Source organism: Wolffia australiana, chromosome 8, assembly GCF_029677425.1.
Source record: "Wolffia australiana isolate 7733 chromosome 8, ASM2967742v1".
NCBI lineage: Eukaryota > Viridiplantae > Streptophyta > Magnoliopsida > Alismatales > Araceae > Wolffia > Wolffia australiana.
In genome coordinates this window covers 18,268,687-18,405,580 of record NC_135842.1, presented here as the reverse complement: position 1 = coordinate 18,405,580, position 136,894 = coordinate 18,268,687, and the positions used below count along the sequence as shown (strand labels likewise).

General features: G+C 43.1%; 17 protein-coding genes and 1 non-coding gene across 26 annotated transcripts; 6 read left to right on the top strand and 12 right to left on the bottom strand.

Moving 5' to 3' along the window:
• Positions 1 to 10,192: 10,192 nt before the first annotated feature.
• Positions 10,193 to 14,777, bottom strand: LOC144706424 (Di-glucose binding protein with Kinesin motor domain-containing protein). Its single transcript, XM_078579363.1, has 14 exons — positions 14,595 to 14,777; positions 13,876 to 14,177; positions 13,622 to 13,793; positions 13,463 to 13,542; positions 13,201 to 13,369; positions 13,020 to 13,129; positions 12,844 to 12,943; positions 11,810 to 12,754; positions 11,580 to 11,743; positions 11,373 to 11,498; positions 11,169 to 11,297; positions 10,982 to 11,098; positions 10,859 to 10,906; positions 10,193 to 10,786 (listed from the first exon to the last, which is right to left on the bottom strand). Exons 1-14 carry the CDS (start codon positions 14,695 to 14,697, stop codon positions 10,421 to 10,423), a joined length of 2,931 nt encoding a protein of 976 aa, XP_078435489.1. The 5' UTR covers positions 14,698 to 14,777; the 3' UTR covers positions 10,193 to 10,420.
• Positions 14,778 to 14,993: 216 nt separating this feature from the next.
• ALDH6B2 (aldehyde dehydrogenase 6B2) lies at positions 14,994 to 19,115 on the top strand. The gene is made up of 19 exons (XM_078579364.1): positions 14,994 to 15,132; positions 15,246 to 15,328; positions 15,432 to 15,506; positions 15,611 to 15,772; positions 15,856 to 15,934; positions 16,064 to 16,218; positions 16,378 to 16,441; positions 16,526 to 16,605; positions 16,703 to 16,768; positions 16,891 to 16,941; positions 17,108 to 17,259; positions 17,379 to 17,469; positions 17,850 to 17,930; positions 18,025 to 18,102; positions 18,190 to 18,225; positions 18,326 to 18,369; positions 18,449 to 18,527; positions 18,623 to 18,713; positions 18,899 to 19,115. The coding sequence occupies exons 1-19, from the start codon at positions 15,111 to 15,113 to the stop codon at positions 19,009 to 19,011; spliced, it is 1,602 nt and encodes a 533-aa protein (XP_078435490.1). The 5' UTR covers positions 14,994 to 15,110; the 3' UTR covers positions 19,012 to 19,115.
• Positions 19,116 to 43,976: 24,861 nt separating this feature from the next.
• LOC144706777 (uncharacterized) lies at positions 43,977 to 47,027 on the bottom strand. The gene is made up of 6 exons (XM_078579809.1): positions 46,915 to 47,027; positions 46,097 to 46,153; positions 45,287 to 45,471; positions 45,091 to 45,189; positions 44,845 to 44,996; positions 43,977 to 44,412 (listed from the first exon to the last, which is right to left on the bottom strand). The coding sequence occupies exons 3-6, from the start codon at positions 45,467 to 45,469 to the stop codon at positions 44,028 to 44,030; spliced, it is 819 nt and encodes a 272-aa protein (XP_078435935.1). The 5' UTR covers positions 45,470 to 45,471; positions 46,097 to 46,153; positions 46,915 to 47,027; the 3' UTR covers positions 43,977 to 44,027.
• Positions 47,028 to 47,171: 144 nt separating this feature from the next.
• On the top strand, positions 47,172 to 52,166 carry LOC144706775 (GATA transcription factor 18-like). Of its 3 annotated transcripts, none has more exons than XR_013582318.1 (9): positions 47,172 to 47,681; positions 48,293 to 48,379; positions 48,465 to 48,601; positions 48,855 to 48,971; positions 49,045 to 49,150; positions 49,259 to 49,333; positions 49,399 to 49,499; positions 49,571 to 49,705; positions 49,806 to 52,166. XR_013582318.1 is itself a non-coding variant. In XM_078579807.1 (9 exons), the coding sequence occupies exons 1-8, from the start codon at positions 47,436 to 47,438 to the stop codon at positions 49,653 to 49,655; spliced, it is 954 nt and encodes a 317-aa protein (XP_078435933.1). In that variant the 5' UTR covers positions 47,172 to 47,435; the 3' UTR covers positions 49,656 to 49,696; positions 49,806 to 52,166. The 3 variants fall into 3 exon arrangements, 2 of the variants coding, with proteins under 2 accessions (XP_078435933.1, XP_078435934.1); XM_078579807.1 differs by having other exon boundaries at positions 49,571 to 49,696; XM_078579808.1 differs by having other exon boundaries at positions 49,571 to 49,696; positions 49,765 to 52,166.
• LOC144706770 (pentatricopeptide repeat-containing protein At5g65570-like) lies at positions 49,699 to 51,425 on the bottom strand. The gene has a single exon (XM_078579800.1). It carries the CDS (start codon positions 51,423 to 51,425, stop codon positions 49,722 to 49,724), a length of 1,704 nt encoding a protein of 567 aa, XP_078435926.1. The 3' UTR covers positions 49,699 to 49,721.
• Positions 51,406 to 55,120, bottom strand: LOC144706766 (uncharacterized). Of its 4 annotated transcripts, XM_078579795.1 has the most exons (15): positions 55,042 to 55,114; positions 54,826 to 54,947; positions 54,699 to 54,749; positions 54,467 to 54,589; positions 54,284 to 54,403; positions 54,082 to 54,223; positions 53,304 to 53,474; positions 53,088 to 53,243; positions 52,814 to 52,920; positions 52,646 to 52,736; positions 52,417 to 52,558; positions 52,193 to 52,349; positions 51,993 to 52,109; positions 51,786 to 51,918; positions 51,406 to 51,711 (listed from the first exon to the last, which is right to left on the bottom strand). In XM_078579795.1, exons 1-15 carry the CDS (start codon positions 55,093 to 55,095, stop codon positions 51,454 to 51,456), a joined length of 1,944 nt encoding a protein of 647 aa, XP_078435921.1. In that variant the 5' UTR covers positions 55,096 to 55,114; the 3' UTR covers positions 51,406 to 51,453. The 4 variants fall into 4 exon arrangements, with proteins under 4 accessions (XP_078435921.1, XP_078435920.1, XP_078435922.1 ...); XM_078579794.1 differs by having other exon boundaries at positions 54,082 to 54,403; XM_078579796.1 differs by having other exon boundaries at positions 53,088 to 53,474; positions 54,082 to 54,403; positions 54,852 to 54,947; positions 55,042 to 55,120.
• Positions 55,121 to 71,274: 16,154 nt separating this feature from the next.
• On the top strand, positions 71,275 to 72,747 carry ABA4 (abscisic acid (aba)-deficient 4). Its single transcript, XM_078579810.1, has 6 exons — positions 71,275 to 71,427; positions 71,681 to 71,903; positions 71,969 to 72,060; positions 72,133 to 72,261; positions 72,338 to 72,426; positions 72,519 to 72,747. The coding sequence occupies exons 1-6, from the start codon at positions 71,404 to 71,406 to the stop codon at positions 72,664 to 72,666; spliced, it is 705 nt and encodes a 234-aa protein (XP_078435936.1). The 5' UTR covers positions 71,275 to 71,403; the 3' UTR covers positions 72,667 to 72,747.
• An 87-nt stretch (positions 72,748 to 72,834) lies between these two features.
• LOC144706769 (VIN3-like protein 3) lies at positions 72,835 to 75,527 on the bottom strand. Its single transcript, XM_078579798.1, has 4 exons — positions 74,992 to 75,527; positions 73,927 to 74,629; positions 73,509 to 73,840; positions 72,835 to 73,422 (listed from the first exon to the last, which is right to left on the bottom strand). The coding sequence occupies exons 1-4, from the start codon at positions 75,209 to 75,211 to the stop codon at positions 72,836 to 72,838; spliced, it is 1,842 nt and encodes a 613-aa protein (XP_078435924.1). The 5' UTR covers positions 75,212 to 75,527; the 3' UTR covers position 72,835.
• Positions 75,528 to 75,705: 178 nt separating this feature from the next.
• Positions 75,706 to 75,778, bottom strand: TRNAA-CGC (transfer RNA alanine (anticodon CGC)). Its single transcript has one exon. It is a non-coding gene; the product is annotated as a tRNA-Ala (tRNA).
• LOC144706765 (Xanthine/uracil permease family protein) lies at positions 75,779 to 78,653 on the bottom strand. The gene is made up of 8 exons (XM_078579792.1): positions 77,905 to 78,653; positions 77,732 to 77,829; positions 77,483 to 77,653; positions 77,306 to 77,406; positions 77,094 to 77,229; positions 76,969 to 77,019; positions 76,086 to 76,889; positions 75,779 to 76,021 (listed from the first exon to the last, which is right to left on the bottom strand). The coding sequence occupies exons 1-8, from the start codon at positions 78,470 to 78,472 to the stop codon at positions 75,827 to 75,829; spliced, it is 2,124 nt and encodes a 707-aa protein (XP_078435918.1). The 5' UTR covers positions 78,473 to 78,653; the 3' UTR covers positions 75,779 to 75,826.
• A 298-nt stretch (positions 78,654 to 78,951) lies between these two features.
• On the bottom strand, positions 78,952 to 79,864 carry LOC144706779 (Thioredoxin superfamily protein). Its single transcript, XM_078579811.1, has 2 exons — positions 79,353 to 79,864; positions 78,952 to 79,249 (listed from the first exon to the last, which is right to left on the bottom strand). The coding sequence occupies exons 1-2, from the start codon at positions 79,827 to 79,829 to the stop codon at positions 79,079 to 79,081; spliced, it is 648 nt and encodes a 215-aa protein (XP_078435937.1). The 5' UTR covers positions 79,830 to 79,864; the 3' UTR covers positions 78,952 to 79,078.
• A 16,707-nt stretch (positions 79,865 to 96,571) lies between these two features.
• Positions 96,572 to 105,572, bottom strand: LOC144706768 (mechanosensitive ion channel protein 2, chloroplastic-like). The gene is made up of 14 exons (XM_078579797.1): positions 105,421 to 105,572; positions 104,785 to 104,927; positions 104,623 to 104,682; positions 103,654 to 103,808; positions 100,095 to 100,218; positions 99,923 to 100,020; positions 99,528 to 99,641; positions 99,179 to 99,239; positions 98,503 to 98,652; positions 98,294 to 98,404; positions 98,006 to 98,173; positions 97,792 to 97,905; positions 97,655 to 97,711; positions 96,572 to 97,575 (listed from the first exon to the last, which is right to left on the bottom strand). Exons 2-14 carry the CDS (start codon positions 104,860 to 104,862, stop codon positions 96,850 to 96,852), a joined length of 2,016 nt encoding a protein of 671 aa, XP_078435923.1. The 5' UTR covers positions 104,863 to 104,927; positions 105,421 to 105,572; the 3' UTR covers positions 96,572 to 96,849.
• A 75-nt stretch (positions 105,573 to 105,647) lies between these two features.
• Positions 105,648 to 110,319, bottom strand: LOC144706764 (mitogen-activated protein kinase kinase kinase 5-like). Of its 2 annotated transcripts, none has more exons than XM_078579790.1 (10): positions 109,671 to 110,319; positions 108,764 to 109,351; positions 108,582 to 108,669; positions 108,344 to 108,406; positions 108,115 to 108,278; positions 107,959 to 108,034; positions 107,753 to 107,812; positions 107,544 to 107,653; positions 106,542 to 106,768; positions 105,648 to 106,123 (listed from the first exon to the last, which is right to left on the bottom strand). In XM_078579790.1, the coding sequence occupies exons 1-10, from the start codon at positions 110,156 to 110,158 to the stop codon at positions 105,648 to 105,650; spliced, it is 2,340 nt and encodes a 779-aa protein (XP_078435916.1). In that variant the 5' UTR covers positions 110,159 to 110,319. The 2 variants fall into 2 exon arrangements, with proteins under 2 accessions (XP_078435916.1, XP_078435917.1); XM_078579791.1 differs by having other exon boundaries at positions 105,857 to 106,123; positions 107,534 to 107,653; positions 109,671 to 110,313.
• A 15-nt stretch (positions 110,320 to 110,334) lies between these two features.
• Positions 110,335 to 115,183, top strand: LOC144706774 (serine/threonine-protein kinase SAPK10-like). 2 transcript variants are annotated; one of them, XM_078579806.1, is made up of 10 exons: positions 110,335 to 110,643; positions 110,721 to 111,216; positions 111,786 to 111,860; positions 111,938 to 112,039; positions 112,156 to 112,209; positions 112,294 to 112,386; positions 112,538 to 112,630; positions 113,221 to 113,325; positions 113,452 to 113,550; positions 113,611 to 115,183. In XM_078579806.1, the coding sequence occupies exons 2-10, from the start codon at positions 111,040 to 111,042 to the stop codon at positions 113,893 to 113,895; spliced, it is 1,083 nt and encodes a 360-aa protein (XP_078435932.1). In that variant the 5' UTR covers positions 110,335 to 110,643; positions 110,721 to 111,039; the 3' UTR covers positions 113,896 to 115,183. The 2 variants fall into 2 exon arrangements, with proteins under 2 accessions (XP_078435932.1, XP_078435931.1); XM_078579805.1 differs by having other exon boundaries at positions 113,452 to 115,183.
• Positions 113,953 to 117,457, bottom strand: PDE135 (Xanthine/uracil permease family protein). Of its 2 annotated transcripts, XM_078579802.1 has the most exons (13): positions 117,176 to 117,455; positions 116,737 to 116,834; positions 116,473 to 116,649; positions 116,283 to 116,383; positions 116,112 to 116,187; positions 115,963 to 116,019; positions 115,695 to 115,879; positions 115,521 to 115,617; positions 114,928 to 115,014; positions 114,792 to 114,850; positions 114,556 to 114,725; positions 114,332 to 114,492; positions 113,953 to 114,242 (listed from the first exon to the last, which is right to left on the bottom strand). In XM_078579802.1, the coding sequence occupies exons 1-13, from the start codon at positions 117,312 to 117,314 to the stop codon at positions 114,030 to 114,032; spliced, it is 1,620 nt and encodes a 539-aa protein (XP_078435928.1). In that variant the 5' UTR covers positions 117,315 to 117,455; the 3' UTR covers positions 113,953 to 114,029. The 2 variants fall into 2 exon arrangements, with proteins under 2 accessions (XP_078435928.1, XP_078435927.1); XM_078579801.1 differs by having other exon boundaries at positions 114,332 to 114,725; positions 117,176 to 117,457.
• A 249-nt stretch (positions 117,458 to 117,706) lies between these two features.
• Positions 117,707 to 119,501, bottom strand: LOC144706773 (pentatricopeptide repeat-containing protein At2g20540-like). The gene has a single exon (XM_078579804.1). It carries the CDS (start codon positions 119,446 to 119,448, stop codon positions 117,838 to 117,840), a length of 1,611 nt encoding a protein of 536 aa, XP_078435930.1. The 5' UTR covers positions 119,449 to 119,501; the 3' UTR covers positions 117,707 to 117,837.
• Positions 119,502 to 129,415: 9,914 nt separating this feature from the next.
• On the top strand, positions 129,416 to 130,180 carry LOC144706780 (uncharacterized). Its single transcript, XM_078579812.1, has 2 exons — positions 129,416 to 129,658; positions 129,939 to 130,180. The coding sequence occupies exons 1-2, from the start codon at positions 129,497 to 129,499 to the stop codon at positions 130,068 to 130,070; spliced, it is 294 nt and encodes a 97-aa protein (XP_078435938.1). The 5' UTR covers positions 129,416 to 129,496; the 3' UTR covers positions 130,071 to 130,180.
• Positions 130,181 to 130,334: 154 nt separating this feature from the next.
• LOC144706772 (Tetratricopeptide repeat (TPR)-like superfamily protein) lies at positions 130,335 to 132,810 on the top strand. Its single transcript, XM_078579803.1, has one exon. It carries the CDS (start codon positions 130,592 to 130,594, stop codon positions 132,212 to 132,214), a length of 1,623 nt encoding a protein of 540 aa, XP_078435929.1. The 5' UTR covers positions 130,335 to 130,591; the 3' UTR covers positions 132,215 to 132,810.
• The last annotated feature ends 4,084 nt before the right edge of the window (positions 132,811 to 136,894 follow it).

Sequence of the window (136,894 nt, the reverse complement as noted above, 5' to 3'; positions counted from 1 at the left end):
CGACTTGATTTGAAATTTGTTGTGTAAAAAATAATAAATCAAAGATTATATAAAAAAAATCAAACCACATATAACCACATTAACATTGCATTAATTGAGTTAATAATTTCTCTGTTCCTTGGATGGGTATCTTTGAGTTTTTTAGATGTATGCCCCTAGGTATCCATACAATCTTCAGAGCACTGAATCTCCTCATAATTCCATGAAACCATGCTTCCAAAAATCTGATTTCCTCATCATTTAATCTCATAGGAGGCGACACTTTGGAAGACCAATAGAAGAGAAGGAAGGGAGTTTGGTTCTTAAGCTGTGATTGCCAATCTAGAGATAATTTTCATAGTATCAGATACAATATAATTGTAAATTTTAAAAAATAAAATTTGATCATTTAATCACTTCTACACAGATTGAATATATAATTTCTTGATTTCTATAGCAAGTCTTGTTGAATTGTTTAAGTGCCTGATCTTTAGGTGTATCCACATGATCCTCTATCATCAAGAATTTAGGAAGGAGAAGAAAGATAGGGTCCTGAAGAACTCATGCATGGGTGTATTTCATTCAATGCTTTCTCCTATTTATACTTGAAATGATTTTTTTCATTAATCTAAAACTCTAAGTATATCTTTAATATCGTCTATTTGTCTGTGACCCTCCATGCCCACTTATCAGTCTATTTAATAAATCTAACAGCCTAATAATTTATTTTGGTCAATATTATTAAAATTTAGTTATATATTTTTAATTAATAAATGATCTACTTAACCCAATTGATTGATTTAGTTTCCAGTCTGTGGGCTACCAAATTACACCTTATGCTCTAAAAGATACAAGGGAGTGTATCAAATCTCTCATGGAGCCTTTATGTCAGTACTTTATGTATACATATTACCCCTCTCTTAATGCTTCTAGGGTGATTTAGGGTATAGTCTGATATTGATGAAATCAAACTTAAGGAATTTTAATGAAGAAATAAGGTTATGAATGGTAAAATAATTTCATTACCTAGTAATCTGGAAAGGTCATCCCCATATAGAATGTACATTGGAGGACTAATTACTTTTAAGATATATTTTGTACATGATAACTTATGGTGAGATGGGAAGGATGATAATGATCTAATAATTAGAGAATATGAATGACTATAAAATGGAATCAGGGCAAAGTGTTTTTTAAATTATATACAAATGTATGACATTTATGGATCATATGGACTAGATATATATATGTGAAGGGGTAAATATGAATTGATTGATGAAGATTGATGGTTGTAGATGGATAGATGTGGAGAAGAAGATGATGATGTAAGCTCAAGGAGACACTTTATATCAACATACTCTGCTAGGATTAAGGTGACGTTCAACATTGGGAGAACCCCTGAACTTATCTTATGCAAAATCACTTTATTTCACTTTTATAACAAATGTAGATGTAATTACAAGAAAAATATACATAGGTAATATATTAAATTATATAAAGAGGAGATAGAATTGAAAACGTAATCAATATTTCAGCCCAAAAAAACTTTTGGATTAATATATATCACATTCTGAGGTTGGATCATTTAATGATGTTGGGTCTACTTGTTAGATGTCTAGTTTGTCGGTGGATTCCTTATAATCACTAAATATTATGCCTTTTCTGCGTACAAGTGATGTGGCAAAAACAGCCAAATCAACATGTTTTATTTTTTTAGCTAATGATAACATACCCAATACCCACATACTTGGTCTTTTTTTTTTAAATTGCTAATTTTTGTTGTGCCGCCATGTCTTTTTTAGATCACATTTAAGGTGACTTAAATCACACATTTTTCATTGTGCCAGGTTTCTGTGTGCATTACAAAATATGAAACTTTAACTCATAATTTACTGTTACGTCATCATGATTGATGATGCGATAAAGGTACCTCTTTCTAATGTCAAGATAAAACTCTAAAATCCTGGAAACCCCTCAAATAATTCTTAATGAATATATTATGATTCATAGATTTCCACTATATATATAATTTCTTAAAAAATAATATCTCTTCAAATGTAATGTCATAAAATTATAAAACAATTTTTCAAATAAACAATTTCATGTGCGGTCAAAAAGCCAATCACACATTCTATATCTCGTTCCATATTCATTAATAGAAATATTTATTATCATGCATGTGTGATGCTTACAATGAAGTCCATCAGTACATGATTGGACTTAGTGAATTATAATGAGATCATAATACAGAGATCACTAGTCTTTCAGCATGTGTTCTATATATTCTAATTAGAAGAATACCCGAAAAGACATCGGAGTATCCAAATATAATACCACTATCTAGCCTTAGTCATTTGATGAGTATGGCGGTTCCCGTAGCTCTTTAGTGGAAAGAGTTTACTAAATTGATTTGTACGAGTCCCTGAATGGTATTATACTAAACTGTCAATCAGGTTGATTCACATCACGGTGTAAGTTTACCTTAGACCCTGAGGCACCCAAGACTTATTGTGGAGGGACATTTTTACTTTGACTATCACATATGAGTTTCTATTCTTGGGATTTTAAATAGTCCTAGTTCGAGTGCATCAAGAATTTCACGAAGATGATTAAGTATCCAAGATGGGATCATCCTTCTTTGATATAAGAGGTGATTTCTCAAGGAAGATGATGAGTTTCTATTCATGGAATTTTAAATAGTCCTAATTCGGGTGCATCAAGAAGTTTACAAAGATGATTAAGTGGCCAAGATGAGACCATCCACCTTTGATATAAGAGGTGATTGCTCAATGAAGACAATGTGATGAAGTCCTTGTACAAGGCAGTAAAATATTAGGAGAAGAGTTCTTCCATAATTTCCAAATGCATCAAGACTAACTCGGATGACCAATTAGGGTTTGACAGTTGACCATACCCTAAGTCGTCCTAGGAGCATCAAGTGTATGAGGAATTATACATACACGTTAACCAATGATGAACATGTTGCATGAGTGAGTCGATACACACTCCTTTGTATTTCTAGAGAACGAGGTGTAGCTTGGCACCCCACATGTTGAAGACTCAACCTATCAATTGGGTTAAATCGATCGTACGTTAATTAATCTATATAGTGATATAATTAATGAATTTAGAAGGCCAATAAAAGTTATTGGGCCTCTCAATTCGTTAACATGGGCCTAGAGGGTCACACACAAATGGTATTTTGGATGTCAGAAGATATACTTAATTTTTGGGGGTTTTATGAAAAATACCCACTTAGTATAAATAGGGGAAGGCCTTGAATGATATGCACCAAGGCCAGAATTTTTCAGGGGCCTTTCTCTTCTTCTCCCTTCTCCCCATGACTCCTCTCCACTCTTGATGTGATCGGGACGCGTAACGACGACAACAGAGGTTGAACGAGACTCGTCAATGAGAAGGAGGAGATCCGATGTGCCGAGGACTGCATGGATTTGTCTAGAGGCTGCACACTTAAGCAGCTTGAATGGTCTTACTCCGGGATCCAAGAAATCACAGATGCGATCCATGCACATGTTCTTCATTCGATGGTTTTTAATGATGTCGTGTGATTTTTATGAAAGTCTTCTTCATCCATGTCAAGGCCTTTAGAACTTAACACTTCTATCTTAGGTATATAAATAGACCCCCTAATCCATTAAAAAAGGACCCTTGGATTTTGTTCCTAAGTATGATTAGTGGAGTGATTTATTCATTCAAAATGTCCTTTGTGACCATTCTTGAATTTCAAGAGTGAAGGATTGAGGGACGTTGATATCAAAACTGGTGATGCAAGAATACCACTCGTCCTGTTTCGTATGTGAAGTTAGTGTGATCCTCATCCTTTTCTAACTTATGTCTTTGTCCATTTTCCGAGCTTATTGTGATCCTCTTCTATCACAGATAGCTGAAGTCTTCATCATCATGCATTCCAGCTTGAACTAAGTCACTCATAGGTACGTACCCCCCTCCATCTCTATCATCATTGGTAATGGTAAAATCATCATTATTCAAGCCTTCTTCATTGCAATCATCATAGGTTATCATCGCAATTGCGACTTATGTATTTAATTATAATTTCTCACAAAGGAAAAAAATTAAAATTCCCAATTATAAATGCCGAATAAAATTTCACTAGTTTTATTTTGTTAAATTAGATTTATTTTCTTAAATAAATATAAATACAAAGAATATAAAATAAATATAAATTCACTTATTCAATAATTGGTCTCTTATGATTCAACTTTTACTGGCGTGTCTCGATTTGAAAATTATAAATATTTTTGTATAAACAAAAATCTTTAATTGAGATAATTAACCCTAATTTATATATCATTAGATGCCCCTCTTATGGTTGTACACGCTTGAGAGAGAGTGATTTCAAAGGAATGGCCACTCATTTTGTTTTATTTTTTATTTAAAATTCAACATAACAATCATATTCATTACACAAAAAGATGTTGACCACTTTATTCTTCTTTGATATTGTATTTCCTCAGAATATCTCAGGTATTGTAACTCACTCTATTCTGGGTTCTTGAAAAAAGAACTCATCTATCGATCCATTCAAATCAACCTTTAATGATTATTAACCTTGGAGAATTTTGAGATCAAAATTATATCAAAGTAAACATGAAATTAAGTTTATGATTTCTATCTGATATTAAATGTAGAAAAAATTAGAACTTGACAACAGAAAATTTAAAAATAATAAAATTAACGAACCAATGCATGATATACTGTTTTAAACTAAAATGAGAGTACTATGAAACATAGAGTTGCCAATTTTTCCTTTAAATGGATATGATTAAATGCATTAGATGTGACTATTCAAGCTTGAATGTAGTGGTTTAAATATGTAAAGGGAGTGATGATAGTGATGTAAGGAAGGGGGAAGAGTAAGTAATGAAGAGGGTAACTAAGGGATGAATGTGCTGATGGTGGTGGGGTGGTGAAGAAGTGAGAGGGGGGAGGGGATGTAATGGAGATCATATTGGTCTCTCTTTAGACTTCGATGTTTTGATTTTAACTTATGTTTTATCCTTTTTAACTTAACAATAGTAAGATTACCTACTACAATTTCGCAGCCTATCCTTTGTTCCTCCACTGTATTTTATTCCTTTTTTATTTTCCTCATTTTTTTCCTTCTTCATTATTTTACACCCACATCTAATCGAGTATGGCATTTGATCAGCAGTGGTTAATCGGCCTGGAGGGGGCGTGAAGATATGGCAGGGTGTGAGGAGAGGGGAAACAGAGTTAGAATGGGAGAGGAATAAAACACTCAATCTTTTTCCTCCTTTTATCCTCGTGCCTTGTAAAATCCTCTCCTTGCACAAGTATTTTTATTTTTCCACCATTTTATGTAAGTATGACATCTACCACTAGATATAAGGTTTTGCATTGTTTCCTGCTCAGATAGGCAGTACACATGGCACCATTTGGCGGATGACATAGCAAGAGCCCTTGCGCCCAAAACCTAGAGATCTAAGATGCCATATCTGAAGTGGAACGATGGATCGGGATTGAATGACCGTTCCAAGGTCTATTAGGCGAGAGAGATGTCGCTGTATGCAAAAGGCAAATGCAACGATATAATTCAATGAGAAGCACCAACAAGGTGTTGAGGGACACCGATGACCATTAAGTCACATCACGAGAGGCCTGGGAATGCCACTAGGCTTCCAATGACCCAAACGAGGGGTTGAAGGTCGATGGTGCAAACTTGGCTATTGCCACTAGTGCAACCTAGGGCGTACTGATAAAAGTCCTACCCCCAGTGGTGGATGTGGGTTTGGGAGGTTCTGAAGAAATAAAAGAGTGTTTAAAAGGGGGCTGTGAGTGTACCTAGGGGGGTTAATCCCCACCGACCGTGATGGTGGTGACAAGAGGTTCGCGTGCAATCGATCAACATCGACAAAGTCGTAGGTCAGGGTGCGATGGCAGTGTTAAGAATATCAAGGATCTGCAGGCTGGGGCTAGGGAAGCAACGCAAACAACAACTCATCCAGTAGCTCATACAGCGATGCGGGTGGCAAATCTAGCAGCACGCTAGCAGAGGCGATGGTGGCGTGTGGGCAGATGCGAGGAGGGCATGTGGAAGGTAGCATGGGCGGCGCGGGCCTCGATGGCAAGGCGGCACATGGTGGCGATGAGGCCATGGGCGCAGCACTGACGGCATCGACGAGGCCATGCTCGGAGGCATGGTCAGTGGAGCGAACTCCATTAGTGCGAGCAGGTGCATCTAATGAAATTCAGGCGTCAGGATGACAGTGGCATTGGGCGTCCGACTGTGAGAAGTCTTTCTTGACGAGAGGATAGCGGCATTGACGTTGGGGTCCACATAATGACAAAATATATGAAATAATAAACTTAAAAAAAATCGAATGAAGGAAAACCTAAGTTCTTTTTTTTCAACTTCAAATATTTATCATCGCGAGGGGTCCTTCCTTCCCCCTCCCCCTTCAGAGCAGGTAATATGGGCCCCTAGGAAATGAGGAAAAGAGGCTCACCCCCTTAAGGGTCCCATGGGCTTCAAGAAGAGAGAGAGGCCCATACGTAGGGCCACAGATAGGCCCAAACATGCAACAAACATGAACGCACACAAACATTGTGGCGGGTGTACGAGGCGTTCAAACGAGTAAAGAAATCAGCCAAAGACGAAAGAAGGTAACGTCAACCTGCGGGCCTGTTGATTAGGTCGATTGCTTGAAGGACGGATCTTTCACTTAAGTCCTTTCTCCTCGAGCAAGTTGAGACCGGGGCTTCGTTGTTAGATGGTCCCCATCAATATCAATTATGATTAGATTGATTTGCATGCTAGTTCTTGGAGTACCATGTTAGCAAGTAGAGACTCATATAATGGCTAGATACTTTGGCGAAGTGCCATACAATGTAATGAAGCACATGTGATAACATTTAAATTCCCAATTGAATATCACAGGTATTACAAGAAAATTCACATTAAAATGTCTGTATTTCTGATTATCGTGAATTAAACTAACTAGCACAGCCTTTTTCCAGATTTTTGGTATTTTTTCAATTTTTGTATAATTAAATTCTAAAAAAACATTTTTTGGCGTGAAAAATATTTTCTCTTTAAGGCAATAATTATATTTTCCAAAATTTGTGCATTTTCAGATTTTTTTCACGTCTGAATGCATGTTTTTGCTCTATTAAAGGCATTTAATGAATTTTTTGTGTTAAATGTCAGCTCGCCACTTGGAACCTTTTTGTGGGCCAGAGTATGCCCTTGGGGTGCCGACATCAGTGTAGAAGGGTGCTAAAGGATTTTTTCATCATTGTTTTGATTTTTTTGTTTATTACTCTCTCTCTCAACAGTTAGGACACATGGCGGCCTACAACTGGATGACAAAAAACAAGGAAATCATTATGAATGAATCAATTTGCATATTCTGATCTACGTGGAGCTCATATGGATGAAAAAGAATGAGGATCCAATGCTGAAGATCAAACAAAATTAAAATAAATATATCTTAAGATGCGACTATCCGATTGAGCTGATATTTTGAGAGGAGCTTCCTCTTTTGTCCCTCTATCCAGTGATGGTTGGATTATAAAATTGATAATGTAGATCTTGAATTTCTTTCTTGATTGTTACAAAAATGCCAATGTATGGGTGGCATATTCATGCCCTAGGAGGATTTTAATAGTTACGAGCACATATTTACTTGCAGAACCAAGATCCAAGCATAGAGAACTGATCATATATGTTTTTTATCCCCATTACAATTATATCTACATATATATAATGCTAAAATTAATTTCCCCCAATTTATCTTCACTTTCACATTAACTTCTCTCTCTCCCTAGATTTGGATTTTATTTTGTTAAATTTCAAATCCCTATCTAGTCTATCTATCGATAAATTTTCCAAAATAATTCATTCACCTCCATCCTCAATCTGAATTTCCATTTTTGGTCTTTAAATTATTCGACAGCTAAAAATATTAAGAGTTAAATCTAACATCATTGATATTTGCAAATTGTTTTCAGTTTCTCCTGAAACATTTGATCCCAAATTGCATTTCTGAAACTTTATAACTGAATATAAATATCTATAGAAATCCTAAAAATAATCTTAAAATCATAAAACAAGAATGTATAAGTAATAGAAAATTCTATAATGTTGAATCATTTTAATCAGGTTATAGAATCATAATTTTTTACATGGTAGTCTCCCCCTCTCATGAAGAATTTCTCATCCTATATTTTCTATACTTTGAAAATATATACATTTTTCTTGAATAAGCTTAATAACCAATGGCATGGTTAATCCACGCTAAATCTCAACATTAAACATTGGCTTATCATCATGATAAGATGGTTGTGTTCAAGCATGGGTGATATGATATGATATCTTAAGTATGTTATATGGTATCCAAGAGTTGTAGTTTTTGATTTAATTGTGTTCGTGCATATATATGTGTAATTATATCAAAAGATAACACAAACTCCACAACATCAATTTACATAAATGTATCAAAAGGATTACATACACGCATATGTGAAGTTACCCATTTTTATTGTATGACAGTGTTGGGTTAATAACGCACATTTTTTATTAATACAATATTCAAGTTAGTTTCTATTTATTTACAAAATTTCTGGACTTATCAGATGTGTAGAGAGGATAAGCAGTTCATAGGAGTGACTTTATGGTTTGGCAAGAGTAAACTATAGGGTTTCAGGAGTTGGCTTAATGGGCTGCGATATTAGGCTAGAGAACCATTCTATCATGATTAGGATTAACCAGAATTCAAACACACATATACCTTGCAGTCTGATTCTGATTGGGCGGCTGGATTAGTTCATATACCCATGAACTACACCCACATTACACCTTCCTTAAAGATATATTTTTGAAACATCCAAATATCTACACAATACTAGTGCGTGGTTTTCAATTGTTTGGAAAGCTAAGTTTCAAATGCTTCTTTAAAGCCCAATATGGCATGAACTGATTGAGTCGATAGAGTCATCCACTTGGAGTTCATCTCAAGAACTTTCATATCAAACCCATAAATTTTTGATATGATCTTGGTATGGGATCATGATTGATCCAAACTGTACTTTGATGTCCAAAACAGAAATGATATTTGTGTTATCTCAAACTGTTCAGAAAGGGATGAGAGAGAGATTTACAGGGTAGGGAGAGGAGAGACGGGAATGTTCAGAGAATGGTAAAGGATCACCGATGAACCATCGTTGCATGGCAGGGGGACGGCGTTGGGCTGCCTAGCATAGAGATGGAAAGTTACAACTGGAACGGGTTAAGGAGAGGGTACGAGTAGGACTCACAATTATAGTGCATGGACACATACAGGATGGTTATTTTGTCCGTGGATAAAAAATTGTCCCTGCGGGGAGTTCAAGCGAATGATGGGACGTAGAATTGTCTGTCCTCGGACGGGATGATTTTTGTATCCATGGATGAAATAACCATCCCGTCCAGGGCCTTGGACAATGGATGGGATGGTTTCTGCATCCCACGGGAGTTACGTAGGAGCCTCAAAGCTCCGGCTGGCTGATGCAAGTGCTGAGCCATGTGTCAAATTCTGAGTGGCCTATTTCGTCGTTGATGTTGGACCGGACGAGAATATCTTGGACAGGATGTGGACGAAAACATTTGGGATGGGACAAAGTCTGGACCGGATGGTTCAGACAAACTCTTCAAACTGAGATTTAGGACGGGGCTATGGTCGTCCTGTTCCATCCTCTGCCCCTGTCTTGGACAATCGAGCACTATACTCAAAATGCATCATTCTTCCTACCCTATCTTCAAGGAAGAAGGGCTTAAGTAGGATCGGAAGCAGGCTGGGCCTGCACTCCCAAAATGGCCTGCTGTCGGTTCTTCCGGGTATAGACATGCTTGGGGATCATATCAATTTCTAACTCTCTTGGCATCAATTTAGTATACTCAGCCTGGAAATAGGTTATGTTATCAGATCAAATACTGTCTCTCAAAGCTAAGCCATTTTGAGTTATTCAAAATTCAGGCAATTGAGAGACTTTCAATTGCCTCTCTTGATCTGATTTTTCAATTTGCTTTTATCTCAATAACTGTCATAAATCTTTCCACCATGAAAAACATACTAAAATGGGTTAAAACCAAAACTACATGTGGATGGACAGCATTTCACCTTTAGAGAAAACTTATCTTCTAAGAGTTAAAAATAATATTGGATGGTGGAACTAAACAATCAATGTGCATAATTTGAATTGATCCACAATTATACCATTACTCTCATAGTGCGTTGACCCAAGAAAAATCCATTGGCATGCATACATTCATGCATGAAAGGTTTTACTCCTGGTCAATGCTGTGATATCAACCTGGAATCCAACAAACATTTGCTATGAACTATAGAGTCAGAAACCGCTGACTGGAAAAAAATAAAATTGGTTGCTGATTTGGCTCCCACTATCGAGACCAGATCTTTGTTGCCCTCTCCTTGTCTTGGCCCCGCGCCGGCAACTTCAGAGGTGCGGCAGCAGCCCCCCTCGTCGGCAAAGTTGCCGTTGTAGCAGCCCTTGTCACACGGCCGAAGGATGGGCGGGGCGCAAGAGACTTTCTCCTCCTCTCCTTGATCTCGTTGCCGTTGAAGCCTTCGTTCCCTGTCTCTCTTTCGCGCCTTCTCTTGACATGCTGCAGAGGTTCAACCCCTTTCAGCAGCTCCGATTCCGTCTGGGCAGCCCCGCCCTGATTCTCTATCGTCGATGCTCTCAGTATACGGCCGTAGGCGCCCTCCTCTACTTCTACTTCTACTTCTCCTCTTTGCGTTGTGATCTGCTCATCAAAGACAAAAATGTAGTGAAGTCACTGTTTAATTTGTTTCATCACCTGGGTTTTGGTGCTCACCATTGGGCGTCTGCTGACTTCCTCGAGTTTCCACTGAAGAGCCTTGATCTGAAAGAGGTTACATAAAAAACTGGTAAGCCATGACAACCGTGTGTGTCGAAGGATCGGGCTAGAATATCATGCCTTTTGCTCGAGAAGATACTCTCTGCTTTCCCTCTCGTTGAGCCTGCACTCGAGGTCCTTCACCGTGTACATAGCCGATTGCTGTTGCTCCTTCAACCTATTTTCTATTTCTTTGACCTGGGTTCATCATGGTCAGCTATCAGAAATTGGAGGATTTTCGAGAAGTTGGTTGAGAAGCGATACCGACGTTCTGTTGCAAGGTCGAGCAGGCCTCTTCCTTGGCCTTCAATGCCTCTGAGACTTGCAACAATTGTTGCCTGTCTGACGAGCTTCGCAGGTCTGCCTTGGCTTGGAGCTGCCCCTCCAGATCCTTAAGCTTCATTGTGCCGGCAAATTCAGTAAAAGCTTTTTTAGAAAGGTCTAATTTCTGTACAAAATCTAGCGTCAATACCTTTTCTTGCAGGCTTCTGCATAGTTGGTCCTTATTCCTGAGCTTGCCCTCCAAGCTTTGATAGCTTTCCTCCATCCTCCTGAGGGTTTCTTCTTTCAATCGGCACTCTTGCTTGACCTTGTCGAGCTTTTATTAAAAAGACATTGAGCGAGTTTGAGTTTTTATTTTCAGCTGAAGTATATACTAGAATTAGGATGACTATCTCACCAGTTGCTTGGTCTTTTGAAGCTCCCCGTTGTCGACTTGTCTCTTTGCAGGGCCAAGCTCTACTCCCCTCACCCGAGTTGCAAAATTCAGAGAGCTCAACGTCTCGCTGTAATCATTCTCCGAGGGGCTAACTTGCACGAACATCAGCACCTTGGAATCCCCACCTGCAATCCCAACATTAACAAACAAAAAAGAGGCAAGGAACTGAAACAAACTGAACTCAACATTACCCAGCGAGTCTTGAAGCAAGTGGGTCAGCTTCGAATTCCTGTAAGGGATGTGGCTACTCTTGTTGGCAAGCGCAGAGATAACGTCGCCGAGGGCGGACAAAGACTTGTTGATGCTCTGCGCTTCCTTGAGCCGCTCCCCCTGCGCGTCGGTCTTGGCTAGCCTCTCGCTTCCGGCCAAGTCCACGAGCCAGAGCTTGCTGTTCGTGCACTCCCTATTCACCAAGTTCTTCGCCTTCACCCGCACGCCGAGCATGCAATGAGACCGGCTGCTGTGCTCGTTGACGTTGTTCGAGCCGACGACGCGCGCGCTGCTCCCAGCTCGAAGCACGTCCCACGCTTCCTCGACGCTCTCCACCTTCGCTTCGACTATTCCGGGCACTTCAGAAGCTTGCCTCACCTTCAACTTCTTGGACGACGTGGAGGACGACGCCAGCAAGTCCCTGATTTGCTCGTTGTAGACTTCCAGGACGCTGACGGTGACGTCGTAGGAGAAGGCTTCTCTCTTGTCCCTCGCGATCTTGAAGAGCTCCTCGAGAGTTCTGTAGTTGACGCCTCTGCTCTGTTCCGGGCCTTCCATGGTGAAGGTCTTCCCCGTGCCCGTCTGCCCGTACGCGAATATGCACACGTTGAAGCCGTCGAGGACGGAGACCACCAGCGGCGATGCATCGGCGTACACAGCGGATTGATCGTCCTTGGGCGTGAAAACTCGGTCGAACTTGAACATCTTCCTCGAACTCGACGAGCTCGACAGTCCAAGATCGCCATCTTTCGCGCCTTCAAAGTCTAACGCCGTCGAATATCCTGCGGAGATCTCTTCCTTGGTGAGCGGACGGCAGCGGCAGAACACTCTGATGTTTCCTTTCGCTTCTTGGACTTGATTGTAGAGCTTTCTTCTTTTGCATAGCTCTTCCGAGTACTTGATCTTGAGATCTTCGCATTGGGTCACTGCGCAGAACGAATGCAATTAAATGGGCATTTCTGTGAGACTTGAATAAAGAACGAATCGTTCATATTCCAACAAGATCCTTAGTTACCGAGCGCCTGCACTCCTGCGATCATTTTGCTAAGTTCTGGAACCCCGCTGGCACATTCGTGTGCTTCGCGGCTAAGCTGTGCCTGCTCTGTTTTCATCAGCTGTTTCGGCGAGAAGAAGAAATCACGTCAATGATGATCCTATCGAGTTAACGTGATTTCAGGATTTACAATCTACCTCGACTTTTTCTTGCAGCCCACGCAAAGCGGCAGCCCACCGCCTCTTGTCTCCTTCATACCTCGCGGAAACAGATTCTAGCTTTTCGGCCTGGATTCTGATGTCTTGATCTGCGACGAAAAGAGTTCGTTCTTAGCCAGAAGAGAAGATAAAAGAGAGGAATTTCTTGATAATTTCTTACCCAACGAATCGGAATGGAAGAGCTTTGTATCAAGTTCCATCCTCAGTCTTTCAAGCTGCGCGTTGGCATCAGTCAGCGACATCCAAGCCTCGTAACACTCGTCTGTCTTATGTTTGCAAAGACTTTCTAGATCCTGAATCTTCCTCTCGTACCTGAGAACGACCCTATCCTGCAGCGTCCAACACGAAAAATTATACTCAGTTAGTGACGTATTCATGCATAAAAACGATATTTCGAAACTCCAAAACCGGAAGCTTTCGACCTGCAAGGGAGATCGCTCCGTTTCCGAAGCACATTTACCGCATAAATGACTCCCTGATTTTAAAAATGTTCTGGTCGGAGCTGCTTACAAATCGTGTTAATCAAAACCAAGAGTCAAACAGCCGAAATGAACGTAGTCTGGAGACCTAAATTGATTTACCTATCGTTTTCTTTGCTTCTCTGATGCAAATCCCTGAGATTGACGGGCTCCCGCGAACGCCTTCGAATTTTACGAGGATTTGGCCACACTCTTCGACGTTGACTCCGACGTCTAGGATGACGAGGGGCTTGTTGGCTCCCACGAGGGCATAAATATCAACTTCGGACAGGACCTGAAATGAAGATGACGGACAGACAATGAGGTCAATTCCACGAGAAGATCAATGGAGAAATAAATCGTGCTTACTCTCTCACCTTCTGTCTTTGGATGAAAACATCGAACACGCGCATTCCTTTTGGCCCATTTGTATAGACGATCTCGGCGAAATGTAGATCGACAAAGTAGTTTCCAGGAGGAAGATCACAAAAGGCGTAGCTAATAACTGTTCCGTATCTTGCCGATTGATATAATGCGGACGGAAGATTTCCCGTGTCAAGTATGTCAGCATTTGTTTTAATCGCATCTCCTCCTTCAAAATGGGTATCCCCTTCAATCTTTGTGGAAGAGTCTTGATCTTCAATTTTTCCACCACCGGCGTTCACAAAAATTACGACATCTGAAAGTAAAAAACCTACATTTCAGTTACCCCTCGATGAAGAAACTGCGTAATACTAAAATTTAGAGAAAAACAACAAATGACTTCGACAAAATCATGAAGCTGAAGAAGATAGGCGGCTACGATTCGAATAAAAACCGAACAATTTTGGTGAAATCTGGTTGCCTCAAAGTTGCTCCGATCACCTGAATGGTTTCTCTAGCCCTAATCTCTCAATGCCAACGATTTTAATTGACAACGATTGGAAGTTGCAGCAGAAGTTTGAGTAATCTTCATGTCTGCTTGAGCACCCGCGGATGAAATGGAAACAAGATTTCAGGAGAAAAACCAAACGTCCATAACCCAGTCCCTATTTTCCGATTGTGAGAGCGTCCTCGTTTTTCCGATGGAAAAGGAAGGAGAAGAAGGTGAAAGTACCCTCGAAAGTGACGCCGTTGATCCCCGTAGTGAAGAGCTTCGACTCCGGGACGCAGAGCATCGACTCGAACATCTCATCATCGTTGGGCCGAACCTCTTCCATGGCAAGAACCAGAAATTCCTCCCCTTCCCGAGATTGATCGTCTTCGTTCTTGGCCCCGTTCGTTCTTTTCTCCTATCGCGTCGTTCAAATTTCAAATATTAAGAGCTTCCATGGATTCGACCGTTGAGTATCCGAACGTAGACACAGGCCCACGCCCGCTATGAATCCGAAGTGAAAAGAAATTATCTCAGCCGTCCGTCTTATAACGGACGATGGCGATAGAGTCTTACCGATTGTCGGATTCTCTCTCTCTTTCCTGACGCGGAGCCATAGTTGGCGAGAAACATTTATGTCCTTATTTGTTACAATATTGTACTTGTACTCTCTGATAGAGGTCTTCTTCTCGCCTTTCACTCCTCTTCCTCGACTCTGTAGACTGTCGAGAGAGAGAGGGAAGTAGGAGAGAGAAGGAGATGCTGATCGCCGCTCGGAGAGGTTCTCATCCCTGGAAGTTGATTTTCGTTTGGATTCTGTGAATTTTATCTGAATTCAATCTGTTCATGCTCCAATATCCTAAGTTGATCTCGCATGATCTTCTTCTATTGCAGCGTCGGGATTGCCACGGTGGATTTCCTTCTCTCGGATGTTGACAGCTTCCGCTGAATCGCACCGAGTGAGCAGAGCCCTGCCGGTGAGTGTTGAATGGGCATCCTGTGTAGATCCGCTTCTCGAATTTCTTCTAGGAATCTTTCTTCAGTTCTGTACCTCTTGCTGAATCTTTCCTTGTTTCATAGCCGACTGTGAAGAACCTCATCAATGGGGAGTTCGTGGAGTCGCGCTCGGAGTCGTCCATCGATGTTATCAATCCTGTGCGCCAATTTGGACTTTCACTCTTGAATTGGGACGACGTTTTACGCCGATTCTTGCCCGTTTTGTCCGATGATCTGAGGGCCCATATCGTGCTTTTGTTCAGGCTACTCAAGAGGTGGTCTCCCGAGTACCTCTTACCACAGAGGAGGAGTTCAAAGCCGCTGTACAGGCGGCCAAAAGAGCATTCCCTTCATGGAGAAACTCTCCGGTGACGGCTCGGCAACGGGTCATGTTCAAGCTCCAGGAGCTCATCCGGAGGGATATGGTTCGTCTTGATCGCTTGTCTGTTTGGCGAAATAGGATCTCTGTCAATCTTATTATCATTATTTTATTTATTTATTTTGCCAGGACAAGCTTGCGCATAGCATAACGTTAGAACAAGGAAAGACTCTCCGCGACGCTCAGGGAGACGTTTTCCGCGGATTAGGTTTGCTTCTACCGCCGTTGTTCGTTTCTCGGATTTTCTTAAAATGTAAATTTCAGTGTTGGAAGAATCAATTACCTGCCGGGAAGTGTTTTTGTAACATTAAAGTGGAATGAATTTTCCTTTTTGCAGAGGTTGTGGAGCATTCTTGTGGAATGGCAACGCTTCAGATGGGGGAATTCGTTTCCAACGTCTCCCAGGGAATAGACACCTTCAGCATTAGAGAACCGCTCGGCGTTTGTGCAGGGATTTGCCCCTTCAATTTTCCTGCTATGATCCCACTCTGGGTATTAATCTTAAAAATATTATTTCTTGTTCCTCTTTGACCATTTTTTTATGCATTATCAAACCTCTGGTAGAATTGAAGGGACAGTAATTGACAGTAGCCAACTTTGTCAAGTCGCCTAAATGACTGTAGCTTGCTTTGATGATGCTACTACACACAGATGTTTCCTGTGGCCGTCACATGTGGCAACACATTTGTTCTTAAGCCATCCGAGAAAGACCCAGGTGAGTTTCCGGACCTGTACCTAAGAATTAGCCAAATTTAGTTGTAGCATAATCCAAATTTTAGTAACAATTCCTCCTCTCCAGGAGCGGCGATGATTCTTGCGGAGCTGGCAATGGAGGCTGGTCTTCCTGATGGCGTCTTAAACATTGTCCATGGAACCACCGTGAGAATTTGTCTGCAAAATGTGTTTTTGTTTCAAAAAAATTGTTTATATGAAACTCAGTGCAAAGACCCACCTAAGAACCATCTCCTTTTACCAGGACACCGTGAATAATATTTGTGACGATGAAGACATCAAAGCCATATCATTTGTTGGTTCTAACACTGTGAGTTGATTGATGTAACTCATCTCTAAATCCAAAAGCACATCGACTGTATTTTTTATTAGGGTTTGAATGTTGAGAACCGCCGAGCCCTTATTAGGTCCTTCATTGTCCACTCTTACTAGGCTGGAATGCACATATATGGCCGAGCAGCAGCCAAGGGCAAACGTGTCCAGGTGATTTTTCTGTAAACTTCACCATTAATCATCATTGGCAAAGAACTTTCTTCTCTGTTTTTCTCTACACTTGCATGGACGTGAGGCCCATTCTGCAACAATTTCAGAATTTTTTTCTTTGAAAAACGGAGTAATCTAAAGCCCTGGTTATAATCTCATTTTCCAGTCAAACATGGGTGCGAAGAATCATGCAATAATCATGCCTGATGCGAGTGTAGATGCTACTCTAAATGCGCTGGTAGCAGCTGGTTTTGGTGCAGCAGGCCAGAGGTGTATGGCTCTCAGCACAGCAGTTTTTGTTGGAGGCTCAGAAAAATGGTACGCCTTGAACGAATTTTCTGATTCTTCACTCTTTGTAGAGATTTCAAACCTCAAAGTGTGAAAATCTGTTCTTTTATTCATACATAAAAAATACAAAAAAAATGTGTTATCCCCAGGGAGGATGAATTATCTAAGCGTGCCAGATCACTGCAAGTGGGCCCTGGAATCGAACCTGGTACTGACCTCGGACCTGTGATCAGCAGACAAGTAAGGATGTAATCTTTTAAGAATGTCATGAATGGGAAAGCGCCTTCTTTTTCCCTATTTTTATTGAGAAAGAACCCTTCCCTACGGTGGGTTAGAACAATCAAAGGTGTATATTGTGAGAGACCTTCTGTCATTTAAAGCTAGATGTATTAATATGAAATCATCACAAAAGAAAGCCTTTTAGATTCGAAATCTCAAACCGTTGACCTCCTGCCTGATTATAGAGAACTGCTTGTTGTAGTTCCATCTCTGAAATTCTTTCCTAGCCGTCTCATATTTGTCATTGTGCGGAGTATGTCTTTTAATTAGTTAATTACCCCACTTGACTGGGAATGATCAATTAATTAATTATATCTGCTGGTTCATGTTTGTATCTGAAGGCAAAGGAGCGCATTTGCAACCTCATTCAAAGTGGGGTCGACAGTGGTGCTCGCCTAGTGCTAGATGGGAGAGGTGTTTCGGTAATCCATTAACTTGGAATGCAGTTCTATCGATCCTCATCCAAAGTTCAGTATCGTTTCGTCTGAGGTAAAGTCATTACAATATCAAATGCAGGTCCCAGGCTATGAAGATGGGAACTTTGTTGGGCCGACTATTCTGGCCGACGTGGCTGCTGACATGCAATGCTATGAGGTGAAAACAAGCACTGAGTTTCATATCCCCTCCAAAGTATATGATGCTTAATGTGGTGATCTTATGCTGTATTATGAAAATCTTCAGGAAGAAATCTTTGGCCCTGTACTCCTCTGCATGCAGGTAATTTTTAGAAATGTGTCCAGGAAGTTAAGATGAAAAAATTCTTTTTTCTTCGTTTTTTGAAAATTTAAAATTCTCAGTTCTTTTCAAAATACGTCAGGCTTCGAGTCTTGAGGAGGCCATCAAAGTTGTGAACGAGAACAAGTGAGCAAAGTCTCTTGGATTATCAGCTGGCTTAGTTTCATTGCCAACGTTGCTAGCCCAGCATGACATTTCGATGCAGGTTTGGAAATGGAGCTTCCATATTCACCACGTCAGGGGTCCATGCAAGGAGATTCCAGAATGAGATCGAGGCTGGCCAGGTGATTGTGGAGATGAAAACACTCAACAGCTGTGATTTGTTCCAGCTGGGTGATCAACTAATGCAGTTTTTGCTTTAATTTATGATCAATTTCAGGTTGGTATTAACGTTCCGATCCCAGTGCCCCTTCCCTTCTTCTCCTTCACTGGCTCCAAAGCCTCCTTTGCCGGTGACCTCAACTTCTACGGTAGGGTCATGTGAATGATGTAATTGTGTTTTAGTTTTTCTTTAATGAAATGTTCTTTCATTCTTCGTTTCATCCCTGCTCGCTCACTCGCGTCTTCATCTGATTAATTACTGAATTCTGTTTTTTAGAAAGAAGAATCACTGAATTCTGTTTGTTTCATGATTAATTACTCTATGGGTCCACAGGAAAGGCAGGGGTGCAGTTTTACACGCAAATCAAGACAGTCACCCAGCAGTGGAAGGACCTGTCTATTGGGCAGGCTGTCTCGCTTGCCATGCCCACATCCCAGAAGCCATGAAGTAGAGGGTTTCTTTATTAAAAAATGTAGAGGGTTTCTAAAATAAATACCCCAGGGAACTTTGGTTACTATTTTTCTGAAAAAATTGTAGGTTTGTTGATGCATCATTCCTCAAAGATCAGTGTTGGGATTCTGGGATGAGGATGCGCTCTGATTCATCAGGGCAACTGATCACCTTTCTCAAGGATTTCAAGTGTTATCAGAAAAACAAGACTAAAGCAGGAGCCATTGTCATGTGCTAACCTCATCGGCTGGCAGGAAGCTCAGTTTGCAAAGTATCTCCACCTGTATTTCCACCAACAAATTAATTGTAAAGACGTCATCCACAGGCCAAAATATTCAAGAAAAATCAGCTGGTGTATTCAATATTAGTGGGACCATTAATCAGCTGATGTAGATCATGAGATCCATTTTTGAATGTTCGTCATACAGCTAATAATCTTATCAGTTCTTACACTATTTCCCGATTTCATTGAATACAAAAACCATCTAATAAAAAGTCATTTGGCCCATAACAATAATATATAACACTTATCAAAATGGACTGTGATTGCTTGGTACCTAGTATGTCTTTCCAATGATTACTGATAAATGCTTGAATAGTAAACATGGCATATTTGATATGATGCATTTGAATGCTCGAATAACAAACTCTAATGGTATGCCCATGATCTACAAAAATATTAGGAACATACTTGGTATCCCTTTTGGTTCGTCTTATTGAATGGGCTTCCTCTCCTGCGTTTTGAAGTTTTGTTCAAAATTTCTCTGAACTATACCTGGATACGAACTTTTGTATGTCTCTGTTTTTCATTTTTAAAGCCATACTCCAAACATAAATTAGATGACAGATCCGAGAAATGTGTCTTTATGGAATACAGTGCTCATGATTTTGGATATCTGTGTCTCTCACTACACACAAGTAAATTCTTTATATCTCGTCATGCTATATTTTATGAAGATATATTTCTTTTCTCAAATACAGCAGTCAATACAGCCACGCCAGGTATTCTTGGTACTCAAACATCTAAACATTTTATCATATTCTTGGACATTTTCCAATTACATCTCAATCCGCAGAGAATACTCAATCTTCTGATTGTCTAGATCTGTCACCACTGGTTTCGTCACCAAATTTAAATCATTCCATAACTTCATGTTCTCCTATTTACATAAATTTTAAATTTTCCAATCTTTCTATTTTTGAAAATTCAGTTGAATACAAGTAGCTATCTGTTGATCAAGATTTGTCTTCTACTTTGGATAATACACCAGAACCAGGTGTCAATCTAAAGGTCAAATATTTATCAGATATTTATCTCAAAACAAAGGCAAATTCTTCACCATCATCATCATTTTTGGTTTAGTTTTCTCACTCAACTCAATTTCCTACAAAAAATATTACTATCAAACATCCTCGTCCCAGTTGTTTTCAACCTACCATGACGACTCCTAGAGAGCTTACTTCCTTTTCTGTAGCAATCTACGAACAAAAACTGGATGCAAGCTATGGAAAAATAATACAACTCACTTCTTGATAACGACACTTGGTCTTTACTTCCTATGAATCCTAATTTTAATATTATAGGTTGTAAATGGGTTTATACACTCAAATACAATTTTTATGGTGAAAAATATTGTTATAAATCTCATCCAGTAGCTAAAGGCCACAATCAGCAAGAAGATTTTGAATATTTTCAAACTTTTAGTCCTGTCATTAAACATACTACTATTCAACTACTTTTATCTGTTGCTATTAGTAAACAATGGAAAATACATCAATTAGATGTATCGAATGCTTTCTTACATGGTGATCTATCAGAAACTATATATATGGAACAACCTGCAGATTTTCAAAATTCTGAATTTCCAACTCATATTTATAAACATAAGAAATCAATTTATGGTTTAAAACAATCTCCAAGAGCTTGGTTTACTAAACTACCATTTTTTCTTACTACACTTGGTTTTTCAGGTTAAAAAACAGAGACTTCTTTATTTTATAAATCTGATCCAATGTCGACAATGTTTATTATTATATATCTTGATGCCTTCTTAATTATTTGTCCTGATCATTTTATTCTTGGAATAGAGCTTCTTGATCTTCAATCGTGTTTTTCAATAAAAGGTCTTGGTCCTGCACATTTCTTTCTTGGAATAGAGCTTATACCACTTCATAATGGCTTTCTCCTTTCACAATATAAATATATTTATACTCCTTTACAACTAGCTAATCTTGAAAATAGCAAACCACTGCCTTATCCTTGTCCTTCAAGTCAGTCGTCTATTTTGTCGACTTCTTCTGACTCACCAGATGATTTTACTTATAGAAGCTTGGTTGGCAGTCTGTAATATCTCACCTTAAGCCATCCTGATATCGCTTTTTGCAGTTAAAAAATCATGTCAGAAAATGCATAAACCATCTAGAGATGATTATAAAGCTTTTAAAAATTTACTTTGTAGTATTACCTATGCATCTATATCTATAATTGCATATAGTGATGCAGACTGGGCAGGTAATCAAAGTAATAGAAGATCTACAAGTGGCTACTTTAGTTTTTTCTGGGGAAAATTTTGATGTCTTGGAGCGCGAAGAAACAATCAATCGTAAATTCTCTTAGTATGGAAGCAGACTATAAATCCTTGGCTGATGAGGCATCCAAAGTCATGTGGATAAATTATCTTTTCACATAGCTTTGAATCACTCCTTCATCTATTTATACACTCTGGTGATGACATCAAAGGCACTTATTTGGCCAAAAATCCTGTTTTTCATGCAGGAATGAAGCATATTGAAATTGATTTTCATGTTGTTTGAGAACAAGTTGCAGCAAAACTTCTCGACATCAAATTCATCACAAGCTCTGTACAACTAGCCGATCTCTTGACCAAGCCGCTGTCAAACCCATGATTTTAGGAGTTGTGTTCCAAGCTCAACGTCTTCCCCGTCCCTGATGAGCTTGCAGGGGGGCTGAAGAGAATTTATAAATGCCTAATAATTTATACTTACCGTGATGATCTATATCCTATAAATACCAACCCATGTGTCTTTCATATGATTAAGCATTACTGAAGGAGAAAATTACAATCCGCATCCTACTGTCATTCTTCTCATCCTCTCTCCCTTTCATCTTTCCCCATTCTCATTCTATCTCAACTTCTAATTCTATCACTCCGAGGAGTGTTTTTTCACAACCATGACCATTGCGAACACAGAAGAAACAAAAACATTCACAAAGTAAAAGCACGATGGCTGCACGTCCTTGTCGTGTGTTCTTTGTGCCTTTGATGGTCGTTGTTGCACTGATATCTTTGGCCTCTGCGAGTGAGGCTTTGTCGCCTCCACACGGTATTCCTGGGGGATTCAGGCTGATCACCGATCCAAAGGAGCCCCACATCCAGGACCTGGCTTGGTACGCCATTAGGGAGCACCAAAGGGAGACAGGAGAAGCACTGACACTCACCGTGTTCTTGGCGGGCAGCAACATGTTGTGGCAGTAATGAACTATCAACTCATTAGCTGGGCCACCCACAAACACAACAGTGTTGTGGAGAGCCTCTACCTGGCCAACGTGTACAGACGCCTGAGTAACTTCGACCTTATTCTGTAATGCCCTTCGCTCCACCCTGCTCGGTCCCACTATGAGATGTAAAACACATAAAGATAAACGAGGGAAACCATGTACTGATCACTACAATAAAATACTAGCTTCTTTTACCCATTCTAGTCATATGATTTAGATTCCGCTTAATACTCTATCGACGCCTTTCCCCAATTACTCTATTTTGGTTACGAGGAACGGGCTAGCAAGATAACCTGACCAATCTACTTAGTTTTTCCTTTTTTTTGGTATTCTCGGAATTTTTTCATTCTATCTCCTTTTCTATTTTAAAAAATGGAGACACCACTGAGAGGCCTTAAAGTACCTTCTGTGACGCCCACATGAAGACAAGAAGTTTTTGAGAAGCATAATCAGGTACAAAGTGAGTATCGTCGCCTGAAGCTGCTACAGTACAGAGTTATCGCGGGGCAACACTGTCTCCATCTGTACATAGTAACCTCTTGCTAGGTCATCATTTTCAATACCTCATGGTCCTCTTTGACATCGCCTTTGTCGCCATGGCCATTACCCTTGTCATCATCACGCCTCATCTATTGATGTGCGCACTCCCATCCGTCATGCATGATTCGGCTTTTCCCTTGCATAATTCTGATTGAAATTAGTCTGCATAATAAGCTGAATTAGATTTCATCCTACTTGGAGTATCAACTCGTAGTAGGCGCTCTGCCACATTAAAGAGTTCATATGGTGTCTTGAAAAAGAGCCAATGTGATAACTTGCAAATTACAATGTTAAATTGATGAATATTACATTACATATACCTGTTTTATTAGCCATATTTGCATGTTATCATACATAAATGGACATAAATGACTTGTACTATGATTTTATGATTGTTTTTACTTTTTATTATTATTTTTTACATGACATTTTTTTTTTGCAAAAACACGGTGCCGGGTACGGCCAACCCTAGGGTTGTGCCCGTAGACCGATCCATCCGTGCCCTGGACGCCACCCATGAGGTTTTTATTTATTAAGTGAAGCGAGTATATATATCCCAATTACACTCGGAATCCACTCGTCCACGCCCATAGTTTAGGAAAAGAAAAGATACATAACTGATACCTTGCAGGCGCTCGGGGAAGTGTGGTCCTCATCGTCCCTCCAGAGCCGCCCGACGGTATTGGTGTAGGTCGGGAGATATCCTTGCCTTCATGTCATCAAGCGGGGGCTGAAGTGCGTGGGGGGCGCTAGTAGGGGCGGGTGCAATCCGCTCCTCAATGCATTGAAGAATTATTTTTTGCAGGCATAAAACACTTGGCTATAGGTTGTTATTGGTTTAGTAAATTTTCTGCAATTGTTCCATATTTTTAATAATTTTTTATCATTATATAGCCAATAAATAATTTTTAGAATTAAAAGAATATTTTTATGATTTATTTAGTATTTTAAAATGATTTTTTGTGAATTTTGTGGCATCCACATCATTCGCCCAAAAATTTGGGCGAATGATTGGATGCATTAAATGAGTGCTTTATTGGCTCATAATGGCATTGCAATGTGTGATGCCATAATGAGAAAATCATTATTTTGAAATGATTAACTGGTGCAGCCAGCGAGGAAAATGTAAGTTTTTTTTCTTTATTTTTTTTGTGTAATAAATGCACGTAGAGAATCAATCTCCGCGTGCATTTATAAAGCAACAAATTCCTCGTAGCAGATCCAATCAGCTGTATGCATTGATTGCACGCGGAAATCAACTCCACGTGCATTTAATGAACAGTGAGCTTATGTTTCTTTTTTTATAAAAACGAGAACAGGACGAGGCGACGTGGCGTGTTCTCATCCGCTGAAAATACATCATTATTCCACAATGATTGCAGCATGTGGAAGCGCGCAAAGACATGGCAGAACGCAATCCGAGGGCGCAGAAATCGAGTCGATGCTGAAAAAAGGGGCATTTCATATTTGTGTGAAGGAGAGATAAAATATCCCATGGCCAAGATTAATCGCCAGTAAAATGGCAATATCTTGAGATCTAGCCGTCCGATTGCTCTCAAATTTTGAGGGTAGGTTTGTAATTTTACCCTCTACAATCCAGAAGGTTAGATTTTTAAATAGAGGTTGGGAAGAAGGGGAAATTCACTTTGGAAGCTCTCCCCTTAGAAATTGGCCCGGAAGGACACATGTGCTGCTTTTGAAGTCAACAGATCTTGTTTCATTATTCAAAGTTTTTAGTTTCTTCTTCACTGTTTGAACTTCTTCTTGAATGATTTTAATGCCAAGGCATGGGCAAAATGTACATGCCCTTGGAGATGATTTTTATGGTGATTAGCATTGCAATTTGATTTTGATTCAAGATCTGACTCTTAATTCTTAGTTCTACATTGATTTTCATCTCATATTGCATCTTAGATCTCTAGATTAGGGTCAAATTTCATCTTTTATTTTCCCACAAATTCTTCTATTTCCTCTCTCTCTAGGTTAATTTGCCCACTTTCTCTCACTAGATCTAGAAATTGATTATTTGAAATTTCAATTAACTATATAAAAAACCTAAATCCAGAATCTCATTGAAAACTTCTTCCATCTTAAAGCCCAATTTCAAAACCCCTTTCTTGCTCATAAATTCCTAATTTTAATTCATAAAAAATTGTGTTGATAAATCAGATTGGTTTAAACCTTGATAATCCAAATTAAGCTGATTTAAATATCAAAATTATCCTATCTAGAGTGTCTTGACCGAAAATATTAAAATCATTATTAAGCTTTTGCTTAATTTTGATTAATTACAGAACAACATTAAACACAATTAAGGCCTAGTAAATGCAAAAATTAATTTATCATTGAATTAATATATTGAATTAGGATAAAAATTCTTACAGAGAGCCTCCCTGTGGTTTGACCCCTTGCTTGCTCTATACATAGTATTTAGTGATTAAGGGCTATTATAAATTTTATTGCATAAGTCTAAATCAAAATGACATTTTTAAACACCAATTTTAGGCTTATCAGAGTGACACCTTTTTATTAAGTAGAGAAATTTTCTGTCTCAGCACAGATCGAGAAGAGGAAGGCCACAATAAAGATGGATTGGGGCAGCTTATTATCTATCCAAGCACTAGGTCTTAACTCAAATACTAATCGGAAATATATATAACATGTTTAATAGTTTCTAGTTTAACATAGTTTGAATATGCCTGGTGGCTCTCATTCCAATCAACCCATTGGTTTGTTTTATTGAACTGCACCTTCGTATTCCACTTTCATTTTAGTACTACTCGCTTGTGCCAACTCTTTTTTGTATGTGGAAGTTGGCAAGCTTAATGATAATAAAATATTTTCCCCATGTGAAGAAGATGCTTATTGGAAAATCATATCTCAACCGACAATACTCAATTGACCATATGCTGTCCAAAATTGTAAGTTTCATTTATGTATTTAATTATTTACAGATATGTGTAGCATCCTTATATTTCATAAGGTTCTGTACAAAAAACAAAGTTTTACATACAGCTTATGAAATCTTGGGTCGTCAACCCTTGCCAGGTACATTTTGTATGTGATAGCTCATTAACATGGGCCTACTTTGGACTCTCTCTCCTCCCCAGAATAAGTACCATGTAATGAACCCAAAAACAATTTTATGAGTGTTCATCCTCTTTTTTCTCTGGTTTTTTTACCCTCAAGAGAAATATTCAACGCTTGATCTTATATCCAATTTTATCATCTGAAAAAAAAATTCTAATAAATTTTGGAAATAAAAATAAAGTTACATTGAATTCAATGTAATTTTATATAACATAATTTTTTTTCAAATTCATTATAAAGAAAAATTGACTCACTTGTGTATGATATATATGGTCAATGACATGATATCAACATAACTTAACAACTTAAAACTACATAAAATCATCAACATTATCAATCTGATTATATTTCAGAAATTATAGTCTGATAAGTGTATTCTAGTCTAATGTGCAGAACGTGCTACATGTTTGCGATCATTTTAGAAAATGAGAAATCGAGAACAGAGTCAAATCAATGTGCACTGGATGCAATGGTGGGATTATCTCTCCTCTCCATTCAAGAAGCCACATCTCCCTCTTCTGAAATATAAGAAATGATAACATGATCCCATCAGCCCCTGATGACAATTTATTCACACGGTCTGCTCCTGCCTTTCATTGGTTTGGATTCACATCCTTTGGGTGCACATGTGACTTGGCACCTTCTTTTCTTCCTGGTACGATAGGTTCTCAAAAGAAATATTATCATTAGTTCCCAGTCTGAAGACGTATTGGTCTCTAATGCGGAATGCAAGGAAACTAATGTTTGGTAGCTTCAATGGCTTCCCAAGTTGCTTCATAGTTCGGTAAGTATTTCCATTTACCAAGGATATTTAATTCATGCCTATTAAAAATGTAGGATACTATGCATTCTAGATAAACCTGCCATTCCAACTTGTAATTAAGGTTAGTAGGAATATAAAATAATTGTATTATCACCGATAGCCCTTTAAAGTTTGGAAACATGATGGATTTTAGTCGATGCCTGTAGGTATATTTTGTATGCTAAAGTACCTATTTTCTTCAGAATTCTTTAAGGGCCAAATAATCTTGGAGATAACTTTAGATTGGTCATTTTGGCTAATGACCTCATATTGTAAGTTTTTCTCTTAAGATATAATTTCACCCTATCATTAATTTGTATGTCGCGGTAGTGTCTATCAGCTTAGGCTTTCAGATAAGCTTTTCCCTTTGCAAGGTGGGATTTAGGTTGACTCGGGGGTTTATGGGGATCAATATCTCAGTATTTTACGTGGTTTTGTTCAATAAACTTATCAGAAAAGAAACATTTTAATGGTGGAATGAAAAGAGCTCTGGGGACTAAATTCAGCCCATGAAATCCATCATATCAATTTATGGATGGTAGGAAAAACTGAGCCTAAGTGATCACGGTTGTGCAGATATTTCCAGAATTAGCTGATCATGGTTCTTGAATTCCATCCGATATCACTATTTCATTGAAAATAAGTCAACAATGTCTTGAATAAAAAATGGTTTTCTATGTTAATAAAATGAGCTTGTTTACGTATTCTGTGAATCACCACCAATATAAAAATGATATTGGTAGCCATTTGGTAAATTCAAGTGGAATAGCCTCCAATATTTGGTCAGGAATAACTAGTGATAATAACAACCCATCATGATTCGATAAAGATGCTTTGCGAATATTACAAGCAGACACAGAAGTTTTAATGGACTATTTGATTAAATGCCAGTATAGTTTTTGTGATATCCTTTGAAAATTTAAAGGAATCCACCATGAATCCAAAATTTTGAATCATGTTGTTCATTCAATATCATTTGGATAAGAGGCCAATTGACAAGTATCACTGATACTATTTTAGTTGATAGAAACTTTTGATTAATTGAATGTTTTAGGTATTTCTACAGGTGAATATAATATTTTTGTATTTTCATGAATTTTAATCAAAACAAAAGAAAAATACTTCAAAATAATTTCAAAAAATAAGGCAGATTATATTTTTTGAATAAATTCCAATTGAATAATCAAATTTTAACATAAGTTTGGGGATTTTTTCAGAAATAATTGAATTAGAAAAAAAACTTATTTAACTTCAACCGTGCATTCCAGGCGGTCGTTATGATGCATGTGCACAAAGTGGAAAATTTCTGGTACATTAGTGGAAATCGCTAAATTTTCTCAACCTACAACCCAGCCATACAGAATGCAACTATATATTAAAATCCAGAACTTATGCATGTTTTCTTTTATCATATTATACAAAATCCCCTTCAAAATTTAAATTCATCCATTTAGTTCCACTAATCATGCCTCCCTCTAACATGGTCTCTGAAGAGGGCTAAGTTGGGCCTTTTCTCCTCCGCAAATATTGGACCTCCCACTTTAATCAAAGCATGTGTCAGGCCTCTTCTTGTCTCCCATTTCTATCCATAATTTCATATTTTATTGAACTAATTCATGTATTCTATTTAACTAAAACTCAAAAATTAAGAATAATCAATAGAATAAAGTGGGGTTAGCCTCAAAATCCAATATATTCAGTAAATTAAGACTCAAAAGGTATATGATCTATGTAAAATAAATATTTAAATAAGGAATAGTCATACTTAATTATGACTATTGACTTGTTGTCATATAATAGTCTTACTGCTTTAATTTTTCTTACATCTATTGATACTCAAGGGCCAAAATCTCAATGTGCTAGGAACTATATATGATGTTGCTAAAAACTAAATTTCGTGAAACTGATCTTGAGGTTTTTTCCATCATTTTTAGGTTTGTGCGTGCATTATTCACCATTTAAATTTAAAATGATAAAATTCTAATTTAGTCAACATTTCTTGAAATTATGACTTTTGAAACTAACCCCACTTGACTCCTTATAGTCATTTTATTTTTGCCTCAGATTTCCTTAGAGTTCTATTTTAGATATATGCCTGAGGTGAATAAATTGGAAAATTTTGGCTGAAATGAGAGAAAAGAATCCTGTGCCATGTCGTGGAACAGAACAAGAAACCCCAGGCATGAACCAAATCTTAAAAGAGGCCTTATACACAATAAGTCCATTTTAGATCCCATTTACATCCTTCTAAGACTTGGGTAAAAAAAAGGCTAGGATTGTGGAACTAACCCACAAGTACAATTTTAGAAAGTGTTTTTTTTTTAAACAATTTGATCCCTGAAGGATATGGACTAAGGCTGGAGAGAAAGATATTCTCGGCCTTAAGACCCTAGGATTAAATATGTGGAGGGAGAATCAAGGCCTTCTATTCAAAATATTTTAATCTCTTTGTGTCCCATCTTGATTTTTTGCTCCCAACTTAGTGCATCAGATATATTTGATCTATAATTTTTATTTAGGAGTGGGAGATAGAGTGTTTAAGTTTGATCAAGATTCTAGGGGAAAAGTACTATGTGGCTGTTGAAGGAAGTATGTTTGATTTCAATTCTCAGACACTTTTCTCTGGTTAAAATTATAGTTTATGTCCTCCATGAAAAGATATCTAAAACATCAAATCAAAATTATTTAAAAATTCCTCTTGTTGAAAAATTTTCATCAATTTTCTCTGCTATATACAATACCACCCAATTCTAATGCCCAAAATTGAACCCTGGTCAATGTTATCACCCACAAATTTTGACGCAAGGGTGACACTAGATCACCATACAAAGGTATAAGATTTTAATTGAATCAATTCTTCCTCTAAAAATTCCTCAAAATAGTACAACTTGTGTTTATATTATGATGATTAAAAATAAATATATATATCACTTATGTAAAAATACTTTTGCTCCGTTTTATTTCATTATAGTGAATTTTATTCTAAAAAATGGAAAGAATCCTAAAGAAATGTTATGATAGTCTAAAAAACTCTTTGATATATAATATATGAAAGTTACATTCTTATTACTCGCTCCCAGTGGTTTTCAAACCGTACCATGTACTAAGTAAATTTTTGTAAATCAGAACCTTATATTGATGTGTTTTAATCCAATTTCTGGTTTATCAGATATTATCGAAGAAATATTAACAAACATCATAAATGGTTTTTCAAGAGGGAATTCATCAACCTTTGGAATGTGGTTTATGTTGTAAATAGGCAAACAGGATGACCATAAATTCATAGTAACCTTGACGGGTTTTAATAATTTTTTTGTTATATCATCATCATACATTTTGATATGTTAATATTTTGAGTTTAACTTGAAGAAAAATTTGTTTAACATGTAACTTGGAGAAAGTTTCTTCCCATAGTTCAACCAGAAAATAGTCCACCAAAGGTATCGTGAGTCCATTAGGAATACTAGTTTTGTTTGATGTTCGTTAGGCAATGCACATTTTTCAACCTGAATTTTTATTTTTAATCAATAAGCAGGATCACAAAATATTTTATTGAGTTGCTCATGACCTTAGAATGCCGCATTTCTTGAACAAGTGGTTGGACTTTTTTCCCTCCAATTATTAATAACTGTATGTCATAAACTCACAGGCCTTGTACCAGGGAGGGAATCTATGTGATGGTTCGTCTCTTTTGTGAGGCAATGTCAAATTGTGTTTAAATTTTATAGGATAAATAATTCTAAGATGTTATATTATTTATGATAGTTCATGAGTCTCTACCGTAGTATTGGCTGGGTCAGAGATGGGGTGTACGCATTTGAAATCATACCTGCGATGGAATATTTCATGAACTTGCTGTTAAATGTCAAAAGCAGAAGGAATGAATTGTTGATATTTTGGATAACATAGAATCAGTCCTTCCATAACATCTTTCAAGTCAGAATGTTATAAAATAATCCACTGATTTAAGCCATTGTACTCTAATTATAACAAAGAATCTTCATGCAGCTACAGGTAATAAATCTTGGAATACATTTAAACTTTGTATATGAAGAGACCACGTTCAGACCTATTCCATTAAAATATTTAAATAAGCAATATCCCAAAAGTATGTCAAATCTAGGTACATCCAGCACCAGAAATGAGGCAAGAGATAATATAGAAAGATTAATGAATTTGGGTGTCCTCACCATTAATCAGTGGCATCACCATTATGCCATTTACATTGCCCCTTAGCTTGAGAGCTCACACGAATGAAGGTCCTTGAGTTAGTTTGAGGTTAACTTTCACTAAAAAATACTCCTTTCATAATCAGACCGTCTTGAACAGGTTGCATTGGATCTTGAAAATATTATGTTACTTCAATTGTTTGATCCCCATACCAGATTAATATAAAATTTATTTTTTTTCAACAGTGCTCTCTCTTAATAAGGATGTTAAAGAAATAAAATTATACTTTGGTTTTCCTCACACTAGAGCTATAAATCAGTATTTCTTATATTGGAATTTCTTGGCAATCTTCCATTGTCGTTATGCCTCACTAATTAAACAGCAGTGTTTGATGAGCTAGCATATCCATTCAAGTGGAAAGATTGAAATTAGGTATCCATTGACGAGGTGAACCCCTTTGAATCTGATGTTTCTAAGCCATCAAAATTGCATGAGGGATATTTTTTGCCATGCTTTGAATTACCTGTCAATATCTAAATAAGGTTTGACGGCTCAACCCTGATGGCGGACCATCCAGTGGAGTGTGTCCAGACTCGACACCAACCACTTTGCGAAGCCTGAGTCGATGTGTTGAACCCAAATTTCCGCTACCGGGTTTGAGAAGTTGCACTCGCGTCATCTTGTTATGTGTTGTGTCTCTTTGTGGTTTTTATGACAGCCCATTCCTCGTGTATGGGCCCCATCGTCGCGTCCTTATAGTTTTTTCTCGTCGTCTTTGATTGTAAAGAGGCCCCCTCCTATGTGTGTACGAGCCTCCCCCGTGTGTGTTTGTTGTTAGCTGAGTTAGTTTGCACCTATGACAGTCCATGTTTTGTGTGGCTTCTCCTCGATCCGACCCGTACAACACCTACAACACTCATCCCTCAACTAGAAGCAATTCGCGACAACTGTTAACAGATTACTGCCACTAATGCACGGTGCATCGATTGTTCGCTATGATCTTGACGGCCACAGCTCCAGGACATCGACCAGGTAGATCTCGTCTATAGTCCCGTGCATCCGAAGGCTGTTCCCCTTGCTGCCATCAAGGAACCTGGCTGTTTTGGTAGTGGTTGAAAGTGCTGAATCTTCACCCTGACCTCAAAAGGACTGGGCGTCCAGACGCCTTCCCCCATCGTTCCCGAGCCTAACTGTCAGGACAGCCTTATCTACTTCAACAAGTGCAATTTGACTTTGAGATTATGGGTTCAAAGGTCACATTTCCTTCCCCATTTTTACAGTATTATTATCTCTTTCAGTGCTGGTCTCCAATTTGTCATTGCCTCTAGTGAGATTTTTATACGCTTAATAGTCTAGCCAACGTACTTGTGTTAAGGAATTTTCTTTGAGAGTATCGCATCTGTTCGTTCACGTCGACGGTGCAGTTACTCCTGGATGAAGATCGTCCCTCACTCCATCGGCCCTCGAGCTGATCACATGGATCATTTGGGAGCTCGGTCGTGACTCGACTCCTTCTCTGTGTCATCATCTGGTTACGCCACAGATCACCTGAATTCTGATGTGCTTCTCATCGATTTATCTCAATCGTTCGCATCATTTCACCTCATCACATTTTATATCATGTTCGTTCCGCTCTGTTGTAGCACGAGCCGCTCAATCACGCCAGTCGTGTTACATCAAACCCATTATTTCTTTCATATCATTAGGCTTTCCCTTTAGCAATATATGTGAACTTTCAGTATTGACAAATGTAGAGAGGCACTTTCCTTTATCTCAAGGTCGAGAAAAGGTAATTGAGATATGATAGTTTAAAATGTTGTATGAAATCCATGCATTATTAATGAATCATAAATTAGAGTTAGAAATTTCACTTAAGGCTTCTGGTTTATTGAAAAATATTTATAATTTTTCTTACAAGCTTAGGAAGAGTAAGAGTCAAATACACATGGATGAATTATTGAAGAATTTAGTTTTTTTATTTGTATCAGGTTGGTATTTATTTAAGTAATTAACTCTAATTTAATGAAAGAAAACTAGAAAAAAATAATTCAAAATAATTCTAGAAATGTCACAAAATCCTTGTTACCCTAACTTATTCAAATTGTATAGATTAAGTTTATGTATGTTCAAAGAAATTTATAAGTGAAAATAATAATGAATTCTGATTTAAATACATTAGCTGGCACTTGGTGAGCATGAGGTGACATTTTGATAGCGGGGGCATGAATTGTGAGGAGCGAATAAATGAAATACATCCATTGATTGCAACAGAGATGGTGGTGGATATGCATAGATGATGATAGAGTGAGGTGATGGAAATATGTGGTCGACAAGCCAATCACCCATTTCATATCGCGATTGACTTTCATGAAATGCAATGTATACATTATAAGGCATATATGATGCTTATAATGAAGTCCATGGATACATGATCGCTAGTTTGTATGCATGATTTCTAAAGATTCCACTTCAAAGGATACGTGAGAAGGAAATCAATGTATCTAGATAGAATAATACTATCTAGCCTCACTCATATCATGAGTATGACCAATCTCATAGGCATTAGTGTGGAGACACAAAGGATAGGTGGTGGGTGTTGTTTAGTGGAAAAAGTTGATTCACGTCACCATTGTGTAAATGGTTCTTAGATATGAGACACCAAAGATGTCTTGTGGATGAACAACTGCACTTATGGGTTCCAAATGATGGATTTTAAATATTCTTAGTTTGAGTGTATCAAGAAGTCTATCAATAACACCCTAAATTCGGTCTTTATTTCAAGCAATTTTGCACAATTTTATGCATTTAACAAGATTAAAAGGGGTTATTATCATATATTTACATGAAATTAATGTTTTCAAGTGATTTCTGATTTTTCCCTAATTTATGTTAATTTTATGAATTTGTAGGGATTTATTTGAGCTTGAAATAGTTATTTTTAAATGAAAAAGGCAGGTTTAATATTTAATTTCGAGGTTAATTAGTATGGGGATGAATTTCTGATTTTTATAGAATTTTATGGAATTTTATAGGATTTTATTGTATTTTTCAAAGATTTATTTGAGGAAGAAATGAATTTGTAATGAGGAAAAGGATATATTTATAAGGGCCAAATGAGTGTTAAAGTAATTTTCGAACTTTGGGGGAGTTTTCTTAAATTGGTGTTGCAATTATGCCCTTAGAAACAGCTCTCAGTCGTGCGTGCAGGCATAAATATATTATTTAAATAGTTACAGGGTTTTATTGCAATAAATCAGCAATTTTAATGGTTTTTATGGGAAGGAGGAGGAGAGAGAACGAATAGGATCTATACCTAAATTTTTTTGGGCAGCGTCCTTTTGCATGTCCGCATTGCAAATTTCCAGGCCACTCTCTCTCCGGGAGGTAAGCTCACCTCCCATGCTGTGCATGCAATGTGCATGCACAGGAGGTAACATGACATCTTATGAATGGCTGAAGTTATAAAAAACATCGAGGTGTGTACAAATCGCTAAGTATTGTATTGTTTTTTATTATTTTTCTTTATTTTTTGTTCCAGGCCAAGGGGTACGTGGCGCAACGAGAACGAACCCGCCATTTGAAGTTTAAAAATCGCCAGCCAATGAGAAATCAACATGTCATTGCGTGTTTTAAAAGAAAATAATTAAATAAATGGATTTAAATCCAATGGTTAAAATTAGTTTAAATTCATTTATTTATAACTTTTGATCCTGAGGTCCGATTGAGAAGATTTTTTATGGTTTTGCTCGTCTTGATCCCCTCTTTCTATCTGGTTGGATCATTCAGATCAAGCCTACATTGATAGATAAAAATTAATTGCTAAATTGGGGTAAAATGGTAATTTTCACCATGTAACCTAAGTATAAAAGCTGAATTTCGAGAGGAGGAGCTCATTCTTGATGGTTCTCTATCACAACAGCAAAACAGAGGAGCTGCAGCTTGAATTAACTTGTTTGGTACTTTTTCCTTCATTGTATTTGAATTTTTTTGGTGTATTTTGGATGTTTTTAGTTGAATCTCTTAATCGTTCTTATTAATTTCTGTCTGAACTTCTAAATCACTTGGCTTGAGCGGCATGTACAAGCCCTGACTAGGATTAGAGGAGTAACTGAGAGATTACTATAAAAAATATAAAAATATATAAAAAGGGTTCACTTTCTAGGAGATTGAATTTCCCATTCCATTATTCAATAGAGTAGTTGTTCCTGAATTATCAAATCTACAAAATCAACCAAAAAAATCTAAATCTTCTTCTTAATCTCTCTAATTGAACTCTTTGATCCTTTCAATTGGATCAATTAATTCAAATTAGAGCCCCTTATTTCTTCTACTCCTCTCATCTCTTTTACCTCCCTCTCTAATCTCCTTGTCTAATTAGGTTGATTTGATCTTCATTGAAGATCAAATTAACTCATTAAGGTTGAACTACCAACAAAATCATCAAATTGAATTCCTTACTAGCTTCCCTTGGACAATACCTTTACTTATCTCTATACATCTTAAGTTAAGGTTTTATAAATTTTATTGTATAAGCTGAAATTGAAAACGACAAGGGATTATAAATTTGGTAAAATTTACCCCTTTTTTGACTTATCAAGATGATTGAGAAATCAAGATGTGATTGGCGACCCTTGGTATTAATCGAGACAACTCAAAAAAGACGATGGATGAAATGAAGGCCTTTGCCAAGCTAATAAAATATCATAGATGACTTCTCCAATGATTTCTGCACATATTAGTACTAACTCAAATCAATTGTTAGGGTTTCATCGTTGACCATACCCAAAGTCAACCTAGGAACATCAAGTGGATACTGGATTTTACATACACAATATGATGTCGGACGTCATCGATGGCGTTGTTCCATGAGTAATTTCACTAAGTGAATATAACTACGTGATGTGAATATCCTAGGTGAATTGTACGTGCAGGGCCGACGAGTGGGGAATCCAGCGAGTTCTGAGCTCTGGAGCGGGCTACCGATGACGATGACGGTGACCTTCTGACCCTCGTTGGAGTGATAGCGGCGACTACGGCGCCAAATGGAAGAATTTTGTAGGGGCTTGCATGTAACATACGGGCTCGACTCATACCTATGAAGACACTCAACACATAGTTTTCTCGATAAAGTTCTCTCACCTAATCTAACCTGAGCACGGAGGAGTGTAGTCGAAAAATATATTGAAAGAACTAATATAACAGACGAGCAAGGGGTATGGCGTACCTCGGCGGGGGGGGGGGGCGTTTGTTGTCGACGTCTTCTTTGATGCACGGCCGGTGCAGGTAGGTGTGGTGGAGGATTGCCGGAGATGGGCACGGTGCAGCTCAACAGTCAGCTGATACGTGTGCTGGAGCGTGGCGGTAGAGGAGATCAGGTAGCGAGGAGGATGGCATCACTCGGCGTGTCCGTAACAACGGAGTGGTGTGGCTCAAGCGAGCAGACGAGTCAGACAAACAACCCGAAGGTGGGTTGGCACGAGCGGAGCCTGGCGATAGATGTGAGCAGCAGCCGATGCTAGCGGTGGCCGACGTGAGCGACAACCAGCAACTCAACGACAAGAGCGGGTCGGTGCAACAACCGGCGATGGTGACGCCTAAGGCCAAAAGTAGCGAGCGGCTGAGCGGGAGGGAGCAACTTCTTAGTGTCGGCGACGTTGGACCAGGCGGGTTCTAGACACGTCGTTCAGCAGCAACGGTGTAGACCCATCGCCATCATTTCTGTTGTGGTTGATAGGGTGAGCAGCCGTGCGGGGTTGAGGCAACCCGAGGTGCTGGTGATAGCCATTTACACTGTAGCAATTAAGTGGCGGTGGCACAGGGTCAGCCTATGACCAAAATGTCAACCTGGACGGCGGTGTCAGCGACTTCTGTCGGTCTTGATTGTCACGGACGAAATCAGCAAATCCATCTCCTTGAGCATGGCAGCACGAGTCACGCGTGTCAGGTTTCGGCCACATGATCGTAGCTCAACTGGAGGGACGATGAGGCCACATCATTCGTCAGAGGAGTGGTTGTGAATCTTCTCATGCCGCAGGGTCAACGCAGGGCCAGGTTGCGTGTCAGCGCAACAAACCGTTCGTGCGATGTAGGTCGTTATCCGTGACATAGGTTCGACCGAGTGTGGAGATCAGCGGTGGCGAACGTAAATGATACTGGTCGAGGGCTGACCACGGCGGGTGCAATCTCCAGGGCGTGCAACTGATGGCGTTCGCACGATTAGTAGGACCCTCCCCGTCGGTAATGCGGACGGTGCTTCGCACAGGTGCTTTCCTACAGGTGTGAGGCACGCGTTGTCCACCGGTTGTGCAGGCAACTCGTGGCTGTGTGGGGAGAACCTACGGGCAGCGTTATAGGTCGGACGGCAAATCAACACGCGCGTGGCGCATTCGATATCAGGATTAAGGCACAGTGATCCTGGATGGTGCAGTCCTACTCGACCACTTCTCTCAGTCTCCTTCCGTTCCTTCTCTTCTTCTTCTTCTTTTTCCTATTCTCCTTCTTCTTCCTCCTCCCTCTTTTTCCTCTCTTGTTCTAGCGTGAGATCTGAACGACAAACTGTAACTGCCACAAATGAAATCCAGATCTGTCGAAGAACGTGGGGCCATCATGGCCTTATATAGGGCCAGGATGGGCCCCTCACAAAGGGTCCAACAAGGGGAGTCCAATAAGAGGACCCCCCCCCCTTTTAAAACGCAATTAAAGGACATAGGGAATGAAACGACCACGAAAAAAATACGGACGAAGACAAAAACACAATGATACGAACGGGCATGTGCTCTACCCAGGGTATTTAAACCCGAGCGTCTTCACGGGCGCTATGGCATGTCGGTGAGGCTGGACACTGACCGGTGGTGATGCTGATGACGGCGATGACGCCGATGACGGCGATGACGGCGATGACGACGATGACGGCTCTGCTGATGATTCGTTGGCATCGTCTTGATGCGCTCCATCACAATAACTGACGACGGACATATTCCATGAGCGAGTTGATACACACTCGTTTGTATCTTCTACAACACGTGATGTAGCTTGACACCCCAAAGATTAGAAACTCAACATATTTATTGGGTTAAACTAATACATTATTGATTAATCAATATGACTATATAGTAAATGAATTTTTAAGGCTAATAATGATTATATGACCACTAGAATCGTTAACTACACTGCTACATGGGCCTAGAGGGTCACACACAAATAGACTTTTAAGCATCGAAAGATATACTTAAAGGTTGGAGGTTTTATGAAAAATACTCGAAGGTAAATAGAGGATGGCTCTGAATGAAATCCACCCACGCCATAAATGTTCAGGGCCCTTCCCATTCTTCTCCATTATCCCCATAGCTCCTCCCCATTTCTTATGCGATTGGAATAATGTAACGATGATGATGGAGGCTGTGTAGAGCTCATCAAAGCAAAGGAGGAGATTCAACATGCCAAGGATCGTGTGGATACGTCTAGAGGCTGCACAAATGAGAAGCTCAACACATCTCATGATTCCATGTGATTCATTGATTTCAACATACCAAGAAATCACAAATCTGATTAGTGCCATGGTGAGTTGATTCTGTGTTTTCGTTGATATCATTTCGATCTATGTCAATCTTCTGTTGTAAATTGTTCAAAATGTTCATCTATATCAGGGCCGTAGAACCCAACATGGGGGTTTGTGATGATGATTTTAAGCATCACTAGTGGTGACATAGATGAAGTTGGATACACGTTGACGAGTGGTAGAGTTAGAGGTGTCAATTGTGATGGTGAAAGCCTATGCTATCAGTGATTAAACTAGGAAAAAGATGAAGATCACACTAACCCCAATAGGCCGAGGGGTGATTTTTCTTCATGTTTCTTATCTGAACGTTACTTCAAGAGCAGGTGAAAATGAGATTTTGAATAAGCAAATCGCTCTATTAATTGTAATTAGGACCAAAATACAATGATTGAGGTTCTGTTTATACATCCCAATACTAGTATGGAAGGTAAATATGGAACTACCCTCAAAGTTTCAACCCTCAACTTTCTCTGAATTTTAAAAAATATTTTGTTTGAATTTGGAGAAACCTGAGCCATATGATTTTCTATATCCTTCGTAGTCTCTCTCTCTTTTGATTTGTGTGCCTGATTGCTAGCGTGGCATTCAACTTTAATAGGACATGGAAAAGTCAAAAAATATTGAAAATAAATAAATAACTACAAATATACAATTTTTACATTAGAAAATATTTTAATTTTTAATTTAATTTCATAAAAGTTGAGAAAAAACAACAAAATATAAAGAATCTAAATATCATTCTAAAAATGCAATAATTGTAACAATATTTTTAAAATAAATCTAAATAGATATTTTCTGAATTGTAAAATACTTTTATTCTTGAAAAAAGTCCAAATATTATGTTAAAATATCATAAAATCAAGGGAAAATAAAACTCATTCAAAATTGTAATGAATTGTTTTGAGATTGAAAAGATGACTTTATGATCATTTCAATGACAATTGCACGTAATACATGAAATTACAACAAAAAAGATTGTGATTTTTATGATTAACAGCTATGATATTTGATGATGGTTAATAAACACTGATGTAGTGAGTGAGTTGGCATACATTACTTCGTCAATAGTACATTAAAGTCTACCCAAGTGGCCATTTAAAATTCCACCTCAGCACCAATTCATCTAGATTAAGTGAAGCCAAATGCATTTCATCCTTATTGGATAAAAAATTTGTATGAAAAAATCATTTCACATTTTTTAACTATGATTCAGGTTGACAACCATTGAAAATAGGCTCAATGCTTAAATCTGGATAACAAATCTCGCCTTATTTCTTGAATTTGTTGATGAGATGTGTCCAGGAGGTTCCTGATCTTCATCTCCATGGTTATTAACAACATATATTGGGGCTTCACTCTTCATACCATCTGATATAGTTGTTACTTCTTGCATTCGGAACTCCAGTACATTAGTTAATCATTTATTATCATCAGCAAAATGAGTAGCCAAATATGATTCCAAAATATCAATAAGCTCTGATACCAAAATGTTATAATTCAGGAGAGGATCGTTCATGAACATTTTTTCAAATGTGAAAATCATTTTTAGTAATGAAAATATATTTTAGAATCCAACTAATAAAACAAATACTAAATAGTACTCCGAAGAACACTAGAAAACAAACCAAGAACAAAGATGGAATCAACTCACTCTGGCCTTGATGAAAAGATTATTTCTGTCCTATGTTCAAGAATCCATAGGTCTCTCTTAAAAGAAACAATAAATTAAAACCATGAAAGAGGGAACTTTCTTATGCTTTCTGATTAATAAAGATGATTAATTTCATAGTTTATTTCTCTTCTTAAATTTTGATCCTAAAGTTGAGCCTCACTATGAGGACCCACTACCTTCATTTCTTCTGACCAACTTTCATGGCTTTGGGTGCGTAGTAAGAACCCATTACCTTCTTTGTGCATGTTGAGGGGGGCAACAGATCGATTTATCCAAACCAGGCATCGGACTGTTATAAAATAAAAGATAATAAAAAATAAAATACTGATCAGACTGTTATAAATAGAATAGCTAATAAGATGTAGTGAGAGAAACGAGCATTTTTAAAAATCCTTCAGTTGTCTAAAGATGGAAATAAAATATAAGTAGGGAATTTAGCTCTTATTCAAAAGGGATCTGCAAGGGAAATTAGTTTTCTCTAATAATCACAAATAATATACTACCTTCTGTATTAGTTTTATGTGATTTCGTCCATATTTTCATTTAATGATTATAAATACATTTTATTGTACCTTGAAATGCTTGATTACAATTTTATAACAAAATCCTAATTTTCCCTAATTTTTGATAATTTGATTTAATTTCATGAAATTAAATTTATGAAGAAAATAAGTTTTTTGTCAGAAAATATAAATTTTAATTTATTAATATAATTTTGAAAAAATGAAGGACATTTGAGCTGAAAATTTGAGTGCGGTACCATTTTTAACTCCTACCACCTACAATCCACAATTTGAATATAATAACAAAACCTGATTCTTGTAGAAAATTTCCATTGGATTTTGTTCCTAATTTTGATTACGAAGTGATTTCTCATTCATAATCTTGTCAGGTTCATTCTTGCAATGTGATATTCTGATCAAGACACATAAAGAACAATCACCACTCTACCCTATGGTCACGTGACAATGAGTTTAGTTATGATAATCATGTATTTTAGACTCATATCTTTGCCCTTTCCCCAAGTCACCGAATGGATAGCTTAGGTTTTTGTTATCACTCATCCCCCCACCAAACTATAACACTTGTCTGCATATAGCTGCCTCTTCTTCGTTGCCACTGAAGGGGGAAATCTGAATATAGCTGCCTCTGAAGGGGGAAATCTGAATCTCATGCCCCGGCTCTACTGAATATCCATCACCATCCATTTTATACGGAGCTGCAGTATTTCTTTCATATGTGTATTAACACCATAACAATCAAGACTCGCCCATCGTTACCAAAGCGCAGACGAGGTTATTCAATTTGGATTTTGATTTAGTGTTTTTTAAAATAATACATTATTATTCTATTTTTTTATAATTAGGATTAATATTTTCAGGAGTTTCTAGAATTGCATTAAAGTAGGTTTATTTTCTAAAATAGATGAAAGCTAATATTCAGCTATTCAATACTTGCTCTTTGGGAGTTTGATGTTTTCTCACCCTACGATCGTGAGGGAAATTATAAATATTTGTTGCATAAGTAAGAGTTCATGAGTGGCATTTCTAACCCTATTTACTAGTTCATTAGTTTCATATCATAATTCACACGTATTCTTTCAGTTAAGTTATAAGACTTCACGAGTCAAGAAGCATTTTTAATTATATACCTCTTTAAGTTAAGAAAGGAACCAGCTCCGAAATGGTAGGCCAAGGAATGAATACTCAAAGGCCCTCTTACTTTCTTCGAGAAGTTGCATAGGGCTAATCCTTAATAAAAGTTAATGATAACTGATGTGCAAGTTTATAAGAGGAAGATAACAAAAGATGAATGAGGTTATGATGAAACATTATTTTTAGATAAAACAGATTATGAAATAAGAATTGTCCTTTTCTGATAAAGATGGGAAAGTGGTAGCAAAAGACATTGGGTTATGAATTAAAAAACAGTTGATTAAAACGGTAACAATAGAACGGCTTTTAGAGGGCCCTTAAGGATTACCTGTCTCCCATTCAATAAACATAACTGGCTTACTCTTTTGTACAAGGAAATCTGTGGGAAATAGAGCGTAAGACTCAACTAGGTTATGACAATGTGAATGAGTTTATGGAGTTGCCCCAGATGTTGGGACTAGATCAAAAGATCCTTCGCAACTAGCCCAACCACTCAATTATTAATCTCAGCAAGCCATTCCACTAGTGGAACACCCGCCAGGGGTAGATAAATTGCCCATCAAGGTGCAAGTTTGCACGCAGAAGCAAAAGCATGATCAAATAACTAATCACAAAAGGTCTCAGATCTTGTCTAAGAGTTGCAAGAGGCAGTTACTTCATAATCTGTTCCACAATGCCTAAAAAACAAGAGTCAGACTCTTGGAGAAAGGGTAGGAAGGTTGCTTTCTTCCAAGAGTTGGATTATACTTGGACCATCAAATCATTGAATCCTTTCAGTGACTGCTTGAGCATTTTAAGCCATCATTCAATTTGTATAGCTTAAGGTCTCATAATGAGTCTTTACAACTACTCAAGAGTAGGCCTGCCAATGCTGCTTATTTTGTGAGTTTAGAGGATTTTTGAAATCAAAGAACTCTTGGATCATTGAACCATTTTTTGATGATCCTGCCATCTCTTCATTTATATCTTATAAGCAGACTGTATCACTAGACAGCCCATACATTTCTCCATTAAACACCATATTACAATTCTCCACTGGAGGTGTTCATATGTACATCACTGAATATATCATTCTTCATGCTCTTTATCAATGGAAGTTTTTAGTGCGCCTTGTTCACTTGAAGGGGTAGAGTTGACCTTTCTTGAGATTGACTTGGGTGAGAGGAGTGGATCTCTCAGGTATGGAAAGTGAACCTCTGGCCCCAAAAGATGGTTTATTTAAAGTTTTGGGGATGGTTACGGGATTGGCAACCCTTGCAATCAGAGGGTGATTATAGATGGTCGAAGGATACGTCTTGAATTAGTTCTTGCAACCCCTTGAATTAGTTCTTGGTCAAGTCCCATAAGTCCAAGGATACGCTGACTACTAGACCTGATCAAGGCATTGACTGGGATTGGCTTTGAGTAGAACTCCATTTATATATTTCTTTTTCCTCAATAGAAATGACGTAATCACAAAATATTTTCTAACAAATCCATGGAACTAATTATAGGTATGGAATTGAACTTCTTTGTATGGTGAAACTCCCGTGTACTCAGTATAGCCTGTGGGAAACTGAAATTATTAACTTGTACTAATTTATTTAAGTTATCAATTAACAACATATCAAAGTACATGAGAGTCTCAAACTGTTCCGGGCTGTCCTTTAAGAAGGAAAAGATTGTGCACACTCTCATTTTATTTCATATCTTCTTGTTCGGGTGAACTATATTCTCTCCTTTTTCTTCCGTCAAATATGTAATTCCTCAGAAGTCAAGTCAACATCTTTCATTCTATTAAAATGGTTTGAAGGCCAGAGACTGATTGGTCACCCTGAGCTTAGATTGCTTTTATATTTTAAACAAATTCTATTTGAATTTAGGCACATTTGTGATGTAGTCCCCCTTTTACAACTCGATTGCAAGATATTTCGATGGTCAGAATTTGGGACACCGTACCCTGTCACCACAAACAAAACAGAAAGAGAATCTATTTTTTTCTTAGAAAGGCGGAGCATCCATGGATTTATGCAACACCACCGAGCCAGAAGAAGAGGGGGAACTGGGCGACGGCGATGAACAAGAGGAGGTAATGGTGCCGGCTGGAGTGTCTGTCATAGGACCTCATCTCCGTGAAGAGAACCCGCTTCATGGTTTTGACTAGAAAGATGCCCATGCACAGTGCCATCCATGGCATCACCACGTAGTAAGAATGACTCCACACAATCCTCCCCAACAGGCCAATCGATATGCCCGCAAAGGCGTATCCGCCGTATGATGCCGAGTCCAGCAGTGGCGTCTCCCCACCGCCGCCGCCCGTTGACCACACCACCCCCCTCAGCAGGGCCAGCTGCACTGCCCACATGATAAGACCCTTCATGAACTGCCACCTCAATGCGCCTGGGCTGAACCTGACGAGCATTCGTCCACAAAAACAATGGTAAGATCGATCACAAAGATCTGCAAATGGCTGCTTTATGGTTATAATAAGGACAACTAGATTACCCAGAGGCCCAACAACAAAAGATAGTGCTAATGGCTACTGTATGATGATGTTGATGAAGATGACAATGATGATGACAATAAAGCTGATACTGAAGACAAATCACGTTCCCAGAGGGACCAGTAAAAAGATTGCACTAATGACTACGCTACGATGACGAGGATTACTCACTTTCCCGGAAGGTCAACATGCAAAGAGACAGAGATTAGGGCAACTGTACAATGATAATGATGATAATGAGGATAACTCCCTTTCCCAGAAGGCCCAGCAAGAAAAAGATGGCGCTCAATGCTACTGTATGATGATAATAATGATAAAGATGATAATGAAGACAGCTCACCTTCCCAGAAGGCCCAACATGAAGCCGGCAAGGACAACATAGGTCCCAAAGGACATCAACGGGATATACAGGTCTGGAGCATTGATGTCATAGATGGGGGGCTTGTAAGAGAGTCGACCGGCAACAGGCTCACTTATCCTCGTCCAGTGTCCCTGCAGGTCAAGGTGCAATGGTGGGTAACACAAGAACAAATTTAGTGGTGAGTTTAAGTTATTTAGTACATGGGAGGGATGCTCAATACTTTACCCTATGGAGGAAAGGAAGCAAGACCACCTTCAACTTGTTCCTCACGTACTGATCGTTCACTTGGAAATAGTACTGGGGGTTAGAGAAATATCTGCTAATCTGAAGAAGAGGGATTCGGCACTTCAAACTCAATACCCACAAATAAACTTTCTAGCCACAATAAGATAGTGGAACGGGAGAAGATGCATATTCATACATTGCTTTGCATGAACTCTGAACTTGATCCGAGGAACTTCTCACCGTATGCCCCCAGCCCTGTTCGAATAAGACCCGGGCCTGCTGCATAGAAGGCATTTCCAAACGGGTTTGGCTGTGATTGAGGAAGATTCAGCGGTGGCTGGCCTTGCATTCCTGGCTGCATCCCAACGTTGTCGTACATGGCTAGAAAAGACGGAGGAAAGAGAAGCAAATACTGAGACGACAATCCAATATGAGTTTAAAGGCATACTTCGAACCCTACGCAGAAAAAATGTTCTATTTTTTCTGTGGAGACAAGAAAATATAGCAGCTGAGAGAATCATACTTCAGAGAGAAGGTTGTCAACATAGATTACTTTCTAAAGTCAAGCAATTCTGCGGTTTACTACATAAATCTGACCAGAATCGTAATATTCGGTGAGAAATAATAAACTCAATGTCTGTCGTCAGAGAAGAACCGCAAATTTTTGGAATAAAACCCAAATTCTTGGTAAAGAAATTCTTCTCATATATATTGCGCATCCCGGAGCATGGATGGAGAGGGGCCGAGCTCCAGCCGAGGCACCGTGGATTGACGAAATTCCAAACAAGAACGATACCAAAATCGAAAATTTTACTCTCTACCATTCGAGTTCTCTCAGGGAAGAAAGGAGAACCGATTTACAATCTTTCATTGAGAGCCATTTCTCCAACAATACAAGGAACAGACTCACGAAAGACAACAGAACTTCGTACCAAAGTAGAAATAAGCATCACCACCGGATTACTTCAAAAGCGTTTGAACGCATGCCTTCAAAATAAAAATGTACCTGCTCGAGGACTAGCCACCCCCAAGCGACGCAAGTAATATGGACGACTGGCACGATCTGTACGCCCAGAATATCGAAAAAATTATGTATTTACCAGAATTAATTAGAAGCACAAACCACACCCAATCTATGCAGAAAATATCCATGAATTCGTTAAACAACAGTAATAAGCTAATCAAAACAAATGAGCCACATATTTCGAAGATCAGCCGCAGAACACGCAAAACTATAAAGCCTGAGGCTTCTGGTCAAGCGAACTAGGCAATTGTAGCTGCAAAAGTGTGGCCGGGAGAAAAATAAGAAAGGCAGTCGACCAAATCTACCAAACCGAAGGGCAAAGAGAGAATCTAGCAGAAAGGCAGTATAAACTTTTGATTTCATAAGAAACTAGTACTTCCAACGGAATTAATTACGGCGAAACCAAGAAACGACGTCGGTGCAATCTTTGAAGATCTTGAAGGACAAGAAGGAACGCGAAGCCCAACAGATTTCTGGATAGATGAAGGCGACCCATCAGTACAATCCCAACCAAGACCCCATCCCCCCTCCCCAAAAAAAAAAAAAAACGGATTGGGCACGACAGTTGGTGTTCTGGGGCAAATTAAGATGATCTCTTCAGCCAAAGAGTTTTGAACGGCGGCCTTCTCGCCGAAGAAAAAGCAAAGCCTGATTGCTCCCGAGGAGAGGCTTCATCGGAGATCAGAAAACCCAACTTCGGAAGATCAGACGACGAGGAGACAAAGGTGTCGGCTTTCTTCGTCAACAACCAGAAGCTACGAGCGACGGGGGTAGATCAGGCCGGAGACGATCTGCAATACCTTGGTTCAAGCTACGAGCGAGGCTGCGGCAGAGATGCCTTCTCTCCCAAGCTTCTTCTCTACCGCGTCCGCCTTTTCGCTCCTTTCAGCAGAAAGACCTCTCCCAGCCAGAGTAATAGAATGGCTAATATTGGGCCTCGCGAGAATGCTACTGGGCCTTATTGGGCTGGCTCGGTAAGGCAAAAAAAAAATTCCTTTTTGGGAAATATTAAAAAGAGAAATTTCCCCGGGGGAGCGGACGGAGGGGTCTTCTTCTCGGCATTGTCCCCTCGGCAGGGAATTCCTCCTCTCTCCCCCATGAAGAGATTCTCGAGAACCCATCTGCAGCGCTAGGGTTAGGGTTTCGACCGACTGTCCTCTCCGGCCATTGGAGGAGCTCGAGACGGAGTTTACTGCTTCCCATGCGACTCGCTTTTCGTTGAGGTCGTGATTGTCGCCGTGGAAGGATGAAGCCGCTAGGGTTTGTTTTGCCGTGATCGGTTCAGATATCTGAGGCAGAAGGGTATCAACGGCGATCGCTGATGTACGGGGGGGAAGAGGAAGTGGACGGTCTGGATCGGAGCGCCAAGGACGAACCTCTCCAGATCGAGGGCGGCGATGGGACGGAGAAGATGGAAGATTTGTTGGACGAGGAGCCGGTGGATCATGCGCAGCATTACAAGGACGCGGTGGACGCGGCGTTGTCTCTGACGAACTTAACCTCGAACCAGCTCACCTTGCTGTTCCAGGGGGAGGCCTACGTCTTCGACACTGTCACGCCTGAAAAGGTAGGATCATCTTTGATATTCGGGATTTTTTGGGATATGCCCAACGGTAATGATGGGTATTCAAGCAGTAAGATCATTACTTCCGCAATTTCATGGGGCTTACTCATACTTTTTGATTCTACATGTCAAATCGTTGGACCTTGTCTGTCTTTTTTGTACCTTTGGTCTCGAAGGCTCTCATTCAATCTGTACCAATGGGATTGTTCTGCAGACCTCTTCGTTGACGTGTATCTAGTTCGTGGCCCCTGATCTGAAATTTGGTTTAGTTATGACAGATCCTTCTCAACTATCTACTCATCTCGTGCGATGATTTATGTTTTCGTGGGTTTATTGTACTCACCCGCTTCGTATAAGAGGAGGAAACCTTTGGAAGGAAACATCAACGAAAAAAGGAAGATGTCCAGGATCGTCCAAAAGAAAGTGGAAAAGAAGAATTTCAGTTATCCCACTCTTCTTCCTTATTATCTATCGTTCCTTCTGAACCCCAATCTTAAAAAGTTAGGGAAATTGTCTCTTTCTGTTCTTAATTTCTATTCATCAGCTCAAAATACCGCCTCTGCCACAAACTTCCACGACATCATCAGTTTTCGGATTGTGCGCACATTATGTAGGTTCAAGCAGTAATGTTGCTCCTAGGAGGATGCGAAGCCCCGTCAAGTGGAGGGACCACCCCAATTCAACGTCGGCAGAAGCGCAAGGTATTACATTTTAGACAAATGGGTTTTTCTTTTAGAAAGTCTTAACTTGTTCTTGCTTTTCCTAATGTTGATTGTCTGCCGGCAGGGTTTGGACGGCATCTTGCGACGCACAAGTCTTTCAGCAAAACGTGATGCTTCGTTGGTTAGGTTCCGCGAGAAGAGGAACGAGAGACGTTTTGATAAGAAAGTTCGGTCCAACGGCCGAAAGGATGGTGCTCTCAGGTTACACCCTCGACTGCTTAACTTCAAAAAATATTGGATCATAATCTCATAGTTGATCAATTGACGCAATCATGTGCCCGGGAATCCAGCACACATCCATCCGGGAAAGAACATTGTGCGGCATCACACCCAAAGACTTTAGAAATCAACCAAATTTTGAATTATAGGGTTCACGTTAGGAATTTTTATATTTCTGTGTTCTTTCTTTCGTATTCTAATAGAGGTTTCTGTTCTTTCCACGCATTTATTTTAGGAATCCGCGTAGGAAAGGACAATTCGTGGGAAAGGGCAACCGGGAGGATGCATCAGAGGCTTCCTCTAGTTCTGGCCCTTCTGAGAGCTCAAGCCGCCGCGTTTCGCGAGAAACCAAGTCTCGTTCTCTCCTTCCAAGCATCTCTCATCACCAAGTTTGGTTCTTAATCATAGTTCTTTCGTTGTGATAGATGTCTTAACTGCGGGATTAGCGAGAAAGCGACGCCGGCGATGCGCCGTGGACCTGCGGGGCCTCGGACCCTGTGTAATGCTTGCGGATTGATGTGGGCTAACAAGGTATGTGTTGAACAGCAGCCTTTTTCCTCGCCAATTATAAAAAAGATGCGAAGTCCAAGAGATCTTTCTAGTGCTGTAAAACTTGACCCATTTGAGCAACTTCTCCAGGGAACTCTGCGGAGTCCCATGCGAGGCAATAGAGTGGCGGCGGCGCCCAAGAGTTTAACGCTGTCGGCTGAACTGGTAAGATTGGGCTAGCCTGCTTCGTCGATAGAAAGGCTGGGTTCTTGACATGAGCTTCTTTGCAGATCAGGGAAATCCGCAGAGGAGAACGAGCAATGGCTGGCGGCGATGATGACAAGGCGCGTGTGATGGGCGTCGTTCATGATCCGGCGGCGACCTCGGGAATGTGGGTGCCGTTATCCATTTTATCATTTCAACTTCCCACTGCGGCTTTACATTGCGTTGGACTTGTCGCAGGTCAACGGAGGGCTTCTCCTGTGAGCTGCGCAAGGAGGAGGAACTCGTTGACGAGGACGCGAAGACGGCGACCACCCCCGATTGAATGCCCAATCTTTTTCCTTCCCTTCATGTCGCCGGTCGAAGGTAAGAAAGGTACAGCTGCCCTCTTTCAGTTCAAATCTCCCGCCTTATCAGCGACTCCGGCAACGAAGCTGTGGTGAACCCAGCTCACGCCGGGGTCCTTGCTCTTCAGCGCCATCCCCCGCGCCGCCTGCCGCGCGTCCGCCGCCTTGCGCCACTGCCTCGCGGCCGCGTACACGTTTGAGAGGAGGATCATCGCGCCGCCGTCGCCGGAGGGGGGGCTGAGCTCGAGGACCCGCCTCGCCGCCCGCTCTGCCGTCTCCACCTTCCCGTGGAGCTTGCAGGCGGCGAGCAGCGCCCTCCACGGCACCGGGTCGCCGCCGGCACGCAAGGCGAGGACCTGCTCCGCCTCCGCGAGCCTCCCCCCTCGAGCCAGCAGGTCCACAAAGCAGGCCACATGGTCGCCGCTCGGGTCGGCGATGGAGGAGAAGATGCGGCGGCCCGGCTCCACCAGGCCGGCGGCGCTGCACGCGGAGAGCACGGCGGTGAAGGTGGCGGGACTCGGGGACCAGGCCGAGCTCGCCGCCGCCTCGTCGAAGAGCCGGACAGCGGCCTGGCCGCGCCCACTGGCGGCATAGGCGGCGATCATGGCGTTGACCGCGACCGGGTCGCAGCCCGGCCCGGGCAGGCCCCCGAAGACAAGCTCCGCCGCGTCCGCCCTCCCGCACTTGCCGTAGAGGTCTACGAGGGCGGCGCCGACGAAGGGGTGCGTCTCCGCGATGCCCATCTTGGCGGCCAGCGCGTGCAGTTGCTGCCCGCAGCGGAGCTGGGCCGAGCTCGAGCATGCCCGCAGCGCCGTGGAGAGCGCGAAGGCATTGGGGCGATGGCGGCGCTGTAGCGCATGGAAGGCGGAGAGGGCCTCGTCCTCTCGGCGGCTCGCCGCGAGGGCGCCCATGGCTGCCGTCCTGGCCACCAGGTTGAGCTCCGCCTCGGCCATGCCGGCGTAGACCCGGAGCGAGTCCTGCAGCCGCGCACAGCGAGAGTACATGACCATGAGGGAGGTCTGGGTGGAGCTGCCCCGGTCCAGCCCGGACTCGATGGCCAGCCCGTGGACGCATCGGCCCAGCGCCGGGTCCGCCATGTCTCCGCATGCGACCAAGACGCTGGCGAAGGTGAATTCGTTCCCAGGGATGCCGAGTCTGCGCATGTCCGCGAAGGCGCGCGCGGCCTCGGCGGGCTGCCCGGCCTGCGCGCACCCAACGACCAGCGCTGTGCCGAGGACGACGTCCTTGTCGGCGGCCCGGTCGAAGACCAGCCGCGCCGGCCCCGGCTCGCCTAGCTTGCCGTACAGGTTGACCAGGGCGGTGGAGACGAAGAGGGGCTCGGTCGCGGCGGAGACGACGAGGTGGGCGTGGACCTGGCGGCCGGCCCCGAGCGAGCCCGCCTCGGCCAGGGCCGTCAGGACGCTGGAGAAGGTGTACCCGTCGGGGGAGACGCCCGCCAGGAGCATCCGCCGGTACAGACCGACGGCCTCCGGCCAGAACCCGCGGCGGGCGTAGGACGCCAGCATGGAGTTCCAGGCGACGATGTGTCTGGCAGGCATTTCGTCGAACACCCGCCGCGCGTAGAGGACGGATCCGGACTTGAGGTAGGCGTCCACGAGCTTGTTCCCCAGGGCGAGGTGAGGGAACCCAGACCGGACAATGTGGGCGTGCACGGCCTTGGTCCCCTCCAGAGACTTGTCGACGGCGCAGCGCCGTAGAAGCGGAGAGTAAGCGGAGAAATCCCTCATCGTCGTCGCCGACAACTAGTTCGCTGGTTCAGAGGAAAGGAGATTTGCAGGGAGCCTCGAGGCGGAGATAGTCGTACATCAAGCCTTGGAAGGGGGAGGACGCGGCGGCCTGCGTGAGATAAATGGTGTTGTCGCCGTTCATCACCAGCCACTCCCTCTGCACGTCCACTTGGAACAGCCAGTAGAGACCGTGGATGCCGTGCCTGGCGATCGAGTTATCCCCCCCGATCAACCCCGTCGTGAAATGCGCCGGCGAAGCGTCCGGATCGTTCACCCTCACCTGCCACTGCCGCCGCCGGTGCCTTGTCATCCAGACCGTCGGTTTGGATTTAGAGCAGGATGTCGAGAGAGAGTTCTTACCTGCAGCTCCGCGTTCTTGGCCGCCGCCAAGGCGATCCTTAGCTTGTAAGACTCGCCGTCTTCCAGTCGACGACAACGACCCAGCGTAAACTTAATCTGCCAGGTCGTGGACTTGTACCCGTCGTCGGCTTTGCTGCTCGGATGGAAGACGATCGGAGGAGATCAGTTAGACTCGGTTGACACGATGTTAAGCATCGGCCTGCGTACCGGGTGACATGCGCGTAGAACCAGTCCTTAGCGTAGTCGCTCTCGCCGACGGTGTAAACCAAGTCCGCATCCGGGTACAACTCAACGTACCTCTCCCACAGCCCGTACTGTCTGAATCTGTCAAGGATATGCTTAAGATGATGATTATTTATTCCATGATGAGGTTTCGAAGCTCATCCCTGTCTCTTTCTCTCTTTCACCTGTCCGGATGACCGGAGTAGAGCTTGTTTACATAGACGGGGTTGGGCTCTGGGATGAAGAACTCCGCGGCGGAGCGGTCTGGGATGCCAATCTCCCATAACGTTGGACCGCTCCGCGGGGGCTCGAGGACGATTTCTCCGACGTTCACGCAACTTCCTGCGGGGAGTTTCCGTCATCGTGTCTGCTAGAATCTATACGCGGGCGTAGGGCATGAAGGGCGAACCAGGGGTAATCGTGACAGTTTGGTCGAGTTTGAAGTCGCCCAACACTCCCGGAACCCAAGCATAGAGCCCGTATTCTCCTTCTCTAACTTCACTTATGGCAAAGCGGCCCTCTGATCTTGTTCTCGTCCAGAACTGGTAACCCTACCGAGGCGAGGGAGATAGAGATAGAGAAGGAGATAGACGTAGAGAGATAGAGATAGAGAGGGAGATATAAACGTAAAATCAAACCTTGCTCTCTCTTTGCCAAGAGCCGGGTAGCCCTGGCAAGGCCAGGCCGACGTGGGCGCCCTGCGGCGCTATCTCGACGTTGTCGAGGAACCTGAAGAAAAGATTACAGAACGCAGGGAGAGAGGAAGCAAGTCCAAGGTCATGAGAGAAGGAGAGTACGCATCTCACCTGTCCTTGACTAGAAGTCTCCCACGCAAACAACCCCGTTGCTCGCGCTTTTGGAAATCCACAGATTCGGGGAAGTCGTAGGGCCAGCTCTCTTTCTCTGCCAACATCTGCGTGGCACCAATGCCCGGATTCCGATTAAAGAAGAACTCGTCACTTTTCTCTACTTTTACTCTTTTAGATGACAAAGTCCTCATCGTTCTCGTCATTCTCCGTACAGACGATGATGAGCCCTTCATCGTCGGTGGACAATTATTTCTGGGCAGTGGGGGCGGACCTTGGACTTGGCGTCCTCCCAGAGGTAGAGAGGATCAGCGCCAAAGTCGTTAGAATTGACGTAGATGAAGACGGGGCCAAAGACCTTCTTCCAGAGCTCGCCCTGGGTGAACTTGAGCTCCAGGTCCTCCCCTGCGTAGTGCGTGCTGACAAACATCTGCCCAGAGGAAGGTGAGCGGCGGCCGAAGCAAGAAGCGGGGGCGTTTAGTTGGCTCACGGCGAGGGTCGTGGGGCCGACGTGGGAGGTGAGGTCTTGCTTGCTCGGGCCCCCAGTCCTGAACTCGTTGCTGGGCGTGATCTGCCAGAACCCCGTCGGCGGGTCGAAGCAGATCCATCCGTGGACTCTATTCTTCTCGTTTTCGCACGAGTACTGGTACTTGTCGTCAACCTGCCCATCCCGCACAAAATAACTTGTAAGATCTCGGTCTCTCTCTCTCTCTCTCTCTCTCTCTCTCTCTCTCTCTCTCTCTCTCTCTCTCTCTCTCTCTCTCTCTCTCTCTCTCTCTCTCTCTCTCTCTCTCTCTCTCTCTCTCTCTCTCTCTCTCTCTCTCTCTCTCTCTCTCTCTCTCTCTCTCTCTCCCTCTCTCTCTCTCCCCTCTCTCTCCCCTCCCTCCCCCCTCTCTCTCTCTCCCTCTCTCTCACCTCTCTCTCTCCCCCTCTCTCTCCCCCTCTCCCACTCCCCCTCCCCCTCTCCCTCTCTCTCTCCCCCCCTCACTCTCTCTCCCTCCCCTCCCTCCCCTCTCTCTCTCCCCTCTCCCTCTCTCTCCCTCCCTCTCTCTCCCTCCCCCTCTCTCTCTCCCTCTCTCTCTCTATCTATCTATATATGTATCTCTCTATCTGAGCTATGTATCTATCTCTCTTTCTCTTCTCTCTCTCTCTCCCTCTATCTTTCAGTCTATCGACATACATCTATCTATCTCTCTCTCTTTCTATCTATATATCTATCTATCTATCCATCTATATCTATCTATCTATGCATCGCTTCTCCTTCTCACCTCCCCTATGAGAGCTGGGTCGATGGGGTTCTCTAACTTCACGGCCTCGGGATAAGCCAGAGGCCGGCCTCGAGGAGGAAGCCGGTCTTCGGGCATGGGCATGATCCTCTGCCTGTTATCTGCCATTGCCATGTAGTGGAACCTGCGCGAAACACGGTGGTTACCGCCATTTTCATCGGCACTGATAGCAGCGATGACCCACATGTCCTTGCGGAGCTTGAAGACGGCTCTGGCCTCCGCCAAGTTGAAGGCCGGACCATCGTCGGGGAAGGCAAAAATGGAATAGATGTAGACCCCGGAAACTCCGCGTACCATGACGATCCTGCAAGCGCCACTTTTTAAGAGCTGGGAACGGCATGAGAGTTCTCTGAGTTGACCGGTGTACCTCCAGTCGATGTTCAAAGGGATGACGGCGGTCCCCGCGAGCGATGCGTCCCAGTTTCTGGAAAAGGAGATCTCTGCCTGTTCTCCATTCTCCACGATGACTCGGAAATTCGACCCTTTCATCCTGCGAGATGACTGCCCCGTGATTAAATTTTGAGCAATAATCAAAACCTACACGAGTTGCGCTCAGAACATGAAAGCTATGAGTCCCATTTAGACAAAAGTTTTAACACCTGTCAAAATGTCCTGACCCGTTAAGATCGCTCCAGTTGGCGCTCCAGTACCTGCAAACACAACGTAAGATGACCCCGACGATGAATGTTGATTCTGGGAAGGAAATGAAGAGGGAGAAAGAGAAACCCCCGGTCGGATTCCTCGTTGGAGACCTCCATCAAGTTATCTAATCCATTGAAACTGATGCCGGAGATCATGCCGCTGGGCTTCATGAGAGTGACTCGGAGGATGCCATTGTCCAGCACCACCTGCATCAGCGCCAAATTGGATCGATCATATTATCTCGCCTGCATGAACAACCGCGCAAAACAAGGCCAGACAGAGAGAGGCCGAGACGATTACATGACATTCCTGATCAGTGATCGTCACCTCAGAGGATGGGGCCATTGTCTGCATTAAACAAAGAAGATGAATCTCCAGGATAGACTGGAAACAATGGCTATCAGGCGAGGCGGAGGAGATTTATAACGCCGTGTGCGTAAAAGGGAGGTGACGCGTTAAGTGTGAGGGTCCGGCCGTTTACGCACAAGAGGTGACGCGTAGGGATCGAATGGAGGTGTGTTTGCTTGTAGGCTTGCAGCTTGCAGCCTGGTTGCTTGCTCAGAGCCATAAAGCATCATGTGGCCTAATGTTAAACAGAGTCGGCAGCCTCCTGTCATCCTCCTGCTCGCTTCGTGTCTAGAGTACAACTGCCTTGCGAGGGAATTTTGCAAATCTTGCTTCTCTTATGTATTAAGACAACGGCCCCAACATGCGTTGGAATAGATGAAATAGCTCCGTCTCTCTATATATACACACAATGTGCAAAGATGATTAGGTCATGGTGCTTTCAATTATTTTAAAGCGCCTCACGATTCTATTTTATTTTCAGCACTAATTGATTTAATTTGGTTCACTGTTTTTTATACCCATAAATAAATAATTTTCTTAATTAATTATTCAAAATGAAATAAATATGTCAATTTGTGTTTATTTAATAATCATAAAAACATACATAAATTAAATGAATCATATAAATAAGAGTATATTGTTTCCCTGAATTTATTGCTTAAATGATTCAAAGCATGCTATTAATTGTTGATCATATTCTTGATATTTCCCTGATTTTTTCAATCTCTTAATAACAAAGTATTTTCAGTCCCATACTATTTGTGGACCCAAATCTCGTAGTTTCGTATTTATTTTCATTGAAGAATTCTAGTTTGGTTTGTATGTAGCACACTAAAACCTTACCGTGTATGTTTGATTTATTTTATTTTTTATTTGTTGAAAATTATATATCATTATTAGAAAGAAGCATTCATAATGTAGAAGCCATTGTCTCTGTCTTTCACTTCCAATGGATAGATAATACTTGATAATTTAGTTTTTCTCTTTGTTATAGACTGAAATAGGAAAATAAACAATAAAATAGAAAGTACGAAGATGAGGAACAGATTCAATCTATTTCATTGTAATTTAATTAAATCATTTTTTTATAAAATCCATAAATAATGAAGGAAATGCTTAAATTTGATTCTCATTAAAAAGTAAATCTCTGTTATATGGGCTTCAAAATTTAAGGGGAAATATTGAATTTTGAAAAAGCAAATGGTCAAAGGCATTTAATATCTGAGAGAAAATTAAGATTGAGTAACTGCTTTTTATTATATAAGTTATAAAAGGTAAAAAGAATCATTGCAGTTCCCCCATGAATTTAAGCTCAAACCATTCCTGAAATTTGTTTCTCAATATCTATAACCCTATTATTCAAAATATGATAAATATTTTTGTTTATTTACCCCCATTTGGGATGCATAATCCATTAATTCAGATAGAAATGTATCGGGTAACTAAATAAGACCGCATTAGACATCATGTTTCACTGGTCAAATGACATATGATATCTTTGTAACTTTATTATTTGGCATGCTTACCAGATGATCAGATATGAGATATCTTCATATTCATGAAGATAGACATCCTATGCATGTGTAAATTGCTTAGTTTGAACCGTATGAAGTCAGTTATCTTCATATGCATAATTCCTTAAATGAATAAAAAATTATGATCTCATTTGAAACATATTTATATAGGCTTGAATTGATGTAATCCACTTTGAAAGTTCATCAAAACACATGTGTAGACATTTTGAATCAAATTCCTGGAGGATTAATTTTAATAGTTCTTGGGATGTTATTGTGGTGGCCTAGATGGGATGAGATGGCTAGCCATGGAACTTCCACCCCTGGAAGTCCTCTTATCGGGGTTCCTTGTATTGATATTCAATAAACTAGATCTCGACTTTGATGGAAATATATGTGGATGGCAAGCCAATCACACAGTCCACATTTCGTTACATGTTCATTAATAGAACATATTCATTATAGTGCACTTGTGATGCTTATAATGAAGTCAATGAATACATGATCAGACTTAGTGAATTATGATGAGATCGTAATACGGAGATCACTAGTCTTTAAGCATGTGTTCTAAACATTCATATTCAAAGTATACGCGAGAAGGATATCGAAGTATCCAGCTAGAATAGCACTATCTAGTCCGTTGGGCTGGGTCAACACACCTGACCAGTGCAGGCCGTCAGGTGCAGTTTGACCGCAGATCCAACTCCGTCCTTGTACGAGGGCCGATACATCGGTCGACAGTGTGCAGAGGTGAGTTGGGCTGTGCAAGAAGGAAACTGAGCACGTCACGCGGGACAATGCGCGAACGTCAGTTCAAATGAAGGTGAGCCGCATGATCGCCCACAACTGCCTTTAGCCTATAGTGCGACCAAGAAGATCATGCCACCAGTCAGCGGTTCAGCGGATCCTGGCATAGCGCTCAGGATTGCAGTGACGATGATCGTTGTAGGTAGCACCGCGACGTCTGACCTAGTGAGGTGGGAACTCTAAGGCGATTGACGCCCGTTCCCCTTGACCCGGGTAAAGACGGAGAGAGAGAAAGAGAGAGAGAGAGAGAGAGAGAGAGAGAGAGAGCAATTGTGGGATCACTCCATCTCGCGGGTATCTGTAACACATCACATGATGGAATTGACGATCTCTTCCCCCGTACGTTGCAGGTGGTCGAATGACCCAGCGGCTTCATGCAACAGTGCAAGGGAGATTAATGAACGACCGAGGATGCAGATTTTGCTGGGCTATCGAAGTGAAACTCTGGTTTCGTCACCCTCTCCTTCTTGCTTCCCTCCTTTTTTTCCTATTCCTCCTTTCCTTCTCTTCTTCCTCCTCCTCTCCTTTCTTCTTCTAGCGAGACCTGGTTTTGAGTAACTGTCAAAACACATATTCCAGATCTGAGATTAACTGGTTTCCATCATGGCCTTATATAGGGCCAAGATGGGCCCTTACAAGAGGGTCCATTGCCCTTTTAAGAAGGGTCCAACATGGAGGGTCCGTTTACAAAAAGACCCTGCTTAGAACAACAATTAAAGGAAAACACTCAAACAATAGATAGACGGCGACGATGAAGATGAAAATGATGTAGGCGATGACGAAGACCAAAATGACAAGGACGGTGATGAAGATGAAAATAATGAAGGCGAAAAAAAAATCAAAATGCGAGACAGATAACGACGTGCTTTTCACCTGGGGTATTTGAACCCGGGTGCCTTCGCTTGCGCCTTGTCGTGCTGGTCAGGCGGGAGGCGAGCAGGCAGGAGTCGATGATGACAAAGATGATGACTTCGAAGATGTGGCGGCGATCCTCGACGGATGATCTCCATCAAAGCTGGACCAAATAGAAGGTACAAAAAATTATTAGCATTTTGTTATTTCATGCTGAAGCATAAAATAGAAAAACATTATTTCATTTTTCATATGGGATTAACCTATTTGTCTATTCAATTTTTATCATAGGGGGGACGAGGGAGAGAATGAAACAAGGAGAGAGGATGTGGCCCAATCGAAAAGACATTTAAAAAAGTAAAAACAGAAAAGAAGTCAAGCTTTGAGGCATCCATGCACAAAGCTGGCATCATGTCATGCAAAATCTATAAAGTAACAATGTAATCTCAAGCATCAGATGTTATCAATGAAAATTTGACAGCAAAATGAAATCCCCCAAATTTTAGCGATCGCTCCCTCTCTCAAGCGACAAATCAGCACGGACAAAAGCTAATGCAAAGAAGCTGGCCCAACAGATGGAGGGCTCTGATTGGCTCGCCAATTTTGTCAAAGTTGTTCAATCCCTACAACCTTTCCTTATGGACTGATGTACATTTCCAGAGATAAGAATTGCAAATGAAATCCAACGTATCCAAATATCTTTCCATAAATGGACACAAGATTGATGGCTCTTAGAGCTTCTTATAGATCCATAAATTTTTATTTTTTTATTTATAGAACCTATATTTCATATTGAAACTTTGAGATTGGAGAGGGCCCCTTGTAGAGCATGGGAAATTGCAATCTCAATGAGACATCTTAGGAAATTCGTCACGTAGCATTCACCGTCTTCATCGTGTCGCATCTGTATCGTACGTATCGTTGCGTCCTTTAATTTCCATAGTATCATTCTCTTTGTGTTGTAAAAGGGGTCCCTTTGTTGGGCCCCTTGTTGGACCCTTTGTAAAGGGCCCATCGTGGCCCTATATAAGGCCATGATGGGCACCGAACAGAGCCAGACCTGTTTTGTTGTCGTGGAAGTTACATATTTCAGATCATTTCAAGAAGAAGAAAAAAAGGAGGAAGGAGAGGAGGAGGAGGAGAAGAGAAGGGAGGAAGAGAAGGTAGAAGGAAGAGGTTGCTCCACAGATCTTCACTGTCCACGCAACAACCTCATCGGTCTGCCCTTCCCGTTGCTTAGTCACACATGGATTTCTGTGCACCGGCCGGTGGTTTCATCCCATGGACTCATACCCATGATATTGCACCTCTAGGTGACGTGTTTACAATCGGGGAGGGGGAAGTGCATTCGGACCGCACTCACGTGGTCAAATGATTATGGCTGCCCGCGCTCAATGAATCTACGCAGCCTAGTTGGGTGCTGAGTGGCTCACGCGACGTGCCAGCAGATCTGCACGTTGCCAGAAATCCCACCGACAATCACCTCAAACCACACCGTCGCCTAAGGCCAGCACCAAAACTACGACACTTCCATCTTTCGTTGGACATCCCCGCACACCACACACTGATCGTGACACCGCCCATATGCATCCAGGTGATACTTCTGCTCGCAGTCAATGATTCAACGCCACTCGGATGGAACCGCACATCACCAGAGCTCCGTCAGCACCTCGGTGAATCCCACCGTTGATTTTGGCCATCACCCCGATCGTCTAGTCAGACAGTTGATCCCGATACCTAGACAGTCGCAACCTTGCGTGGTCAATGCTTTGTGTTAGTTGGTCAGGGGAACATCTCCAGGCCTACGTGGACACCAAATAATGTTGAGCACTAGGTCCACCTCTCGCCAGGAATTCGCAGATCCAAACAATTGCATCTGGAGCCACCTGTGATGTCCTCTTGTTGGACAAGCCGCTGGTCGATCGGTCTACACGATCGACAACTTTGACCAGCAACCTGCTTGGCTGGGTCTGCAACCTCCTCTGTGCCCCTGCACCGTATGACTGCCGCATTGGACGGCTTCGCCATCAGGGGTGCTGTTGTGCCAACCCATCAATACATAACTGCCTGTGCGGCTTGCACTCCCCTTCACCGCTTCGTCGCATTGTTTTCGCCAAGCCACTTGCTGCCGTAGCACCTCTTGCTGTCATAGGCAAGCTGCTGCACTTTTGTACTTCCATTCTCCTCGCCTTTGACCTCCAACAGTACGCTCCACCGCTGCACAATTGCCACCTGTCAAGCCATGATCTGCCCGTTAACGACACGTTTCTGGCTACCTGCCCGCATCGGCCCGTGCGCCGATGAAGAAACCGCTGACAATCGCTGTTCCCCTTACTCGTCAGTTACATTACGTCTTTCAGCATATTTTTGGCTGCACTCCACCGCGCTCGGGTTAGAATTAGATAAGAGAAATATATATCGAGAAACTATGTCACGAGTGAATTCCCTGGTACGAGTCGAGCCCATCCGTTACGTGCGAGCGTAAACGTAATTATTCCGTTTGACGCCGTATTCACCGTCGTCGCTCCGATGAGGGTCAAAAGGTCACCGTCATCATCATCGGTGAATCCCCATGAGTTGGGGCTTGCACGTACATTCTGCCTAGGTCATTGCATCACATAGTCACATATTCCATTAGGGAATTATCCGTCGAACGATGCCATTGACGACGTCTGACATCAATGAATCTTAGAGTTACTTTTCTAATTCAATATTACATTGAATCATTTGATCAAAGTTCAAATAAAAATTTTAATATACCATCCTTAAGTTATTTCATCAAACATCTGGGGGCACTCTCTATTTCGAATTTCTATATTATTATTTCTTCAATTTAATATCAATAATATCTCAAATATCCACCCAAATATATGGATCTATCTTCCTTCTCACGCTGTTAGGCTATCTACCCTTTTATTCCCTTGTTTGTATTCATTTATCTCTTAATGTGTAATTATTCCTCTCACTCGCATTTATTTTTTTCTCTATTTCTTTGCTACTTTATATTTTAAAAAATTAAACTTATCATTTATGATAACTATCCAAACATATATTATTCTTGTAAGAATATAACTAATCGTTAGTTTTGGTTGCCAAGGAATAACCTTAGAGGGGGGGTGAATTAGGTTCTCTATTTATAATATATTTTTATTTTAATTAGTCTAGGATTTTTCTACCTAAGAAATGAGGTATGGGAAATGGGAGACACAATAAAATTTTTTTTTAGATAGCTTAGGCTAATCCTTAATATTTTTCGGGAACATCTGTCTCGAGGTGATGATGTGCCCTAACCAAGTTCGTGTGAATGCCCCCCAAGAAAATCACTTGAAAATAGAGCTGAACAAGGATACCAAGAAAAAAGAAAAAGTCGATGAAGTTTTGTCATCCTCAACCCTCAAAGGCTTCCAAGGAATGATGTTGCTTAATCTACTTCAACTTAGCCCCCAAAGTTTTCTTCTTATGGCCCGCAAAGCCTTAACCTGAGTGATCACAAAGATCTAACAATAACACAATATTCTGAATAATGTATTCTCCTCAACAACACTTACTATTGACAGCTACTCAAAATAGTATTCATGATAAGGACTAATTTTGAGTATTTCAACAAGAATACTTTTAAGTCAAAATTTTATTAATTCAGAGATAAAGATTCATACACATAACTATGACTTCCCTTCAGTAATACCTCATTGTTTGTCGTCGTTCTTTTTTCAGTCCTCTTCTCTTCCACGTTTTTCTTTGGATAAAATTCTTGATTCACTTTTGACCTTTGATGCTTAAAATTTTAATATCTTCTTCAATCCTGCACCAAATTCAATGATTCTACCTAGAATAGTTTCTTAAGAAAAATTTTCACAACTGTATCTCACACAAAGTATTCAAAAACAAATTAGAGAAATCTCCAGAGATCAATCTTTCAATGTCCTTTGCTTACCGCTTGATTCCTCTGTGTCCAACTTTAAATCCCAATAACTCTTTTCAAACTCAACCAAATGATGTGATTCAATTTTTTTTATTTTTGTGTGGGTGTTAGCTTCATATGATGAACAATAAGCTCAAAATCATTAGAAAAAGTACACTAAAAGTTACAAACTTATCACAGGGTCGAGCATGTCCAAAGTTTAGATCCCAGCCTTCTTTTCTTTGAATCTTGAAATACCCTTCACCAAAAACTATGATTCCAAATTCTATGGACTTGGATTGATGTTAGAAACAAATGATCTCTTCAAAGAACGCTCAAAAACTACTTGAAAATTGCTCTAAGAATTGAGAGATCTCTCTAGCTTTTGGACTACGATTTTCAAAGGGCAAGGAGAAGGAGGTTTGAAATTAGGGCTCAAAACTGCATATATGGACATGGAAACCCGAAAGTGCATAATGGTAATCTATCAAAAGTCCAGCGTTCATATTCATTGATTATGATTAAGAAATACAAAATAATAATTATTTTAATTTCAATTTTTTATATTTATAATTTTTCCATCAATTCAAAGTACCTTTCAAGAGTTAAGAGCAAAAACTAGCCGTTTGCCAAGGACTTGAGATTTAAAATAATAATAAAATTTTAGATATGTTTACCACATCATTTAAATAAACATATCACCATTGGATAATAAAATCTTCATGTAATTAATTTTCATTTAATCATCAATAAATTCAGCCTTAAATACTCGAAAGTAGAAATTAAGATTTTGAACAAGTTATTCAACAAATGAAATGAAGACAAATTCACAGAAATACGTGAACAGTGATAAAAACTATGTTTATCTTCATTTCATAAAAATACAAGTCCTAAATACATGATTTGACTTGTTCAGTGTATGGTAAAACTACGCAGTCTTTTAATATATCTAAGGCTCTTATTTTATCTTCACATACAATCTGTCAACTACTTGACTGAGGGCCTATTGTGCTTTGATCACAACTAGGGAAGGACATGGTCCGGTCTCATTCCAGTTTTATCAAAAACCTAAACCTAGGCCTGAAGTTCGGTCCAGTCTCGGTCTCGGTCTGGGTTCGGTGATGGCGCGGCACCGTCCGACACCGCAGGACCATCGCTCGAGGAGTCGGCAACGTCGCCGCCGACGCGCGTCCAGCCTACGCGACAAGCTAAAGCGACGACGTACACACCCAGGTTCAAATATTCCGGATGACGGCGCGCCATCTTCGACCTCGTGACCACTTTCATTTCCCGCTTTTATTTCCCACTTTTATAGCTTTCTGTTCTTCATACCTGCGTTGTAGCGAGGGGAAGTTCCCGTATGAGGATATCTTCCCCTCCCGCTAATGGGCCCTAGCCCTTAGCCATTTCCCTTAGTTTGTTTTTCTTTCAAGGGGCCCATCCACCTATTTCCCTTTAAAAGGAAGGGGTGGGCGCCCTCCTTACACACTCTTGATATTTTCTTTGAAAGTTATAACATTTGAGAAGTCAAAGAGTCACTCTCGTTGAGGGGAGGAAGAAGATGAAATAAGAAGAAGGAAGAAGAAGAAGGAAGTAGAAGAAAAAGGAGGAGGAGGGAGGAGAAGGAGAGCTCGCCTTTCCGCCGCCCCACCATAACGCCGCCGCCGCACGCCACCATCCTCGCTGACGACCGCCGCCAGTCTCGCTGCCGCTCTGCCGTCCACCGGCCTCCCTTTTCACCGCTGCTGGGAAGGCCTGCCCGCCGCTCACCGCCGCTAGGCCGCCGCACACCGCACCCTGTGCCGCGCCCGCGTCGCGCCGCACACCGCACCGAGTTACTGCCCTTGGTGACGACTGGACGACGTCTCGACGACGTTCGGCATCACTCGGTCTGGTCCAGTCTTCAGTCAATCATATTGACTAGTCAATGTTAAGTTGATGACTTGGTGATCTCACAACATCTAATGTCAACTTTGGTACTGAAGCAGTTTTGAATAATGAAAGAGTGAGAGAGGGATAGTGAAAGAGTGTGAGAATGAGAGGGAGAGAGGGACACTGAGATGCTCCAAACAAAGAGACAATACCATAGGAAGAGAGTGAGAGAGAGAGAGAGGGAGAGGGAAAGAGGAAGGAGGTAAGAAGGAGAGTACAAGAGAGAAATAGGAAGAGAGTGAGATATGGAGAAAGGGGGAACTAGAAGGGGAGAGCCTGAGAGGGAAGTGAGGGGGAGAGAGGGAGAGGGAGCAGGCGAGAGGAAGGGATTTCAATAGAAAGAGATTGCGAGAGGGAGAGAGTGTGTGAGAGAGAATGGGAGAGTGAGAGCAAAAGAGAGGGCGAGTGAGAGAGAGAGAGAGGACTAGAGGGATATAGGCGGAGAGTAAGAGCAGGAGAGAGGGTGACAGAGAGGAAGATAGGGGGTTGACAGAGAGCAGGAGAGAGAACGAGGGGGCTTGAGAGAGAGGGAGAGCAGGCAAGAGTTTGAGAGGGAGCGTGAGAGAGAGAGGAGGTGAGGGAGAGCAGGAGGGTGAGAGGGTGAGAGAGAGAGGGAGAGAGGAAGAGAGAGAGGGAGAGAGGAGGAGAGGGAGAGCGAGAGAGAGGGACTTGAGAGAGAGGAGAGGGAGAGAGGGAGAGAGGGTGAGAGAGAGAGAGGGAGAGAACGAGATAGAGATAGGTGGAGAGGGAGAGCGGGAGAGAGGATGTGAGAGAGAGGGAGAGAACAAGGTAGAGATAGGTGGAGAGGGAGAGCGGGAGAGAGGGTGAGAGAGAGGGGGAGAATGAGAGAGAGATAGGGGGAGAGGGGGAGCGGGAGAGAGGGTGAGAGAGAGAGGGAGAGAACGAATAGAGATAGGTGGAGAGGGAGAGCAGGAGAGAGGGTGAGAGAGAGAGGGAGGAAATGAGACAGAGATAGGTGGAGAGGGAGAGCAGGAGAGAGGGTGAGAGAGAGAGGGGGAGAACGAGATAGAGATAGGTGGAGAGGGAGATTGGGAGAGAGGGTGAGAGAAAGAGGGAGATAAAGAAACAGAGAAAAGAGGAGCGGGAGAGCGGGAGAGAAGGTGAGAGAGAGGGGGAGAGAACGAGATAGAGAGAGGGATAGAGTGAAAGAAAATGAGTGGAAGAGAATGAGAATGGGAACAATGGAAAAAGGAAGCGAGGGATGGAGAGCGAACGAGATAGAGAGTAAGACCGGATGAGAGAGGGAGAGGGAGAGGGAGAGGGAGGGAGAGAGAGAGGAAGGGCGGGTGAAAGAATGAGGCAGGGAGGAAGGAGAGTGGAAGAGAGCGCGAGAGAAAGAGAGGAAGAGAATGAGATAGGGATAAGGATAGAGAGAAAGAAATTGAGAGGGAGAGAGTGAGAACGGGACAGAGGGCGAAAGGGAGGGTGGGAGGTAGGGAGGGGGAGCGACTGAGAGGGAGAGTGAGACTGCAACAGAGGGAGAGAAAGAGAGGGAGAGTGAATGAACGGGAGAGACAACAAGAGAATAAGATAGAAATAGAGGGAGAGAGAATGCGCAGGCGAGAGGGAAAGAGGACAACAGAGAGAGAGAGAGAACGAGCAGGAGAGAGGGAGAGAGGACGAAAGAGAGAAGGAGAAAGAACGGGAGAAAGAACATAGATCAGAGGGAGAGAGGGGGAGAGGGAGAGGGAGCAGATGAGAGAGAATAACGGTCTTCAGTCCGGTTCGATGTGCAAACTGGATCCAGACCGGAAGGTTCATTCAGCCCTAAAAAGACTGACCGATGGTCCGGTTTGGTCCGGTCTGACCATACTTCTCTCAGACTGTGTCCTTCCCTAATCACAACCCATATTGAGGCATGCATCACTTAGAATATTCATCAAAACACACATTAAAGCATTGTGCTAAAAATGCCCTTAAAGCTTAATCTTCAATAACAATTTTATTCAGTCATAACTATTGCCTTTCACTTATAAATAATGTTAGAAGTATCTTTCATATATTGTTCAAATATTGCTCCTAGGAAGATCATTTCTCTCTTTAATCTACAATGTATTTGCATCTTTAAATAATCTTTACCCATCTCACACATACATAACTTATGTACTCTTTGTATTATACTTCACATATAATTATTATATCGTATCCTTCTTATTTTTACCTTAATATACCATCATATTATTTTCTAACTCTAACATAGTTTTATCTATATCTGTGAGAGCCAATGGACAACCAAGCTCATCCCTAAACATCATGCATAAGTTTATTTAAAAACCATTATTATTTGATTAAAGAGAATTAAAATTACAGCAACACAAAATTTACACCCCTCAATTTGTCGTATCACTAACCCATTTGCATATTAGAGTCAAGTGGATTTGTTCACATCTTTGTGAAGTTTTACTTGAAATACCAGACCATGACTTGAACCACAAAAAGGAAGCTAAAGCCATTACCTAGACCAGAAAGAGGCTCAGAACACAAAGGAGTTCATTTATAAAGCCCATGAAAGCTCTCTTTGAAAATGAGGTCAAATAAAAGGAAGAATTGTGAACTATCACATAATATGGTTTTATAGAGTATTTTATGATTTTTTACCTTCGAGGCTGGGGATCTGATGCCTGACGTCGTCGGGACGTCGTCCGGTCATCACCGAGTGGGTTGACTCGGTGTCGATAAGAAGACGGTATCGGACTACGGCCAGGAGCATCATCCAACAAAGAATCCTAATGGCTAGGATCTATGATGAAATGTGAACTGCGTCTACTTGTAGTACGTGCAAGTGCCGACTAACACTGGAGTCCGACCCCCATGTGGCAGACGGAGTCGCCTGGTGGTGGGTGATTAGACCTTCCGAGCCTCGCCCGAGGGGGTTGAGGGCGGTACGGCGCCGAACAGGTTGATTTCCCTCCGGATTGTGCTCACACGGGACGGGCAAGCCCGACTCGTACCAAACAGGTAAGACACTCAAGATTTGCGAGTTTTCACTCGTCCTGTCTGGCTCACCTATGTCTAACCTGAGCATGGTGGAGGCAATACGACTAAGCACTGGAAGAAATAAGAGACGGGGCAGGGTGGACGTACCTCGTCGGGGTTCGTCGACCGCCGTTCCTGGCTTCGTGCGTTCGTCTGGGCGTGGCAATGCGGGTGACGGGATAGCTGGCGCGTGGTCGAGCGGGAGCTCGGCGGGAGGCGGGTGACATGCTTGGGTGCGTGGTGAGGGCAACGTTGACGGGCACGAACGCGGTCGATGATCGGGCTGACAGACACGAATGGGAGCATACAACGTGTATTATGATTTCATAAAACAACAAATCTTTCTATTAGTGCAGACAATGATGCCGATGGGCTAGATCAAGTGAATGATAAAGATCACTAAATGATTATCCCAAATTTATAAGATCTAATCACATTTTTAAGGACAGAAACAGAATACAAAGCTATATCTAATGCAATAGCTTTTGCTAAAACATTAACTAACTCTATCCTAATAACATACGTGATATAAACATAACAATTCTAACCTACTTTAATACAAGAAGCTCACACTACACACATGCTGTGTATGTCTGTTCCTCTGTTCAGATCTCTTCCCCATCTTATCCATTCTCTTCAATCTCTTTTATGTAACAGTCCCATTTAAGCCGGTGACTACCACGTAGACATGCGCGTTCTGTTCGGATGGTGCGAATTGGCGCGAATTGCGCGAATTGTTCGGATTTCCGAACAGAACACGAGTGAAAAAGAACAGAATTCGCACACGAGGCTGTGCGGTTCGCTTTCTTCGAATGGTGCGAATTAATTCAACGGGTTTTTTTAAGGGAAAAAAAACCCGTTACCCTTTGTTCGAGTGTGTTTTTTCAGAGGTTTTTTCAGTCTCCCTCCCCCGCTCTTGAATCCCGTCTCCTCTTTACAACGGTGGTTTCATGCATTTCTCCCCGCCTCCTCGTGTGGACTCCTTCACGTCTTCCTCCCCGCGGATTTGGCAGCTCTGTACTGTATCAGCGGAATCAGAGGACGGTCAAAGTGAGGGCAACTCGATCTGGGCGTTCTTCTCCAACTACTCTTCACCTGCTCAATCCTGCAAGTAAGCAAATGCCACACGATTTCTCTCTTAGCCCATTGGTTTTGCGATTCTGGTTCTCCATTATGAATTCTCTTGCAAGCAGACTACATTTTCAGAGTGCTCCACAAAGATTATTTGTTTGATTAGGGATTCAGTTAATCCATAATCTCCTGGTTGAATATTGTTTGATTGGTTGATTCAATTGCTGACACTGTTTGAACCGAAATTTTACTCTCTTGTAATGCAGATTGATAGTTTCAGCTGCTCTGGTGTTATTTCGTTTTATTTTGTTTTATTTAGGAATCAGAATTCGTTTTTTCCAGAGTTTTCCACCTGAGTATTCCTGAACTGTTTCTTAAACAACAATTGAATCTCTGGAAACGAGCTCTCTTGCAGCCAAAATGATTTTTTCTCCTTCATAAGAGTGGTTTTTCATTCTCCACTTCTATCGTTGTCTGTTTCTCTTGGTCCCTCTCTCATAAGATTGTTTTGTTACTCTTGTTTTCTCTCTCTCTCTAAGTATCTATCTCTTTCTGTTCCTCTTGCTCGCTCTCTCTATCAGTCTTCCACCATTCTTTCAGTCTCTCTTGCCCTCTCTCTATCTGTCTCTATCCCTTTTTCTGTTTCCCTTGGGCTCTCTATCTATCTCTGCCTCTGTTTCTCTTTCTCTCTATGTGTCTCTATCCCTTTTTCTGTTTCTCTTGCGCTCTCTATCTATCTCTGTATATCTTTCTGTTTCTCTTGTTCAGTCTCTCTATCAGTCTTTTATCTTTATGTTTCTCTCCCTCTGTCTCTCTCTCCCTCTCTCTAATTCTATATCTCTTTCTGTTCCTCTTTCTCTCTCTCTCTCTATATCAGTCTTCCACCATTCTTTCAGTCTCTCTTGCCCTCTCTCTATCTGTCTCTATCCCTTTTTCTGTTTCCCTTGGGCTCTCTATCTATCTCTGCCTATGTTTCTCTTTCTCTTGTTTTTCGTCTCTCTTTATGTTCTTCATCTCTCTTTCTGTCTAAGGGATGGCTCTCTATCAGTCTCCCTCTCTCTGTCTGTTTCTGATGCTACCGCTCTCTGTCTCTCTATCTGCCCTTTTCTCTTTCTATCTGTCTTTTTCCCGTTTTGTTTCCCTCTCTCTTTTCCTTTCTCTTGTTGTCTCCCTCCATTTCTCTCTCTCTCTCTCTTTCTCCGTTGTCCATTCGCTCTTCTTCTCATCCAAGTTATCTCTTCACCTCTTTCTAACATCCTCTGTTTTTCTCCTTCTCTATCTGAAATCCTGTCTTTTCCAAATTCTTTGATCTTTCTCTTCCTCTTGCCCTCTTACTTATCCACTATTTACAAACCTACTTTCACATAATTTTGTCAGTACGTCTCGTAATCTCCGACTCACTCCTGCTCTGAAAATCTACATGGTTGTAACTATGTGATTATCTATGAGTGTTGTATGAACTATTTTCATTGGTCGTTCGGATTGACTTCTGTTTTCCTTGAGCAGGAACTCATATATTGTGATCTAAATATTTTTCTGCCATCTGACATGAAGTTCCACACGGTGTTCGCTGTACTCTTCGTAAGGGTCAGAGCATTTAGCTATTTATTTAACCAGTCCTGAATTTGCCTCGTCGTCTCTTCAAAAGGTGCAGAACAGGAGGGCTCGTCATCAGCCTGAGGGCGCTACTCAGGAGTCAACCATCATCGGAAGATATACTCGGCCAAGAGGTGGAAAGCAAGTTCTGCAGCTCACAATACCTAGTCAGAAATCTGACTGGAATTCTAAAGGCTTAGGTCTGCAGAGGGAATTTTGAAGACTTGTAGACAGTTATTTTCCTTAAACGATGAGTCGTACTCCTCAAAATAGACATGGTGTATCCCACTTAATTTGAAGACAGTTATTGCTCTCGTCTAATTCTCTCCCATTTCCTAACTTTTCTCTCCAGTTTTCTCCATCTTTCCCTCTCCCTAAGTATCTCGTTGTCCCTTTCTAGCATTCATTGAGCTTCTCTTTTCCTATCTCCTATTATTTCCATCCTTCTAATTCTCTGATTCCCCCTTTCTATCTATCAAAATCTTCCTTTCCCTGTCTTTAATCCCCCCTTTATCTTCATCTCTCTATCGCCCTATCCCTTCCCTTCTACAATTCACTGTCCCACACTCTCACCATCGCTCTCATTCCCTCTGTCTTCCTCTCCCTTATTCACCTCACTCTCTCCCTCTTCTTCTCTATTTCACTCTCTCTCCCTCTCTCTCTCCCTCTCCCTTTCATGACAAAACTAGGGACACACATTTGTTTTAAAAAATGGCATATTCAATTTGTTGCCGTATGAAAAGTTAACAAAATTTATATTATTATTGTTGAAATACCCAACTATCTTTTTATTGAAACCTAATTTATCTACCCTCTAACCAAGTCCTAGAAAATATGGAAGTACACCCTGTTTCATGCATGTCGTTTAACAAAATTAATTCTTATAATACTATTAGAATAATTAACTCCTTCCCCTTTAGAAAGAATGAATTCAGTTACGTTACACATTGAAATGAAATTACAATTTTTTTCAGTACAGTCTTCTCTTCTTATTAAATTGCCAAATGAATTCATTGAATCATTCCAATTTTTTTTCCTTTAATCTAAGTTACAACAGTAGCGTAAATGCCATTATCACTAGATTTATTTACTGTTAGATTTATTCTGACACTATTTTACATATTATGGTGTTTCAGGACTAGCGATCGTAAATTAAGATAATGTCAACCTGAACATATTTTACATAATTCGCGCATTTTATGCAATTTGGAAACAGTTATGTTCTTTCTGTGCGAATTTTGTTCGCTTGTTCGCATTTGTTTGTTTGTTCGAATTTGTTCGTTAGTTCGGATTTGTTCGTTTGTTCTAATTTTGTTCGGATGCGCGAATTTGTTTGGATGTGAGATTTCTGTTCGGTTGTGCGAATTTGTTCGGATGTGCGAATTTTGTTCGGTTGTGCGAATTTGTTCGGATGTGCGAATTTTGTTCGGTTTGTGCGAATTTACTGTTCATTTAAAGCGAACAGAACAGAACACCCATGTCTACTACCACGTTATCTTACCGAAATATAATATTTCTCTCTCTCTCTCTCTCTCTCTCTCTCTCTCTCTCTCTCTCTCTCTCTCTTGCGCCATGAGAGGATAGCAGGCGAATCATCGTCGGGAAAGTTGAATCTTTCAGTCGGCAGAGCCGCGGCAAGGAGGAATGGGCGCCGCCTCCCGCCTCATGGTAATCGATCTGCTTCCAGGCCCCTCTCATCACTTCTCCCTCTCCATCCATCTCCTCAAGCGCAATCTTCAACCGAGTTTGCATCGATTTCCTCTTTATTTTCAACGATTCCATTCCGCCTCGAAGAAATTCTGCGTTGAAACATTGAAATCCTTCCTCGTCCAGTCCGTCGCCGGCGTTCCGATCTCTGCATTGCATATTTGCAATTTGAAACCCTCACTTGCTCCGTGCCCTCGGCGGCGCTGTATTGCAGGTCGGCCGGCCATGGCACGCTGCTCAGTGCCTTCCGTCCTCGTTGCCGGGCCATAATTGTGCACTCTCTTCGACGGCCGGCACCATTGCTGCAGGACTCGGGCTTGGGCGGGCGGATCAGCGGCTATGGAGGTTCGCCGGCGGGCTCCGCCTTCGATCTCCGAGTTGCGGTGGCGCCCCTGCTCTGAAGAAGCGCAACAGGCCATTCCGCCCATCTGCGATCTGTAAGTCTCGATTCCGTCAAATTCTGGGGATCAAACCGGTGATTTTGGGGGTGCTGCCGGCGCAGGGCTGCCGGGGCCCGAGCTCGCCTTCACCGCAGGAACGGCGGCGGTCTTCCCCTTCTACGCTCTCATGGTTATGGCCCCCCACGCCAAGCTGGTGGGCTTCCCCGTCCTCGCCGTCCTCTCTCCCTCTTCTCTGGTTCTCATTTATGGGTTCCTCTACGCGCAGACGAAGAAGAGCATGGAGAGCAGCATGCCGTACGTGGCGCTCGGTGCGGTCTACGCGCTGCTCCTCTACCAATCCTGGACGGCGGACACGACGAGGCTCATGTTCTCCGGCAAGTACTGGCTGCCCGAGGTTGGCTTCTTCTTCTTCTTCCTCCTCCTCGAGCTCCGGCAAAGCTTGTCGTTGAGATTCTTCCACGTGGGTTCAGTTGTCGAGCATTACGCGGATGTTCAAGAACGAGCTAACCATGGCCTCTGCTTGGCTCCATCTCCTGCTGGTCGACCTCTTCGCCGCGAGGTCGGGGCTCTTCTTCTCTCGCTTTCTCCATCTCCTTGTCTTTCTAACGAAGCAGACTCTATCTCTCTCTCTCGTTGTATCGTCGTTTGCAGGCAGATCTTTCGGGAGGGGCTGGAGCAGAAGATCGAGACCCGGCACTCGGTCTCGCTGTGCCTCTTCTTCTGCCCCATCGGAATCGTCTCCCACGTCGTCACCAAGCTGCTGACCATGGCGCTGAATCGGGGCAAGGTCGAGAGCTGAGATTCTTCCTTGTTATCCTTTTTTTCCATTGGAGGACGGCGCTACTGTTTGATTGGGGAAAGAGGAGGGGCGATTGAGAAACCACAGGCGCAGAGACGAGAGAGTATGAGGGAGAGAGAGGGGGGGGTGGCGCCCAAAAATAGAGAGGAGAAGAAGAGGTTGGCGGGTGTCAGTGCCAGAGGCGGGTGCAGAGGGCGGCGCCGTGGCGGAGCCGGTTGGGCTCGCCGTGGCAGATGCCGTCCTTGAAAGCGTCGACGAGCTGGTCCACCAGGCTGGCCGGCTCGTCGATGAGGACGTCGATGAAGGCGCTGACGACGCGCCGCTCCTGCGCCGTGGCCTTGAGGCTGAACCACGTCAAGAACTTGACGCGGAATTCCTTCTCCATGTGCCCCTCGCACTCCAGCCACCGGATCACCTTCACGCAGTACTCGTACCGCCGCTCGGCCGGCTCGCCCGCCGCCGCCGGCGATGCCTTGGGCGGCGCCTCGCACTTGCTCCCCGTCCCCGCCGCCGGCGGAGGGGGAAGCCCGTGGCCGTTGGGCGCGTTTCTCACGCTGTCGTCGTCGGCCGCGTCCCCGCTCCTCCTGGCCGGCTTCTTGCTCCGCTTCTTCTTCGGGCTCTTCCTCGCCCTCTTCCTCGCCCCCGGCGCGCCATCGCCGGAGCTCGTCGACCCGCGCTGCGAGTTCGTGCGGGCGGCGCCGCCGTTGACCGCCGCCGCCTCTTCCTCCAATCCCACGGCGCTTCCCGGAGAGCCCGCTGACACGCGCCAGAGACGAAGTCAACGGGAGCCGCTTCAGGATGAGGAAATCTGGGCAGAGAGAGAGAGGGCAGAGGAAATTCACCATGGGGGGGGAGAGCGTCGGCGGCCGCGGCCGGCGGCGGCTCCGGCGCGGCAGAGAGCGCGCCGTCGACGGCTTCCACGGCGAGGGCGCAGAGCTTCTGCACCTCCGCGCCGCAGGCCAGGCGCTTGACGACGCCCCTGGCCATCTTGGGGGAGACATGGTCCAGCGGACCCACCTCCTCCTTGAGCCGCCTCGCCGCCGAGTCCACGATGGCCTGGACCCCGCCGAGCCGCTCCGTGCCCTGGAGCATCTGGTGGCTCAGCGACACCCGTTTGCAGAGAAGGTCCACCCTCCTCGCGTCCTTGGCCGCCGCAAGCTGCTTCCTCAGAACCCTGCGCCGAGTTGAGAATAATTCAGAGAACGAACCAGGAGAGCTGTCGACATGATGACGGAAGGGGGCGGTAGGAGGCTGACGGACCCGATGAGGCCGTTCTTCTTCCCGCAGGAGAGGCAGAAGAACTCGCCGTCGAGCCAGTCGGCGCGGTCGGTGCGGGCGATGCCGCAGCGCTCGTCGCGGAGCGCGCAGCGGAGGTGGCAGGAGAGGCCGCAGCCGTCGGCGGAGCAGACGAGCCAGAGGCTGGGGTCCTTGTTATCGTCGAAGCCGTGGCAGATGCAGCAGGAGCACCTCTTGCACAAGGCCTCCGCCGCGTCGAGGACGGCCTGGCAAGCGACGTTCGGGCAGTGGCGGAGTTGGCTCTTGTCGCCGTCGGGCAAGGAGGAAGGCTCCATCTCCGCCGGCGGGGCGGCGCCGCCGGCGGGCAGCTTCTGGGGCGGATGGGCGGACTTCCTGCGCTTCCTGGGCCCGCCAGGGACCTCCTCCTTGTCCGGGACTTTGCAGGAGAGGGCGGCCGGGGAGAGAGGGCTGGTGGGGTCATTCTGTGAGACGAGCTTGAGAAGCCTCTCTATCATCTTGGACTTGGTGAGGCCCGTGTACTTCCTCTCCTCCCCCATCTCCGCGCAGATAAGCTGCAGCAGCTCCCTGCGGGTCCAATTCTGCAGCAGGTCCAGCGCGTCCTCCGGGCAGAGGGAGATTCGGTGCACCATCCTCCTCTTCTCCTCCAAGCTCAGGTCGCCGCTTCGAACGCTCTCGCCGGCGCCGCCCGGCCACGCCCCACCCTCCGCTGCCCACGTCCATTTTCCAGCCAACCCAATCGAACAGGTTAGTCGAAAAAATAAAAAATGCCCATCGAAATGGAACAGACGGAGAACGTTGGGGGACGCTCCATCCAGTGAATCAGGGGGAAAAAGACGATACTTTTTTCGTCTATTTCCGGGGGTATTACGGAGGGTGCTACTCGGGGTTTTGCCGTCGGCCATGGAGAGACGATGTCGTCCCCCATGGGGGTTGGAGAGGAGGGAGGACGCTGTTGATGATGTCGAACTCGATGATGATGATGATGATGATGATTGTGCAGAGGACGCTGTTAAAGCCCTGACCATGGCCACCAAACGGAGAGAGGAGGAGAAAGGAGGGGAAATGTACCTGAGTAGATGCTCTCCGATGGAGGGGCACAGTCTTCTCCGCTAGCCTCCGTCGCCCCTCGGAGCCCCTCAAACGAGCAACCATTCTCGCCCACCTCCGCCGCCTCCGCCGCGGCCGGCGGCGGAAAAGGAGGAGAGAAGTTCGGAGGATGAGAGGGCGGGGGAGAAAGTCCCGTCGCCGCCATCCCCGCCACTTCCCCCACACAAGCGGCGACCTGCATTGTCGTTCCAAGGCAGCGAGGGCGAGAGGGGGGGCCAACGGAGGAAGACGAGAAAAGAGAGAGAGGAGAGGAGGGGAAGGGAGATAAAACGAGGGCGGGATGGGTTGGGGGAAGGAGTAAATGAAGGGCTTATTGGAGGAGAAGGGTTCGAGGGAGGGCTGCCAGATGGTGCGGAAGGATACGCCTGCATCCAACGGTCGCGCGAGAAGGCGGAGCCTGTAGGCGCGCTGGGCTGCCCCGGGCTCTGGCGCCCCTCCGCTTTCTTCTTTCTCTCCCGCAAATCGCAGTGGAAAAAGTAAAAGTCAGTTGCGGGGCTCGACGGGGGTGGAAGGCGAGAGATGAAGTAAAGAAGGTCACCACGCTGGCGCGACAGACAAGAAAAGAGACCCGAAAAGAGGAAGGTCTTGTTCCAGTTAGGGCGGACGTGAAAGAGAGTCTGCCCCGGCTTCTCTCCTTCCCACGTTGTCATAAAAATAAAAATTAAAATTAAAAATTGGAGGTGCGGGGAATCGAACCCCGTGCCTCTCGCATGCGAAGCGAGCGCTCTTCCATATGAGCTACACCCCCGTTGTTGAAGTATTAATATCCAAAGTAAATAGAAATTCAATAACCCAATTAGCCCACCCATTTCACCCACTTGAATAGCCCGGCGACGGGCGGCGGGAGAGCGTACTCCGCCGGCGAGCTCTCGGACCAGACGTACGCCCCGCGCTCTTTCCTGCTCCCCGGCACCGTGTTGTCCAGCGCCAGCGCCACCGCCGCCGCGACCACCGCGTTCAGCGACAGAACGCCGTTCATGGCGTAGCTCAGCTGCCACAGAGATAGATACATGTTATCAGTGAACTCATCTTAAGAGGATAATAGAGAGACTCACCGAGGCGCCGCCGAGGCGTACGGGCCCGCTCGAGGCAGCGGCGTAGGGGAGGAGGTAGCCGGGGAGGATGAGGCGCGAGAGGGGCTCGTACTGCTGCAAGTAGGCGGGCACGGACAGCGAGATGAACAGCGCGAACCCCACGATGATCATGTTCCTGGGGCTCGCCGCCTGCGCGCGCCGCAGCGCCGACAGCCCCTGCGCGGCCACCAGAGACCACGTAAAGCACAGCGCCGCGGCCGCCAGGGCCGGCGGAATCGACGCCAGCAGCGCCCCCACCTTCCCCAGCAAGGAGAAGAGGACGAGGACGGCGGCCCCGAGTTGCAGCGCCCTCCGGCTGGCCATCCCCGTCGCGTCGATGGTGTGCAAATTCTCGGTCAGAGTCGTCGCGCCGGCGCCCGTGCCCCACAGCCCCGCCAGCATGCTCGCGCAGCCCTCCAGCCCGATGCCCCGCGTGACCACCCCCGCGCTCGGCGGGCTCGCCCCGACCAGCTCCGCCGCCGCGTGGTAGCACCCCACCGAGTCGACCGACGCCACCAGACCCGCGAAGAGCATGATAAAGGCCGTCTCGAACCGGAACGAGGGCACGCCCCACTGCAGCGGGTACGGCACGCGGACCCACGCCGCCGCCCGCAGCGCGCCGGAGACGTCCGTCCGGCAGCTCCGCACCGCCGCCGCGTGGCGCCGGCACGCGTCCAACAGGACGTTCGACGACGGCACGCCCGGGCTGCATCCCCGCCCCCCGTACGCCCCTCCCGTCGTCAGGAAGAATGCGCACGCCCACACCACCGCCACGCTAAGCGGAACCTGACCCGCCACCATAGCGAGCAACGTTGAAACTCGACGCTGAAACTCTACGCAGAGACTCCGAGAATGTAGAGGTTACCGCGAAGATGAGGAAAATGCGATGCCCCCCGATTGAAACCTTCCGGAGATGCTGCAGATTATATGTAAGTTGGTATGTTAATCGTCCTTTTTAAGTTTTTTTTTTTTTTTCTGAGAGGAACGTACCAGAGTGAAGAGGAGAACCAGCAGCAGTTGGGGGACGCTGACCTCGACGCAGTTCCCGGCTTGGGGGAAGCCGTAGCTGAAGTACGCCAGCCCGATGGCCGCCACAGTCGGAGCGACCACCACCGGGTTGATCCACCTGCGTTCCACCAAGGATGAACAGCAAGAACAACGGTTGGCGGGGAAGGGGAAGGGTAAGTAAGGAAGGTAGGTACCTCAAGAGAAGGGACATCAAGCCACTGTATCCTAGTAAGACCTGGCAGAGCGACCCGGCCATGATGGCCCCCTGCAGCTCTCTCATAATGTGCTTGAATTTCTGCGATTTCATACTCGGGTTAGAAATATTTTGTTTTTCTAGAGTAGTAGAAGCATTTGGAGGTTCGGTCCCTCACGTTCTCACTGAGGTTGCGGAACTCCTCGGAGTTGGCAATGAGAAGCGCAGGAGCCAGGTAGACGAAGGAGCTCCCTTGAACCAGAGGGAGCCGTGTACCGAGAAAGGAGTGCAGCAGGGTGGTGAGACCAGAGACCAGCAACATGGTGGAGATCACGGCTGCTGTTTGCTCCTGCCATCAGACCCGATAATGTCTCTGTGATCTCAACGAAACGAGGAACCAGTGAAGAATGAATGAGATGAAGCTTACGTCGGTGCCTCCCATGGCGGGAACCAGGATCAGGGGGAAGAAGACGAGCGAGCCCGCGAGAGAAAGGAAGTGCTGGAGACCGTACAAGGCGAGGTAGGCTGCGAGAGGAAGCACCATCTATTTTAGTGAAACGCCGGAAGAGAGAATCGGATAAGATTTGTCAGTGCACAGACGAAGATTGGCGGTATCGGTGAGCTTGAGCTTGGGCCCGGCAGGCGGTCTCTCCAGCTCCTCGCCGCCAGAGAAAACGCCCATCTCCAGATCATCCGTCGCGTTATTTCCCGGCTCATCCTTCTTCTCGCTCTTCTTGTTCTTCTTCTTCTTCTTCTTCTTTTTCTTCTTGTCCCCACGCTCCGGAGAGCTGACCCCGCCATTGAGAATTTCATCCACCCCTTGAGCAGCCACAGGCTCCGCCCTCCGAATCTCGCCGGCTAATTCCCCATTTGCTCCGCTGCCCCTTCCTCGGGCAAGGAAAGGAGTCGGGGCCGCCGTCGCCGCGGGTCTGGGAGGCTGGCGCAGAGCCTCTGCTTCTCGCTCGCGGACTTCTCTGTCGCTGAGGCTGCTGAGGGAGGTCTCGCCGGAGAGGTTGGGGTTGAAGCCAGTGCGACGAGCCCAGGACTTGAGCTCGCGGGGGCTGAGGTCCGCGTTCCTGGGAACGAATGGCTCGATCGACGGCGGCCATGGCCCTGGTCTCTCGCTGCCGCGACCGCCCCCTCGCCTCGCGCCGCCGATCCAGTCCATCTGCAAGCAAGCTCTGCGAAGGGTCCTCCTCCGTCCTTGGAAAAGACAGACGGCTGAGTTGATGGCGATCGGGCAAGGGGCCGCGCGCTCGCTCGCTCGCTCGAGAGAGAGAGAGAGAGACAGAGACAGAGATCTGGCTTGAGAACAGGCAGTCGATCTCGCCTTCTTTTGTCAAGGATTTCCCCCTTTTTTCAAAATAGAAAGAGGCGCCGCCGCCCGTGTCTAGTTCGAGGATAAATTGGTCTTTTCCTTACCGAAGGACAGATCTATGGGGGTACGTGGCTCGCATCGGTCTCGTCTTCTTCTGCATGGGGATTCGTGGTATTTATTTAGAGCAAGGTCCCATCCAGACCGTCCATCTCATCGACGGCGTACGTTTCCCCACGTCATCCTTCACCTCGTTCGCTCACGTCATCTCTCGGCCAGGATTGGATGTTCTTGAGAAAGTTTCAAGAAGCACTGATATTGAGAGAAAGGGATCTGTAGAAAGTAGTTTGTATAATTTCGCGATTGGAAGAGAAAGACGTGTTCTTCTCTTGAACAGTCGTAGATTTTTGATTCAGAAGGCGACCGATCGATTTAGAGAGGAAGCGGAGGGGGGAAGCGTCAGGAGGTTGATGCAGACGGGGGCTTCTGGTTGAGCATGAGGTTGAGGAGGTGGGAGAGGCCTGCAATGACGTGAGCCCTGCTGGTGGGCACTCCCGTCTTTGCCAAGGCTCTGCCGTGCCTGTCCAGCAGCACGAAGCAGGGCACATATCTGATGTCGTAATGGATCAGCTGCGGTTCAAATCGATCGATCAATCAATCAATCAATCAATCATACAGTCGCCTCGACTGAATTCCTAAAATGGACTGAACATGGAGCGGGCGTTGAACTGACCTCGGGAAGCCACTGTTCGTTCTCGGCGTCGGCGAGCACGAAGCTGGCCCAATCGGAATTCCTCCTCTCCAGCTCGAGGACGAGGCCGAGCAGAGAGCGGCAGAGCCGGCATCTAGGCGAGTAGAATTCGAGCACCGTGGCCTCCTTCCCGGTCAGCAGCGCCGCCGCCAAGGCCCCCTGCTCCGCCTCCGCCTGCTCCGCCGCAGAGAGCTTCCCTCCGCCGCCGCCGCCGCCGCCGCTGGAAGGCACGAGAGGAAGGGCGAAGCTGGCCTTGCCCTGGGCGGCGAAGTGGGAGACGCCCGAGGCTAGGGCTGACGACAGATTGAGCAGGGACTTGAAGAGCCATGGCGGGTCAGAGTTATCGCAGCCTCCTTTGCCTGTGGAGTAGAGCGCTTCTGGCCCTTGTTGCTTCAGCGGGAGTCGCCATGGCCAGCTCCAGCAGATGCTCCACGGCGGCACCTTCGGAGGTGTTCCCATTTCCCCCTTTTTCTCTCCAGAAATCTGTCCATCGTCTGGTCTCATATGCGATTCACTGGGCCGCCTTGTTGGTGCTACACGGTCCAATAGTGTTCTCATATTGGGTGACACTACATCGATTTATTGTGTTTCTTACGTTCATCTATATTCTCAAGGCCATTGAACTTGTATCCTCCATACGTCTCATCTATAATTCACATAAACGTGGAACCTGATGAATAAAGTTCATTCAGTGTATAACAGGGATCGCCTGTCTCAATACCGGCATCGATATCCAACTTTGAAGGGTTGTGTAAAAATATAAATTAATCGTCATAGTGCAACAGTTTGGAGAGTATTTACGTGGGCCAGCAGTCTAGCAGATAGCTTTCTATATTACAAAGTAGCTAGTTTAATATACATAGCTCAAACTTTTTGTTTTCTTCCGTATGGAATAACAAGATTCGGAGTTTAACATTAAACATAAATTTTGAGTTGTATTCATTGAACGAGATAGTAGATAAATTATCAGTAAATTTTGAGCTTTGTCACCATAAATCATCTATAATGATAATCAATATTGATTTTTTCGGTAGAAACTGGATATCGATATCTGGATACCGGTTCAGATATCCAGATATCGAAATCCTATATCCGGTATCCAATATCTGTCTTGTCCTTACCCATTTGATATCCCTCTCAGATATCCATTTTTACCTATCGAATATCATCCGATATCCAATATCCGATATCAGATACCGTCCCATTTTTTTCTGGATATCAAATGTCTGATACCAGATATCGGACGGACAACAAACGGACAATCCCTAGACTGTATATTGTTAGAATGATCATTTCAGAGATTTAATTCCAAGTAGAATCTTCCTCTTAATTTTTTTGAGTATGCATTATTGTCTCAAGAAAACCTTAATCTCTTTTCTCTTCTCACTAAATATTTCTAGCATGCCAAGTCACAACCCATGCTGTCTATCAAGATTCTCTCTTCTCAGAAATCTCTTTGGATATTCATAACTTCTTCGTCAGCCTCCAAAAAAGCTGAAACTGGTTGCATTGGATTCTTAACTTCAAATCTGTACATTTTGGTCTAAAAATCATCCAGATCGATGTGAAAGTGTCTTCATTTGATTGATTTCAAGTGTGCAACATTTCCCTTTATTCTCTACTTTGACTTGCAACATCTCGTGATTTCCACTATAAAATTTCATCTAGAGAGTCTTGAATTGATAGTATTCCCATGAGAAAATTGGTAGACTGCATAATCAAATATGATTTTCCACTTTTTAACTAATTTCCTTTACTATTTAGCCCCATTCAAACAACTTCATATTTTTCATATCAAATGCGAGAAACCTCATTAAACGTCACATATAGGGGCTGAAAATGTCTACCACATCAGGAGGTCACCTAACAGTGGTACACCAGAATTTTTGTTAAAAGAAGTCACCAAAAGTTTTGCCACATGCAGGTTTTTTGGATGCAGCTACTAACAATAGGATGCTTGTTGCATTGGATATTAACTAAAACACTTACCTTTATCAAACTGTGAGATATTTCAAATAAAGACTATATATAAGACAAACCTACTAGTCACTCTCTTCTAGGGAATGACACGTTCGGGACGTGACGCCCGTGACGTGACGGGACGGATGAGGACACGTGACGAACGGTGACGTGATGACTATTCGTCACATCACTGTCTCGTCACGTGTCCGAGGATGTTTAAAATTTTCATCCTGTTCCCGTCACGCGTCGTGTGTTCCTCATTCCGTCACATCACCATCACCGTGACGGCGTCCCCGTCACCGGTGACGGAAATAATGTTATCCGACGATATTAACTTTGCAAATAATATTATATTCCTAAGCATCTGAAGTATAAAACAGATTCATAATTAGGGTAATCGGTAGGACGGGAAAAAGGGTTCCCTTCCGAGGATCTAGAGAAGGAGAGGGAGCGGCGATGGCGGTTCTCGGCGAAGATTGAGAGCTGGACAAGGAGATAACATGAACTAGATCTGTTGGAAAGTGAATCTCTCTTGTCGATTCGGCAATTTCGCGAGGAACAGGATATATATCTACGGAGAAGAGAGTAGAGTCTCAATTGAGGGAGAAGGAATTCAGATCGCAGAGAAAGACGTGGAGGAGGATCGGTACAGAGACAACCTGCGGCTGATGAAAATTGTGTCGAGAAGCTGCAGATCAGCCACCAGGACGACACCATCCCAGGCGCTTTCCGGCTGAAGTATCCAAATCCGTCAAGCCAAAGGAGGAGTCGCCCCTCGCCACTCACCATTCTCCAAGTCAGAAGTTGGAGCATCAGTGCTGAACCTCAAGCTAAAGTGGTTGCCCAGGATTCAACCGCTGCCAAGAGAACATTCTCGGCCTTCTCTTTGAGGAAATCAGTGGCGATCCTATTTGACGGTGGACAAGCTGTGAGGTGTAAATCTCCCGAGGTATCTCTCCCAATTTTCTCTTTTCCTTGCAACTTGGAATTCATAAACTTTTTCTGGCCCTCAGCTCTCTTCTCCCTTTTCATGTTTGTTGTTTCTTTCACTTGGCAAACAAATTTTGCCTTATGTTGAATGGTGTTGTTTTTCAATCAATTGATATATTTTTCATCTGCTAACTCGTTTTCTCTTCTCACCAACTTATTTCTTAGCTGCTATGAAATATTTTCTGCCAATGAGGTATAAAACATAGTTGGTTAGTTGTGATTGGCAAAGAAGGTATAAGAAATCATTAAAATGTATCAACTTAAGGGGATCTTATTCTTTGGAAATGCATTGAGGGGAAGTACCATTCTCTTTTGGGCACATATAGCGGTGATAACAACCTAAATTCGGTATTTATTTCATGCTATTAGTACAATTTCATGCATTTAAAGAGCTTAAAAGTAGGTTGTTATCATCCATTTACATGAATCTGATTTTCCCCTAATTTTCTGTTAATTTTATGAATTTTAAAGGACTTATTTGAGCTCGAAATAACTATTTTTGAATGAAAATGGCAAGTTTAGTATTTAATTTTGAGATTTATCAGTATGGGGATGAATCAGTGAATTTTCTAGAATTTTTTACGAATTTCTAGGATTTTTCTGAGATTTATTTGAAGAGGAAATGCACTTGTTCTAAGAAAAAAAGATATATTTATAAGAGAAAAAAAAAGTATTGGCATCATTTTAGAACTGTAAAGGGCCTTTTTGCAAAGTTTCGTTGCAATGAGACCCTCAAAACAGCTCTCGGTCGTGATTGCAAGCGTAAAGATGTGATTTAAAATATTTTGGGGTTTTATTGCAAATGATTTATTAATTTTTTAAATGTTTTAGGAAAAAAACCGGAGGAGAGAGAGTGCGCAAAGGGTATATACGCAGTTACCTGTGGGCGGCATCATACAGTGATGCCAGAATTTAAGAGGGGTCTTCTTACAAAATTGCAAGGAAACCTCCGTCCGATCGACGTGGCCTCACCATCGCCGTCGGATGATAATCTGACAGCGTGTAATGAGAGCCAGCGCTGGGAGGTAAAGTCACTGCCCGCACAGTGCATACAATGCGCGTGTATGGGTGGTGACGTGGCGAATCATAAGTGGACAGAGAGATGAAGAAATGCACATGTACGTGCGTATCGAAATGGATTCCAAACGCGTCGTTTGACATTTCTTTTTGTTTTTATTTTCGCCAAGGAGGTACGTGGCGCGACAAGGATGCGCCCGCTTGGTGGAGTTGAAGAGCCGTCGGCCAATCAGTGGAAGACACCTCAGCACGCGAAAAAAAAAATAAATATAAATAAATGAGTTTAAATCCAATGACTAATATTGGTTTAAATTCATTTATTCATAACTTTTGATCCAGAAGTCCGATTGAGATGATTTTTTTATGGATTTGCTCATTTTGACCCTCTCTTTCTATCTGTATGGTTGGATCATTGAGATCAAGCCTACATTGATAGATATAAATTAATTACTAATTAGGGGTAAAATGGTAATTTATTCCATTTTACCTAGGTATAAAAGCCGAATTTCGAGAGGAAGGGGTCATTCTTGATGGTTCTCTATCACAGCTGCAAAACATAGAGGAGCCCCAGCCTGGATCAACGTATTTGGTACATTTCCCTTCATTGTAATTGAATTTTGGTGCATTTTGAATGAAATTAGTTCGATTTCTTGTTTGTTCTTCTTGATTCTGATCTGAAATTCTAAATCGCTTGGCTTGAGCGGCATGTACAAGCCCTGATTACGATTGAGAGGAGAAATTGAGGGATTTAACTAGGAATTCAACTGCATTCCTAAAGAAAAACTAAAAAAAATTAACTTTGAATTCTAGGGTATTAAAACTTTAGTTTCTTTTATCTCTATTACATAGTATTGTAGTCAGTTATGAATTATTGAATCTACAAAACAAACAAACCAAGTAAAAAAAACCTTCTTCTTAAGTCCCTCTAAAGTGAATTCCTTGATCCTCTCATTTGGATCAATTAATTCAGCTTAGAGTTCCCTAAATTCTTCTACTCTTCTCATCTCTTCTACCTTCCTCTCTCAATTATCTGTCCAATTAGGTCAAATCGCTCCTCATTGAAGATTAAGTTAGTCCTAATTATAGAAAATCATCGAATTGAACTCCTTACCAGCCTCCCTTGGACGATACCTTCACTCATTATGTGCATCTTAAGTGAGGTTTTATAAATTTTATTGTATGAGCTAAAATTGACAACAACAAGGGATAAAACTGCATAATTTTTACCCCTATTTTTGGCTTATCAAGCGGCTAAAACTTCTCTCTGAACTTCAACTATGTTGGGTTCATCTTTGAGTTAATTGATTTTACTCTTGATAATTTCATCACATCTTCTGAATCAGCAAGTCTAAAGAAACATTTCAAAGTTGTGGGGCATGTGCAACCTCGAAAATTTTTTGCATCATAAAGATGAATTAGGTATTTGGTTAGTGAAAGCAGTATGTGAGTTAGGCTTAGACTGTTGAGAGACTAAAAAAAAACCAATGTGGGGGGAGTGAAAGCCTCATATGCTGTTATTCACTTATCTCTCTCGCCGGGGGGCAGCCAGGCAACTTGTGCAGCCATGTATCTCAACTGCATCCTTTTCCGGTGCATGCATGGCACTCTGACTTGATGCTGCGTGGGAAATCTCGAGGAGCAGCGCTTCATTTGGAGAGTCCTCACCCAGATCAGATCATTCCAGATATATGTTTTTTGGTATGGAGAGAACCTATCATCACAGAACAGAGGTGATTGATCCGGCCCTTGAAAATTAACGGCCGGATCTTGCTCCATCGATCCTTCCGCTTCACAAGGAACTCCTGGAGAGATACCTTCTTTGGTCCCTCTTGTTTCTTTGGGTACGACTGGTTTGATCTGCCTCTGCGATGCAAGGAGCATGATAAAGACATGCCCATAAAATAATAATCATGAAGGATAAAAATGAATTCAAACTAGGAATGCTTGTAGTTCGTTGTTTTGATGTTTTGCGTGTTGTTTTGATGTCTATTTGATGTCTTTGAAAATTTGAATTTATTACTCAGAGGCTGTTGGGGAAGGCTGTTATCTTCATCACTAGCACCGACGATCACAGTTTAAAGATTGCTGCAGCGTCAGCTTTGGGTGGCAGCACGCCTAGTATTGTGACAATGATTGTTTGGCATACAAAGCTGTCTGGAAAGAGGTATGGAGCATAATTCTCTCTCTCTCCCTCGCCCATTCTATCTTTCTATCACTCTCTCTCCCTCTCTCATTTTGCCTTTCTAGCATTCTCTCTCCCTAAATCTATTCCTCCATCAGTTTCCCTCTTTCATTCAATCTTTCTATCATTCTCTCTCCCTCTCTCAGTCTATCTTTCTACCACTCTCTCTCCCTGTCTCAGTCTATCTTTCTATCACTCTCTCTCCTCTTTTATTCTATCTTTCTATCAATGTCTCTCCCTCTTTTATTCTATCTTTCTGTGGTTTGCGTTCAATTATTTCTACTAAGTTGCCTCCTTTGTGAAGATTTTTTTATTAGGTGCATGTAAATCATCATGTAATTGATTCTCATTGCGCTCGAACTGTATGCAAAAAATCTGTTATTTTTTTGTCATCTCTGCACATTTATGGTGCATGTATGATCATTTATCTTGCATCTGTTTTCTGTCGTTGTTTTATTTATAATTTCACATTTTCTCATTGAGTGAAAAGGGAGGCTATCCTAGCCATTATGCATATACATTGGGCATCTATTTTTAAAAGCATCAGGTTGATCATTGTTCTTGGATGGTCGCCCCTATTTATTGTCAAAAATATATTCCCATGAGCTGTAGTTTTTCTTCACTTGCTTGAGGATTGACTATCACCTTGATAATGCAGATGAAGACTGGGCGTGTGTCGCTTGTGTTGTGTTTAAATACTGGTGTAGATCCCCTTGACGTGATTAAAATTTCTCCTTGTGCCAGAATGGAGTGCTGGATAGGTAATGAATACTGAATTAAGCTAACCGAGAAAGTTGTTTTAATATTGTTTGGTTCTATTTTTTGCTTTCCTGCAGTATTCTAGTTGTTTGAGGTCTTCTTCTGTCACCTTTGCATCTATGGTTTAATTTTGTATTTCTAGCTAGAAATAAGTTTTCGCCCATAATCTCCAGTAATCTCAATAGTGATATGGGAAGTGCTGGCAGAAAAACCTTTATGGATACTTAAAACATATGCAGATACCGTGGTTGAACATAACATTTGTTTAGTTTTTTTTAAAAAGAAACCATTTTACTAGTTTTGATGCATTAAACTGGAAATAATTTATGTTTATCACCGTCGCCAAATATCATTACCTGTAAACTAGTCATTTTTCCTGGCATAGACTGTATAAATTGTTTGATTTTTTGACATGTAGGTATAGAGTCCTCTTGCATGATGTAACATGAAGTTTCATCTTAGTCTGATTATTTTCAACTGGGGTACCTTGCATTGATTTTGTTCCATCGTCTAGTTTTGATCTTGGTGCATTTGTTTACTTGAAAGGAGAGTCCTTCTGCTCTCTTGTACATTCATTACTGGTTTTTAGCTTTATTCTTGCGACTGAGGCTGTAAAAGTCTGTGTTTTTCTAAATAATCTCTTTTGACTTGCATATTTTTACCTGGTAGCCACGAACTTTCGAATTCTGACTTCTCGTCTCAAGGATGCATTTATGGTTTTGTGTTGGTTGCCAATTGACCTGAAACAATGACACTAGAAGGTTGATCCTAGCCATTCTTTTTTATTAGTGCACCTGAAATAGTTTTATTGCGGAAGACCCAGAAGTTAATAGAATAGAATCAGTGTTTTTATGTCATTGACCTAAAAAACCTGTTTCCCTGTCATGGACCTCAATTAGAACTTTTGAATTTTCATTCAATTAATCTCTTTCATTATTTAAATTATGCCTTTGATTGCATAGCATGTGGAGAAACCGGTGCCAAACGCTACTCTTCAAGTAACAAGAGCAGTTGGTTGGAGCGTGGAGGAGAGAGGGCCTTCTTTACAAGAAAAATGAGTTGACTAGACATTTTTACAGTTTCGAATTCCTTTTATCATTACGTTATCTTGAGCAAACTTCAAAACACATACATTCTTTATAATCAATTTCTAAATTTTGGCATTTTCTCAATCATTATGTTAATTTATTATATCTTTTCTCTATCACTGGTGAGTCACTAAATCCTTCAATAACTTATTAAATTACTGTATTAATATAACTTTTTGAAGATTGCGTCAACAGATTAATTATTACATTCATAATTACTCATCTTTAAAAAAAATTCTAATTTTTTCAAAACTTTTTAGCTAAATATTTAAATTCCCAACCAAGAAATTAAATCTTAAATTACTTATATTCCCAAATTTATGTCGACAACTTTGTTATCATAACATATTAAACCATAAGACAATAAATACTACATTTTTCCAACAGGATATTAGTTTATTAAATTCTTATACTAGGAATTTTCATTATTTAGATGTAACTAAAAGTTTTAAATCCATAAAAAAATTATTCAATTCTACTGTACTTTGCGCCAATAAATCCTTAATTTTTCAGTCAATAAATTAATAAGTACAACAAATTTCTTACATCCCCTGGCAAGTGGCAACAAATTAGTTATTTAACTGTATATAAAAAATATATAAATGTCTTCACTTTTCTGTCAACAAATTAATTATTATACTCTTCAATTTTTCAATAAAGATCTAACTTAATTATTATCTACATTCAAATTTTAGGTCAATAATTTGATTATCATAACATTTTAAACAATTCGTCAGAAAATGTTCATTTCTTATACATATCTTGGAACAAATTAATTATTAACATCTATTTAATATAAAAATAAAAGTGTATTAAAATTCCATCACAGTCGTCATCCGTGACGAACATTTCGTCACGTCATGCTTCCGAACTACCCCGTCACTGTCACGAACAACCCGTCACGCGTCACCGTCACCGTCACGCCTCATCCAAATTGTCACCGTCACTGTCATGTCATCCGTCACGTGTCCATCACGATAACGTGTGACGTGACGGATGACGTTTGATGATCCCTACTCTCTTCTAGGGCCGAGATATTTTATACAATATTTTTTATCAAAATTGAAGAAATATGATACACTAGGCCGCCAACAATGTGTTTGGAAAGGAATCCTACAAAAGATAGAAATAAAGATTGAAACATATTAAATATAAGTGCCTAATCTCTTGGAACTCGTCGTCTTGATAAACTCGAACTCAAATTTATTCCATCAGGAAAGTAAAAATTGAAAACATGAATCATCACATTACCTTTCCATGAAATTAATCGAAGATTTTTTGGCTCCTCGTACTAGTCACTTCAAACTGAAATCAATTAGTGATGTCTAGTCTTTAGTGTTGGGTTCGGTGCCTTGGTTCATCCATGGAAAACATGTTCCATGTATGTGGAATCATGTAGATCGATTCACAATCAATATTTAAAATAAAACTTTGAATGTACCTTTTGGGGAACTTATTCCACCCTTGACATGCCCACTTTGAGATCGTTCCGAAGCTATTCGCGCGTCTGGCCTCTAAAAGTATCCATGCGATCACTCGGCCCTTGGAACTCCACCTCTGCCTCTTCAACTCTTCTTTGAGACTCTCTCCTTGGTTGATGTAGAGAATGAAGAAAGGAGGGGGCTCTCAAATCAGGCTTGCATGGGTACTTTAAATGATACCCCTTTCCCTCTTTATATTTCACTTAAGGTTTTTCTCAAAAACCCGACAAAGTAAAATATATCCACCAATGCCCTTATGACCTTGTGCGTGTGACCCTCTACACCCATGTATCATTCTAGTTAATAAATTTAGTGGCTCAATAACAATTATTGACCAACCTTATTAATTAACTATATCAACATATAAATTAATTAAATAAGGATCGATTTACACCAGTCGATAGGTTAAGTTTCTAGCCCGTGGGGTGCCAAGCTACATCTCGTGCTCTAGAAGATACCGAGTAGTCTCAAACTCTCTCATGGAACCTTTACCATCATCAGTTACCGTATATGTAAAATCCATCATCCGTGCGAGACTCTCGAACGACTTAGGATACAGTTTATCGTCAAACCTTAATCCGTCATTCGATTAGTACTCATGTGTGATGGGGATGATTGGAGAACAAATTCTCTGATATCCTCACTAACCTGGCCAAGGATTTATTTTTCTACATCCTGTTCCTTGAGTCAATTTCCTCTTATACCGAGGGTGGATGATCCCGTCTTGACCACTCAATCATCTCTGTAAGCTTCTTACTACATCCGATCTATAACTTATTTGAATCCCATGATTAGAGGCTCATAAGTCATAGTCAAAATGTAGTCATCCACTCACGCGATGTCCATGGTGTCTCAGGTCAGTGGATCACTTATACAACCGTGACTTGAATAAATCTGATTGATGTTTAGGTATAATATCATTCAGGGATTTGTACAGATCCATTCAGTGAAGTATTTCTCTGAAGAGCACCCACTATCTGTCCTTAGTGTCGCCACACTAATTGCCACATAATCAGCTATACTTATCGTGTGTGTAGGATTAGCTAATGATATTCTATCCGGATAATTTGATGTCCGTCTCGACTATCCATCGAATAGGAAAATTTAGAATACGTATTTACAAACTAGTGATCAGTATATTCTGATCTCATCATAATCCACTAAGTCATTGCATGTATTCATGGACTTCATTATAAACATCACACAGAATTATAATGAACATAAATATTTTATTCAATGAACTTAAATAAACATGGTAGTGTGATTGGCTTGACGATCACATAATATCCATCATTTAGACCTATCTACATAATTTTCTAGATGTTGTATCTCCTCATCGCTCCTTTCAATAAGGCCACCAGATTTATAAGTAGATTTCCTTGCCATCTAGCCTCACCGAAAAACAACACTCATAAGAACAAAAGAATAAAGGTTGGGGACTCGAGAATGCCATACATCGGAATCAAAAGTGGGTGCCCCCGATATTTATACTCTCAAAGAAAATTTCATGAAAGTCCTCAAACTTATATTATGCCCACCAACGTTCAGAAATGGCATGTGTTTGACCTCAAGGCCCACGTGGCAGTCTAGTAACTAATTCGAATGGCCTGAGAGATTTTGTTGGAGAACTAAATTAACAGTTTAGTGTGTCGAAGATTGTTCAACCCATTGATAGATTGAGTAATCTAACCCTGGGGTATCAAGCTATAAATCATGCTCTTAAAAGATACAAATAAATATCGTCACTATATCATGGAATTTTTAATACCACTTACTACGTCACTCTATCATGGAATTCATACCATTATCGATTTATTGTGTAAGTTTAATCCATCATCTGTGTTAGACTCTAAAATTACATAAGGTATGGTTAGTACCAAGTCATAAATCAGTCATCATGGAAAAAATCATCCGAGAAAGCTTTCTATAATTTACTAATGTATTTTCGTCCTTGAGTCAATATCATCTTAAATAGAGGGTGGACTCTCTCACCTACACGACACAATCACCTTCATAGAATTCATGGTACATCGGAGCTAGGACTAATTGAAGCTGATGGTTTTAGTCTCTTAGGTCATATTCAAAACATAATTTCAAGTCCACAACGTGCCTTTGCGTGTTTTAGGACTGAAGACCAATTACACAACCATGGCATAAAGAACCCTGATTAATCTTATGCATTATACCATTTAAGGATCCAAAGGGATCAATTCAATGAAGTTTTTCCTCCAAAGAACACTCACTTTCTGTTCTTATTGTCTTGACATTAATATATATGGAATAAAAAATAATCATATTATCAACACTAGAAGGTGTTGTTCTTTCTAGGTTCTTTTATATCTTTCATGAGTATCTTTTGATTAGTTATATTTGGAATACATGTTTGAATATAAGTCGGCATTATATTTTGATCTCTTCATGTATTAATGAAACTCATTCATAAAGAACACGTATGCACAATAATGAATATATTAAATTGATGAATATTAAACAATATATGAAATGTGTAATGGCTTGAATGCCACATATATTTCCAACATTATTTCTCATATACTTGAGAAATCATTGTAGGGCTTCGGAGGGCTAGGATGACTTGATATTCAACCTGAATCTACCTCCTTGACTGTCAAAATTTGAAATAGACTTGAAATCTATTTTTTGGGTTAAATTACATAATTATTGTCTTCATTTTACCCATTTCCTGAGGAGGACTTAAAATGGGCTCCAATATAATATTTTCATGTCTTAGGCCTCTTTTTTAATTCTATACTATGGATCAGGTTTTCTCTTTTTATCCAAGTCATGTTTTAGGCTTCTCTATTCCTCCCATCTATGTCTGTTATTCGCCATTTAAATAACCTTAGTGTTCTCTGTTAAATAAAAATACATGAATATGTGAGGAAAATCTATTTGGATTTTATAGTAAATATGAATTAGTGTAAAAAATAAATTACATATAAATAGGATTTGATAAAATAATTTATAATTTAGGTTTATTTCATGTAACCTCTAAATGATAAATAATCTATACTAAAACTTGAAAATAGACAGCAAAACTAAGCATAAAGGCACATCTAATTAATAGATTTATGTGACTTTCAAGCAAATCACACATCCATGTCATGTTAAATTTCATTAAAATAAATATTCAATATTATTCTCATGTGTTTTTTGTTATGCCTAAATGTCAATCTTGTTGTTTCTTGTCACGGTCGTGTAAGTGGTCTCTAGACATGATGAAAGAAAAACATATTATTTATGGACATCTATATTTTGACTACAAATTAAAAGTCTCTAATCACATGATTCAATTAATAGAGCAAGAAGAACACAAAATTGTTTAAGTTGTGAAGATGGGATCATCCTGCCTTGATATAATAAGAGATTGGAATGAATAATAAGATTTATTAAATCCCTGGAGATGGTAGTGGGGATATTGCATTATATGACATCGAATAATAAGTTGGACATCAGTACTAACTAAAATCATGGATTAGGGGTTTGACAGTTTAACCTTATCCAAGTCATTTGGGAGTCTCGTGTAGATGAAGGATTATACATGTAAACCCAATGGTGGTAAAGATTCATTTAAAGAGTTAATTTACAACTCTATAATTTCTTGAGTAATATTTGTAAAATCTTTACCATCATTGATTATTGTATTTATATAATCCTTAATGTCTCTAACACTCCCAAATTGATAGGTTCCAAGGATATTATTTTGATCAATGATTGATTTAACCTAATTGATAGGTTAAGTTTTAAGCTTGTGGGTGGAATGTTACACCTCATGCTCTAGAATATATATAGTAGTAACTGAATTCTCTAATTGAACCTTTTGTATGTGAATAATACTTGGCTCATATTCATTCCTAATACGATCAGAAAGGCATACTAATAACAGGGATCATTGAGAACGAGGAGGAGACTAGATGTCTTTTAAATGCATGGATACATTCTGAGGTCCCACACTTGAACAGTTCAACATGTTCTGTTTCACGAACTAAGAAATTATGGATTTATCCTTGCAAATATGATTAGATTGCCAAGTTTTTAAGATCTGTTATGATTCTCTTTCAAGTCTTTTGCTATCAAAAATATTTAAATTTTATGTATATCCCATCCTTGAAACCCAAAGATATCTTTAATTAACTAATTTAGATGTTGAAATAGATAGTTAATAAGGTTAGCCGAGAAAGGTTACAACTCTCACCACTGGGCCACAAGACCTTTTTGGTATAGAAATATTCTCATCTATATACTTCCTATAAGGCAGATTATTTAAATGAAAAATGGTGTTCACAGAATTATTTTTATCTAAAAGAAATTATATTATAAAAATTATGAAATTCAAGAAAATTATATTCTTGATTATTTGAGAAAAAATTAAAAGATAAACAACTTATGTTACTTATATCATAAAGATAATGTAGAAATATAGATTTTCCCTATATTGAGTTAATAACTCTAAAAAATAAATTATTTAATATCTAATAAATTCCAAAAAATTAAGAGAAATATGAGTTAACCTTAATCAATTAAATATATTATGGATTAAATTCCTAAATTTTTTGGTGTCAATAAAACTCCTAAAGTGAGGGAATTCATATTTTTAGAATTATTTTATAAAATAAACAACAGTTGAATAATTAGAATCAATTAAAATCACTGTAGTCATTTGCAATTATTCAAATGGTCATATTAAAATTTAGCTATGATTTAATATATTTAATTTTTTAAGCATATTATAGATTTTTTATTTAAATTTATGATATTATTTTGTGCAATAGATGATGGAAGAAGTTAGAAAATTGTTGATGAACCTAATGTAGGATTCCTTCGGCTTAGTTGAGCAATATATAATGATATTGGTCTCAGATTTTTAACAATGAATAAAACACAAGATGCAGTCACATCCTTGGACCAAACTTGAGATAGATTTAAGTTTCATATGTACTCAATCAAAATTTATTTAATATGAGATATTACATAGTGCACATCATGATGGTTGCAATATAAATTGAGCGCTCAACCCAACTTTGAGCCATAGCACGAAGGCTACATACCAATATCTGGTCCTCCTTTGTCATAGTCTTAGCATACAAATATCTTTAGGTTGGTAGGTATATCAAACTCGATGTCTGCTTATTGGGAAGAAGGGAGTGAGAACAATGTGTCACATAAGGCCAGGGTAGAATAACTTAGTCTGCTTGGGGCATACTCTAAGATTAACCATGTAGTCTTAGTGGTTGGTGGGGGCATACTTTAACCGCATGAATGTGGGGCCAAAGTATGATCGGTTGTTGAAATAAGTTTCAAGTCCCATGAGAGGGGTAGTAATATGCTTGTCAAGATTCCAATCCCCACTTGAAGAATGTCAGTTTTTCCCATTGTATGCATGTGTGGATTGTGTATAATGATCTATTTAAGTAGAAGCCTTTATTAATGGATATAATATCTGCTAAAGGTCTCAGATCGTCTAACCTCCTAAAAACACGTCATCTAGTAATTGAGTATATGGCATATATGTTGCAGGCCATTTCACAAGTCCAAACTTAATTGATTTTACATCAATAGTTAAGGGAATAAATCTACTAGATGTTTCTTATCATTTTCGCCATTTGATATTTCTTCCAAGAAGAAGAAGAATTATGTGAATAAGGCTTATCATTATGAGCTTTGGAATAGTGGAAAAGGAAGATTACATCAGATTCATGATATGTATATTATCCTAGGGTGGTTGATCTCCCAATGGTTTCTTCAATTAGATTTCAACCATGTAAACAGGATTTAAGAAAGCCAAGGAGGACATGTCCAAAGACTCAACACATGGATACATCTAATGACCTCCTCCACTAAGCGTCTTTAATTGAACCGCCAAGTACATGATGTAACATCAAACAAGGAGGTGCTCATATGTACCAATATAGATCATTGCTTGACTAACAACATTGCCATGTCTCAATGCCCTATACTAGCCACTGTCCTTTGTTGCTATTACTTCGACCATTTCCCAATACTTATTGCACCTAAATCCAGTTTGAGAATCCCTAGACCTCCTTTTTAGTTCAAACCTTGTGGATCCAACACGAAGAATTCTACATATTTTTGAAATATATCAATAAAATATGGTCCTGATGGTCATACCTAGTCAAGAAGACATCAAGGATGTGGTCTCTTCCCTTAGTATGAATACACCCCTTGTGCATGATGGTTTCTCAGTTGAATTATTCATAGCTTTCACAGACACTATACACACACGCATGCAGTACAAGCTATTAATGAAATATTCGGTCCTTAAATTATTTCCTTTAAGTTAATTATATGTAAGAATACAAACGAACGATATTATTTGGGGTGGCCGCGCAAGCTTGAAAGACCTGGATCCCTTTGAACCCCACAAGTTAACTAAACGCATTTAGTTTATTTTGGCACATGGATTTGACACTGAGATTACGATACGATGAGAATTTATTTGATATTTTAAGACATTAAACATCTCAAAACATGGATAATTTTTTTTAGAAATCAATAAACTTTACAACCTACCAGACGACAACACCATTTCGGATATCTATAACTGTCGGCAAGAGATGTGTCCTCTTCTGTAAAGATATTGACATTATGTTTGAGTACGTATCTAAAAATATCTATTGAGAGAAACTCTGAAACATAGTTATCATAAATACTTAACTTCATTGTTGATCAAATTTTGAACTGTTTTTGAGATGGAAAGGTTCCGATTTTTCTACGGCAGCAATAAAACATCGTGTTGATATCACTCTCTGAAAACAAAGACATGGAGCATTCAAATAATGCCGATATCTACTTAAGACTCTTTTTAATATTTTTAGGGTTAAATAACACTTTTTAATATTTTTTAATGGCGCACCTCCGAAGTTTCACGATTAGTCAGCAATCACACTTCAACAACAGATTTGTTTAATTCGTGATAAATGATGTTGTCCTATGCAAATGGGAGACTAGAGAACATTCCCAGGACCATAAGACTATTTAAATGAGAGGCTGACCTTTTAGTGTTATACAGTTGGGAGATATTTAATGAACCAGCAGTCTGGTTTCCAATGACCATGTTATGTACCCAAATTCGTAGGGCTCACATTTTTAAAGAGGAGACAAGGCCCACCTAATATTTTACTTAGTTTCTGACACTAACTGGTTATGGGTATCCTCATAATCATCTTGTTGGTTATGTCGATTAAGAAAAAATATTCTCCTTAGATAGTTAACAAATTTCTACCCAGAGAGAAAAAATCTAAGATAATGCATCCCCATGTTTTGTAATGAAAAAGTGATTGAATCAAGCGGCTTGCCCTTCTGCCTGAGATAGTTTAAGTAAATGCGGCCATGGACTGTAGCTAAAGAAATAAACCTTTAAACTATGAATATTATCAAATGCAAAATTAATTAGGCGGGCTAAAAGCTTGCATCAGTAAACACAAATTGCATCTTTGTTATGACGCATGAAAATTTGGATTTGTCAATTTGAACTACGCAGTATCTTCTTGGAAAAGGAGAGATTTCTAAGGGGTGATGCTCCAACTTTTGAGTATGAGAGAGGGGAGAGGAAAATGTCAAATGTTTTGCTCATTTTAATGTCCAGGGGAACGGGTAGTGGACCTGATTAGGGGACGGAAAGCCGAAATAGGAATGGTTCCATCTGCATGTTCTTCTAACCTTTTGATATGAATAATAGCGATGTTGTTAGAGTGGGAAGTGAGTACCTTAAGGGAGAGGATTTTGAACCTCTCAAAACACAAGAATGTCACAAGGATCTCGGCAGCCGAATCAATCAATGATTGTTGGTACAAGTACCCGGCGCCAGCTGCCTAAAATTGAGAAAATAAACCGTAGGACATGTACACCTTCGTACCTGCATGCTGCACCTTCCAGCCTCGAAAAAAAACCAGCTTTCATGCAGTGCTCAACCTCATCCCGCGGCTCGGCGGGGGGTCTGATGCTTGCTTGTCCTGTCGTCGTCATGGTGCAGGCACCTCCCCGGGTGATCCTGCACCCGGTGTGGCAGAGCCTGAATGTGTCTGGCCGTCAATCTTCTCCTTGGCTGAGGCTGTAGCCTGGCCGTTTCCACTGAGCAGAGAGGCCAGCTCTTTGGAATCCGCCGCATGCACGTTGGGCTTCTCCGGGGCCATCCCCATTCCTTCCTCAATGGGCAGCGTACGCTTCGCCCCATCGAGAGCCACCCCTAGCACCAGGTTCTCTTCCAGGGAAGGCCTGCCGCTCGCCGCCAACGATGGCGTTGCAGCCGCTGTCGCTGTCCCCTCTTCCCATGGTTGCTGCTGTGGTTTTGCAGAAGGACCTGCGGACGGTGATGCCGACAACAAGGTTGGCCCGGTGGCAACACTGGTCTTGGGAGCATCCCCCACTGAAGACTTCTGAGGCTTCTCCTCTTCCAAGTTGGGGGGAAGGGCTTCCCCTCCTTCTGAGCCTGCCCCTTCCTCGCCGCCAGGGCGAGAAGACTGACGAGGCCTCAACTTGTCCTCCCCTGGCGATGGCGGGTTCTTGGCCGGGGGTTCGATTAAGAGCAACGAACGGTTACTGCTGGCGCCACCAGAGAAGATACCGTCTGCAAATGGGATGGTGTCCATGTCGCTGTCCCCATAGAACTTCTGGACAGTACGGATAGGAGTGGCAAGCCGGGCCCGGTGGTGCCTGATGACTCTCAATAAATCCAGCAGTATGGTTTCCTGCGCACCACCCACATTTTCACCCATAATCAGCGTTTACTCACAAAAACCTAATTTTTGTTTTAAAATAATATCATACCTTGACGCCCAAATATTCTTCAAAACGTGGCGTTTTCACGAAACAAGATATGAGAATCTGCGAGACAGAGAAAGTCAGAGGCTGATTCCAACACTCAACTGAATTTCAAGGCTAATTAAAAGGACTCGGACAATTACCAAAAGAGATTGATTTTCTGGATCAACGTTCTCCAGAAATACCCTACGGTGCAGCCTCTGCTGCTCCACTTGCGGATTTTTGGCCAGCACCTTACGCATGTCAGCCACAATATTCTTCATATGAAACGAATGGTTATATCATTATTCTGATTATAATACCAAAGAGAAACGATGGGAAATAAATTTGTGAAACTAGAATGGGTGTTCGTCGTACACTGATCTTATCAACGTCCAAGTGGCTGATGGCGAGATGAGTTTTAATGCGCCAGTGGGTCTTTTGACTGAGATTTCTCACAACACTGACGGTGAATTTATGATTTGGAATGTGAACTGCTTCGCGATCGTCGCCCCGTATAATTGTTGGCGACCACCAACCCACGTGCTACATACAGAAACAAAAATAAATGAAAATTGAAGGATGGAATTTTTCGAAAGAACAAGAATGGATAAACACGTTACTTCTACTTTCCAGATCATCATCCATTGTATCTGGGAAACTAACCTCAACAGTGCCGGAGACTTCATAACCCTCAATCTTTGTCTGAATCCACTCATTCAGAACAAACGGGCGAGTGGCATGGATCATAATGCTAGAGAGAAAGTTGGTAAATATCTACAGAAGCACAGCATGAAGGTTAAAAAATATTGTAAGGATTCCTGAGACAGTGACTGGGAACATTTGGAAACTAGACAAGAAGAAAAAATGGTTACCTCGCGACCAGCGAGAGTCAACAAAACTGTTCCTAATCCACCGGCCGTGAGCCACTTCTGAGTGGAGAAGCCTAATAACTCCATAAAAAGAGAAAACGCAGCAACCCACACAGCTGTGTAGATAGCTTTACCGGCAAACTGGAAACCCATCTGCAAGTCATGTAGTTTATCGAGTCAGCAGATTTAAACTCAAGAAACTGCACTGAGTTAAGTGATAAAATATAGACATTCATCAGTAGAAATCTTGTGCGCTAGAAAAATTAAGTAAATTGCACTGTGTTTAATAATAAAATACAGATATTCAAACAAAAAATCTTACGTGGGAATGAATAAAATAGAGAAAAAAATTTGAGATCGTAAAATGTTTATGTTAGGCAAGAAGAGAAATGCCCCCGACCGTAAAATGGTCATGTTAGGCGAGAAGAGAAATGCTCCCGATATTACAGGAACGCAGGCATATATTATTGGGAGTATTAATGCAAATTTTATTATGACGAGAATATAGAACGACAGAACGTGCTTCCATCAGTATATTCCCCCTGATGCCAAACGGATTAATCTGCATCCTCCCCAAGCATGTAAAGAACGTTTCAGAAGGTAATCACTTAAACTCCAATGAAAAAAAAAAATGCATCACTGAAGACTTAAGAACGCTCCTCAAGTTACAGAAACGTACGGTTCTTGCATCATTCGCATCGCTTGTCTCCGTAAAAAAATTCTGAATTTTCTGTACGAAGCTGCGACCAAAATGACAAGGTGAGAAAACCATACACTTCATTAATGAAGTAGATAATCAAAGATTGGTCGACTTACTACTAAATCAATACCAAAGAAACAAAGCAGAAAAATTTACTGACAAAGTTCTCTTTAAAACTAATCATTTCACGAACCTCTTTAAACAAAAAAATAGCTTTGAACCACCAAAACAACTCAAACTTGATATGTGAAATCATTGAACATAAACTCTAAATGCGCATAGGAGATTAAGTTCTGGATATGATGATGACAAGACAGATGGTTTTTACCTTGATAAACAAAATGCCAAGGCCATCACAGTAGATAATGATCGAATAAAAGATACAAGACGCTGTTTGACGGCCTGGCTTGCTTCGGAAGGCAGAACAACTGGATCCAACGCCCTGTATTCAAGAATGGTGTCAGATAACCCAACCAATCTAAAGACGGGAAGATTTTCAATATTCTTCTAAGATATAATATCCGCCAAAGAATGTACGACTACCCTTAAGGATCTCAGGTGATACAGCGGACATTGTAAATAAAATTAAAGATCCAACCTAAATTAATTTTTTCTAGACTTTGACACTAACAAGAGTAGAAAGTATCCACTCAACCGTGAGACAGCGTTACATATAGTTTATGAAGCCTCCAGCAATAAGATGGGATTTATCACAAGATATACCTGCAGATGAGTGTTGCACCGGACCAAAGCAGCAACGGCTGAAGGAAGGATGTAAATATGTACTGAGTTCTACTCTTCCTCCAGGTATTATCGTTTTTCTGGACAGAATTTGATGAAAAGAATATCAGATGAATTTCAAATGAAAAGGGGGAAAGAGACAGTCATTACGTACATCGAAAAACAGTTGTCTGCCATGGCGCAGAAGAGGGCCAAGGCCCCATAGAGCAAAAACAATAACCCCAATTCCAGGAACCAACTGATAGACGAGGGGAGTGGCATGCAAGGCAGCACAATGCCTGAGAAAATTTAAGGAAACATTATCATACACAATTTAGAAATGTATAAAATGAGGTACAATTAGAAAGAAACAGAAAACCATACCTCCAATATTTTGTCAGAATCAAATGTAATGAATAGAGTTAAAAATCAAATCATTTCATTGTGAATGTTATTATACCAAAATAACAATCTCATACGATTTCAACGAGTAATAGAGTTCAACAAATGTCATATCTGACAAAACAGTGAAAGAAGAGAGAAAATACAATCACAAATAAAGGAAATGGATATTCTCGAAATAAAAAATAGTATATCGGAGGAAACAAAAAGAATAATTAAAGGTCCATCATTCCCAAGAAAACATATAGATAAAATTCCAGTAGCGAAAATTCAGAGACTATGATAGGAATTCTGTCCAGACTTGTGAGTCAAAGAAAAAGAGTAAGGAAATTTATGAGATCTCAATGTCCCGTAGGCTACAGAAGCCAAGATTACAAAAAGGACACATGGGAACTTCTAAATGATCACCAAAAGCTATCTTACAAGCTGCAAGGACCCAGTCCCACAGGTTTCTCCCTAGATCCCACATCTTCTCCCTTCATTATAAAATTAACTAGTAGAACTCCACGCTTCACTGGAAAATTGAAATAATAGGTTTGATGTCCCAATCAGAATAACAATTTTGATTTTGAACTTAGTCATGCATACATTTTGCTACTTGAATTCCATACTCAATAACCTACTTGCTATGTGGTAATCTTTTCCAATCCTGCACACCACCGTTGCCTAGACTTAGTCATATGCCTCTGGCAACTTGTTTGCCAGGATTTCTAAAGTTTCCTGTAATGCTTTTTCCTGTAATGCTTTTTTTTTTTCTTTAAAAAAAAAAAGTTTTCCTGTAATGCCTTTTGTTCCAGCCAAGTTGGACCCATAAAGGGGAAGTGCTACCCAGCACCTTATTTTCGTTTTCTTCTTCCTATAATGTAAAAAGGTCACTTCGTATAGGTGGCCCACGAGACTTGTAAGTGGGTCGATCATCCTTATGCAAGGGAATAAGTGACTCATAGTTTTGTCTTTTAGTCACTTATTCTCACACTCAAGAATAAACGACATAATATCAGTGGGACCCCGGCCCACTAACATGTAATAGTGCCACTTAAACCAGAAAAGTTCGAGAATAAAGATTCATAATGTTCTTTTTGAAATGCTCGTTGGTTCTGGGGGTCAAGTGGCGCTGCCAGGGTATTCTTCCTCTCCATTGAGGAATTATAACATGGTATCAGAGCAGGCTCACCTGGTAACACCGAGGGTGATCTGGTTGGTCCCTCTTCCTCTCTCTCCAGCAGCAGACATCATCCTGTCCACATGTTTTTTTCTGGAACATGATCTCTCAAGTGTAAGAGGCGTTCTAGAAGCCAATACGAGGACTGAGTGTAACTCACATGATGACGTGAAGAACAATGGAAGAGACACCAGTGTCCTCCCTCGCATGGAAGTTAAATTTGAATGGCACCAATGGCTACCAGATTTGTAAGCTGGTGGAGCTATCCCTGGATCACATTGAGGAGGAAAATCTCTCTCTGAAGAATCTCTGTTACAAAACCTGGAAGTCTGAGGAGTCTTTGATCCATCCATGGCGCCTTAGAACTATGGAGTCTGAGATGGTGGATAACTTTCACGGTGCCTCAGTGAGACCTATGCGGAAGGAGATTTACAAGAACTGTGAAGCACAGGAGAATGACAAGCGCAGTTGATCTAGGCCAACCTGAGTAAATTAACTGTTATGGCACTTGCATGAAAGCTTAAACAACCTGGAGGGAAATGGATCATTAGTAATTGAAGGAAAAACCTACTCCAAGGAGAGACAAGGTGCCTGAAGCTGAGTATGTTTACTTTCTTCGTGGGTCTCAACACTGAGTATGAGAGCACGGAGTCAAATTCTCTACAGAGAGAAGATACCTGATCTGGATGAAGCTATGGGAACGGTATTTAAGGAGGAGATAAGGTCAAAGCTTGTCACAGAACCAACTAAGCGCAATGCTGCAGCCTTCTCCATGAAGAAGGCTGACTTCAAGCCACCACCGGGGAATTGTAATGGAGGAAGTACTGACGCAGGTCTTTAGGGCACCAGCATGGGGTTATCGCAAGGGCCTCAGAAAGACCTAAGTGATGAATTGTATTGTGTATTGCACGAAATGTCACCACACCAAGGAGAATTTCTGGAAGCTGGCACATAAAGAGTCTTTTCAAAGACTCATCGGAAGACTCATTTATTTTAGTCGTACTTTTCACAATCTTTCTTATGCAGTGAACACATTGATTCAGCTCATGAATGGCTCACATGAAGTGTATCTTTAGGGTACATATCTAATTATGTCCAGCTTGAAGAACACCATTGGACAGGGTATGTATATTGTTGGAACCATACAACTAATGTTCTTCACTGGGTGATTTCTGGGCGAGATTGAAGCTTGAGACAGGCTATAGAGAGGGAGGACAGAAATCGCATCGAAGAAAGGAAAAAATCTCTCCTTACATTCACTAGGGGAATCGGCCTTTTTGCAGAAAGAAGGGTAAAAATAAAAAACAAGAGATTCTAACATTATGTCCAGCTTCATGCAACATATTGGACATGAAGTGTGTCTTCAGGGTAAATATCTAATTATCCCCAGCTTGAAGAATACCCTCATCCCAACCGGGTATTGTATATACTAACGATGGTGGGCTATCAGGGAAGATTTATACAGATGCTGATTATGTCAGTTAAGTGATGGACAGGACTACCCCCAGAGAAATACATGTTCCTTGGAGGTCGCTTGATCATGTGGAGGAGGTGGTTATCCAGCACTTTCTCTCCTCTATTTTATGCCTTTATGAAAGTGGGCCACAACTACAAGCGACCCACATGACTTGTAAGTGGGTCGCTTATTATCACCTGAGGAATAAGTGAACCATAGTATTTCATCTTTTAGCCACTTGTGCTCACACGTGAGGATTAGGGACTTGGCCTCCTTGGACCCTAGTCTACTAATGTGTAATGCCGGTGCTTACACCAGCACAACACGAGAAATTGAGGAATTGTAACAGGAAGCTTCATGTCCATTGAGCTTAATCACGTACCATCCACCTATTGCAACCTAACAATCCTCCAAAAATCTATTCATACTGAAGCTTTGATGCCTATACCCTATTGATTATTTCTTTGAATGGTTGCTTTTTCACCGGGGAGCTCAAATACGTGAATACGAGATCGCAAGTGCATTACACATAATCCCAAAATTTTGAAAGTGATCCACATTGATTGGCGTCGCTGGATTTTTTTACTGTGACATTTATCTCATACATTTGGGAATAATTTTCACTCAGCAGCAGGGAAAATTTTGGTACAAACAGCAACAATTTAAAAGAATTTGTAAAATTTCACGTCCAAATCATCCAGGAAAAATGAGTACCTTTTTAAGGCTAAAGCAGCAGTTTTCACCAATGGATTCCCAGAAATACCACCTGGCAGAGCCAAGGATTTACACTTCAGGACATGGCATCTCTGAAGTTTATGCGTCTGCTTTCTTATTCTTCTGGAGACGTGGAGAACCAAATGGTCTTGTCGCTGAAAGAAAAGTCTCAACAGATTAATATATAGTGCAAAGGAACAACTAAGGACAGGAAGCTGCACTACACTGAAAGAAAAGAAAGAAGAACTGTAGAACCAGCATTTGAAATTTCCATAAGAATATTTTTTACTTTTCTGCAACGAAAATCTGAATCCCCAGACTAGTCGATATGACGCAGCCCAGAACAAATAATTGCAGGCAGCAAAAATCCCAATATGACCGAGTAACTAGGCCACATTAATGCGATAATCTTGAGGAGAAGATAAGGGTGGTTCTACAGCAAAAATCCCAACATCCCACCTGTAACATATCAGGTCACTCATGAGGTATCGTGGGCAATCTCTCTTTCTTATTCTAGCGTTATGGATACATTAGCCATAAGGTGCAATCGTCCGTATTTAGTTGGATTTTTATCCTGTCAATAACAATGAAGTTCAATTTTACCCTAATCCTGCTATGGGTCTGAACAGAGGAGAATGGCCTACGGTGGCGACTGAAAACTCCCAAATGGACCAGCTGGAATGCTTTAAACTCAGGTCTATTGGAAATAACAACTTGCATTCCACAAACCATGGTTGTTATCAGTTGAAGATAGGAGGCGGCCTCCCAGAACACTTTCAGTGATAAGGACAGGCAATGAATCAACGTAATTGGTTATTCTAAAACGCATTAAAATACGAATGAGTCACATTGAATCACATTTTCAATCATGAAGGGATCTCAACAGATCCCTAATGACAATTTGTCAGGTAAGATTCTCTATAAGAGGATTGACGAGAACATTCCTGCGTGTGAAACAAGGAGCCTTACCGAGAAACGGGAGGAAAGAGAGTCAGTAAAAATATGGCCACCCCGACTCAGCTCCGCCATCTAGAAAGCAAACAGAAATATAGTTCATTTCTGTCCAAGCATAAAATTTGTGGTTTGATCGCCCCATATGCTGCCGAAATACTTGAAAGATGATCTACGTACCTTAAATGAGTTAGCATGAGCACAGCTCTTGATCATACTCGGCTCACGAGAAGATAGGAGATGGAACCCAAAGGCCATTCCTCAGAATAACGCACGTCAACTCAAAATAACATTGATGCAGTTCGTTGTCGAACACCAAACTCCTGAAGGACAAGATCCAATTAAAATAGCCGAAAGCTCTCTCGAAGTGAACATTAAAAAATTTGGTAAGACCATCGCCTTAAGTGTCAATTTGGTAAAAAAATTGATTCTAGATGGGATCTCCCAATTCGCAAATGTATAAACTTTTAAATTTTAAGGTAGCATTATATCTCCAGAATCGCATCGAACAGCAATCTCAAAGGTGGCATCCGTACGTAACTTCGATTCCACAAACCTTCTCTCCTAATTTTAAAGGCCAAATTAAATGATGCCCAAATCAGGACCCGAGAAAAGTATAAAAAATTAGAAAAGAAAAGCAGAGACGGCCAGCGATCGAAAAAACGCACAGATGCCAGAAGAAAGAACGAATCACCGAGTTGAGCAGCGAGAAAAAAGCCATCGACGCGCAGAGGTAAGAGAATCAAAAAAGCAACACTAGATTCGCACAAAAGGAGGCAAGAATCGGGGGAAAACGACAGAGACGAAGAAAATAACCTTCCCCGGAGATCAATCGGGTCGATTTCGAATCACCGCAGCGGGGAATGGCGATTAAAACAGCCCAAATGAAGCGGAAAGTTAGGGCTTCCGCAGCGCGACTGGGGACAGAACGCCGAGAAGAGGGGAAGAAAGCCCGAACGACAAGGAAAGGAAAAGGAACAAGGAAAGCCAGCCCTGGGGCTTCTAACGCGAGCCCTCGTCAAGCGAAAGCTTTCGCTGCCGCGTCAGCCTGGCGCGGCTACGTGGGCCCGAAACTCCTCACCGCCACTTCCTCGGGCCGTGGCCCACAAGAGATCGAACCCGGTCCAAACCCTCCCACAATCTCCGCCGTCCGTTCGAATCCATCTCATCCGACGGCCCCAATCGTCCCGTGGTCGGATCGACATCCGCATGGGCGACGTGGCGCGTCTCCGGGGAAATATCTTATATCTCGTTTTTGGGAAGAAATATCGACTCATCGTTGAAATTCGGCGTATGTACAGCTGGCGAGAAGTGGAAAAGTCAACGGGCGGGGGTGGGTGGGGCCTAGGCCCTTTCCCCTCTCGCGGCGCGGCGGGCAGGCGGGCCCATGGCGCGGTCAACGGGTTCACGGCGGGGGCGGTGTTGTGGTTGCTCCTGGGCGGGGGGGGCTCGAGCCGGCGACGCACGGTCCGGAGCAGCCGGTCTCCGCTCCGCCGTCTCGGGCTGCCCTCCGCAGTCGCTGCTCGATCGAGATGTCACCATGCAAGGCCCCCAAAAGTCAGAAAAGAGACAGAAAGATTTGGAGAAAAAGAATAGACATAGAAAAGTGATATCAGAGAGAGGGAGGAAGAGAGAGATAGAAAACCAGAGAGGAGAGAGAGTGAGACAGACTGGTGAGAGAGAGAGAGAGAGAGAGAGAAACAGGGAGAGGGAGGGAGAGGAAGAGAGAATGACAGAGATAGAACAGAGTGGGTGTGACTGAGATGGATTAGGGTGGAGGAAGAGAGAAAGGGTGTGAAAGAAAGAAGAGATAGATACAAGAGAGAGAAAAAGGGGGAGATATCAGAGGGAATGAAGAATGAGAGAAGGAGAGGAAGAGGGAAAGCCAGAGAGAGAGAGAGAGATAGAGAGTGAGACAGAGAGAGAGAGAGACGCACCCAACTGATGGAGAGGGACCAGGGGCAAGGCCAGGGAAGGAGTGGGGTGAGCCATGGAGATCGTGGTGGTGGGCGTGGCGGATGAAGGGATGGTCCAGGAGCTGGCTCGCCGATGGCCGCTCCACCGGGTTCCGGCGGAAGCACTGCTGCAGAAAGTCCTTGCCCTCCTGGGACAGGCCCTCTGGCACGCATGGCGAGGACTGTAGCACCTTGAACATTGCCGCCGCCTGCCACGCAGATGTCAATGTCATTGTCCATCACACAGAGATTTTGATGTCTCCAACTATGCTAAAAGCTATAGTTGATGCTATGTTTCAACACTCCCCCCACAAGGCCACAACTAGACGTGGTCTTTTTGTTTAAAACAAACAAAAAATTAGCACAAAAGAACCGCACAGTGGTTTGTTTGTTGTTCTGTTCTTTTTTTGTGCAAAATTAGAACAGATGTTTGAACAATTCGCACAATCCGAACAAAATTCGCACAATTCGCACATGTTGTAAAATTCGCACAAAATTCTCACCAGATGACCAAATTTGCACAATTCGAACAAAATTCGCACACATTGTAAAATTTGCACAATTCAAACAAAATTCGCACAACGGGTAAAAATTCGCGCAATTCGAAAAAAATTCGCACAATTCGAACAAAATTCGCACAGTTCGCACAATCCGAACCGCACACGGGTATGTGCGATGTTCTGTGCGAATTTGTTTTTGTTCTGTTCGGATAACCAAACAGAACGAACAATTCACACATATTCGCACAAAGAGAACAGAACAATCATGTCTAGCCACAACACGGCCTATTTATGGCCAAACCATGCAGGGTATTGCTTCTGGGATTTGAGGCAGCCACTTGGATCAGATACCATATTGAATTCAAGTGCCTACCAAGTGTGCTAAAAGGTATAGCTGATAGCAACAGCAATACTTTTCATCTTTGAGCAGTATGTTGTATTCCAACAACATCCACCCCCCTAATACGTACGTACCCCTTCGTACCCTTGCCAAGGGTGCTTTCCCGTGAATATCTCGATGATGGTGCAGCCGAGGCTCCATATATCCACCGCAAGATCATAGCCCGCGTTCTGGTTCGTCGTCCCCTGAATCACCTGCACAAGAGAGCAGCCGCGGGCAGATTGTTAAGAAAGAGCCATGTCTCTCACCCAGATGCTTAGTAGGTCAAGTGTGCCCAGAAGTAAGAAGGAGACCTCCGGGGCCATCCAGTGTGGCGTTCCCTTCAGCGAAAGCACAGACGAAGCCCCACTCAGCTGCCAAACAAAAGGAGATTTTGATAATCACCTCCCTAGATGCGTAGTATATTTCCTAGATTGTTGGGATGATAAAGGTTTGTGAAAGAGAAACAGCCGTTATGCCTGTATGCACTGAGCTATGGTTTTAAGGATGTCAAACCCACATGTTTTGCCATTCCGAAATCCGCAAGCTTAACAACCCCGCATGCATCAACCAGCAAATTTGCTCCCTTGACGTCCCTTTTTTTTCAAAAAGAAAAAAATCAGTCACTAAGGTAGATCAGCCAGTAGTTAAGAAAAGATAATGGATGAGGCCTCACCTGTGCACTGTTCTTTTACTGTGCAAGTAAGCCAATCCCTTAAGGATATGGCGAGTGAAATTCCTGACCACCGATTCTGTGATAGCCCCGTAATGTTCCTGGATGTATTTATGTATTGAACCCGGATACATGTACTCGAGGTATATGTAAAATCGATCGTCGACCTGCATTGTAGTACGTAGTAAGTTGGCGTGTTTCCTAAGTCGTAAAATCTAGGGAGGGAGCTCACAATTTCACTTCCATAGTACTGGACGATATTTGGGTGTTTCAGCTGGCTCAGAACGAGTATCTCCTAAATGGAATTAAAATAAACGCGTAAATAATACTCCCGACGGTCAATTCATTTAAAAAAAAACAAGTCAAGCAAACGGGACACAAATCTCTCTCTGTCGTCGAAATAATGGAACCATAAAAGTAAGGTTTTAAAAAATATTCTCATGAATATCCACTGTGAGATGAACACGGACCTGCTCCATCTGTTTTATGCACTCGGCAGTTTTCGGGTCATCTGGTATTAAGTTCACCTCTTTCATCGCACATAATGCGCCAGTCTGCCTGCAAATCGGGGGTCACATTATTCACAGAACATAAAGAAAAAAAACAGAAGAAACCAAGAAACCTTTTCATCCATCAAGCGCATAAGACCCACCGGTTTGTGCCGACATAAACATTTCCAAACGTACCGCTTCCAATTAGCTTCCCTTTTTGCCACTGACTCGTCAATGGTGCGACCTCATTCTTCGCGGTATTCTGTAGTGAAGAAGGCGTCTGAATTGGCATTACAACCCTCGGAGGGAGGGGTAAAGGATGGACGGCCGTCGCTTCACCGTACTTGCATTGTAAGGGAGATGAAGACCCACTGTGACTAGGGTTCTTCGCTCTTGTTCCTGAGTTTTTCAAATTTGGGCTCTGATGAAGCGATCGATCAGAGCCAGGAAACACAATCTCTGATGATAATTGAGCGGCGTACCCCGCCATATCCTTGCAAGGAAACTCAGGCGCCGACCAAACCGCTGGACCGTATGTAGCTGTTAATGGAGATGAGAAGAAGTCTCCCGCGCTTCCTTTTCTAGGGCTGATAATGGGGCTGGAAAAGCCGCTAGAAGGTGCACTTCTAGGAGGTGGGACAGTCAGTCTGAAGTTGCTATTGTTCTCAGATGCGCTCTGTTCTTGAAGAGAGTTCTTGGCATCCGCCGCAGCGTCTGCCCCGTTCCTGCCGTTGCGGTAGATCGGCTTACTGCGCACAGAAGAGTCAATGTCGAAAGAAAATGAGGGCCGATTCCCTCAAGCGGTGAATTTTTCTCAAACCAGATCAATACAAAAACGATTCATTGAGCGTTATAATCGAGCGTGGCATAAAACGACACGCATAACTAGCCAATGCATGAGCGCGGATGATCATAAAATTCTTTCGCAAACAATTATGAGAATAGTTAAAGACATACCGCGCGTCGATGATTTTTAACATGAAATTCTATGGTTAAAACTATTTTTACCGAGGCAGATCAAAGCGGCGATCGATGAGGAACGTAGAATTGAGGAGAAGATTTTCAAACCTTCCCACAGGAGTGGCGGCGGAAAATCTTTCCCCTATCTGTCCCACGGGGATATAAGATTGCTCGAACAGGGGGCGCGGCTCCTTCCGTTCCCCTCTGCCGAGACGCGCGCGGGGAGAATGCAGATGGCAACACCGGCAATTCCCGCAGGATGAAGTCGGCAGCGCCGGCTCCTCGGGGCGCGGCAGAGGCTGCGGCAAGGAAGAAGAAGAAGACCGGACGCTGCACGACCGCGTCACCGTCGTCGGGGCGTCCCCGTCGTCCAGCCTCAGTCCTTCCACGTCCAGAGCCCGCAGGTGGCGAAGCTTTCTCTGCCGCGTCAGCTGCGGCTGCCGCAGCATCTCGCGCCGGCTCCAGCTGATCCCAGCGCCGCGCCGCTGCCCGCGAGCCTCCAAATTCTGAGAGGAAGACGAAGACGAAGACGACGACGGCTCGGCGGCGGGCGGGGCCGCCTTGGATTGACCGGCGCTGCTCCTCCACCACGGCATCTCGCTCGCCGGCGAGGACGAACATCAGACCGCCGGCGAGCTCCTCCTCCTCCTCTTCCTCTCCGCGTCTTCGTCTTCCCACGGCGATGCCCGCCGTTTCCGCCCGTCCTCTTCCCGATCATTCTCCCCTCCAACGGCTTCCTCCCCAAATTTCCCCCAACCCCCTCTCCATCTTTCGTTTTGCGCGCCCGCCACCGCCCCTGGTAATCCTCCAATTTTTATTGTTCCGGTGTCCCCCCCCGAATATTCTCTCCACGTGGCGATCGGGTCGATCGGTTTTCGATCCGTCCGTGGGCCCCAGGATGGCAGGCTGAACGTTATCCGGATCCGACTGTTCCAGAAACTACGACGTTGCCATGGTGCCATCTGGCCAGATCACCGGGCGGTGCTGTCCGTCGGATGGATGCACCCTTTGCCCGATTTCCTCAGGAGAGGACCAGAGATCGGACGGCTGAGATAATCTGTAGATCTCTACCGACAGTCAGGTGCGGTTGCTTTCCACGTCCTATTTATACATATATGTATGATAAAATATAGAACTATTTGTATTGCTCTTGGTCAGTGTAAGCACGCGCTCTAGTGGATCGCGTCTGGTCAGAGCAGGGCAAAGGAAAGACGGGAGATTGGAGAGCGATCGGGTCGTCGGGAAGCCATTCGATCGAGTTCTAGCCTCGCTGAATCTCTACGAGTTTCGAGGGAAATCGTCCTTGATTCGGACCGGATTGGATCGGATCGAATCGAGCGGATTGATTTTGATCGTCGCTTCTTCCGTAGGCCGTTTTGGTATTCTGCTTCGTCGGGGAGCTCGTGCTGCGAGGCGAGCTCCTCTTTGTGTGATGTGAAGGAGAGAATCTCGGGGAAGGATTGTTCTAGGCGTGAGGATGGATCGGGCGGCTTTGACGGTGGGTCCTGCGATGGACATGCCGATTATGCATGACAGTGATCGTTACGAGCTGGTGAAGGATATCGGGTCGGGGAATTTCGGTGTGGCGCGCTTGTTGCGGGACAAGCAGACCAGGGAGCTTGTAGCCGTGAAGTATATCGAGAGAGGCGAGAAGGTCAGCCAGAGCTATCCCTTTCTTTCTTTCTTTCTTTTTTTGTTCCTTCGATTCCCGAGCCACGAAATTGCAGGGCCTTCTTTTCCCTCAAATCCATTCTTCTCTTGGAATTTCGCGAATTGTTTCTTTTTTGCTTGGAAATGGCATTATATCGGAGCTCATCTCGAAAGACCGATTAGTGAAGGGTGTTCGACAATCTCTTTTCTTCGGCTCTGAGTTTAAAACTGGATCATTTTTCTCAAATTTGGCCCCAGTTGCCGAACTGTGGGAAGCATAATAATGGGGGATGGAAGATAGCACTTATTTAATCATTCTGGCTCTAATGCAATGACCGTTCGTGCAATTTTCTGGTTTTTCGAACTTAGAGTACTTCAGAGTTAAATATTTCAGTGTAATTGCGAATCGCTGATGTTTCATAAATAGCTTGCATCAGATGTCTAGAATGAGATGTCGTAATGTTTGCGCAATAACGGTTCAGAGATGAGACATTGAGTGAAAACTTCCACAAATTCTTTTTTTTCCTTGGGAACTAGAACAAAGACTGATCATCTCTTCATTTTACTTTCTAGATAGATGAAAATGTACGAAGAGAGATTATCAACCACAGGTCCCTGCGGCACCCTAACATCGTCAGGTTCAAAGAGGTATGCTTCGAGAAGGTGATGTTAAAGACGAATGATTCACAAGTCCTGTCAGTTGACCACCCAGTAAACTACTTCAGGTTATTTTAACTCCGACACATCTGGCCATTGTAATGGAGTACGCATCCGGAGGTGAACTATTTGAACGCATCTGCAAGTCTGGGCGTTTTAGTGAAGACGAGGTTGTTCCCTGAGTCTGGATCATAAACTTAATCATTACCGTTGACATCAACGTTAGTTGCTTGCACCTTATGCATTGCCCTCAATAAAAAAAAAACTCCTTTTTCTTTCACTGCAGGCTCGGTATTTTTTCCAGCAACTGATATCAGGAGTCAGTTACTGTCATTCAATGGTACTTTCCTGTCAAATGTCGTTCTATTCTCAGTTTAAATTTTCTTTTTTAAAAATTTGTCGGGTGACTTGTGTTCTTTTGAAGGAAGTATGCCATCGAGATCTCAAGTTGGAGAACACCCTGCTGGACGGAAGTTTTGCTCCTCGTCTGAAAATATGCGACTTTGGGTACTCCAAGGTACTTGCTAGTCATCTTCGCACCCTACTCATCGCCTGTTTATTCTAACCTTCCTCCGGAGAGTCGCAGATATTTTGGAAGCTACCGTTTTCCGTTTTTTTTGGGTTAGATTTTTTCGCCCTTCTTCAAAATATTTTTTGTCTATTTGCAGTCATCTCTGTTACACTCTCAACCAAAATCAACTGTTGGGACGCCGGCGTACATCGCTCCGGAGGTCCTACTGAAGAAAGAGTACGACGGCAAGGTAATGTGGCTGTTTATGGTTTTCTTCGATCTTTATTACAGTTTAAGTTGGCGATGATCGTTTGTGAGGACCGCAGCTGGATTTCTAGTAACCGTGATTGATTAATCACTGAGAAATAATAACGCTATTATGTATTTGATCGTCCGTGTATTGAATTGGTAGAAATTCTAGAAAGATAGAGTCGCTTACAATGTGGTGTTCGCTCTACTCAGTCTTTCAAGGGAATGCCCGTAGTTGTCGTCTCCGTCTCCCACCTTCTTGATAGCTCCGCCTTGCTCGGATTTCCTCCACCCGAATGCAGCCTGAATCCCAGCTCCCGTGTGCTCCAAGAAAATCTTAAGTCGGATGCCTTGATCTCCTCCTCCTTTATTTATAGTCTTCTTCATTTCCTAACTAACAACCAGTAAAGACTGGCGGTTATTATGCCAGGTCAGCTCGACCTGTCCCCCTTTTTCTCCTTTACGCTTCCTTCTCTCATATACTTTTATTGGAATCGTATCAGTATTCTAATTAGTGATGATCCCTGCTTAAAGCTTTTGGTGTGGGTGTTTTTTCCTGGATTAAACTTTATCTGCTTGTGGTGGATGCAGATTGCAGATGTGTGGTCTTGCGGAGTCACTCTCTATGTGATGCTGGTCGGCGCCTACCCGTTTGAGGACCCGGAGGAGCCCAAGAACTTTAGAAAAACTATAGAGGTTCAGACCCAACACAGCAAAACCAACCTCCGAATCATTCCTAATGAATGAAAAATATTAAAAATAATCATCTCTCGTCAATCTCGACCTGCACACTAATGTTAATTCTTTTTGTTTTAATTTCAGAGAATACTGAGCGTCCAATACTCCATCCCAGACTGCGTGCAAATATCCCCAGAGTGTTTGGACTTGATCCAGAGGATCTTCATCGGCAATCCTGCCACGGTTTATCTCTATCTCTCCTTCTTTGTATGCAGTGCAGTGTCTAATGGGGTGATTGCGCAGAGAATTACAATGGGGGAGATACAGAGCCACAAGTGGTTCCTGAAGAACCTGCCAGCAGAGCTGATGGAGGAGAAGAGCGCGGCGGCGGGGAACGCAATGGAGGAGGTGGAGCCGCCAATGCAGAGCGTGGAGGACATCATGCGCATTGTGTCGGAGGCAACGGTGCCGGCTCCAGGCCACCACCATCTCCCCTCCGACCTCGACCTCGACGACGACATGGACGACTTCGACTCCGACCCCGACCTCGACATCGACAGCAGCGGCGAGATCATCTACGCCATGTGATGACGATGACACCCAGCAATTCATCCTCCCCATGGTATCTTCCTCTACTCAGCCAGAAGCAGCAACGGCAATGGCAATGGCAACGGCAACACCAACGGTATATATGGTGGTGTACACTTAACATAACACAAGTTTTAGAGGAACCGGCTGGGAATGAAAGTGGCAGCAGCAGGGAAGCTGTAGAACTCTTCGTTTCGGCCATCGCCGGCGGTCCTCTGGAAGCGTGTCCACCAGGACAGCCCCCGCTCATCCGCAGTCGCCCCATCCAGCGTGCGGTCTAGTGCCGTCGCCATTGCCATCGCCACCACCGGCGCCGACGAGAAGAGCGTGTTGAGAATGTCGTTGAACTGCATGCAACCCCAAGCAACCAAACCCATCATCTTAAGCAAAGTCCAAGAGGAAGAGAAAACAGAGAGTTGACTGATCGTTGACTCACCCAGCCGGCGTTGGTGTGGGCGGGGCCGTGCCCGGCAGAGGCGTTGAACTGGTTGAAGTACTGAGGGATGGAGATGGCAAGGAAGAGGGAGACACCCACCACGTACTGGTTCCTCAGATTATCGCTGCTAGTGAACTGCACAAATGACACCCCCGCCGCCGCTGCACCAAAGAACAGCTCAGCGACGATCACCAGAGAGCAGACTCGCAGAATTTGCATCTTACCCACTATCCCAAACAGGATGCAGTAAATGGCAGCGAAGATTGGCAGGGGGATGGAGGCGAACAAGGCCCCAAACTTGCCAAAAATGGAGAAGAAAACCATGAAGGCTGCAGATAACTGCACCGCTCTCCTGCTCCCAATCTTGGTGAGACCCAATAAGCCCGTGTTCTCCCTGCAGACCCATCTCCATGAATGGACTGAATGAACAAACAAGGTCGTGCTCACAGAAGACTCTTACACAGATGCGGTGCTGCCAACCAGCGTTCCGAAAGCTCCCTCCACCAGCAGCCCCACGCCCTGCGCACGCAAAATCTTACAATCCAACACACACACACACACAATTGAACAAACACTGAAGAACACAGACGACCCACCTGCAGGCCGACACTGCGAGAGATGACGCGTGTGGGCGGCGGCGTCGCGCCGGACAACCGTGCTGTGGCGAAGTGTGTCCCTGTGGACTGACCCAGGAAGACAAGCCGCCGTCAAAGGAAGAAACAATTGAATCGTTTAAAGAAAGATCTTGAATGTTATCAGTTCCGGCATGTAGACCAAACAATACAATGCGAGCAAAAGTTCCTAGATTCATGGCAATGTAGAACAGCATATAAGTTATCATGCTTGCATGTCCATCCTTTGAGTCTCCAACAATTATTCCAATAAATTATATCCAATTTGACCGATGGATGAATAGGCAAGCACACGTTTCATGCTTGTTTGAGTAATGACAATGACATTCCCCGTTATCAAGCGAAGAATAGCCAGGATCTTCAGAAGAAGATGTCATTCATGCTTGTTTGAGAAATTAAAAAGAATATAAAAAATTCACGTAGCTAAAGCTAAAGCAGCTGCCTTCGAAGTAACAGAAAGAAAAGCAACGACTGCAGTGGGAGAGTCAGAGTCGAAAAGAGGATTCCTCACTTCTTTCTCTCATTCAAAACCCTGCAAGAAAGGGGGAAGCGGGTACCTCGATGGCGGAGACGAGGGTCGCGCCCATCATGCCAAAGACATGGCTGGCGCCGAAGCTAGGAGGCCCCCATTGAAACGGGTAAGGGACTCGCACCCTGCCCAAAGAAGAGCATAAATCTAAATAGTAGAAGAAAATGCAAGTATAAAGTTGGTTTTTTTTCGTTGAACTCACCAGTCTGCGGAAGCGAGAAGATAGGACCGGTCGACGCGGCAGTGGCGCTGGGTCTCCAGCTTGGCCTTGTTGTAGGCGCCGGAGGCGGTGAGCACGGCAGCGAAAGACCACGCCACCGCAATGCAGAACAGAATGCCAAACCTTTCGAACCATGTGTGGACTCTCTTGTGCACCCGCTTCAGATACTACCCATGAAAAAAAAAAAAAGTAGTTCTACGGGTTAAATTTCCATTTTTCGTAAAAGAGGGATTAAAAATTTAAGCCCAACCTGCTGGAGGAGGAGCAGGATGAGCATCGGAAGCCCAATCTCCACGCATTTTGCCAGCTTCAAGTTTGATTGATAACCCATCGAAGACGTTTAATTAGTCGATCTTTAAATGACTGATAATTGGAATTAGAGAAAGCCAGGCAGCGTACCTCTGGAAAGCCCCTGCCGAATAGCCCGAGACCCACCGCGCAGACAACGGGGGCCATGCTCACCGGCGTGAACGTCCTGGATGAATTTCATCCAGAAGAATTTAAAAAAAAAAAATGAAGCGCAGATTGAGTTAAAAAAGACGAGGAACGAGATAGAGCCAGTGATTGTACCGCGCATACTTGCCCCATAGCCCGCTGTACCCAATCCCGATGTTGACGATAGAAGAGACGATCATGGAACCCTGAATGGCCCGCATTGTGTGTCTAAACCTCTGTGGAATTCAAGCGAGCAGATCAATAAAGGTCCCGAGAAAAAATTACACTTTGAAAGGAGAAAAAGAATATTGATTATCGAACCCACCTGCCGATCGCCGGAGAAATTCCGGGATTCAAAGTCCGTCATAGTGGAGATCACGGGAATGAGATACGCGAAAGAAGGGTTCATCACGGTGGGAAGACGCGTTCCGACCAATGTTTGGAGAAGCGTGTTTATACCGCTCACGAACAAGAGCGTCTGAATAACCTGCGCCTTGTCCTTCTGCACATTTTTTTTTCAAAAGGGTATGCTGTAATCGTCATCCTGCAGAGCTAGATGTAAAGATGGACGAGTTGGCAGGGAGATTACGTTGTTTCCGCCCATCTGAGGAACAAGGATAGAGGAGACGGCGACGACTGAGCCCAGCATCACGATGTAATGTTGGAAGGCGAAAAGGAAGGTTTCTCCTGCGACGGAAAATACGTAACATTAAGTCCAAGGTTCAACACGAGAAGCTAAGACACAGCGCGGTTAAAAAAGCTATTATGCCCTAAATTTTCAAAACAGCCTTCAAACTGGAAATTCCGCTGCAAATTCCGGCGAGAGTAGCTCTCGTAGCTCGAAGGGGTTTGACGGGGAGCATTGAATGTGAGGAAGATAAACAGCGAACTTATTCTGAATCGGAATCAGCGCATTCATAAAAGCCCAGGAAAGACGGACAAAAGATTCGGAAGTAAGAAGAAGAAAAAGGAGGAGAAAAAGAAGAAGAAAAGAAGAAGAAAAGAAGAAGAAGAAGAAGAGCTCTCACGCCAAGAAGGATTGGACTGGATGCAGAAATGGAGGTGCGCGAGCTGCTCTCTGGGCTGCGGCACGTACGGCGCGCGAGGCACCGTGCCCTGCGCTGGAGCCTGCGTGGGAAGAGAACCAGCAGCCTTCTCCTCTCCCATACTCTTCTTCCTCTTCTCCCCCTTCTTCTTCTTCCTCTTCTTCTTCTTCTTCTTCTTCTCCGCCGCCGCGGCCACCGACTGCTCCCTTTCCGCTCCTTGGGATTCGTCTGCGACTACGCCTTCACTCTCTAATCCCTCATTTTTCTACTAAAAGGCAAAGGTACGCCGTGTAAAATAGTATTACGCTTACGCCCTCGCCCCGACCTTCGGTTTTTAAAGTTTATCGAGAGAGCTGGGCCCAGCATAAAATCACAAATAGTGTGAGGGGTACTCCTCTGCCAGACTCCCGGGACCCTCGACCGCTGCATCAGCATCCGACGGCCGAAAATCGATCGACTTTTCTCTCGACTAACGGTCATATGCCCCCACCACAAGCAGTAAGTCTGCCGAAAGCAGCGCAAAACCAAGTGAATCTGATTCCATTACCACGCTCTGTCTCTATCTATACATGGGCCAAGTGGGACCTGGAAGGAGGGAATAGTCAACGGGAAGGAGAAGGGGTTGACCGTGAGAGGTTGACGACTCATGAAGGAAATTGGAGGTCAATGGGGGTGTCAGCAGAGGAGAGGTGGAGGGCCATGGCTGAGAGGGTGGCGTAGATCTCCCTCCGGCGGCTGTGGCGGCCGTCCCCGGCGGCAAACTCGTGCCGGGCGCCCCCCACTTCGATCCAGCTGTGGGCAGGCACCTTGTCCAGGCCCCTGCTCGTCATCGCCCTCCTCGCCCGCCCGAATTGCTCCCAATTCCCCTGCCCAGCGTACACGCCGGAGAGCAGCACGTAGGCGGCGCCGTCCCCCGGCTCGAGCTCCATCAGCCGCTCTGCCGCCGCCTTCGCCACGCCGGCAGCGTCCCCCCGCCGCCGGCACGCGGACAGCAGCGCCGTCCAGGCCTGCACCTCCCGCGGCCAGGCTCTTGCGATGGCCAGTGCCTCCTCCACCAGCCCGGATCGCGCCAGCAGGTCCACAGCGCAGCCCACATGCTGGCTCTGCAGCTCCACACCATGGGCTCCCATCAGCTGCAAAACCCTCAGCCCCTCCTCGACGAGGCCGCCATGGCTGCATGCATTCAACAAGCCCACAAAGGTGATGTGATTCGGCCTCATCCCCTCCCCCAGCATCTCTTGGAACAGCTCAAGCGCCTCCTCGGCGGCGCCGTGGGCCGCCAGCCCCCCAATCATGGCCGTCCAGTGAGCCACATTCTTGCCCGGGATCTCAGCAAACACCCGCCGCGCCGCCTCGACACTGCCGCACCGGCTGTACATGACGATCATCGACACTCCGAGAGCGCCAGCAATGGAGAATTCCAGGCGAACGGCGTGGGCATGCGCCGCCTTCCCAAAGGACAGCAGGCCGAGGTCAGCGACGGCGGCGACGATGGCAACGACGGTGGCCTCGTCAGGGGGGAATCCGACTTCCTGCGCGCGGAGGAACAGAGCCAGGGCCTCTTCTGGCCGCCCAGTCCGCGCATACCCGCTGATCATCGTGTTCCATGAGACGATGTTTCTGTCAGGCATATCGTCAAACAGCTTGCGTGCGGACTCGAGATCCTCCGCGCGCGCGCACCCCGCGATCATGGTGTTCCAGGAGATGACATTTTTATCAGGCATTCTTTCGAACACCTGCCAGGCGAGGTCGATGCTGCCGCACTGCACGTACATGTGGGCAAGCGCGTTGGCCAAGGAAACGCCGCCATGGGCCGAGAGCGGGCGGGATTTCAGGAGAAGCCCGTGGATCTGCTCCCCGACGTCGAGCGCCGCTAGCTGAGCGCTGGCCTGGAGGGCGAGCACGAAGATGGCGGCGTCGTCGGGGAAGGCCGTGGCGCCGTGCAACATCGCCACGAGCGCCCGGAGGGCTCGGCGATGGAGGCCAGTCCGATGGAGCGCTTTGATGAGGGATTTGTACAGGAAGGGCGGTGGATTGGGGCCCCATTCGTCGAAGGCGGAGATGGCGCGGTCGAGCTCGGCGCTCCGCCCACGGATACACAAGGTTCGAACGCGAGCAGAGATCAGACCTACAAGATGAGGAGAAGAAGAGGAAGAAGAAGAGGTGAATGAGGAAGACGCGCGAGAGGAGAGGGGGAGATGGGTTTCCGCGAAGGCCCTGCTGCACGGGCATGGGAAGAAGCTAGTCGCCGCCATTGGCCAGCTTCTTCTCGCGGGAGTGGCGAAAGGGAAATAATGTTATTCAAATAATGTGTAGATCCCCTCTTGTCGAAATAAATATCAGACGCGTGAAGAAGATTATGAAAGAACGATAGTAGATAACATATGAAGAAGAATGTGAATGAAAGTGGGGCTTAAAATGCATAGATTGACTTAAAACATTAACAGTATAAGAAATATAAGGTCTAGTATGTAATAAATTTTGATTGATCTTTAATATGTTCCATCATCAATTGCATCCACACCACTCAATCTACTCGGTCTGTTGTCTGTGATTGGGATCAATAAGTGAAACAGTAGGTTGACAATCTTGGAATATTGTCTTTATAAAATGTCAGGAATATGGTTTTGCTGATATTTTTACAATACAGGATTAATGATAACGCACTTAGAAACCCACAAATATTTCAAAATAAGTCGGTGTCATGTCGGGTTCGCGTGCTAATTCCTTCACTATGGTTATTTATTTATTTGTAATCGTACCTTAAGACTAGAGTGTAATAACAACACTATAAATACTTGCATACTTTTAATAATTGTTAAATAATAACATGTGATCCTTGTTGCATCGTTTACATCCAGACTGTTTCGTAACCTCAGAAACTTTACCAAACATTTGTTCTTGGAATGTTTCTAACCCCACTTTTTCTGATGGAGGTGGTATATTCATCTATATTTTTTTTCCAAACTTTCCTTGAACAGAATGTATTTTCGCTTTTCATTGACGTATGATCTATCATTCACAGACTGGTAACTATACAAGAACTATAATTATGTTCATCTTTGTCACTAGTGCAGAGTTTTACTGGTAATCTACCCCATTATTTTGGTAATATCCCATAGCTACTAGTCTTCTTGCCTTGTATATTGTGCTTTCCCCATGTGAATTGTCTTTAATCGTGAAAACTAGTTTGCAACCCATGATTATTTTCCATTTGTGTAATACAGTTTTATCACAAGTTTCACTTGTTAAGATCCCGAAGTTCATCATTCATTGCTTGATTCCATGTTAGCTCCTTCAAGGGTTCTGACACAATCACTCTTATTCTTTATTCCCTTATTTTATAATGAAAATAATTAAAGGTATTTAAAATAATTAAAGTACTTATTATTTATTTGTATATTATTCCCCCCGTGGTCACAATCAAAAGATATATGGGCAATGGTGGGAATTATGAGGGTTTTCATTAAAAAATCCCGAAAAAGTATAGATGTAGGTTAAACCCAGAATAAGTATACTTATTGTCTTCTCGTCTTCTCAAAACCTCTTTTCATCAAGTTCATCTGGATAGGGAGATTATATATTATATCTTCAAGGAGATTTAAGTAAGTTCAAGGGTAGATGCAATGTTACATCTATCGTGTCTATGACTCTAAAGGTCAAGCCCACAAACCGCTTGAAGAAACTCTCTCATGCAGACAAGCAAGAATGGAGTCAATTGCGCATGATGTGATGATATCGTCTAAGTTTTAATATGTCAATTATTATTTTATTTTTTATTCTAAAAAACTTTATTTCTTATAACCAACAAAAGTGTAAAATCCAACACCCTTCACTCTCGATGCAATTGAAGTGGTGGAACCAATGACATGATCGTTATAACATTAATATCACTGATTTTTTTTATTTATTTACACCAAACTAATTATACATGCATGGTATGGATCTTCAAATGACGAGATCCATTTCGAGAATGTATTTTTTATTTTTATATATATCTTGGTATTTTTCTATAATTTCTGAGTCAGGAAAAAATATATAATTTTACAAGTAGAGGATATATGTGTTAATACTTTTGACATTACGTTTTGAGATATATTGTTTTTCAATCCAATGTATATTTCAAATGTTTGGAGAGATATTACTTTCCAATCATCCTAAAAATTTATGCCATGCTGACAATCCAACATATGAACCACAGAGGAGAGAGAAAATAATACGGTTGAGACTAAGCCAACTTCAATTAGCGATATCCAAGGTCTTCCCCTCTTTCCATCCATACGATTCGATTTATAACCAGACCCATTTATTTGTATAAAGTTTATCTCAATATTTCTCATATACTATTGTACAAAGTGAAATAAAGTGATTTCATAGACCTCCAAGTACTATTGGCGTTCCTCCTCGATGGAAGTTAAGCAAACGACGAGTGAATGGGCTCAACCCATTTTTTTAAATGACATTAATGTTGTCAGAACACAAGGATTTATTTCCAGCCTTATTTTGCTTACTTCGTTGCATGCTTCTGGGAATCATATGCATCCATGCACATACACGCATCACATACATTCATCTCATCAATAATATCCATAAACATCATCAATCCATATCTAAATTTCCATCATTATGATTCTTTGCTCCCACTTATTCCATTTATATATTTATTCATTATCGCTCTAATTTCACACTCTTAATTAAATAGAATGCATATTATCATCCCCTAATCGCCAGTTGAAAAAATATTTTTTCCAAATATTTATTATGCAAATATTATGTTTTAATTATTTTTAATGCAAGATTCATCTTAATTTCATGTCAAACACGACCCTAGAACCCAATAGTGGTATCAGAATTACCTTTGTGCAAGGTGATCTAAATGTCGAGTGTTTTGGTTTTCATTATGTTGGGTATGAATCAAACTTGGTAACAAGTCCGGGAAGTTTATTATTCCCCAGACTCATTATCATTTTCTCCCTATCTCGACTAGTCTCTACTCTTGCTCTCTCTATCTCCCTATTTCTATCTCTCAATTTCCCTATCTCCGTACCAATTATCTGTCATTTTTTGGCCAACTTGTCTTCAACTTGGAATTTTTGAAATTATTGAAAAAATCTCAATACGTCTTATATGAGCTATTGGGACTAGATCAATCTGAACATAATCAACTGTCATCAACTCCAGAAAATTTCAGAATTTAATTTTTTATAAAAATTCTGCACATTTCATTTAGCTCCTTGTTATGTTCATTCAAGCATGAGACTTGCTTTAATTTTGAAGTTGCCGTTTGTATTTTTTAAAAACAAAATTTAAAATTTTCTCAGAAAGTCAGCGGAGCGGAGAGCTGGAAAAGTCTTTGTCTGTCGAAAAGGTAGATTCTCAATCGCTGACACAAGTCAATGACTTCTCTATCTCCCTATCTTTATCACTCTCTACTCTCTGTTTCTATCTCCCTGTTTCTATCTCTCTATCTCCCTATCTCCATCCCTCTCTACTCTCTCTATTTCTCTATCTCCCTATCTCAATCTATCTATCTCACTATCTCGATCACTCTCTACTCTCACTCTCTCTATCTCCCTATTTATATATCTGTCTCCTTATCTCCATCCCCCTCTGTTCTCTTTATTTCTCTATCTCCCAATCTCAATCTCTTTATTTCCCTATCTCTATCACTCTCTACTCTCACTCTCTCTATCTCTCTATTTGTATCTCTCTATCTCCCTGTCTCCATCCCTCTCTGCTCTCTCTATTTCTCTATCTCCCTATCTCAATCTCTCTATCTCACTATCTCGATCACTCTCTACTCTCACTCTCTCTTTCTCCCTATTTCTATCTCTGTATCTCCCTATCTCCATCCATCTCTGCTCTCTCTATTTCTCTATCTCCCAATCTCAATCTCTCTATCTCCCTATATCAATCACTCTCTGCTCTCAGTCTCTATCTCCCTATCTCAATTTCTTTATCTCCCTATCTCGATCTCTCTATCTCCCTATATCAATCACTCTCTGCTCTTACTCTCTATCTCCCTTTTTCTATCTCTCTATCTCCCTATCTCCATCCCTCTTTGCTCTCCCTATTTCTCTATCTCCCTATCTCAATTTCTCTATCTCCCTATCTCGATCACTCTCTGCTCTCACTCTCTCTATCTCCCTATTTCTATATTTCCATTTCTCTATCTCCGTCCCTCTCTGCTCCCCCTATTTCTCTATCTCCTAATCCCAATCTCTCTATCTCACTATCTCGATCACTCTCTGCTCTCACTCTCTCTATCTCCCTATTTCTATTTCGATCACTCCCTACTCTCACCCTTGCTATCTCCCTATTTCTATCGCACTATCTCCCTATCGCCATCCCTCTCTACTCTCTTTATTTCTCTATCTCCCTACCTCCATCCCTCTCTACTCCATCTATTTCTCTATATCTTTATCTCAATACCTCTATTTTACTATCTCTATCACTTCTCTTTGAATTTTGTTATCTGGCTGACTACATCTTTTCGTTTCCCTTTCTATGTTTCAGTCTCTTTTTCTCTCTGCATTTTTGTGATTCCTTTTGAGTTTAGAATGATGGTTATGCTCTTCATATATTCAGAGTCTTAGTGATAATTATCAACACTATTTCACATGGGGTAATTTTCTTCACTCCCCTAATTCTCAACAGACAAATAGGAGACTTGAAATTTAAAAAAATTAATGCCAAATCTCATAAATAATTGTGCTCATGTGATGATGATGTAGCTCTACTATTTTTACTTGTTGTTTCTAATGCTCATAGTATCTTTCTGTTAATTTCATGGAGATTTATTCATTGAATGAGTTAAATTTTGAATTGACTAAATGAGCATCTTCACCTATTCTCTACGACACACTCGCCGAAGGAAACTCCATTTGGCGACGTGTGCGTTGACTTGGCAGTAGAGTCATCAGATGAGGATGTTCGAGAAACCCCTCTACCGGTGGTGTGACCGTCACGTCCCAAACGCAATGGGAAGGCTGAAATATTGTGATATTTCACGGAGGTTGCGTCAGGCATATGGGTGTGCCTATTATGCCGCGACCAAAAATTTGACCCACTGTGGAATAGGTTGAAGCAGCGATAAGACGGGTCGACAAAAATATTTTGGAGGCCTTACAGTTCAGTCATGGCAGAGTATACAACAAGATGAAGGGCACTAATCCCGATCAACAGACAAAAACTGAGCTGTACGAGCAGGGTGGTGTAGTCGCGAAGACGTTGGAGAAGACAAAGGAGATCATAGCACTATTTGTTTGTCTCATAGACTCCCCATGGGCCATCGTGGTCAATGTTGGGTTCAAGATTATGTGGAAGTACGCTACGGAGACGACAGTTGACCCGCCAGGTTTGAAGGCAATAAAGGCTGCGACGCATAAGCTATACGGGACCATGAAGGGAGGCTCGTAGAGTTATTGGCAAATGTCCCCAAGGTCTCACTGACGGTGGATGCGTGGACTGTTGAGAATTCGTGTGGTCTTCTCGGCATCAAGGTTCATTGGGTGAAAAACCAGTGGGAACTATGTGAATGTGTGCTTTCTCTATGCGAGCTAGTGGGGAAACACGATGGCGATAATATGAGCACAATAGTGCTCCAAGCATTGGAAGACTTTGGGTTGAAGACGAAGGTCGGCGACAACCCATCTGGCTTCATTTTGTGTCGTACTACCTTAATGCAAAACTAACCTTTTGAGCATGCAGGTTGGATCTATCACTACAGACAATGCATCAAGTAACGGGCGGATGATAGCACTGCTTGGGAAGGAACTCAAGATGGTAAATGGCCATTTCACAGTGGACTGACATGTTCTGTGTGCTGTCCACGTGCTGAACATCATTGTCCATGTTGTATTGAAATCGTTACGTGTATCGGTGAACACACCTCCGCATAGGATTGCGGACAACTGCGTGGCGGACTCAGTACAAGACCCTGATTACAATGCTGATATAGAAGACTTGGACGCCATGCGCGAGGCTACGGAAAGTCATGCAGAAATGATCATTCATGACAGTGGCCTTGTCTTGGGAGACACAGTTGTTCATCTTAGGTACTTAGTTGGTAACGACCCCGAGGATGATGACTGACTCTTAAAACTCATCGATGGCGTAGCACCAGCTAGGGAGAAGGAACGAAGAGTACCGACTCGAGCTGAGGAATCGGAGACACATCTCCAATCAACGGAGAGAAAGGACATAGAGACAACACTCAGATGGTGGGCACGAATAGGCACACGAACCTTCCCGCGACTTTCTACCCTTGCGCAAGAGTTTCTCTTGGCATGTGCGTTTAGTGCCCCAGCATAATGTTTATTCTCCACAAGACGTGCAGACGTCACTTTCAAGTGGGTGCATCTTACTGCTGAAAGCATCGAGCTCCTGGTCATTGTCAAGTGTTGGTTACGTGCCGAGAATGCTCAGTTGTGTGATGGAGATAGTGCGAATGAATTTTCTGACGACAAAGACTAATGTAAGTTATTACTCTTCATTTACTTCTTTCGATCAACTCTTTTAATGTAATTATATTGGACAACTTTTCTGCAGCTATGTCGATCGTCGTCAGGAAAATTGTATGTTCCATTCTTCTAGCCCGATCGTTGTCTTTTGTCCTGATCTGAGTGCATGTACCTTTTTTTTAGAACTAAGTCGCAGTCCTCTTTGAGTTTTGAACCAGCTTATTGATATCCATATATTTTTTTTAAAATTAATTGTTTACGTTAATGTTTCAATATCTCGGTTCCACTACCCATAACGGGCCACAAGTCAGACCTATTTAATTTCTACTATTTTATAAGTTTCTATTCATGCTTTCTCTTGTTTTACTCAATGTTCTTGTGACTTATAGGTCCCCAGCTTTGCTGCCCTTTGCTGGTGCTGCCTTCTGGAAGACTGTGTCTAGGCGTACAGATGTCGAGTGCATGATATTCAGATTGTTTATCTCTATATATTTGGCTTTCAAAGTGGATGCCATTGGAGGGGCCAAAAACATTCTATGCGACATGTCACGTGTGTCCAAATCATTTAAAAGACCTTTTGTGAAAGATGCCATACATAAAATTTTTTCATGATTATTAAAATGTATTAAGACAAACATCACTGAATCCTTACTTTTCCGACAATAAATTAATAAATACATTAATTACATTCATAATTCTCTGTCAATAAATTCATTTGAAGAATGTATTTAAAATAATGTCACTAAGTCCTTAATTTCCTCGTCAATAAAGTAATTATTAAATTAATTATATTCATATTTTTTGTCAATAAACTAATTATTAAATTGTATCGAAAAATACGTCACTAAAATCCATAATTTTTACGTCAATAAATTATTTATATTCATAAATTTCTGCCAATAAATTAATTACTATAATTATTTTAAAAAATACTTAAATCCTTAATTTTTTCGTCAATAAATCAATTATCATATTCATAATTTTACGTTCAATAAAATACTTATCAAATTGTTTTTTAAAAAACCTCACTAAATCTTTAATTTGTCCATCAAGAAATTAATTTTTTAATTAATTATATTCACCATTTTACGTCAATAAATTAATTATCACAAATTATTAAAACAAAAGTCCCTAAATCCATAAATAATGTACAAAAGTCCCTAATTATCACAAATTATTATATTCATAATTTCCCGCCAATAATTTAATTATTAAATATATTAAAAAAGTATCACTAAAATCCTTAATTTTTTCGTCAATAAATTAATTATTATATTTATAATTTTACGTTCAATAAAATAATTATTAAATTGTTTTTAAAAAACCTCACTAAATCCTTAATTTTTCCATCATAAATTAATTATATTCACACTTTTACCTCAATAAATTAATTATTACAATTTATTAAAACAAGAGTCACTAAATCCATAATTTTTACATCAATAAATTATTTATTAAATAAATTATATTCATAATTTTCCTCCAACATTTTATTTATTATAATGTATTAAATAAACGTCAAGGCTGTCATCCATGACGGCCTTTTTTTCACGTCAAGCGTCCAGGGCACCCTGTCACCTTCATGTCACCATCACGCCAGCATCGTTACGCATCACCGTCACCGTCACCAACCCTGAAAGCCGTCACCATCACCATCACGTCATCCGTCACATTTCTGTCACGGTGACGTGTGACATGACGGATGACGCGTGTCGTCCCCTAGGCAGATCCAACAATGACCATAGAGAGCCCTTCAGATTTGGCTTACATCCCTTTTATTTTTTCATTTGAACATGCTTTCTTGCAAAGTTTACCAACAATTTATCTAATTTATACCTAAAGATTACCAATATCACGATGGATATTAAAAAAACCTACTTCTAACAAAATATGATATCTGAAATGCATCCGCCCTATGGTTTGATACCTGGCATGCTGACGACCCACTCGCGAGTCACCCACAATTTATCCCACACGAGGTGCGACTAATAGTGGCACAGCTGCTTAGGGGGAACACCCAACACCTACTAGAGGAGCATGGCCTCCCTTCAGATACGTTCTGTGAGGTCCAGAGAACCTCACTTGGGTCCACTCCAGACTTTGCCATTTGGACGCTCACGCCCAAGGCACATACTCGTGCAAATCTTCATGGGAACATTTCCGCGAGAAATTCCCCATCCAGCACTAGGGTCGCCGCATCTGGCATCCGGCGATCCTTCCTCAAGTCTCTTTTTTCCTCTGGAGACTCTTGCATCGCGGCCTACCGACTGATGATCGCGTGGCTCGTAGGGGTTACTCTCTCGGTTCCCGCTGTCACTGTTGTCCCACAACTCCACACAGTGAGACCATGGATCACCTCTTCTTCCAGAGTGAGACAACACTCGCATGCTGGAGCGTCATCACTGATTGTTATCGTCCACTGACCCCGTCTGAGTGTTTTGGCAAGATTCTTATTTCGCCAACACGCTCTACACGGAGCCCCATCCTACACATCACCATAGCCTATCTACTATGGGAGATTTGGAAAGGGCGAAATTCTTCTCGTTTTGCAAGTACGCCCATGCGCGTCGTGGATATCAAGCATCGAGTTCAGATGTGGCTAAGGCGCATTTCACATCTACTCCCCCCTCGCGCCATCAGATCCACACTCGCTTGCGACCTCCTACGCTCTGTGGGCATTCCAGTGACACCTGCCCGATCCGCATTCAGTATAGAGTTGTTTATTGGCTACCACCGCCAATAGGCATCCTTAAATTGAATATGGACGGTGCTGCAAAAGGGAACCCGGGGCCAGCGGGGGGAGGAGGTATCCTAAGGGACCATACGGGGAGTATACTCTTTGCTTTTTCCTCTTACTACGGCATACAAACTAATACAATAGCCGAGGCTATGGCGATTCGTGATGGTCTACTCATCTGTGAGGAAAGGAACCTTCACAATATCGTCGTAGAATCGGACTCACAGATTTTGGTTGATATGTTTCGTCTAGGTACATGCTCCTAGTGGCGATTATCCTGAGTATGGAGAGACATCATGCGATGTCGACCTCGCGCACGATGCTTTCATCATCAGCTGCGGGAAGGCAACCAGACAGCAGATGCACTCGCCAACCATGCGGTACATGTATGAACCCCCTCCTCCATCTTTCTTTCTTCGCAGGCACTCCCTTCGACAGCTAGAGGTTGCTATCGCGTCGATCGTCTCGCCATGCTGACCCTCCGCATACGACGAATCCCCGTAAGCCCGCGGGATTGGAGAATTGCGTGGAACGCTGGAGCGACAGCGGCAGACAGCGCGCGCCTCGACTTGAGACCTAACCACGCCCATCATCACCGAACTCCATCATCATCGCAGGCTGCTCTAGTGGAACGACGACGTGCACATCTCCCGAGCCCCTGCACGGTATCTTTTATGTATCTTTTCTTTTTCTTAACATGGGCGTGGACGAGTGGGATCCGAGTGTAATTGAGATATTTATACTCGCTCCACGCCTATAAACATTAATAAACACTCCACTTTATAAATAAAATCCCCCTGGGTGGAGTCCAGGGCACGGATGGATCGGCCTACGGGCACAACCCCGGGGTTGGCCATACCCGGCACCGTGTTTTTTGCCAATTAAAAAAAAAAAGAAAAAAAAAAGAAAAAAGAAATGCATCCGCCCTTGCATTGTTATCGGATACTGGGCTCGAGATGCAGGCTCACACTAGCACACAGCGACCCCCCCAGGATATCTTTTATACGGCTGTTCATATCGACAAAAAATACAATTAACATACTTCAGAGTAAGCAATTTTCAGACCTAGGCGAAGTCGACAGGGCTAGGAAGCGGCGGAAGAAGATGAAGCCGGTGGTGGGCACGGTGGTCTCGAACAAAATGCAGAAATCGGTGGTGGTGGCCGTGGACCGCCTCTTCCACAACAAGCTTTACGATCGCTATCTCAAGCGCACGAGCAAGTTCATGGCTCACGACGAGGAAAACCTCTGCAACATCGGCGATAAGGTGCGCCTCATTCCCCCAAATTTCTCCCCCTCTCTGCTTTAATCCTTCGTCTTCTTGCTCCTCTCGGTTCTCGTTTGAAATCAACCCCGAAGCAGAGGGAGTTCTTCTTCCGTACCACCGGCGATCCGATGAATTTTTTATCTATGATCCAAGTGAAAAGAGGGAGAAAAAAATGGAAGATAGATGGGTGTATGCAGAGAAATCTGTTTCAAGACAACAAGCCCGGGTTTCTGAATAAGCCTTTTGTGTATTCCTCTCCGAAAAACTTGGATTCTTGCAGGTCAGATTAGATCCCTCCAGGCCGCTGAGCAAGCGCAAGCGCTGGGTGGTCGCAGAAATTCTCAAGAGGGCGAACATCTACAATCCTGCAGCAGCCTCGGCAGCGTCGGCAGACCAAGCGGGGACTGCCTGACTCCCTCGTCTTCCCTCTCTCTCTTCTCAGCTCCACCCTTTCTTCTCCGATCAATGATCAGTCGAACTTGAATGTTGTCATGGCAAAATCAAGGCCCAGATTGGAGATGACGGGCGAGAGCGTCCAAGACAGCGAACAAATCCGCCGCCATGGCGCTCCTGCTTCTCCTGTCGTCCTTGGCGTACATGTCCGCCATCGCGTTCTCCCGGAACAGCCCGCAGAGCCGCCACTGTCGCTGGCCTTCGAAGGGGCATTTCGTCGAACAGGGCCGGCGCCGGCCGGAGAAAACCGCAGGCCGCGTCGGCGTGCAGGAGCGTGTTCTGCATGGCAACCTGCGCGCCGGAGCCCAGCTTGACGGCGAGCCCGTGCGCCAGCCGCGTCTCCTGGAGGCCGCCTCGGCGGCGCAGGCCTTGAGCACGAAGGGGAGGGTGAACTCGTAGGGCCAGAGACCGTCCTCAGCGAGCATCCTACGGTGAAGTATAAGAGCCTCCCTCGGCTGCCCCCCGTCAACGTAAACCCGTATGAGGCTGTTCCAGGCGAACCTCTTCCTCCGCCTCGACGGCGTTCTCTCGAAGACGGCCCGCGCGCGGCCGAGCCCGCCGCCCGCCGCGGTGGCGCTGAAGGCGACGACCTTCCCCACGAGCCGCGGCGCGCTCTGCAGCAAGGCTTCTTCGCCCGCCATGGCCGCCGCCCTCGGCGCTCGCAAGTTCGCAATAATCTCTAGACGGCTGAGCGTTGGCGGCGCCGCCGAAGACGAGGCGGTGGTGGCGGAAGCGGTCGCCGTGCTCTCAGAACAGCGCCGTCGTAGCCGGTGGGGCTTCCTCAAGGCCGTGGTAGGAGGCAAAGGCTTAACCTCCGAGCAGGCCGGCAAGATCATCACTCGCCTGAAGAACAAGCCCCGGCTGGCCCTTCGCTTCTTCCATTGGTCCGAGGCCTCCTCGCTCTGCCTTCACGACCTCTCCTCCTACGCGCCCATGGCCCACGTCCTCGCCCGCGGCCGCCTCCGCCGCGCCGCCGTCTCTCTCCTCCGCGCCGCCGTCTCGCGAGAAGAAGACGCCGCCCCCGACTCGGTCCTCGCCGCGCTGCTCGAGTCCTACCGCGCCTGCGACTCCACCCCGCTGGTGCTCGACCTGCTGGTCCGGGCCTGCGTCCAGGCCCGGCAGCTCGACCACGCCATGCGCGTCGTCCGCCAGCTCCGCGCCCGCGCCGTCTCCCCCGCCGGCGCCACCTGCAACGAGCTTGTACGCGCTTCCTGCGGCGCCTCCGGCGCCGCCGCCGGGCTCGCCGTCTACGGCGAGCTCTTCGGCGGCGACTCGCCGATGCCCGCCTCCCCCGATGTCCAGACCTTCAACTCCCTCCTCCTCGCGCTCCACAGAGAGGGAAGAGTCCAAGAAGAAGACGCCGACAGGATTCTGAGAGAGATGGAGAGGCGCGGCTGCCGGCCCGACTGCTTCACCTTCTGCGTGCGTATGGCGGGGCTCTGCGCCGGCGGGAGAGTCGCCGCGGCGGAGGCCCTCTTCGCGGAGATGGCGGCGGTGGGGATTAAGCCTGACGCGGCCGCCTACAATACCCTGATCGGCAGTCTCTGCTTAGCGGGGGAGATAGCCAGAGCGGAGGAGCTCTTCCGCAGGATGGCGACGGCGGGTGTGGCGGCGACGGCCGCGAGCTACGAGCAGCTGATCGCCGGGCATTCCGCCGCCGGGGACGCCACCGCCGCTCTCGGACTGTACGAGGAGATGAGCCGGCGCGGGCTAAGGCCGGAGCCCTCGGCGGTGGCGAGGCTCGTCGGCGCGCTCTGCGAGAAGAAGAGGGTCACGGATGGGTTGGGCGTGCTGAGGAAGGAGATGGAGAGGACGGCAGGGGGACTGCTCCTGCCGTGCAGAGAGATGTTCGTCTCCGTGATTGAGGGTCTCTGCGACGAGGGTCGAATGCAGGAGGCGCTCGAGTTGCAGGCGGAGATGGCCGCGCAGGGGTTAGCTCCAGACCCTCAGATTTGCAGAGCTTTCCTCCACGGCTATCTCCGGCAGGGCGACGCCGCCACCGCAGATAAACTGTTCGACGAAATGCGCACCCGAAGTCTAACGCCTCCGCAAGAACCAGATCAAGATCGATGGATGAATGATACCCAGGCCCAGAGATTTTGAATCACTCAGTATCTATAACAGCAAGAGGCTAATCGATTTCGTTTAGATGCGAGGGTTCATCGTCGCATGCCGAGAAAGAAAACAGAGATCAAGAACGAGTGAGCCCACCCGGAGATTAAAGAGAGAGAGAGAGAGAGAGAGCGCGCGCGCCATGGAGGGAGCTAAAGCTCGAGGCGCAGCTCCTCCGAGTGCTTGGTGAGGACGTGGAGGATGATGGGCGTGACCCGGATGGCGGCGATGGCGGCTCCCATGATGGCCAAGTGAATCTTGAGCTGCCTGTGCGCCGCCGCCTTGTCCGGCCTCCGGATCGCCCCCAGGAACATCTTCTACTTCCCGACTGCAACGCCGACCTTCCCCGTCCGCTGAACCACCGGAGAAAACCTTGCCCAGAACGACTGAATTCCCAACCCTAGCCCGGGATCCCCTCTTTTAGGCAAGACGAAGACGCTTAGCCGTCCGATCAAACGTCGTCAGATCGTCCGATCAATGGACTCTTCATCATCTTCTACGTTTTTTCTGAGCTGGACTTTTGTGGATTTTAATTGAACTAATCCCACATAAGTTAATGGAAGTTAAGACGATAATTTCTGTTGTAACATGTGCATGGCTGTAAATGAATGGTGGGTGAAAGTCAATGCACTTATGCACAGCTCTTTCATTTTGGTTCACCAAGGACCTGGAACTACGTAACAGCAGCCATCATACGTCACGTCACACGTCACGCCGACGGCAACATAATGGATAATGTGACAGTGAAAAAATTAGGGGCTCGTGACGGTGACGGGGACGCTGACGGATGATGAACTGGGCGTGACGGTGACGCGACGGTGACAAAGAGCCTCGGATGAGTGACGTGACGGGATGGCTGTCACGACAGACAGCCGCGACGGATTTTAAAAATGACCAAAAAGCTTAAAAATTGTTAGATTTAAGCTTTCGATGGCCGAGATTTTGCAGCATGGTGTCCCTACCTCGATTTCTTGACATTTTGCAGAAAAGTCTCTGCATTTATTTGCGCGTGCAAAGGGGCGTCGTCAAAAGATAATTGGAGATATGCCCCTCTAATTCTCTCTCCTCTGCATGGTTGTTTTTCACGTCACACATGACAGTGATGCTGTCCGGTGCGTGACGGGGACGCCGCAAACCATGACGGTGACACGAACGTGACAGATTTTTCCGAAATCCTAGGACATGTGACGAGACTGTGACGTGATGAAACTTTTGTTACATCACTGTCCATCATGGATCGTCATCCGTCCCGTCACGTCCAGGGCATCACGTCCCGGACGTGCCGTTCCCTACCTGAAACAAGGGCCTCATGTGTCACTAAGGACAAACCATATCTCTGGGAGTACTATATGTCCCTCCTGATTATAGTGCATGATCATTCGGGAGGGGATGCTGAATGGTTTGGCATGGTTTGTATCCTGGTCCACGTCCCATTTTTTGTGGTCGTCCCAAAATCACTAGTCTGGGAACCAACCAGTTGGGAAACAGCCTCACCCTTGACATCTAGATTTCGGGTGACATTTTAAACGAAAAATGATTGACATTCCAATTCATAGAAGTTTTAAAAATTCATCAAAAATCATAAGATAAAAATTTATTTCATTCGTCCCATGTCGTGTCCAACACCAAATGAGGGGAGGGTTTTTTGTCCCAAAACGAAAAAAAATCATTCTGTCCTTCATCCCACATGAATTTACGTCCCATTCAATATGTGAGAGCCTGGGGCAAGATGTTTTTTATCCCCGGGATGAAACCATCCCGTCTGCGTCCCTGCACTATACTCCCCATGCCAAAATGGATATCGATAGCGGATATCAGTAGACACACAAGTGATATTCACCTTAACTGATATTTGATATAGGCAGTGGATATTAAATATTGGTACTATACCAATAAACAGCTGGGATCTTGCTTTTTGACGCCAAAATCCTAAATCGCTTGTGGACATAATACTATTCAATATCTGATTAAAAAAAATTGTGTGAACTTGAAATTAGAAAAATATAACTATATCAATTTATGAATACTCAAATTATAATATAAACATATATACTTGCACTAAAGACAATACATAATTTCTTGTTGATTATGGCCTCACAAAGGAGTACATACTCCAGATAACTAAACAGTCTGACACTTAGCGAGTGACAATGATGTGCAAGCACTCACTAACATGTCTGCGATGTTGAGGGCATGCAAGTTGAATACAGGATGAGCAGATCGAGCATGGAAGGTAGTCCAGAAGCCCATTTCTTGAGGTCAATTAGCAATTGGTGTTCCTAGAAGGAGATCCTGGTGGCACTAGAATCTGATAAGATCTACAAAAAAGTACCTTGAGACCCATAAAATCTTTTGATAGATTGTTCTCTGACAGATTTTTCTCCTACCAAAATCTTCAAAATATCTCTATCAGAGTTGCAGATATTTTGTTTTATCTTGTCATGGTTTTCGTGAGTCACACAATATCTTTTGACATATTCTACAAGTCCCATAATCTGTAGAATATTTCTGCTATGGTCTGCGAGTCTGCTTATCTTATCACAGTTGTATTTCTCAATGTTTTGAGTTGTCTTTTCATGGGTATTGTTCGTATGGACAACCTGCATATTTTGTGTTCAATATAAGGCCCTTTGTACCCTTGTAGGATGATTATTAAAGTATATGGTTTTTTCCAGACAAGAGTTTCTCCCCTCTGAGTGATCTCTTTTTTAGAGAGTGTTTTAGTGCTTGTGGACTCAAGGATTAGAAAAGCTAGTTATGTGGATTCAGGACTTAGCTACTTAAAATAGAACAATGCTTGTGGATTCACATCATGTTTCTATGCCGTTCCTATATTAAGGTTGCACTATAATGTCACAATACGTAAAGTATATTTGTAGTAATCCCAAAATATGTTTCTACTTAATTCCTTCTTTATTATAAGTGTGTGTCTTATTCAGAATATTCAAATCCATAGCGCCTTGTTTTTGCCAATAAAAAAACAATCTATTCAAATCCATATGACTCTATCTCTATCTCTCAACCAAAATTTATTAAATCAAATCTCTATTTGTCCACATTATTAAATCAAATCTCCTTGCTTGGGTCTATTATATCTTTTTCCAAAGCTAATTAAAAAGTTAGAACCAATTCAATCTCTTGTATTCATATTTCTACATAGAGGTAAATTACTGAGTTTAGCCCTTTTTTAATTCATTACATGGACCAATGATTCCCCAATGTTGCAGCAATGACGTATAACATTTTCTAAAGTTATCCATAAAACAATCCTCAAAGATGAGTGAGATTTTATGAATAGCCTTAATAGATATACTTCATCACTGAAACTGTTTATCAATCCCAATGTTACCAATGTTAATTGTGAGGTATCATTATACACGAATATATCCTTAAATCTACTTTAAATATGTTTTTGGACCTGAATGATATTACATTCTCATCCATAATGATATGAACCTACAACAATTGTTACTTATGAAAACAAAATACATTCGCATAAATAAGATGTTCATCTCCTTGTCTGCATTAACTTTATACTGACATACTCTTCATTATTTTGATCCAGAAAACCAAATTAGTACTTTCAGTTAATCCAAGGGCCTCAGGATCTGCTTCCTTTTATTTACCGATGAAGGAGATACTATTATGAGAATAAAATTTTAACTAATCCTAATCCACCCCTGATATTTCCAGTTAAGATATTTATGGTAAATATCATAAACTGTCAGTGGTCTCACTGTGACCAATTTCTTAAACTTATGTTGCTTTGCACCTGTGAATATTATTGATTACATGATATAAACTTTATATCTAGAATGCTTTTTAAATAATTCTTTTAAAATATATGCTTAATATGTTTATTTTTTCTTGAAGCTAAATTTGATCATAGTTTGACTGTTATCTGAAGCATTATTACTTCAGAGAGTAATGTCTTACTCCAAATAATGTTTGGGTCTTGGACTTTCCATAATGAAGAATACGTTGACAATATCTCACTTGGGTGATGAGGCGTCCAACGTTTCAATATCTTGCAATACTTAATACCTAGTCGGGGGGATAGTTCCGGATCGTCCTGGACGTGGACGATGGACGAGATGGGACAAATTTTGTCCCGTCCGACGTCCAAAGTAAGTTCAGGGACGAAGGACAGGACGGTTTTTTGTCCAACGATAAAAAAACCATCTCGTCCAGACATACCTGGATGGTCTTATGTCCCATCCAGTCCTCCCGGGATGAATTTTTGTCCCAAAATACGTCCCGGACGAAAAAACCCATTTTATATTTTTAATATATTAATATGAATTTTTTTCAAGTTTGTAGGGAAGTACTGAGGAGATAGAACGCAAAGAGACATGTACAATTATTTCTGAATGGTGTCCATTTGCATGCACGTAAAAATACAGGGACTTTGATGCAAATTGTCATTGTGAGGCCACGTGGCAACATCTCAACCATTGGATGTGAATCCGGCGATTTTCTGTCCAGATTCATCCGTCCATCATCTGAGATCTCCTGATGGACATTTTTTTCATCCCACGGGACGAAAACCATCCCGTCCGGTGGTTCACGGGACTCATTTTCGTCCCAAAATTCGTCCGTATCCTCAGACGGGATGATTTTTTCATCCCGGGACAAAAAATTGTCCTGTCTGCGTCCCTGCACTATAGTCGG

Bases quoted from the DNA above. Each gene is read 5' to 3' on its own strand.
- LOC144706424 (XM_078579363.1), bottom strand. From the start codon at position 14,697: ATGGAAGAGGTTCGGCCCAACGATGATGAGATGTTCGAGTCGATGCTC. The intron at 11,744-11,809 runs GTAATGTTGAGT...TTGGGATTGCAG, and splicing joins CTTGCTTCAAGACTCGCTGG to GTGGGGATTCCAAGGTGCTG. The intron at 11,298-11,372 runs GTATTGACGCTA...GGCACAATGAAG, and splicing joins GCAGAAGCCTGCAAGAAAAG to CTTAAGGATCTGGAGGGGCA.
- ALDH6B2 (XM_078579364.1), top strand. From the start codon at position 15,111: ATGCTGATCGCCGCTCGGAGAG. The intron at 15,773-15,855 runs GTTCGTCTTGAT...TTATTTTGCCAG, and splicing joins AGCTCATCCGGAGGGATATG to GACAAGCTTGCGCATAGCAT. The intron at 15,935-16,063 runs GTTTGCTTCTAC...TCCTTTTTGCAG, and splicing joins AGACGTTTTCCGCGGATTAG to AGGTTGTGGAGCATTCTTGT.
- LOC144706777 (XM_078579809.1), bottom strand. From the start codon at position 45,469: ATGTACGACAACGTTGGGATGCAGCCAGGAATGCAAGGCCAGCCACCG. The intron at 45,190-45,286 runs GTATGAATATGC...CCTCTTCTTCAG, and splicing joins CAGAGTTCATGCAAAGCAAT to ATTAGCAGATATTTCTCTAA. The intron at 44,413-44,844 runs GTGAGCTGTCTT...AATGCTCGTCAG, and splicing joins ATGTTGGGCCTTCTGGGAAG to GTTCAGCCCAGGCGCATTGA.
- LOC144706775 (XM_078579807.1), top strand. From the start codon at position 47,436: ATGTACGGGGGGGAAGAGGAAGTGGACGGTCTGGATCGGAGCGCCAAG. The intron at 47,682-48,292 runs GTAGGATCATCT...CACATTATGTAG, and splicing joins ACACTGTCACGCCTGAAAAG to GTTCAAGCAGTAATGTTGCT. The intron at 48,972-49,044 runs GTCTCGTTCTCT...TCGTTGTGATAG, and splicing joins CGCGTTTCGCGAGAAACCAA to ATGTCTTAACTGCGGGATTA.
- LOC144706770 (XM_078579800.1), bottom strand. From the start codon at position 51,425: ATGAGGGATTTCTCCGCTTACTCTCCGCTTCTACGGCGCTGCGCCGTC.
- LOC144706766 (XM_078579793.1), bottom strand. From the start codon at position 55,095: ATGCAGACAATGGCCCCATCCTCTGAGGTGACGATCACTGATCAGGAA. The intron at 52,737-52,813 runs GTGAGATGCGTA...TCTTTTCTTCAG, and splicing joins AGACTTCTAGTCAAGGACAG to GTTCCTCGACAACGTCGAGA. The intron at 51,712-51,785 runs GTAAGAACTCTC...CGGCGGCGGCAG, and splicing joins CCAAGAACGCGGAGCTGCAG to TGGCAGGTGAGGGTGAACGA.
- ABA4 (XM_078579810.1), top strand. From the start codon at position 71,404: ATGGGCGCCGCCTCCCGCCTCATG. The intron at 71,428-71,680 runs GTAATCGATCTG...GCTGTATTGCAG, and splicing joins GCGCCGCCTCCCGCCTCATG to GTCGGCCGGCCATGGCACGC. The intron at 71,904-71,968 runs GTAAGTCTCGAT...CTGCCGGCGCAG, and splicing joins ATTCCGCCCATCTGCGATCT to GGCTGCCGGGGCCCGAGCTC.
- LOC144706769 (XM_078579798.1), bottom strand. From the start codon at position 75,211: ATGCAGGTCGCCGCTTGTGTGGGGGAAGTGGCGGGGATGGCGGCGACG. The intron at 73,841-73,926 runs GTCCGTCAGCCT...AACTCGGCGCAG, and splicing joins AAGAAGAACGGCCTCATCGG to GGTTCTGAGGAAGCAGCTTG. The intron at 73,423-73,508 runs GTGAATTTCCTC...GGCGCGTGTCAG, and splicing joins CGACGCTCTCCCCCCCCATG to CGGGCTCTCCGGGAAGCGCC.
- LOC144706765 (XM_078579792.1), bottom strand. From the start codon at position 78,472: ATGGACTGGATCGGCGGCGCGAGGCGAGGGGGCGGTCGCGGCAGCGAG. The intron at 77,830-77,904 runs GTCTGTGCACTG...TTCCTCTCGCAG, and splicing joins CACCGATACCGCCAATCTTC to CCTACCTCGCCTTGTACGGT. The intron at 77,230-77,305 runs GTACCTACCTTC...GGTGGAACGCAG, and splicing joins TTGATGTCCCTTCTCTTGAG to GTGGATCAACCCGGTGGTGG.
- LOC144706779 (XM_078579811.1), bottom strand. From the start codon at position 79,829: ATGGGAACACCTCCGAAGGTGCCGCCGTGGAGCATCTGCTGGAGCTGG. The intron at 79,250-79,352 runs GTCAGTTCAACG...TTTGAACCGCAG, and splicing joins ACGAACAGTGGCTTCCCGAG to CTGATCCATTACGACATCAG.
- LOC144706768 (XM_078579797.1), bottom strand. From the start codon at position 104,862: ATGGCCTTTGGGTTCCATCTCCTATCTTCTCGTGAGCCGAGTATGATC. The intron at 97,906-98,005 runs GTACGACGAACA...TTTCATATGAAG, and splicing joins TGGACGTTGATAAGATCAGT to AATATTGTGGCTGACATGCG. The intron at 97,576-97,654 runs GTATGATATTAT...GGTGGTGCGCAG, and splicing joins AAGAATATTTGGGCGTCAAG to GAAACCATACTGCTGGATTT.
- LOC144706764 (XM_078579790.1), bottom strand. From the start codon at position 110,158: ATGCCGTGGTGGAGGAGCAGCGCCGGTCAATCCAAGGCGGCCCCGCCC. The intron at 108,407-108,581 runs GTCCGTGTTCAT...AATTCCATTTAG, and splicing joins GCATAAAACAGATGGAGCAG to GAGATACTCGTTCTGAGCCA. The intron at 106,124-106,541 runs GTGCGTCTCTCT...TCGATCGAGCAG, and splicing joins GGTCCCTCTCCATCAGTTGG to CGACTGCGGAGGGCAGCCCG.
- LOC144706774 (XM_078579805.1), top strand. From the start codon at position 111,040: ATGGATCGGGCGGCTTTGACGGTGGGTCCTGCGATGGACATGCCGATT. The intron at 112,040-112,155 runs GTTGTTCCCTGA...CTTTCACTGCAG, and splicing joins GGCGTTTTAGTGAAGACGAG to GCTCGGTATTTTTTCCAGCA. The intron at 112,387-112,537 runs GTACTTGCTAGT...GTCTATTTGCAG, and splicing joins GCGACTTTGGGTACTCCAAG to TCATCTCTGTTACACTCTCA.
- PDE135 (XM_078579801.1), bottom strand. From the start codon at position 117,314: ATGGGAGAGGAGAAGGCTGCTGGTTCTCTTCCCACGCAGGCTCCAGCG. The intron at 116,384-116,472 runs GTGGGTTCGATA...TGAATTCCACAG, and splicing joins ATTTCTCCGGCGATCGGCAG to AGGTTTAGACACACAATGCG. The intron at 115,618-115,694 runs GTGAGTTCAACG...TTCTTTGGGCAG, and splicing joins CTTCTCGCTTCCGCAGACTG to GGTGCGAGTCCCTTACCCGT.
- LOC144706773 (XM_078579804.1), bottom strand. From the start codon at position 119,448: ATGGCGGCGACTAGCTTCTTCCCATGCCCGTGCAGCAGGGCCTTCGCG.
- LOC144706780 (XM_078579812.1), top strand. From the start codon at position 129,497: ATGAAGCCGGTGGTGGGCACGGTGGTCTCGAACAAAATGCAGAAATCG. The intron at 129,659-129,938 runs GTGCGCCTCATT...GGATTCTTGCAG, and splicing joins TCTGCAACATCGGCGATAAG to GTCAGATTAGATCCCTCCAG.
- LOC144706772 (XM_078579803.1), top strand. From the start codon at position 130,592: ATGAGGCTGTTCCAGGCGAACCTCTTCCTCCGCCTCGACGGCGTTCTC.